Genomic DNA, 123,003 nt, shown 5'->3' with positions numbered 1-123,003 from the left:
ACATGGAGGTCCTGGGCCTCCTTCACCGCCGCTCCCTCACCATCAGACGATTGGAGGAGGACTTCAACAGTTTCCTCATTTCCCCTTCCCCCACCTCACCCTAGTTCCAAACTTCCAGCTCAGCACTGTCCCCATGACGTGTCCTACCTGCCTATCTTCTTTTCCACCTATCCACTCCACCCTCCTCCCTGACCTATCACCTTCATTCCCTCCCCCACTCACCTATTGTACTCTATGCTACTTTCTCCCCACCCTCCTCGAGCTTATCTCTCCACCCTTCAGGCTCTCTGCCTTTAATCCTGATGAAGGGCTTTTGCCCGAAACGTCGATTTTACTGCTCCTCGGATTCTGCCTGAACTGCTGTGCTCTTCCAGCACCACTAATCCAGCACTTGACTCAGACCAGTTACCTTAGATCAGACTGGCAATCAAACTGGCAACTTGCCCCTCTGCATGTTCTAGCCACTGGAAATGATGCAGGAATCATTGCAGTCCACACGAGATTTACAGCTGTCAACTCATGACTCTAAGCCAAGAGAATTAAAAAATCTATCACAAATCTGTCTCCAAAAGTCAGAAATGTGAGCTTCCTGTGACGATGATACACTGGCTATTTTACTGTATTTATAACTCTGTACACCCAGTGTTGTGTTGGCTGTGACTAATGTGGTTGGGCTGCCACGTAGCCTGAAGCAATTCTGCCCTCTGCTGTTCAGCACACAGAACGTCTGACAACAACGCTATCACCCAACAGGATGGAATGTGATATTAACTCCTAATTTCCCACATTGTCTCCCCATGCTCAGCAACCACACAACATTCCCGTAAGAGTGGTTGGACTGTGATCATGCCACAAAAATGGATTCTGCAATTTTAGCTCAGAGTAACAGTTCCCCAAATCCCAATAATTAAAACAACTGTGGATGCTGAAAAACCCACTTATGGTTCCCATCATCAGCTTTTCATTTTCCCTGGCATACTATTGTCCATCCCTTTGTCTGTTTGTTGCTGACTCTGGGCTCCTTGTTCACATATCTGCTCATTCCCCCACCCCATCTTCAGCCTATAAACCTACTTTTCCCAGCAAATATCTGTCTGAAGGAGGATCATTCAACTGGAAACAGTAACTCTTTCATTGGATGCTGCTAAAGCTGCTGAGTTTCTTCAGCAATTTCTGTCTTTGTCCCACCACGACCATTCTAAGATGAAGGCACAGAACTTGCACAGAACAGTCTGAGAGTACAACCATTCAACAATGTCAAGAAAGCACACCAATGCCTCTACTTGCTCAAAAGGTTAAAGAAATTCAGCCTGTTCACAATGACTCGTACCAATTTTTATAGATGGAGCACAGAATGGATCCTATCCAGATACATCAGAGCTTGGGGAAGGTAACTGCTCTGCCCAAGACAGCAAGAAATTAGAGAGTTCTGAACTACTCCGCCACTTGCTTCCATTGTCTCCATCTATACTTCCTGTTGCCTTGGGAAAGCAACCAACATAATCAAAACCCCTCTCACTCTCTTCCATCATACAGAACATACACAAGTTTGAAAACATACACCAACACATTAAGCACAGCTTCTTCCCTGCTGTTACCAGATTTATGAAGGGACCACTCATATTAGAATGGATCGTTCTCTGCACCTTCTCTGTAGCTGCAACACTACATTCTGAACTCTATTCTAATACCCGGATGAACTTACGCAAGGTTATGATTTGTCCAGCTAGCACACAAAAACACCACTTTTCACCGTATCTCACAACATGACAATAATAAGTCAAAGTCAGTCCATCGAAAGCTCATTTACCAGTTTGGGGACAGAATTGATAATTGACAAAATTGATCACTGATGTCCTCAACATTACCATTGCATTTAATGCATTAAGCTCACCATTGTCCATCAATCCCTCTCCTACGCTCCAGTTCATTGTTGTACCTACCTCTTATCCAACCAGCAGCATCATCATTGTTCTCTTCCCAATTTGTGAGCCTTACTTCATCAAGAACTTATCCCTGATGCTTTGGTCCCTCTTATTCTCAGCATCCCTTTTAGATCCAGCTTTTTATACTCCTATTCCTTACCTCCGCAATGCTCTTATTTAGCATTCCCTCTCTAAACCCAGTTACTTCCTTTCTTAAAGTTAATCTCATTTGGGATCACAACTTGCAAACTAATTTGCTGGCTTGTTAGATGCTTTCCATGTCATGTTAAGCATAGTGGAGCAATCACTATAGTGAAGGTAGTTCATCACTTTCCCATATCAACTAGGAATTCAACTTCAATAGACACAAGCACACCCAAAATTGGATCCCAATTCAACTGCAAATTTGCTTTCAAATCTCTCCATGGCCTCGCCTCACCTCACCATTTCTCTAATCTCCTTCAAAGTTGAAACTTTATTGCTGGAACAGCACAGCAGGTCAGGCAGCATCCAGGGAACAGGAGATTCGACGTTTCGGGCACAGGCCCTTCTTCGAATCTCCTGTTCCCTGGATGCTGCCTGACCTGCTGTGCTGTTCCAGCAATAAAGTTTCAACTTTGATCTCCAGCATCTGCAGACCTCACTTTCTCCTCGAAGATTTCAACCTACTGCGAATCCTCTTACAAGGATGCCTTCCTTGAAGCAGCTCTCTGCCTCTCTCTACAAAGATTTCAGTGAGTCCCTCTCTCACTGCACACCCCAGGTCATCTCCTCTGCACAGAAGCTCTTCAGCCACATTCTGAAGCAGACCCGTTACCACAGCCATATCTCCTTTCTCAGTCATTCCTGAAGAAGGGCCTGTGCCCGAAACGTCGAATCTCCTGTTCCCTGGATCCTGCCTGACCTGCTGTGCTGTTCCAGCAATAAAGTTTCAACTTTGATCTCCAGCATCTGCAGACCTCACTTTCTCCTCTAATCTCCTTCAGTCCAGCAACCCTCTTGAGGTCATTGCATCCCTTCAATTCTGACCTCTTCTATCTCATCACAATTAATCGTTCTGCCTTTAGTGACTGTGCATTCAGATATCAAGCTGAAAATGTGTTGCTGGAAAAGCGCAGCAGGTCAGGTAGCATCCAAGGAGCAGGAGAATCGACGCTTCGAGCATGAGCCCTTGTTTTAGAAGGGCTCATGCCCGAAGCGTCGATTCTCCTGCTCCTTGGATGCTGCCTGACCTGCTGCACTTTTCCAGCAACACATTTTCAGCTCTGATCTCCAGTCCTCACTTTCTCCATTCAGATATCTAGGCCATTAACTCGTGCTCCATAAACTTTCACCTCCTCTATGACTTCAATTCAAGGCTTGCTAAATAGTCTTGTCCCAACAGTGAGGGAGTAGAAATGGATCTATCAAGGTGGGGGTGGGGATAGGGATAACAACCCACAAGCTGAAAACCGCATTTGGGATCCCAATACCCACCTTGGAATTCCCTCCCTAAATCTCTCTACATCTTTGAGATGCACCTGAGGGATCTACCTATAATTGAATTCCATAATTATCACATGGCTCAGTGTCAAGTTTTAACTTGGTAATGTTGCTGTGAAGTGCCTTGGATTGTCCAAAGGCACCGAGTTTTGTGATGATATCGCCAACAATCCATAAATGAAGTTCTTCCATTCCACATACACTCCATGTTAAAACAAAATAGTAATCACTGAACAGCAAAGAGTTAAGGTGTAGGAAAATTTAATACGTACTATAAACAAAGTATTTACACCAAAATGCACTAACAGTGGCCTTTTCACAAATATAAATTAATATTTACTTTTTCTTAAAGTCATTTTAAAAAGTCCACATAAGTTTTACAGAAACTCTGTACCAACCCTTTTAGCAAAACAAAAAATTAGTGGGACTATTTTGGCAGCTAGTTTCTTTTATCTTCTTCCATCACTTTAACATCTCCTTCATTCTTACAGTCTTTAGAATTTGAGGCAGGAGATATATTAAAAGATTTTTAAAAAATTAAAACTGGGAAACATGTTCTTGCTCTAGCTTCATGTTGTATCTGATGCACGGAGAAAATATTGGAAGGGTGACAGCATGTGGAAGATCTCCAGGGTGGAAGGTTAGACACACGACAAAAGTCTGCCCTACAGAACGATGTGGAACTTCTGAGCAATAAAAATTATTATAAGTTATTGCACTTCTGTGGGCACGTGTGTATGTTGTACCAAAACGCTGTACGGTTTTCATCAATTCCACGGGAATAGCACCATGAGAAAGAAAACAAGGTTCAGCTGAGGTGTACCGTCAAGTTTTCCTCATCACTGATGGGTTGCCTCCAGAAGTAGCTCCTGGTAACCGTTCATCTAAACTAGTCAGTGTGTACCCACTGGTTCACTGCTACAAATCCCGTGATAGAAAAGATTAACAACAAATCGTATAGTAAGGGGATCTTTGCGCTGCCTTGACTAATGATGGTGGGACCCATACATTTCTTTGTGCACCAGATCGCTGAGGGCACATTCACCTCTGCCTGCTTGCTCATGGCTACTAGCTACAGTTTTGTTGCACGGTTACTGTAGCCATAGATCTCCATAGAACTTTAAATGTAAAAACTTCACGTCCTACCAGCTCCTCAATCTCTTCACGCTCAACTTGATTATAATTCTTGCTTTGAAAAATAAAGGGGAGAAATCAACACAATTCCAGGTAAATATAAACCAAGCCAACACGTAACACACTTCCCAACACTCATCCTTCAATCAAGAAAATCTACCAAGATTCAGAACCTTGGCCCTCTCAAAGCTTCTCCATTTTGAGCTAATATTGGCCTGAACAGCAGCAGCACAAGTAAGTGCTCAGAGAGATTGTTATTCCCATGTCTCTGGACTACCCACTTGGTGGAGAAGTATCGCCAGATGTTCTGTCATTTTGTTCTCCAAAAAGTGTTGAGTTCAAGGAACTAGTGACTGCCAACATCCCCCACCCTCAACCACTAGTTTCTCATTTTAAGCCTTCTGTTGTTGTGAAAAAGACTCCAGAGTGGCACATGGAAAATCTGGAGCTCAAGGTGAGATGGTTGGGAACGCAGACCCCATGCCCTGTCACACTCATGCTTCAGAGCAGAGAATGGTCCTCAAATAAAATATTTCTAGGGCCACATATCTTCAGAAGTAAACTGAAGTGGCCCTATGCACCATATTAAATGCTAACATGTGTGCTACGTGGCAGAATCGTAATTATATCAGTTACATGTCCTCACTGAAATGGTGAATGGACATGGTGTTAGATCATCTACCAATTTGTAGGTGACATAAACATATCGAGTTGGGCAGGCGGAGGTCTCGATGAGAGCATTGTTGTCTAAGCTAAACTGCTGAGAACAGAAAGACAAAACTTGGAGTTGAAGTGACAGGTGGTATAGGAGGCCCAGGAATGGATGAGGTTTCTTTGAGCACACCATCCAGAAGGGGTGAAAATTCTTTCAGCCTTGCTGCCTCCCAAAATAGGCATTTCACTTAATTTTGCAAAATGCCCAATAAATAATTAAACCAAGCAGGAGACAAGTCTTTCAATAGGCCTATGAAATCAATGTGTTTCTGATTCCATGTAGTAGACACAGAGAGGACTATACCACAAAAGAAGTGATTTTGTTTTAAATTTGTCCATAGGATGTGGATGATGCTGATGAGAATTGCCCAGCCCAAACCATATTTGAGAAGATGGTGGCTCAGTGGTTAGCACTGCTGCTTCACAGCGCCAGGGACCCTGGTTGAGTTTACACATTCTCCGAGTCTGCAGGGGCTTCCTCTGGATACTCCAGTTTCCTCCCCCAATCCAAAGATACGCAGCTTAGGTGGAGTGACCATGGTAAATTGCCCTTAGTGTCCAGGGAGCTGCAGGCTAAGTGGATTAGTTATGGGAAATGTAGGGTTACAGTGATAGGGGAGGGGTGAGAGTCTGGGAGGGGTGGGGGAATGCTGTTTGGAAGGTCGGTGCGGACTCAGAGGGCTGAATGGCCGGTTTCCGCACTGTAGGGATTCTGCGATCTTGACCAGCTGTTGCTCAGCTCCTGTCACATTGGCCGAATGGGCTGCCCCTTCCAGGGCAATTCACATGAATGGATCATATGAACCCTGGATGTGCTGACACACCAAGGAGGCTGATGCAGGGCTCCTACTCTGCTGAAAACCAGTTCTTTGCCGTTGAGAGCAAGCAGCAACTGTGACATGTCACAGTGTTCAACACACCAGTTAATTCTCAGGGCCAAGAACCCGCTTAAGGGCCAACTGGAACTTTGGCATACACTAGCCATTAGATCTGTCCAATTAAATTTTTAAAAATTAAATTCCATGGGAATTTTTAATTATAATTTAATTCAAGTCATACGTGTGGAGGCATTTTGTGTGTATAGCGTGATTTGGGGATTTTAACAGTATCCTCACATTTTATTTAATCTTTGATGATTGAGGTGTAACTTGTTCCTGCTATTTGGTTTCTTAAATGCTGCTGCAGTGGAAGAAAGACTAAGGAACATTGGCCACACTGAGCATTTCCACCTGCAGCTGAAACGTGCGTATGGAAGGATTATTCCTGAGTTCGTTCATTGAATCAATGCATGAGTTGACTTAATAAACACCTATTCAAAATCATTTTATTAGCTAAAATAATTTTTGAAAAAGCAAGGACCTGAGGAACGATCAAAAGGGATTTTATTCGTTAAATATGAAAACATTTGGTTGGATTTGTCTGTTAATTGGAAATGCCTCACTCAAGATAATGGGAGTGTGTGTTGGTTGCTAATTGGTTGGTTTGAGCAGGGTGGGCTGGGGGTGCGGGCGTGTGTAAGTTGTGCAAAGAGACAAGGTGCCACATTCTCCATGACTTGAAACACTGAAAAGGACATCACTCGGGATATCCTGCAGTCATAGCTGCATTCTACAACCACAACGGACGTGGAAACCAAAACACTGATGATTAGCCATCTTGACATCCAATGGCACAGTCAATCATGTGGAGACTTGTCCAATTACCAATTAAAAATTCAATCATATCACTGCTCAACGACTCCTCCTCCTTTCTCCACTTTTTTTTTTTAAAAAAAGATACAATTATACCCCCACCCCATCAAACACAGGTTGGAACAAAGTCATAAAAAAATAGGTTATTTTACTTGTGAGGATTGACCAGTCCACAATAATCAAGGCAGAAGGAATGACAGGGCAGGCAGGGTGAGGGGAAGCAAACAGAACAAAGTGCTTACATTGTGACCGAGTACAACACAAAGCTTCTAAATTATGGATTGTGAAGACTGGCCATTAGAATCAAGATACTGATATTTTCTTTAGTGATTCTTCAGTTTGTAAAGTTCTAATACTTCTGCTGTAAAATGACAACACTACATTCTAAAGACAGATTCCAGAAATCAAAACAAGGCATTTTTGTACTTAACACAAAGTGCTAATTCCCCCACCTGCTCTACTTTGCCCTTCCTTCCTTTCTAGCGAGACACTAAACTTGCGTCTACGGAAGTATTTCAAACCATCCCGTTTCCCATTTTTTTTGGTATTTCTTGGGCATGTTCCGGTAGTGCTGGAAGACAGGGTAACACATACAGCTACCCCTATCTCTGCCTCAACACTGGTACTGCTCTCTATAGATTAGCTAGCGAGTGGAAACGCAAGTTGGCTCCACTGCTGAATTTGGAACACTACTTAGAAAAAGTACTGACCTGCCCAACACTACTCAGCACAGAGAGAGTATTCATCACACACATTTAGGATAAAACATAGAAATATTTTGGCAGAGACCATGAACAGACAAAGCTGACAGGAGATATGACATCTTTTGTGAATTGCACTCTCTGCTGACATCCTCCTTGAACAGGTTGTTAACATCATTGCCTATAACGCAGCAGCCATCATTTCCCCAGAAGCCCAAACCTATTCCCTTCCTGACCAAAAACAGTTTCCTGACTGAGCACAAGTGCACAGATCTGATATCCGTGCCAATACCATCCTTTCTGGAAAGGACCAAATTGTGAGCGTTCTTGTCCAAGCAGCAGAAATCTCTCCTCATTCTCTGTAATTGTTTCACATTCTTTGTGTAATTGATATCACAGCAGTACGCTCAATTTGTTTGTGTGTGGTGAGACTAGGGAAAGTACGTTGTCGCTTTAAATTCATAAACTGGAGAACTGTGGAGCAGCTTCCCATTTCTCCCAGAACAGACTCTACGTTTTTCTCACATTCCAGTTATAGTCAGGAGTATTCTTGTGTTCCAGTGAGCGGTCTAGAGGGGACCTGTGCTCAAGAGGGGATTTTGAATCATGTGGCGATTTCTGAGAGAGGGGTGAACGGTGGTCTCCCGTGGGTGCCTTGTGCTCCATCGGTTTTTCAAGGTGAAAGGGTCTATAGTGTTCAGAAGGTCCTTGGCTGTGGTAGGCCCCAGGCTGTCTGTGATCAGGCAATCTCCGGAAATCTGGTTGGTGCCCTAAGTTATGGTGGTCCTGAGGTCGGAATTCATCTGATCTGCGTCGTTTCAGATCTTGGTGCCGCCTGAAAGGAAAATGGAAATGATCTAAATTAACATGTCAAAGAATTGTTCCAAGTATAGCCACAAAGTCAGATTCTCGACCGTCATTGGAGAGGGGAGGGGGATGCTGTGGCTGACTTGTAGCGGATGTGCAGACATCAAGGCTGAAATTGCAGTACTGGAAAATGGTTGGAGAGGGGAGGACAACACTGCATTACATCAGTGAAAGAGAAGGTATAGTATTTTAGCCACATTATTAGGGAGAAACATTCACTTACTGGAGGATAAAATTGACAGAAACCGTGAGGGGGGCAAGAGGGGAAAATGGATGATAGGCAGTTGGAGGTGGCACGGTGGCTCAGTGGCCTCACAGCGCCAGGGACCTTGGTTCGATTCCAGCCTCGGGCAACTGCCTGTGTGGAGTATGCACATTCTCCAAGCGTCTGCGTGGGTTTCCTCCAGGTGCTCCAGTTTCCTCCCAGAATCCAAAAGTGTGCAGGTCAGGTGATTTGGCCATGCTAAATTGCCCAGTGGAGAAAGTGAAGACTGCAGATGCTGGAGATCAGAGCTGAAAATGTGTTGTTGGAAAAGCGCAGCAGGTCAGGCAGCATCCAAGGAGCAGGAGAATTGACGTTTTGGGCATCAGCCTGAAGAAGGGCTCATGCCCAAAACGTCGATTCTCCTGCTCCTTGGATGCTGCCTGACCTGCTGCGCTTTTCCAGCAACACATTTTCAGCTCTAAATTGCCTAGTGTTCAGAGATGTGTGGCTTAGGTGCATTAGTAAGGGGTAAATATAGGATAATAGAGTAGGGGAACGGGTCTGGGTAGGTTACTCTTCCATGGGTCAGTGTGGACTTATTGGGCCGACGGGCCTATTTCCACACTGTAGGGATTCTTTGATTCTATGAGATAGCATCAATTGCTTCCAGTCCATTCTATGTAACATATGAATGAAAGGAAACATCAACAAAGTGAAAATACAAGAGCAAACCAGAATGGCAACATGGTAAAATATTATTCAAAAAAGGCGAAAGAAGCAATTCAAGCAATTAAAGGTCAGTTAATTTATTATCTATAGCAGTGAGTAGGAATATTAATTATACTGTGAATAGGGGAAAACACATAAGATGATCAGAGGATTAGATAGGGTAGACAGTGCAAGTCTTTTTCCTAGGATGATGACATCAGCTTGTATGAGGGGGCCTAACTACAAATCGAGGGGTGATAGATTTAAGACAGGTGCCAGAGGCAAGTGCTTTACTCAGAGTGGCAAGGGCGTGGAATGCCCTACCTGCCAATGTAGTTAACTCAGCCACATTAGGGAGATTTAAACAATCTTTGGATAAGCACACGGATGATGATGGGATAGTGTAGGGGGATGAGCTTAGATTAGTTCACAGGTTGGCACAACAATGAGGACCAAAGGGCCTGTTCTGCGCTGTATTGTTCTACGTTCTTGATATTTTCGAACAACAGAGGGATAGGCGGAAGTACAGATTCAAAGGATGTTAAATGGACTTTAAGAAAAGTGGAACAGATTGTAAGTTGATCCCAATGGGGCAATTAGAGATGGGCAATGAATGACGACCTAGCCAGCAAATCTCAAATAACATGAATGAATTATGTTGAGTATGTATCAAACATAGAGGCTAGTTACAATGCTTTATGGATGACTAGGTGGCACACTGCTGGAAGCATAATGATGTTTTAGAGATTCACAAATTCACTAGGCTGCTGGCTGGTAGGAGAAAATATTAAAGCAAAAAAAAAATTTGCTAAGCTGGTACGTTATGCTAAACAGTTGAAGAGACCTGCAATCGTCACAAACCACCACTGAGTATGCGAATGAAAGGCACCTGTCATAGTAATCCCGGTGACCTCGGTGGTCTCGCTCATTGCCATACTGGTTGTATGGTCTCTTGCGGTGAATGTTGTTTGGCCGATAATTGCCAGAGTTTCTGTGGGGATCTCCGCGCGGCCTTCGGTCCCCAAAATGATGGTCCTTGTATCTGTGTTGGTCATATGGATGATGCCGATCAGATCCCCACTGCTGGTTATTGTTGTAGTTGTACATCCGATCCCTCGGTCGGTCTCCCCGATCTACAAACAGCAGAACAAGCCAGAGAATGATCACCTCGGTGGGAACCGTTCGGCAGACCTGACTAACCCCGCGAGGCTCCCACTGAAGCTGAGGCGCCATTTTGGCAGAGCGCCAACACCCCCTTGCTTTTGCCAGACTTGGCTGCTTCCAGCATTCCCGCTAGTTTCTTTCCGGTTGTGTCAACCTCCAAGGTCTGTGCAGCACAACTAGTTCCAGAACTGGAAGGCAATGCAGCAATCAGTGTGCCGAGGTTAAATGCTGTGCACAAGATCTTGAAACGTCAGTGTCTGTGCACATCTTAAAGGGAGTACCAGCTGCTTGCTGCACATCCAGCAGCCTGGGGGCAGCGTGTTCACAAAGCTAGGGTTCAGTGTTCCATCCTTACCTTCTTGTGCTTTCCAGTCAGACACAAGGATTAGATATCAGGAGGGACAGTTAAACAGTTTCCACACAGCAGGTGAAAAAGACTCAAAACGTTTTGAGAAACATCGCTACTTCGGAGGAAGGTGTTTGGCTTCCACTTAGCAGTTACAACATGACTCAAAATAGGGTCGCATGGTGGCTCAGTGGTGAGCACTGCTGTCTCACAGCGCCAGGGATCTGGATGCGACTCCCACGTCAGGCCACTATCTGTGAGGCATTTGCACATTCTTCCAGTGTCTATGTGGGCTTCCTATGGATGATCCAGTTTCCTCCCACAGACCAAAGATGTGCAGGTTACATGGATTAGCCATGTGAAAGGAAACACAGGGTTATAGGGATCGGACAGTGGGATGGCCTGTGCGGACTTGATGGGCTGAACGGCCTGCTTCCACACTGTAGGGATTCTATGCAAGGAGATGCCTAGCACAGTGGGTCCAGGGCCCGACAGCAACAAACAAGCTGCTGAGATGTATCCAACACTGCACCACATCTTCCCAGTGGTGGCTAAGGGTGTGTGGATGGAGGAAGTGTGTCATTGTTACTTACCTGCATTGTTGAAAGGTCGCTTGTTGAGTTGGTTGTAGGGCTCCCGGTGATGACTATGCATTTGCTGATGATGGGGTGGCAGCAGGTGAGGAACAGGAGGACCATGTTGCACGTGCAACTGAGAATTCATGGAATCACGACTTGATCCCGAAGGCTCCAGTTTGAACTGACGTTTACTCTCAGAATTATTCTCTTTCTTCTTCTGTTCCTCCTAGATAAAGTGGCAGTTTGGAAATGGGCATAATTAAATCAGAGTCACAGAGGCTCAGTGAGGGAGAAACAATCTTGAGTATTGCTCAAGAGGAGACATGTTTCTTAATTTTTCCAATGTGCACCCATGAGAATCTCAGTCCCACAGTAATCTTCTACCAACAATTATAGCCCCTCAAGCCTTTCATTCAACAAGACCATGGCTGACTTGCTCCAGGACCTGCCTCCCCTGATGTATCAGCTCAGCTCAGCCCTCAACTCACTGATATTCAAAAACATACTAACCTCCTTTTAAGTATTCTCTACCCACAACTTGCTGGGTAGAGAATTCCAGACATTCATTACTCTCTGGGAAAAGATATTCCTCTGCAGCTCAGTTGTAAATGGATGCCCCTTTAGTTTGCTTCCACTAGTGAGAGAATCTCAAACTTGGGGACACAGTTATAGAAGAAGAAGATACTCATTCAGAATTGAGAGGCAGAGGAATTTCATTTCCCAGAAAGTAGTTATGTCTGGAATTCTCTACGCCAGACAGAAGCGGAGGCTAGATCACTGAAATGATTTAAAGAAGATGTGAACAGATCTGTGAAATGTCAAGGAGGGTTGAGGGCTATGGGGGAGCTGGCATGTAAGAGGAGATCAGGCATATCGAACAGAATGGTGGCAGTAGCCCTGAGGGGCTGAATGGTCTCTCCCTGCTCCAATTTCTTACGCTCATCTACATATCTTGATAAATGCACTTGCTGTTGGGGTCCACACACAAAACAACGATGTTCAGTTCTTAAAGTTCTACCAAGATCATGACTGACCTGATTTTAACCTCAACTCTACCTGCTTGCACATCCCTGATAATCTTTCATTCCCTCGGTCATCAAGAAACTATCGACCTTTGCCTTAAAAACGGTTAAAGGCTCTGCTTCCATTGTCATTTATGAAGGAAATTCTAAACTCTCACCCTCTGACAGAATTTATTTTTCCTCATCTCTGCTTTAAATGGTTCCGCACTTATTTTTAAACTGAATCCTGGTTCTAGGTTCTTGAAATCCACCCGATCAAGTCCCCTCAGGATCTAACATGTTCCATGTTTGCTCAATGCTAACCCAGTTAGTCTCTGGTGTCAGCAAGAAGAGGAGAAGAATTCCCATGATCCTAATCTAAGTATCAGAGATCCTAGATTTCCTAAAATGCATGGCCCCATCTCTGCTCATCTCCCCCGATGGGAGAGGGAGGGAGGAAGGACAATACTATACTCCTCAGTCTCATTCAGGATCACACTCAGGAAATGCACAGGACCCCTGTGAATGAGAGAGTGACCAGGTTATCATTACCTCTTCCTGGGACCGCCTCTTCTGTGCTAACTTGTACAGTTTGTGCAGCTTTCTGGCATCAAATTCAGTGAACTTGGAGACAAAAATCCAGAGATTTCTGTGAGGATGAGACAAGAAAATGCTTTCGTAAAACAGCTGTCCCACCTCCTGGGTTAAAATGGCCTTGCAATCTAAATTGAGATACTGAGGCTAATGGCTCAGAGTAGGAGCAAAGATTAGACTCAAGGTCACGTTTGTTTTGAAAATCAGCTAATTTTGCTCTTATCCTGAACAAACAAGTCAATCCTCCATTTTATATTTCCGAAGTAGTTGAAAGAGGAATAGCAGGGAATTGAAGATAATTTTTTTCACCAAATGGGACTGGAGCTCATTGGTTGATTAGAGCAGAAGCCCTCACTGCATTTCCAGAATATCTGAATATGGACTTTAAGTGCTACCAACTGAGAAAGTAGGCTCAGCCTGTATGGCTCTTTTTTAGCCAGCATAGATGTGACGGGCTGAGTGGCCTCCTTCTCTGCCTTCATTTTCCATGATTGGAAGAGTCCATCTGAATGACAGTACCTTTGATAATGTTGCACTCACTCAGTAGTGGTGTATTGAAGTCGTCAGCAGAGATTAGAGGATGTGTTGGACTTGAACTTGTGATAGCCATTTTGATGTTTCTAAATAACCTCTCTCTCCTACTTGTGCAGTAGATTACTTACAGTAGCTGCACTGACACAAGACTAGAAGTTCTACACTCAATATTACACTGATTCACAATCTGAAAACAATAACCCACCAACCCATTTGAATACAGAACTGAGGTCTAGTTGACAGTAGTATTCACATTTTTGTCTAAATCACAAAAAAAGCTGAGCAACATGGCCATGGAATGGATTTGGAATTTTAAAAAAAGCCATTACACTGTACCTTCTCCAGATCTTGACCTGCTCAGAGTCTGTGTATGCTTTAAGGCACTCACTAATTCGGTCACCAATCTTCAGCAGGCAGCTGCGGGTGTGTTGGAGCTGCTCCTTTTCAGATAGCCCATCTTCCGGCTTATCCAGCTGCTTGAGAGCTTTCTTAACCGGCCGCATTCGCTCCTTGCACTATCAGGGTAATGGACAAAGAATATCTCTTCATAGGTGCTCAATCAATCAGCCACATAATGTCAGAACCTAATCACATCAGTTTTAACTATTACCTATACCCCTGTTCTCTTCAAGGTTCTGACTTGAGTGGTTCCTCACTGAATATGTTCATCTACTCAGCCTGAGATGTAACTAAATGCAAGGTCGATCTTCTGGAGCTGAGCACTATCCTGTCCTCACCAAGCATTCAGAAATCTTCACTTCCTTGCACATCATTGCTTTGATGATTGGTTTATTTAAAGAATGCAGTATCGCAAATGTCTGCCTTCTACAAACTGATTCACTGCCCACCAGCCCCTCTTTCTACTAGTTTTGAAAAATCAATTAAGCTAAATAAACAAGGTGACAGCTTCTTAAATGGCCCAGTCACTCTTTATAATATTATGCTGAGACCGATTAAACAGGAGACAGTCGATTAAATACATACTAACAAGAGTAGCCTCCCTTTACAAGTGTTTTTTAAAATTTAATCTCTTTTTACGATCAACCTGTTCAGAGATGTTATTACAGACCTCTGGAGGTGGGACTGGAACCCAAGCCTCCTTGTTTAGGGGTAGGGAGCAACCACTGTGCCACACCAGGGTTCTCAGCAATATCCATCACCTGTGTATCTTAATGATATAACAAACATTAACAGCGGAAAGACATCAGGAGCAGGAATGCTGGATCATTTTCTTCCCTCATTTGTTCAGGGCATGAAAACTGACTAGCCAAGCATCTGATGGGATAGTGCAGGGGTCTTGTTCCCTGCAGCTACCCTGAGCTGACAGTGTAGACAAAGTGTGACCCAAAGGCTGATCTGGGCTTTGTCAGAACAAAGGACATGTCAACATCAAAAAAACTGAGAGAAAGTGAGGACTGCTGGAGTACCAGAGTTGAAAAATGTGGTGCTGGAAAAACACAGCAGGCCAGGCAGCTTCAGAGGAGCAGGAGAATTGACGTTTCGGGCATAAGCCCTTCTTCAGGAATCAAAAAAACTGAACCTGAACCTCAGGAATCGAATGCTGAGGAGCTATATTTTGTCATCTATGTTCTACTCCTTGAAACAAAAGAAGAGACTACTGATAAGTTGTAAAGACTAATCCGCACGTGACTGGGGAAAAGAGCAAGTTAACATACAATAGCAGAGAGAGGGAGGTGCAATCTTCAATCTCATTACTGTAAACAGGGGCAGTTACTGTAGATGTTATGAAATGTAATGTTTTATACTATTTGAACTGGATAATGAATATTATGGAATAGATGTAGTTGATTTTATGTGCGTGCGAGGGCAGCTGGGAATATAAAGAGGAGCAGATGTATGACAGTCTACCTTCTGGGATGAAAACCCCAATGAACAAATAATCAAACATAACGACAGTGCACGTCGATGACTACCTAGAAATATTCCATTCACCACCACAGCATTCCTCAATCATTAAATCAACAGAACACTCAAAAGACTCACTGGTTTCCATATTAATTTTGCATAACATTGTTTATTTTTGCATCCCTTCTTCATAGAGTAAGAACTTTAAAAACTTAGCCAAGAATCTCTCATATACATTTTCTCTCTGAATTCTGATAATAGGTACTCACAATGCTGAACGTTTCCTGGTCTAACTCATCCTCACCCTCCTCTCCAATCGGTACTGGGTCATTCCCTGCTGTAATGTGAACCGGACCTTTGGACACAGACTTCCGAATCTTGTCCCTAGCATCAGACTTCATCTGTTTGGAAGACAAAAAGAAAATAACCTAAACGAACACAAAGCAAAATCTTGTAGATGTTGGACCTCTGCAACAGAAACAGAAAATGTGTTCAGACAACATCAGTGCTAAAGGAAACTGAGTTGGCATTTTAATTCAGGCGGAAGATCACTGGCCTGAAGAAATAACACTGATTTAACTCTCCACAGATGCTGCAGGATCTTGTATCTATTTGTAGCATTTTATTTTGATTTGAATGAACTATACAGGAAAATAGGGACAGGCAGTGATCTCAGAATATGAATTTTAATCAGATGTTTCATGAGCTAAGAGTTTACCCTTCTCCAGAATGGGCTGAGATACTAATTCAGAAACCTTTATCCAAGCAGTCTGTGAGAGCTCGAACATCAATTTCTAAGAAAAGCAGATGTAGTCAATCCTCTTGAAGTTGCTCATACAAAAAAAAACACAACAGCTGAGATGATGGCTCTGTTGAGATGGTGTGATGGTGAAGCTTTCACAGCTTCAAGCTCAACTGTTTGATCTACTTCGCCATCTGCACCTCACGACGCCACCACACCACGAATAACAATAGCAACAGGGACCAATAATTCTTCTGACACTGGGGCAGTTAACTCAAACTCGGGTGTCAATGTAGTTTTGTTCACAAGGATCTTGCAGAATGCTTGAGGTCAGGGAACTCTGAAGTTACTAGCCTGAGTTTGCACTTTGCTGATGGGCACATTCCACAGCCCTAGCATCTGAGATATTTGCACAATGATGCCCATTTACATAGCAGTTTTAACGTCACCAAACATCCCAAGGGCTTCACAGCAGCCTTGCGAAACATTATGACACGGAGCCACCAAAAGGGATACTGGATCAGATGACCGAGGTTTTGGTCAAAGAAGTAAGTTTTAAGAGTGTCTTAGAGGAGGTATGCAAGGTAGAAAGAGGTTTAACAAGTGTATTTCAGAGTTTCAGTTACAGGCAAAAAGGAAAGACTGAGGCATGTTCTCTCTGTATCTGCATGGGTTTCCTGCCACAGCCCAAAGATATAAAATTAAATGCTAAATTATCCCACAGGGATTTGCAAGCTGGGTGGGTTAGCCATGGTAAAGACCCCATGAGGGGTATGGTTGGGGGAGGGAGCGTCGATAGGTTGAATGTCCTCTCTCTGCAACTGGGGGGATTTGTTACTAAGATTTGCAACAGTCTTCAGCCAGAAGTGCCGAGTGAATGATCCACCTTGGCCTCATTTTGAATTCCTGTACATCACAGGAGTCAGTCTTCAGGCAACTGGACTCCATTCACTTTAATATTAAGACACAGCCAAAGGCTTTGCACACTGCAAAGGCTATGGGCCCTGATCATATTCTGGCAATGATACTGAAGACTTATGCTCCAGAACTTACTGTGCGCCCCTTGTAGAGTTGGTCCTGTACTGCTGCAAAACTAGAATCTCAGCAGCAATGTGGGAAATGACCCAGCTATGTCCTGGATACAAAAATCAGGAACAGGCCAATTATTACCTCATCAGATTACTCTCCATCAGAAAATTCGATGAAGGTGTTTTCAACAGTGCTACCAAAGAGCACTTACTCAGTTACAAGAGTTCACGGATACTCATTTTGGGTTCTGCTAGGGTTAATCAGCTCTTAACTCATTCAAGCCTCAATCCAAGAATGGAAAAAGAGCACAAATCAAGATGGGAAGTGAGTCATTGCTCTTTGATATCAAGGCTACGTGTGATCAACATCAAAATTGGAATCCTCTGCTGGTTGGAGCCTTAATTAGGATAAAGTGGCTATGGTTATTGAGAGGTCAGCCTCTCAGCCCCAGGACATCACCACGGGTGTTCAAGGTAGATATTCCCTAAACCATCTGTTCAGAGATGCTGACATATCTCTGAAGCACCAGGACTTGAAACTAGGCCTCAGGAGGTAGGGACACTACCCTTCCACCAAGAGCCGCCATGGTCCTCACGGTAGTGTCCTCGGCCCAATAATCTTCAGCTGCTTTATTAAAAGAGTTTCTTGCCATTATAAGGTCAGGTGTGGGCATTCAGACCATTTACAACTCCTCAGATAGTGGATCAGTGTGTATCAATGTACAGCAAATTAGCATCATATAATTATCATCTGCAACAAGAAAGCATCTATCCATCTCCCCTTGAGGTTCAATGGCATTGCCATGCCCAAATCCCACACTAATAACATACTAGGAGTGTTCTCTCTGTCACCAACACAGCCACAGTAGTAGGTACCAACTGCAAGACGCATTGCAACAACTCACCAAATCTCCGCTGACAGCATCTTCCAAATCCATGATCTCTACCACCTGGAAGGACAAGAGCAGCTGATGCATGGGAACACCACCAGCAAGTTGCCCATTAAATCACACACCATCCTGACTTGGAACTATATTGCTGTCTTCAACTGTGACTGGGTCAAAATCCTGGAACTCCCTTGTTCACAGTACCATGTACCTAAACCACACGGACTAGTAGCGGTTCAAGAAGGCAGCCCAGCACCATTTCTCAGGGGAAGGATGAATGGAAACTAAGTGCTGGCCCAGCCAGCGATGCCCACATCCCACCACGTAATAAATTTTAAAAAAGGCAACCGAAGGCCTGGCCACCAGTGGTGGAACATTTAAAATCAGGCTCGGCTAAGAGGTTAGAATTAAAGCAGTAAGATACCTCAATGATTCATTTTAGACGTAACATTTGACTAAACTTTACAAGTACCTATCTGGCAGTAACTAAAAGTACTGTTTGCAGTTTTTGTCTCCTTTTCTGAGGAATGATGTCTGGCCATGGAAGGAATGCAATAAAGGTTTACCAGACTGATTCCTGGAATGGCAGGATTGATGTATGAAGAGATGCTGGATTCGTTCGGGCTACTACTCACTGGAGTTCAGAAGAATGAGGGGTGATCGTACAGGAACTAGAAAATTCTAAAAGGACTAAACAGGGTCAAAGCAAGAATGATGTTCCAGATGACTGAGGAACCCAGAACTGGGGTCACAGCTTGAGGAAGGGGGATAGGCCCACTTAGGGCTGTAATGAAAACATTCATCACCTACAGAATGGCGAGTCTGTGGTATTCTCTGCCACAGAAAGCAGTTGAGGCCAAAGCATTGGATGTTTTCAAGAAAAAGTTCGATACAGTTCTTAGGATTAGAGCAATGAAACGGTATGGGGAGAAAGCAGGAACAGGAAGTACCCTGTTGATACATTAGTCATGATCATCTTGAAGAGTGGAGCAGGCTCAAAGGGCCGAATGGCTTACTTCTGCTCCTATTTTCAATGTTTCTATGGAACTCACATCAGGATGTTTCGAGCTTGTGAAAGATACTACAAGGAAGTTTCTGCCTTTTGATTTGATAATGCAAGTTGACATCTCTCACTACCTTGTCCTTCTTAGTCTTGGTCTTCTTTTTCCCTTTCTGCCCGTCTTTCTCCTTCTTGAGATCACCTTTCTCCTTGTTCTCCTTGTTGTCTTTTTTCTTCAGCTTTTTCTTTACAGGAGCGCGGTCCAAGCCACCATCCTGCAAGAACATCAAAACACTTGAAATCAAACTTTTAAAAACACATTTAAGAGCACTACCCTGATGTGTGATAGCCAGCTTCATCATTGCTTATGTGCAGCATCATAAGGGCATGGAAGACAAGACATTTGGCCCATCAAATCCATACTGGTTCTCTATACAGTAATCCATTTAGTCCTATTCCCCCAGAGGTCTTACAGGCTTATTTCCCTCAAGTTACATTAATCATTTCATCTACTACCAGCCTTAAAGGCAATAGATCACAAGTTTCCTTTATTCAGCACTATTTAAACACTATTTGGAACGTGGTGGCAGAACAAATAGAGGAGCAAATTCAAAAATAATTTTTAAAAGAGGAATGTGTAAAGACTTTTACAGGAAGAAATTCACAGCCTAGGGAATAAAGCAGATCAACGCAACTAATTAGACTGTTCTTGGAAATAACCAGGGGCATGATGAGCAAACGCTGCCTTCGAGTTGTACAATTCCACAAGACTGGACTCTAAGTAACTACTGTGACCATTCGTATCTCAGCTACTTGACAGAAGATAACAATGAAGTGGACTGAAGGGAGACCGTGAAGGAAGTTCTTGATTTATCACTCCTGAAGCACGGGTTATTAAAAAAAAAAATCACTGGATCAATACCCTCGAGCTCCATAGCTAAGATCACTGCAGAAACATCTTCACCAATCAGACTCTGTCAACACAGCAGCATCTTCTTGAGGGTAATAAATGCGGATGTCATCAGCAGTGCCCAAATCCAGTGAGTAAAGACTTCTTAAAAAATTCTCTTTGCACTGGAAATACTGATGAGAATGATATGCATAGAGTTAGGGTGCTGATGGGCTTGGTTCACTGTTAGAACAGGAGAAGCTGAAGAGGCAGCAAGTCAAATGACACATGAGGTCATATTTTTAGTGTAGGGAAGACTCAAAGAGGGGATCAGCAGGCAAAAGACAATTATATTAGGTCAATGTAACATGCACTTTGAAAGGAATGGCTAAATAGCCTACACTCACTCGATCACCCCTGTGCATTTGCTTCACAAAACAGTGACGCAAAATTGTTCACCAGTCACGGAGAAACATGGCTTGATAAATCGCATTAACATTTTCCAGCTATCGCTTTCTCACCAGTTAATTTCAAGAAAAAGCACCTATTTAAGAACTGAATCCCCACAGCTTACCTTCAGCTCTCCATCCTCCTCGGATGGATTGTCAGAAAGCCGAGGAGATGTGATGTCATTGCCACTTTCATCCTTCAGCCTTGGTGCCTTGTTCTCTTTCTTTACTCTAGGTTTCCGCTTCTTTGGTTTCGTCTATGTGACAAAAAGCAATTTCTTAAAACATTCTGCAGCCAAAATAAGTGAGTTTCCACATCAAGAGTTCTCACTGTCTGTCTGATCAATATGCAGCATTAATTCCCAAATTACCACATCCTTTCCTGCCTTCAGAGCTAAGAAAAACCGAAAACCAAAGAACCTCTTTGAATCACTTCCCACCTGCATGTCAATTTTGTTTAATCGGTAGCTGAATCAAGTTTGGACCAAGAGATTGTAGGTTTAAGCTCCATTCCATAGTAGAGGCAAAAAAAAAATCAGGTTTACATTTCAATGCAGAGCTCAGTGGTGTTAAATTATTCAAAGTGTCAGGCTTTGGACAAGATGTGAAATCAGACAATGTGACTAAGCTCTGTTTTCTCCGGGATCATATATGTTTGAAACCATCAGGGCAGCACGGTGGCTCAGTGGTTAGCACTGCTGCCTCATAGCACCAGGGACCTGGGTTCGATTCCTGCCTTGGGCGACTGTCTGTGTGGAATTTGCACATTCTCCCCGTGTCTGCGTGGGTTTTCTCCGGGTGCTCCGGTTTCCTCCCACAGTCCAAAGATGTGCAGGTCAGGTGAATTGGCCATGCTAAATTGGCCATAGTGTTAGGTGCACTAATCAGGGGTAAATATAGGGTAAGGAAATAGGTCTGGGTGGGTTACTCTTTGGAGGGTCAATGTGGACTTGTTGGGCTGAAGAGCTTGTTTCCACACTGGAGGGAATCTAATCACAGCCCGTTCATCTCAAGATCTTTGAGATACCTGAAATCATGATGAAATGCCAAGTAAATGCAAATCTTATTTTTGTTTGCGATGGTGTGAAGTAAGGGTATTCTAACTGGTCTATGTTAGCGTGTGTACACCATACAAACCTCTACCCACATTACCAGCACATCCTTCCTGTCCTTTTTTTCTCAGGTACTCACCCAGCTACTCGAGAACAAGGATAAAGAGTAGCAGATTTAATACAGAGATGAGGAGAAATTAGTTTTCTCAATGAGTCATGAATTCACTACCCTAGAGTGTGGTGGATGCTGGGGCATTGAATAAACTTAGGGAGGAGATAGATAGATTTTTAATTTGTAATGGGTTGAAGAGTTATGGAGATTGGGCAGGAAAGTGGAGTTGAGGCAGAGATGAAATCAGCCATGATCATATTAAATAGTGGAGCCGGCTCGAAGGACTGAATTTCCGACTTTTTGTTGTCAATAAATCTTATCTGCACCATTTGGCCGAGTCTGTCTTTCCAGGGAACTTAAGCTTTCTAACCCAAGGGCTGCTTCACACCTATTTAACTAACCTCCTCTTCCTGTTTCAAAGCATCCTTCTTGATCATGTCTTTCTTCAGAAGCTTGATCAGGTAATCAGCTCGAGACTGGAGATGCTTGGCTTGTGGTTTGCGGTTGGGATCATCTGGAAGAATCTGAAAGAAGAGAAACACCCGACGTATGCAATCAGTTATCGTTCAAACTGCAGCAGAGAAATATACTATAAAAAAAAACATGCGCATGATTCCCTTAAGGAATAGCATGTACTCCATGCTCTGTAACTATGGCATTTTAACTGCAGCTTATATATTATTCAGCTCCTATGTCCATTACTCTTCAACTCCGGGTATAGCTCCCTGGCAAATCGACCAAGCTATCAGAAATAATAGTAAGTTTCATTAATTTTCAAGTGTTTCATGTCTTTCAGACATTCTTGAAAACTAAGACACTAGCAGACTTTTTAAAAAGGTTAAATGTATCATTATACCGGTCTCATCGGGAAGGGGTTGTGGGCTTTGCCCCATGACTCAGTTACAAACATGCCAAGTTCTATATGTAACTATGTGCCTGTGGGAAGACCAATTGTGAAATGGGAGGGCTGGACAATATGAAGCATTTGTGTACCTCCCAATGGTGAGAGTAAGCTCAGTAGCAGAGAGGTCAGTAAACAGCTCACATTCTATCGCTCTTGTTCATGCTTCGCGGTGATCAGGCAGGCACATTCATAACGGGGAGCCAAACACTTGCATATATTAATCAGCCAATTATCAACACTGAAGTACCCCCACGTTAGGTACAGCTCTGGTGAAATGTTGAGCAAATTTCCCCCAACCACAGATGGCCATTCACTTCCCCAATATGGCATGGTCCCATATGCTGACCATCTTGTTGCCCTTTTGGGCACCAGTTAGAGTTTTGAGTTGTTGGCTCACACCAAGTTTCCTCAGACATTTATCACACAGGAGCCTTGCAGCCAGCAAACAGGAGACTACACACACACACCTCCCTCAACATCAGTCTGGACAGTTATGAACCACGTCCCAGAGATAAAAGTCTAGCACTGAACCCATCGTATCATCGTCTTCCCAATAAAACTACCTTAAAAGAGTGAGGTGCCGTCTAGAAACAGATATTTAATTGGCTCATTTCCCAAATCCGCCTGGATGCAAAGCAAGTTGCAGATTTATCAAATGGAACACGGAATGGCCTACCTTATTGGTAAGCTGCAGATCGGGGTCCATTTTTATCTGCTCCCAGTTGCTATAACCGCACTCATAGATCCCTATCAGCAAGTTGGAATCCTCCTCCACACCCCAATCGGTGTCGAAATGCACTGCCTTCGCATGACAGGGTAAACGGTACCTACACAGCAGGGACAATATATAAATCACTGCAGTTTTCAGAGATAGCACACAGATTGACCTCAGTGAGCACACAATGTCCTGTTTAAAGGTATCAGAAGCAAGCAGAATGCTTCAGGCTGTGAGGGACTTCATCTCTGCAAGAACATTTACTCTACACAAGTGACAAATACTCAAAGTTAAAAATGCCCAGGAATAGAAATGTAAGGGCAACAGTTGACCATTCTCCTTCCTCATCCCATTTGAGAAGATGCGTCCTTTGTTTAGCTGTGGTTCCACAGGCACCAGCTCCCTTCTGGTACCTCAACCATCCCCAGAGAAGCCTCAACTATTAAAGAGTCTCACAGGCTGTTGTGACGACAAGTTAACATCACAGCTGATCCCAACACCTGAGCTCTCGTGTCCATGCATTTTCTTTTCACCCTGAAGTGGGAAAAGGGCTCAATACATAGCGGATAGCAATAAATATGCTGGATTATTCCCACTTTCTCTAACATAGGAATACAGAAAGCAATATCACTAACAATAAATATTGCCTTGAGGTCAGCAATGTCATCACAGACTAGATATCAAAACACAGCAGTCGCCAAATTATCACTGAGCTCATTAGGCTCCTTCAATCTGTTTAACACAACAGAAAACAGTGACAGATTTTCATTACAGTCATACAGTATGGAAACAGACCCTTCGGTCTGACTCAGCCATGCCCAACCAGGTTTCCCATTTATTGGTCCTACTTGAAACATCACCCTCAAAATGTGTGACACTTTTAAAACAAATAGAAAAGCAGTCACTTGGATTCTGCAAAGAAACTGGCCAGGATCAAAAACTAGCCAAGACCAAACCAGCCTCACTGATCATTATTTTAAGAAGATATGCAATTAAAGTCTGTATAAGCGCACCCAGTGCTTTCTGAAGAAGGGTTTGACACTATGGTTAGAATATCACCTCAGCAGCAGAAGAATGAGTTCATCACATTGCACAGTACTTCTATTTTCACTACCTCACACTTGATGAAAGTGCAAAGTTACAATGACAAAAATATAAATGCCTCAAGTATATTCCGAAGCACAAACTCCTGAACTCACTTTTTTCTTTCCTCAGGATCCACAGGAATGGCTTTATGCAAAGCCTCAAACTCATCTTCATGGATGAGAATCGATTTAACATTGACCTGGACACCAGAAACCTTGATAGTTGGTCCCCTCTTTTTCCCAGGGCCCTTTCCTGTAAGAGATTGGTCAGAATTATAATGTATAAGCAGCAGAGAAAAGCGCACAGCCGTGCAGCTCCCCTTCCAAATCAATTAACTAGGTCGCTGAACAATTTTGTTTTGGAGATCACATTTCTTCGTTTACCAGGAACGTATTTCTATTTTGCATTTTTTCTAATTTCCAGAACATCGATTGTAAATCAAGAGAGTTCAAGACAATGAGCAATGCTACAAACGGACCACCAGTTCCAAAGTACGCCTCAAAAACATCAATGCATTAAGCGCATCGCTCACCCAGAAAAGAAATATGGTCATCACAGCTGGACCTATGCTGAACATGAAGTTTGGACAGCTTGGAATCAGAATGTAACATGGTGAATGTGTGAAGCTTGGCTGATCACAGAGACAACCTGGCTTAAAAATGCAAGAAATCTGCTGAGTTAACAAGCTAAAGTGTCTTTCCAACAAGGAAGCTGCAATTTGTGGGCGGCACGGTGGCACAGTGGTTAGCACTGCTGCCTCGCAGCGCCAGAGACCCGGGTTCAATTCCCGTCTCAGGCGACTGACTGTGTGGAGTTTGCACGTTCTCCCCGTGTCTGCGTGGGTTTCCTCCGGGTGCTCCGGTTTCCTCCCACAGTCCAAAGATGTGCAGGTCAGGTGAATTGGCCATGCTAAATTGCCCGTAGTGTTAGGTAAGGGGTAAATGTAGGGGTATGGGTGGGTTACGCTTCGGCGGGTCGGTGTGGACTTGTTGGGCCAAAGGGCCTGTTTCCACACTGTAAAGTAATCTAAAGTAATCTAATCTAGACCCAGAACAGATCAGGCTAGAATAAGAGAATATACAAAACAGCAGCTAAGATTGACTGATTTATTGTTGTTGCATGTACCTAGATACAGTGAAAAGTGCTGTTTTGCATACCATACAAAGTGAATCAGGACAATAGAACAGAATGCAGAATACAGATCGTTCTGCTATAAACATGCGTTTCGTTAATCTGAAGTCTCTGTAACACGATTTATGAATTGTGAACTTTTAAAGTGTGTGTTGGCTGTAACGTGGTTGAATCGCCAATACTTTTAATGCGGGGTTGCACAAGAACACAACCATTACATTATAGAAGAACTACGGTATTACAGCTGCAAAGAAAGTGCAGTCAAGACAGATCAAGATGGAGTTATAACTAAGTTCAGCAATGCGTCTGCGCCAATGCTATAAAAATATTGATGATTTCCACTACAAGATCCAATGCTGCACATTGCCATAACTGTGCTTACTTGCATGCTCCTGGTGGGGTTTATAAGTAGATAGATGCATAGTTTGCTTCAAGTTTTTGTGTGGTGCTAAATATCAAGAATTGCCAAATTATGAATTTTATAATCATTGATGTGGTATTGTCCACTGGTCAAACTTATATTTACACAGCCCTTACAGCTAGTGGTCTCCTCCACTGAGGGGTGCATGGGACAATTCAGAAGGAACGCTGAGGGAGGTGGAACATCTTCAAATAATTCCACTCTGCCCTTACCCCATTCCTTGAACCTTTGTTGTGATCTGATTTTCAGAGGACTCCCAACAAGTTCTCCTCAGCGCTGCTGCAAATCAAAGAAACCAAATCTCTAGAGCAAAGAGCAGGCAACTGAAGTTCAGGGCCCAGTGCTTACCCTCCAGACCAGGATTTTCTTTTAGCTGTTCTTCAAATTCCTTGAGGGCCATAACACAGCCATTATGTATGAGCTCGCCCAGTCGCTGGAGATCTGCAATGGATTTGTCGACCAGCTCTGCATCACGAGCAATACCCTCGAGTCTTCAATACAATAGAAAATACTGAATTTCAATTTTTTTCATATTACAAAATTACATCAAAATACAATATATTAATACAACTTGAAATTTATTGCAGGCATTAGAAGTACAATGCTCACTCCAGCAATATCTTAAAAGACAGACAGAAGATCACAGAGCTGAGCACCCAGCTCCATGCCCCCAAACACTCAAAGTCACATGGGTTAGGCAAAGGTCTAGAAATTATGGTCAAAACAGGTTAGGATACTAAGAATCAAAGAATCCCTATGGTCACGAAGCAAGACATTCAGCCCATAGAGGCCACACTGACCCTCCAAACAGCACCCCGCCCAAATCTATCCCCTACCCCATCGTTGTGATCCTGCATTTGCTGCGGCTAATCTAACTAATCAACAAGTTGCTGGATACTTTGAGCAATTTAGCTTGGTCAATCCACCTAACCTGCACATCTTTGGACTTTGTTTTGGTGGGGGGCGGGGGGGGGTGGAGAAAGAGAGCTGCAGCACCTGGAAGAAATCCACACAGACACAGGCAGAATGTGCAAATTCCACACAGACAGTTGCCAGAGGCTGGAATTGAACCTGGGTCCTTGCTGCTGTGAGGCAGCAGTGCCAACCACTGAGCCACCACGCGGCATCTATTAGCTTCAGTGACCTGGCAGTAGTGAACAGACCATCAGAGCCAGGTTCCAAATTGCTAATCTCCAACCACTGCTAGACTGTAGACACTCGCTCCTCCCCCTCAGTCAAATGCTGTCAACACAATTAGATCTGGATTCTGGCTATTGGGATGGGGTGTTACAGGGTTGCTGTTCCTCATGGGATTCTCACCCACAGCAAGGAGCTAACATATTCAGGAGAGATAGGAGAGAAATGGAAAACTAATGCGGCAAACATTGCAGGCTTAAAGAAAAGCTTTGCAGTTTTGGGGCAGGTGGCCTGGTGGAGGGATGGAAAAAAAGTATGATACAAAACTTCACAGGAAAGAAGTTTACCTTTCAAGAGGAGCGCCAAACTTCTTATAACTTTTGATAAACCTGCAAGAGAACGATCACAAATATATAAGAATTAACTTCCCCATCAAACCTCTATTTTTCCTGTAGTTTAATAATATATTTATCTCCTTTTAGAAGGGCACACTAAAAAGGACAAACAAAACAAACTACTCTTCCGCTCTGCAATGTTCTATTAGGATTAAATACTAATTTAAACACTTTCCAAATCATCAGATCCATTAAAGTCAACAGAACAAAGTGAGGTTTAAGTTTGCTGGACTTCATAAACCTGACTGAGACACATGCAAGATGACCCCATCACTTACCTCCTGATTTCAGCATCTGTGAAACCATCAACCATGTCCCTCCGGACTGTCCGGGGACGGCCTCTCCGCTTGGGCCGCTTATCCTCATCTTCACTTTCCTCGGTTTCACTCTCTGACCCGGATGACCTCTGCCGCCTTCGCCGTGATCCGGCATCCGAATCGCTGCCATTCGCCTGAGCCTAAAACCACCAGCAACATTATGTTAGACGCCAGTTGGCATTTTCCCTTTCCAAGTCCATTCCGTTCCTTTTGAGTTTTCTGTTCCTTCAGTCCCTCACACAAAAACAAAAACACTTTCAGTTTTCTGATAACACAGCGAGTCAGCACGCTTCGATCAGGAGGAAGACTCGCTATTTTCACACAGCATGCACTCATGTAAAGTTGCAAAATGAATCCCAGATACTGATCAGAAATGGGAACACAGTCAAATTTACCCTTCCAGAACCAAGCAGAGCTGCAACCACATCAGCTCCAACACAGCTGGCCACCAGCAAGCTCAGCACAGGCTGTGGATTGAAAATCAAGTCCAAATGGTCTGTAGGAGAAAATTCACCAGTGTGGTGATCTGAAAATCCAGCTCCATTTTCAAACAATCAAAAGAGAGACAGCCAGATCAACAGGTCCTCTCACAATCAAGAGTTGGGCTTGTTTGAAGTCTAAACTTTACTTAATGCAAAGTTCAGCATTGAAACATATCACTATTTTGCGAAGGTGAAGAGCATTAGTTCAAGAGAAAATAATATTTCTTTCATTTCATGCTTTTGATTTGGCTTTGTTGGTATCACATTCTCGATCACAGAATTTTGGATAGTGCTAGTTAAATCAGACAAGATGCCTGAGATGATGTCTTTGGCGTCCAAAATCAAACATCAAATATTCACAGATAGGATGTTGAGTAAAAACTCTCTGGAGCCTGATCAACCAATGGGCCTTGCTCCCAAACATATAGTGTGTCTCTAATGTATCATTATAACATTTGTCATTTCTTACACCACTCATTCATTGCTCTCTTAGAGCAGGATTACCAAGGTTGTGTGCAACGTAACCCCATAAAAATCACTTTCAAGCAACATAGGCTGATCTGATCTGGGCTCTATGGCTGCAAGAACAATGCATAATCCCAGTGCATCCTGCACTACTTGCTGATATAGGTTTTAAGGCCATTTTACAGCAAAGAAGAAAAGGTTACCCGAGGTTCCACTTGTCTGCACAACACTCCAGTAGGTATTTACCACTTTCTTGTTAAAACAGAAAACTAACGTTTTAAAGAGCAAGTTATTCCACATACAAATGGTGCTAAATATTTCAGTGCAGCCAGAACGATTGACTGGTAGTTCAGTCTGTTGTTCCCAGTCCTGCAGACAAGTCCTTGTTATTAAATACACTGCTCCAATGAAACATCTCCTCAAAGGAATGAGGGAGACATGTGCTTGTTCACTCTACATAAACACACTGCAGAGTGAAAACCAATTCCCCTGCCATTCTTTTCCTTGGAGGCTGGGGATGTCCTTGGTCAGTCACAGACCCATCAGTCCAACTCATCCATGCTGACTAGGTATCTTTTAGGAAAGAACATTTTCCCATTAGTACAAGGCCGATAATTAGGAGGCAAAGATTTAAGCTAAGGGCCAGAAGTTGGAGAGGGAATTTTCTTTTTTCACAGCCGGAGGATGGTAGGTAAATGGAACTCACTGCCTGTAAGGGTTATGGAGGTGGAAGCTGTCAAAAACAGTTAATTATTTAGATTAACACTATAAACACCACAGCGTATCAAGAGCTGGCAAATGAGACTAGAGTGGATAGATTCGCAATGACCTGTATACTCCTGACAGGCCAAAGGGCCTCTTTCCGTGTAAACACGAGCAACGACTCTTCACCTTTTGGCAACCAATCTCCACTGCCACGTCCTATTCCAGAAACAGAGCTGCTGAAGCATAGTACAGATACACAATCCTTTACCCGAAATTCTTGGCACCCATGTCTTTTGGAATAAGTGACATTTTCACAGTGTAGTAAAAAAAATTACCTAACAGCAGACGCACATATGAATAGTACAAGCGCTGAGGCACAATTGACACCAGTCAGTGCTGGGTCACACCACCATGCCACATCTGAGTGACATCGTTTGAGTGGGTGTGGAGATGGGTCACCAGTTCGCACGCCAAAATGATGCTCCACACGCTACGAAAACAATTTCAGATTTCAGAGCTTTTCAGATTTCCGGTTAAAGGATTATGTACCTGTACAGGAGCCAAATGTTACTTAGTATTGCACTGATTTAAAGATAAACATTCTCAGCCTGTGCCACACCACCTTGATAGCAGCTAAAGTAAAACTCCAGTAAAAGCCTACAATTAAACTGAGTGCGAGGCTAAGAGTGCGCGCGCGGAAGAGGGACAGCACGAGAGCAAACAAAGAGAGAAAAAAAAAAGGAGAGAGGGGATGCAGCTCTCTTCCCTGCTTTCCCAGCTTGCCTCACTCTTGGAGCAGCATTGACTTGGTATCTTGACATTCCAGATGCAGATATTTTCCAATCAACCTGTTCAGCAAACATTATTGCACATCCATGGAACAGGTGGGATTTGTACCTGGGCATCCAGGCGTGCAAATAGGCAAACTACTACATCTCAGATACACAATGAGAAGGACCAAAGGAGGAAACAAAAACTCAACATAAGAGTGTGGACAGGATTCAGCCATTTTATCTTAGAGAATGAGTGGCACGGCACAGACAGCCACTTGCCCGTGACAGATTCTATACCTTTTTAGTTGAACTTCTACTCCTTGGAAGCATGTAAATTTCTTCCAGCTCTTTCTGCCGGGCCTCCTCTTCGATCTTCTTCCACTGCTCCTCCGGGATGATGTCATCCCATTCCTTAACCTGCTTGTCATCCACTTCAGGCTCATTCTCCTCCATTGTGCTAAAGTTTGCCACCTGGAGGGGGGATGAGGAACAGCAAGTCATACATCTCAACCTGCACAAGGCAACAATCCCCACCCCAATGGCAGTGCCATGTTTGAGAGGTCGAAGCATCAATGCAACAAGCTGATGACCAATCACCAAACTTACCTTGAACTGGGACAGCAGTTCATCTGTTGGACTCACAGACTGCTCATTCTCTCTTGTTTCAGCGAGACGTAGGATCTCTTCGATGTCCATTTCCTGAAAGCGGAGTTGGCAATTTTACTAGCTATCTCATTTAACTGAATGAAACTCAACAGAATTGATGAAAATAATTTCCCCCTTCACCCTGAAGTCACGTGCAGACGTTAAGATATTTGGTCATAGGTGATTTTGTCTGTGCACTCTGACAGTGAGTTTCAGGAGATGGAACATAATTAAACTCAGCCCTGTTTTTCCCTTGGGTAAAGTCACATGCAATTTCTTGAGTTAGTAGATAGCAATATGTAGCAGGGATTCTGACATGCTCTATCTCCCAAACCTAGCCCAGGGAGGCAAGGACCAAGTGTAGTACATTTACCACATCCTGAAATGATATCCCAAATTAGCACCACCTCAGGTCAAACCTGGAGTCTTCCTTGTTTGTACTGCTCCAGTATGTTGTAAACTAAAATGTGGAAGAAACTTCAATTAAACCTACATTCTTCTATGAGATTGCCCAGCAACACTGATGCAAGGCAGCTATGCAGCCAATGATAGCTGTACCTTTAAGGAGCTATTCACCTACTTTATCCCATTTTCCTGCCCATTCCCCCTGCCCTGCAAAATGTTAATAGTGGAAGATCAACTTCTTTCTGAAAGTTAGTTTTGAATCTGCTTCCACCACCTTTTCAGGTAGTGACATTCCAGATCATAACTTGAAAATTCTCATTTCTCCTCCAGTCTTTTCATATTGCTCTTAAATCTGCAACCTCTAGCTTCTAATTTGCCTCACAGCAAAAAAAAACATTATCGCCTCATTTACTCTACCAAAGTGGGCGGCATGTTTGGCCAGTGGTTAGCACGGCTGCCGCACAGTGCCAGGGTCCCGGGTTCAATTCCTGCCTCAGGCAACTGTCTGTGTGGAGTTTGCACATTCTCTGTGTCTGCGTGAGTTCCCTCCAGGTGCTCCAGTTTCCTCCTTCTGTCCAAAGATATGCAGGAGAGGTGAATTGGCCATGCTAAATTGCCCATTGTGTTAGGTGCATTAGTCAGGGTGGGTTGCTCTTTGGAGGGTCGGTGTGGACTTGTTGGGCCAAAGGGCCGGTTTCCACACTGTAGGGAATCTAATCTCTAATCTCAAAACGTCTCTGCAATTTTCAGCATCTCTACCCCGTATGCATAACTATTTACTTTTACATGTGAAAATGATCAATTTCAGTTGCATTGCAGCACTTTCCATAAATATAACAACATTAAAAATAAACTTTGAAGTTCTAGCTTTTCATTACTGGCAAAGTCTGCGAGTCAGTAGTACCTGTGGCTCAGACTCCTCTCCCTCTGGTTCTTTGAACAGTTCCTCAGCACCAAACTTTAAGATTGCAGTCAGTTCTTCCTTGTTGAATGGTGTTGAGCTGAAAAGACACATTAGCCATTTCAGTAATCTGTGTCATGTCCAATCTATGCAATATGCTCACGGTGAGAAGTCTGAAATGCCCACCTAAAGTACATGCGTTTTTCTAGATAGCATTGGCCTCATACCTGGGAATGGCCAAGAAGCTGAGCTTCTATCATGTTCATTTGAATGTTATGGACACAAGTAGTGTTCAAGCTTCTCATCCTGCTTTCACCAGCGCAAGTTGCAAATGTGCCAAGGGTTCTGTATTACAGTCCAGCGCATGCCTACATTTACTGGTCCATAAATTGGATTCCAATAATTCCATCTATTATAAGGTCACCCTCAAAGGGCCTAAGCCACTTGTTTATTCTGCAAGCATGATGCTGAAATAGGGAGCATCAAAGCCAACCTGTGGGATAATGGCTAATCTGATGTAAACAGGGGAAAAAGGCAACAAAATCAATGATCACAGAAATGATGCAGTGCAGAAGAGGCTGTTCAGCCCATCGTATCCTGTACTGCCTCTCTGTCAGGACTCAGTACCACTCTCTTGTCTTTTTCCCTTAAGCCTGAATATTGTTCCTGTCTAAATTATCAAACACCCTGCTGATTGCCTCAATTGAATCTGTAGTAGACATACAAACAGGAGACTGGAAGACCACAGCCAGCCAGGCAACATCAGGTAGTGGAGAAGTCAATGTTTCAGGTATAACCCATTTTCAGAACTGGAGGTGGGAGTAGGAGGAGCTGCAGATCTCCTCCACACTTTCAGACAGCTTAATCCAAAACCTAACCCACTGTGTGGGTGAAGATTTTCATACCACATTTGTTTCTTTTGCAAGTTTACATTTGTCCATGTCCTCCTGCTATTGATCTTATCAATCATGATCGTACTGAATGGCCCACATAATAGTTTGAATGGCTTATTCCTGCTTGTATGTTTCTACACTGCGCAAGACCTTGGATGTGCCTAAAGACATCACATTTGGTCCTGAACACTGCCTCTAATTACCCTGAACGTCAAGGTACCTCAAAGCTTTGAGCAAACGCAGAGCTATTTCATGCTGCCACTGTACAGTAGCAATACAAGGGGCTCACCACTAACGGGATGCTGCCATCAGCCAAACAACAGCATTCTGCCTATCACACAAATTAGTAATGGGGTGGATGAATCTCTGTGCCGACACAATGCTAGCTGTTTAAGCTCCACATCCCAAACACTGGCAGATCATATCCAGCAGCACATCTCCTTGGCTGTTTGCAACAAGAAAGATACTGACTGTACTCAACCAACTAGAGTTGCAATTGTACAACTGGATATTACTTGCTGAATAACCCAGTGTGCTGACGAATTATATTAACAAGCCACTGAAGTTGTCAGTCAGACTCAGATTGCGCAGCACTTCTACATACTAGATGTTATATACATTAACATGCAAGGTCCCATATACTGCAGACAGACTAAAAACCTTGTGCTCCTTTTAACTTAAAAAGATAACAGCCATTCGCTGGTTCATTTCTCAGAACAATGTCTCGACCAATCATGGTCACCTTGCCTGGCTTAAATTTAAACAAAGCTTATTAGTTAATAATCAATTACCATCTAACTGGCACATTGTTGGTAGCAACACTTCTACCAGAATTCACCTGGCAACCAATCAGTGCTCTACTCTTCCACAGTATAAAAGGGTTGTACTTTCATATTAGAATTTATTGTAAATTGCTCTGGTGAGTACAAGTCAAAAAAAAATTTTTTTAAGCAATACTCAGTTTACGTACAGCAAACTTTTTATTAATTGACACTGATGGGACTGGGAGCATGTCAGTTTATCAAATATTCCAGATAATCAATGAAAAAAAAAACACACTAAGTAACAGAAACCTAATTAGGGGGTTTACATGTCACATTTATATTTTATTTACAGCTTAAATTACTTAAGTAATAATGCAATTTTGCCTTAAATAAAACTTAGCAGCAGAGTGCCTTCTTACTTGCACCCTCAGCTGATTATTGAAGACGTTAAGGTTGACTGTGGTATTTGACTCAAAATTGAATCAACTTTTGATATTTTGTGTGGCCATTTGATTGAACACATATTTACATGGAGGTAAATAAATTAAAAAACACAATAATTGGACAGAATAATACAGTAAAATTCACAATATTTGAGATACATAATTTTTGGCAGGCTTATCGTGAGTGCCACTTTCTAAGATGCCAGTTAAAACAGTTTGTTGCATTGCCAAACAACTATTATATGAACATAAGATAGGACAGTTACCCATGTGCAGGAGACAACACTAATTCGGATCTCATTCATTCTGTAATAGAAACCAAAACAAAGCAATTCAGCAGTTCTGGCAGCATTTGTGGAGAGAGAAACAGTTAATATTTCAAGTCCAGTATATTCTTCTTCAGTCCGAAAATAAGTCATACTTGACTCAAAATATTAACTCTGCTTCTTTCTCCACAGATACTGCCTGACATGCAAGTTTCTCCAGTACACTGTTCTTTCCGCATGTTTATACATCCACAGCATTTTGCTCTTATGCCATTCTCTCGCTATTCTGATACCCATGCCTTCAATCTCCAGCTTGAGGGTCAGTGTACAACTGGTTGTTAGATGAGCCCTGAGCCCTTCCACAACACTAATTAGTGGAGGTCAATTGTCAAGTCATCACTGTGATCTCCACTGAGACAGGAAAACACAGCATGAACCAAGGAATCAACCTTGGACAATCCAGTCTTCTCTTGACCATGCTAACACAAACTGCTCGATTGCTGAGTACTCTCAAGATCTGGGAATCCACAGCCATGCATTAACCAGGATGAGCAGCAGAGTCCTGATAGTGGTGCACAGAAGAATGGAAGGACACCAATGTTGCTTACTGTGAGGGACGAGCAGAGTTATCCAACACTGTCCGCCCTGTGGTATCCATTCTCTGGATCACAAGGTGATCTAGCACCATTTTTTTCTTGGCACGTTCAATTATGTCCTCTTCCACAGTCCCTTTTGTAACCAGGCGATAAATATTAACCTGAAATATCAAAACAAAAGTGGAAACTAGTCAAAGTTACAGTCTCTAATGGATATGAGGAAAATAAAATTGGCACAAACCTCGCTCCTGATTATGATGCAATGTAGAAAAAGTGAGCAGGTGCACGTGCGTTTGAGTGTTCGCTGTCTCTTTATAAACAAATACAGGTTAGCACTAAAAGTTGAGCGCTAAATTATTCCTTTATCTTTTCACTTTTTGATAAGGCTCCTTTCCAGAAAGGCCTAACCTTTACTTCAACTAAGTTTGTAGATACATGGTCTCCAATGCTTTAGCCAAATGATTACTTTTTGTATGCAAGTCTAGACAGTAACAGTCAACAATAAAGGTGAGATAATGCTGGAAATACTCAGTAAATGTGGAAGCACCTGTGGAGACAGACAGTGTTAACATTTTAGAGGTCTGAAGACATGCCCTCAACCCAGAATGTTTCTCATTCCATGCCTAACCAATTGAACATTTCCAGCATCTTCTGAACACATTTTAGATTTCAATCACTGCAGTATTTTATTTTGATGAGAGTCAGTTGGCCAGACTGATCTACCCTATTCGGACACAACGACCGTGCCTACAAATACAAGCACAAACCTAATATGCAGATAATTGCCAAGTACTAATGGCCACAGTTAAGTGATTGGGACAGAGACCCTACCTGATCACTTTCCTACATTATCCAGGAAAAGGAAACTCAATGCAGGTACTCAAATGAAATAAAAAATCAACTATTTCAACACACCATGGAATGGCACTGGAATGGACATGGAATGGCACTGAATGGACACTCAACTGATCGGAAACACTCCAACAGCATACTGGTTAATATTTTTATAAACACGTTTTGATGAATTCGTTTGCAAGTTAATTTTTCTTTATGACTAAGACACAAAACTTAAGCTGAAGTACGAAATATTCCGATGTAATACAGACTGAAGGCTGCTGTTCCTCATCTGGATATTAATATCCCCACTCCAACTCCAAGAGATTGTTTGCATACTGAGTGGGTTTGAGGGCCTGTTCCTTGACCAACTTTTTCACATATCCAGAATATTCGAATAAACCCCAATCATACTCCTAACTCTTCCTTTTACAATAACTCACTGAATTGGAATCAGGAACAGGGAAGACAGAAAGATAGCAGCCTTAAATATTAAGACGTTAATACATTCCACTTAGATAAAACACTGTGTAAAGATGCTGAAAGGATCAATGTTCCTTCAGTAGGCTTGCTAGGTCCAGAATAGTTATTAAAAGCAGGTCAAAACATATAGCCGGCAGCAACAGGCTCAAGGACCCAAAGGCCTAATGAACACAGATGGGAATTTTAATCTGAAATGTTCATTTTTAAAAATAGCTGTGTTCATTGCAGCCAATGTAAATATATTAGATGCACTCACTGCCAATACAGCCTTGCAACATCACTGCCAGCATTTGAAAACTTTCCTTACGTCAACCCAGTATACCAGAGGATCACCCTTCCCATAACATTCAGCACTCTGGAAAGTCTAATAAAGGTGCTTAACTTAATATTTTCAAATTTCCCATTTTTAAAAGGTGTGCGCAATCCCACTGAGTCAGAGAAGCAGGAAGGTCCTCTCTCTCTCAGCCTCAAAAGCCACCTCAGTGTCCTGCACTCAGTGAAGAGGCAAGAGCAGTGGATGACAACAGGGGCATGTGCTGGCGGGGGTGGGGGGGGGGGGGGGGGCACATGACAACAAGGGCAGGGGCAGGTGGCCACAACAGCCATGGGGACTAGAGTCAAGAATGTGTTGCTGGAAAAGCACTGCAGTTCAGGCAGCATCCGAGGAGCAGGAAAATCGACATTGAGCCATGGGGACTGATAACAGGTTCAGGACAGAAGGCATGATAAATCAGGCATTCAGAAGGTGACAGCCATGTGGGGATATGACAACAGATGTACAGTGGATGGAGGGTGCGCGACAACAGGTATTTGGGGGGGCAGGGGGTTTGTGACAACAGCCGTTGGGTTGGGGGTGGGGGAGGAGTGTGAAATTACATGCAGGGGTTGACAACAGGCACTGGGGGAAGGATGATGATAGCTGTACAGGGTGAGAGGGGGAAGCAACACCAGGGAGGGGAGACATTATCAACAGCACCTACATCCTGTTGCAGTATATCACCAGGAGCTGTGGTGATTCCGAGTGTGATAAAGCAAGTCAACAGTAAAGCTTTTTCTTGTCCTTGATTACTTGAAATTGATGAAAAATAGTTAGGCTAAGAAGCTCATAAGCCAAACAATTCATGAAAAGTGGATCTGTCTGTCTTCAACATGCAGAACTAACATAGGCATCACCCCAATCATCCTTCCAACTGAGTGCAAACTGACCTGCTTCTTCTGGCCTATCCTATGAGCTCGAGCCTGCGCCTGCAAGTCGTTCTGAGGATTCCAGTCAGAGTCAAAGATGATCACAGTGTCCGCAGAGGCAAGGTTAATCCCAAGGCCCCCTGCTCTCGTAGAGAGGAGGAAACAGAAGTCCTGAGGATGGAGATGGAAAACAAATAAAGAACTAACACATGCAGAGAAATTTCTTTCGAGCTACGATCTGAAATACAAAGTCTAGAAGAGCGGAGGAAGTAGATTCAATAGCAATTTTCAACATAAAAGTGGAGAACTACTGACTCGATGGGGGTGGCACAGTGGCTAGCATGCTGCCTCGCAGCACCAGAGTTCAATTCCACCTTCGGGCGATTGTCTGTGTGGAGTTTGTATGTTCGCTCTCCATCTGCACAGGTATCCTTTCCAAGTCCAAAGATGTGTGGGTTAGGTCAAGTGGCTATACTAAAGTGCCCACAGTGTCCAGGTGGACTGGCTATGGGAAATTCAGGGTTACAAGGATAGGTAGGGGACAGGTCTGGGTGGGATGCTCTTTGTAGGGTCGGTGTGGACTCTGTGGCTGCATCCACACCCTTGCGATTATATGATTTTATGGTACAAGAGGTCCATCAGGCTGGTGAGTGGAATTAATTGAATAATTTCCAAAATGCTAGCGCAGGTGCAAAAGTAAATGGATTCTATTAGTGCTGCACCATTCCAGGATTCTATAAGGCATTGTCTATTTACTAGTGAAAACCAGGCTGACAGAGTAAGGCCTGTAGCGTTGAACATCCCTCCAGGTTAACAAGAGGAGTGAGGCCAAATTGAATAATGCTTGAATCAGCAGCTTGAGGTCAATAAACCTTGCAAATTGTAACTGGTCAAAACGGAGGGTGAAGAGATATTTGGGGAAGTATCCCTCAGATCAGAGATTGAAGAGGTGATAAAAGTTTGTGAGAAGATTTGTAGCTTGGGTGCTCGTTGTTGTGGTTCTGTTCACCGAGTTGGAAATTTGTGTTGCAGACGTTTCGTCCCCTGTCTAGGTGACATCCTCAGTGCTTGGGAGTCTCCTGAGAAGCGCTTCTGTGATGTTTCCTCCGGCATTTGTAGTGGTTTGAATCTGCTGCTTTCGGTTATCAGTTCCAGCTGTCCGTTGCAGTGGTTGGTATATTGGGTCCAGGTCGATGTGCTTATTGATTGAATCTCTGGATGAGTGCCATGCCTCTAGGAATTCCCTGGCTGTTCTCTGTTTGGCTTGTCCTATAATAGTAGTGTTGTCCCAGTCGAATTCATGTTGCTTGTCATCTGCGTGTGTGACTACTAAGGATAGCTGGTCGTGTCGTTTCGTGGCTAGTTGGTGTTCATGGATGCGGATCGTTAGCTGTCTTCCTGTTTGTCCTATGTAGAGTTTTGTGCAGTCCTTCATGGGATTTTGTACACTACATTGGTTTTGCTCATGCTGGGCATCGGGTCCTTCGTTCTGGTGAGTTGTTGTCTGAGAGTGGCTGTTGGTTTGTGAGCTGTTACGAGTCCTAAAGTGGTCGCAGTAGTCTGGCTGTCAGTTCGGAAATGCTCTTGATGTATGGTAGTGTGGCTAGTCCTTTGGGTTGCGGCATGTCCTCGTTCCGTTGTCTTTCCCTTAGGCATCTGTTGATGAAATTGCGCGGGTATCCGTTTTTGAACTACGAAAGCAACCACCCCAACACACACAAAAAAAGTTGCATCAAGACACTATTCAAAAGGACCACAACACACTGCAGTACACCAGAACTGCAGAAAGAGGAAGAAGAACACCTATACAATGTATTCACCAAAAACAGATACCCGCGCAATGAGGACATGCCACAACCCAAAGGACAAGCCACACTACCATACATCAAGAGCATTTCTGAACTGACAGCCAGACTACTGCGACCACTAGGACTCCTAACAGCTCACAAACCAACAGCCACTCTCAGACAACTCACCAGGATGGAGAACCCAATACCCAGCATGAGTAAAACCAATGTAGTGTACAAAATCCCATGCAAGGACTGCACAAAACACTACATAGGACAAACAGGAAGACAGCTAACGATCCGCATCCATGAACACCAACTCGCCACAAAACAACACAACCAGCTATCCTTAGTAGCCACACACGCAGATGACAAGCAACACGAATTCGACTGGGACAACACTACTATTATAGGACAAGCCAAACAGAAAACAGCCAGGGAATTCCTAGAGGCATGGCACTCATCCACAGATTCAATCAATAAGCACATCGACCTGGACCCAATGTACTGACCACTGCAGCGGACAGCTGGAACTGACAACCGGAAGCGGCAGATACAAATCACTATAAATGCCGGAGGAAAGATCACAGAAGCACTTCACATGAGGCTCCCAAGCACTGAGGATGTCACCTAGACAGGGGACGAAACGTCTGCAACTCAAATTCCCAGCTCGGCAAACAGAACCACAACATTGAAAAGGTGACCCTCTGGTCTGTACGGCTTCAGTAAGGGTGCAGTGAACAGGAAATTCACATGGAATATTTGATCATAAAAGCAACAAGGGGAAATTGGAGAGGAGTAACAGTCTGGACTACTACTCACGTTAATCCCACTGTTAATATTTGTTAATATCATTGCTAAAGTTAAGGGAAACAGGGTTGATTATTTTAATTGTTTCTGAGCACATATCAATAAGGAAGAGCTGCATTTTGGGGCAGTTGGTTCAGAAGACCAAGCTAAAAGTCCACACTAAAAATGTATACTTCTTTATTTCTAACTCACTGACCGGCTTAGAATCTTTAACACTTAAAACAGAGACAAAGGTGAGTTTAAATAAAAATAATCTGAACAAATCTAGAGTTATTTTAAGTGCATTTCAGAAAGATAAACAATTTAGCAAATCAAAGCAGGAGTACATGTGGCAAGACGCCAACTGTGCAGTGCAAGTGCCACGTATTGCAATGTGATGCTATGCCAGGCCAACTGATACTAAACCAACCTTCTGACTCAAATTTCTGAAATGAATTCTTTATTCAAAGCAAGAACTGCATGCACTCACTTCCCTGTCAACAATACCCTGACAGGACAAAGTACAGTACACTGACTGAAAAGCACTGCTGGTAACCTGTCCAGGCAATGCAGTGAAGTCTCTGCTGACAAATATTTATTAATCAAGGATAGATAATGTTAAAAGGAGAGGATAACTCTGAAGTGATAAAATATTAGGTATGGACAGAGTGACATTTATTGAAAAGTCCTAATATCTGGTCTTGTGCATGCACATTGTCACTGATAAAGTAGAAGGAAATTAAAATGGTTCAGCCAAGAATGAATGATTTGGGCAAGGATTCAGTCTCAAAAACCTGGGATGGAGCAAGCAAAATTTTAGTAAACAGCCTCAGAAAACAAGGGACTACTGAGCAAAATACAACACCACCAGAGTGAGCGAGAGTTCATTCATTTCCAGGACAACCAATCATTCACAATATAAATTTTTTTAGAAAGTGGTGGTGTAAGAGTTGTCAAGCTAGTACTGGGAAAGGTGTGAATCAACACTTTCTTACCTCTGATCCTTCTGCGTTAAAGTGATCCAAAGCCTGTTTCCTTAACTCGCCTTTTATAGATCCATCTAAACGCTGCAACATGATAAAACAAGACCATTTCAACTGTGTGCCGAAAGGTTATCCAGAAACTCTGAAGTGCGGATTGCTCATCTATTTTTATTCAGATACTTGGTCCAAAAATAATCCTGGCTTAAAGGACAGTGCTTAGTCGACAACTATGGAGGGGCTTGCGTCATTGAGCAATTTCACAAAGGCAAGTTGGCAAAACAGTCATAGACTGCAACCAAAATTGACCCTGCTATCCAGAGGTATGCCACCAGGTGCATTCTCATAAACCTGCAGTCATAAACATCTTTAAAGTAATAATGGAGAAAAGTGAACTGGGTGGGTTGGAGGGATGGGCTCATCTTTGAACGTTTGCCTTTGACAGCCATTTTTTTTAACTCAATGAGACTGGTTAGGCTTTTCTGGAAGTGTTTGGAGAGAGAAGCTAGCCTTAGCAGCTTCAACAAACCTCCCAGTGCACAGAGCCCCATAGTGTTATCTACAGCATCATTTAGAGACTGGACAGCCCCTTGTTAACTGGTGACGTTAGCTCAAGGAGAACAAAAAAAAAAGGTCAGCATTAGGAAATGGCACTTAATTAATGTTTTTTTTGAGCTGAATTAACAGACATCACTAGGGTCACTTGAAGGCACCATCAATTGATCTCCTGCTGCTTTTCCCCAGAGCAAGCAAGGATGAAAATCAAATTTATATCAGAGAACATTAATGATACTTTGTGCAGGCAGAGAGAGAGGAATCTGCAACTTAAAAGGTGTCACTGTAGATGTGAGAGTATCACAGAATGTTAATGCCCATGAAGGAATTCTGCAGCATACAGAACAAGTTTAGTGTTTACGTGTTTTACTTTTGAGCAGGGGTTCCTGGATTCTAACTTACCGTTGAATGCCCTGTATTATAATAGACACCACACTTCAAAAAAATCTTCAGTGCTCGAGAGACATCCAGAGGTTTAAATGCTGATTCCATCTTCCTATTTAATTCTATGCTGGAATTATAGGATAGTTGACATGGCAAATTGAAAAATAGCTCAAGTGTAATGAAGATCTTCTGATCTTGACATGCAAGAGAGAGATATGGAAGAGTCGAAGGAGTTCTGGATAACTACCTGGTATGCGTGGTTCTGACACGAAGAATGTCCAAGAAATGGTTCCACTTAGTGGCAACAAGCTCTTTCCACCCTTCATTTTGACAAGAGAAAGTAGAAAGGCAAGGGAACTGAACGTGGGGTAAAAAAACTCATTCAAAAATGAAACCATCCTGAATTGTGTGTCAGATTCTGAATTGCTCACTATCTGTCAGGCTAATCAACACCCTGGAATTCTTTCTCACACTCACCTGGAATGGATAGTGCTTTATGGTCAAGTATTCAGCGAGGATATCCAACATTCGGACCATCTGAGAGAAGATGAGCACTCTGTTTCCTCTCTCTCGAAGCCGGGTCATCAGCTTATCCAACAGAATCAGCTTGCCACTGCTCTTGATCAGGTTCTGCAATAAAAGGAAGCAGAAAACACATTGGCAGGTCTGAGAAAGCACAGGTGCTGAGAACAACCCAGCTACAATGCTATTCTATGAAAATATTATATTAAAACAGATACAGTTATGAATCGAATACATTCGAGGGTATGGAAAACATTTTCATCCCCAACTGTGCAGAAACAGTAGCAGGTTATTCATCCCTATGAGGAGGTCAGTTAGCTCAGTTGGCTGGATGGCCAATTTCTAACATAGAATGCTGCCAACACCATGGGTTCAATTCCCACACCAGTTGAAGTTACCATGAAGGGCTCTCCATCTCAACCTCTCCCCTGAAGGGTGGTGACCCTCAGGTTAAACCACAACTGGTGACCTCTATAAAAGCGCAGGGCTACGGTCCAGCTGGACTACGGTGGCTTTACTTTGCCCTATGAGCATGCTCTCTTCTTCAGTTGTACCTTTAATTCCACCTAACAATTCTGGGATGCTCTTTGAGGAATAAACATCAAGACTCTGGGAATAACTCTTAGCCAGCTTCCTCAAAACAATACTGTAAGATCATTTTCCTTCATCTGAAGAGACCAGGGAGCATTGATTTAATAGCTTAACTGAAAGATGTCATCTCTAATAGGTGTAGTCCCACTCCAGAGACTTCAATAAACTATTCAAGTGAATGCTTTCAAATGAACAATGGCAGGCATTTTACCATAGCCTACATAGAGAATTAGTTCAGATCTGTTATTTTGGTGGGAAGCATCAGCTCAGTAACAGTAATGAGGCAGAGAAAGCATGTGTTAGTTGAAAAGTATTTGGATCTATCAGAAAACAAAGAAGGATAAAGAATGACATTGGAGTAGTATACCATAGGCCCAGGTTTACAGTCTGGAGAAACAGGTTCAAATCCCACCACAGCAGCTAGGGGAGTGTAATTGTGTTAATAGCTCTGGAAATGAAAACTGATTTCAGGGATGGTAACTACGACAACTACCATGGATTATTGTAAACGCCCATCTGATTCACTAATGTCCTTTAGAGAAGAGGATTTGGCATCCTTACCTGGTCTGGCCTACATACAAATCCCGACCCAAAGCAAAGCAACTGATTCTTAAATGCTCTCTGAAACAGCCTAGGAAGTCCCTCAGCTCAATGGCAATTGAGGATTGGCAACAAATGGTCAACTTGATAGCCATGCCCACAACTCATGGAAGAATAAAAACAATGGAAAGCAAGCTAAATTAAAGATGGCATACATAGTGGGTGGCCATTCTTCCATTTAAATGACAACTGGAAGCAGTAAAGGTGACAACAAAGATAGTTCAAACTCATCATTGCCTCTGACTTCAGTTCAGGTTTCTGAGACACTCACATTTAGAAGGTGTGATGAGTGATTCAGTGCAGAGGGAACAACATTTATCATCACAGTTTCACCCACCTGCAACACTTCTTGGCTGGACAGGTTCTCATTCTCCTCACACTGCTTAACCAAATAACAGTGATTGCAGCATTTCTTCAGCTCCATCATGATGTTGAGGAAGCTCGATGAAGACCCCCTGGTTCCCTTGGTGAGCGCCTTGTAATTTCGGGTTAATATCCACCTGTGTCGAGAGAGATGAGGAGCGCTCAGAATTAGGAACCGACTGAACAGCAGCACAAGTTCCTCATTACCACACACCATAACCTCACCATAACCAACATTACCAGGAAAGAAAGGACTAACCGATGCACCAAGTCCACTCCATCCAGAGATCATGTATTATTCTGTCATGGGCTCTTCCTCGGCACCTGGATACCTTCCCCTAACTCGTCAGGGAAAAGAAAAAAATCAAGCAATTCTGTTACCCTCAATCCTACCTCGAACAGAAATAGATTCAACTCTCAACTTCTTGTAAAGTACATCCCTAACATTGTCTACCTGGGATGTTAGTGTTGTCTCAATGCTGTGAATCTTCGACTTCTCTCCTAATCATGTCCCTTCTTACTGCTGCAATGTTAGGTCCAGTATCTCCTCAGAATCCTGCACTGACACTGTCCTCTATCTCACTATATGCTCCACACTTGCAGCGTTATCTGAAAGCACAGCATCAGTTTCCATATGCATGTTGACTATATAAACTACCTCACTTCCACTTCTCTTCGGCCCTCATTATCTCCACACCATCAGATCGCTTGCTCAATATCTAGTAAAGGATGAACAGAAATTTCCTTCATATAATTACTGGGCAAACAGAAGCCACTACAGTTGTCTTAAACTTGTTTCTCATGGTTCCAACTCCATTGCCCTCTCTGACCATGCCCAAATGTGAACAAGACTGTTCACAACTTGGCTGCGACATCTAACGAGTGAGTTCCCGAACACATATCCGCATTACCACAAAGGCACCTTGCTTCTACCTGTGTGACACTACTCAATCTATCCCTGCTGAGGGCCATTAACCACTGAAACTCTCAATAAATCCATGTTGCTTCTAGACTTGACCATTCCAACTCATTAGTGCTGGCCTCCATAGGTCTATCCTTCACCTTGCTAACTCTAGTCTCTTGCAGCTCACTCATTTCCCCAGTACTCTCTGACCATCATTGGCACACCTAATTCTTTGACCAAGCTTTTGGTCATCTGGCGTAACCTCGCATGTGGCTTGGTGTTTAATTTTCTTGATAACGCCACCTCGGTGGTGGGCAAATGACTAGAATCAATATTGAGAGAGAGGATTAACTGTTACTTGGAGAGGAATGGCCAGTATGGTTTTATTAAGGTCAGTCTTACTGACTTAATTGAAGTTTCGGAGGAAGTAACGAAGAGGATTGATGAAAGTTGTGCAATGGATTTTGTCAACATAGATTTTATTTGGTAAGGTTCCACATGTCAAGACTGCGAATAAAATTTAAAGCCCTTGGGATACAGTGGAAGGCGGAATGTTGGACCCAAAATTGCATCCAGCTCGGTGATAGGAAATAAAGATGATGGTCAAGTAATGTTTTTGTGAATGAAATGGTCCTTCCAGTGATGTTTCACAAGAGCTCAGTTTTGGGTCCCTTGCTGTTTACGGTATACATTAATGATTTGGACTTAAAGGTGGGAAACACTGCGGGGAAAATTGCACACAATGTAAAAATTAGGTAGTTGATCGCAAAGGTGAAGGCTGTCAACTTCAGAAAGATATCAACAACTTGGTCAAGTGGGCAGAAGAGTGCAAACAGAATTTAAACTGGAGAAGTGTGAGGTTATGAATTTGGGGAAGGCAAACACCCAACAGAATCCACTATAAATCTGACATTACTGGGAGAGGTAGAGAAAGTAAAATATCTTTGGAGTACATGTCCACAGGTCCCTGAAGGTAGATAAAGTGGTAAAGACCACATGTAGGATACTTTTGTTCATTGGACAAGGTGATGAATACATGAGCAGTGGTACAGTGCTGGAATAATCTAAGACAGGATTAGGTCCTAGCTAATGTACAGTTTAATGTACAGTTCTGGTCCATCACAGAAAGGACATAACTGCTTGAAAGAAAGAGAGTATGGGAATTTACAAGTACATTGCTAGGGCCTGAAAATTTCAAGTATAAGGAAAGATTGAATAAGCCAGACTTGTTTTCCTTAGAACAGAGGAGGCTGACAGGTGACTTATCTGAAGCATACAAAGTAATGAGTTTGCATTGAGTGAATGGGGAATACTTAACACCCCTAGCACAGATGTCAATTACCAAGGAGCAAAGATTTAACATGACTGGCATTGAGTAGTTTTGGGGGAAGGGAGCGGGAGGAAGAACTTTTCCACCCAAAAGGTGATAGGTGGCTAGGATTCACTGCCCAGTTTGGTGACTGAGGTGGAAACCTTCAACCTAAAAGGAATGTGAATCTACACCTGAAGTGCTGTAACCTGCAAGGCCATGGACCACGTGCTGGAATGCAGGATTATTTTGGGGAGGACTCGTTCATTTAGCTGGCACAGGTATGAATTACTCAATCGGCCATTGCTGCAGTGTAACATTTCTACCATCTGTACTCAAGTACCTAGAGGCATTTTATTAAAAATGCTTTCTACTCTCCCAGTAAATAGACTCAAGCAAGCCACCCTCCGTTTACATTCAAGCACCCGTCATCCCAACCTCTCTGCCTTCTATGCCTCCCCACTCCCTCAGGGTCTGCAATTACTGTGGTCAGTCTTCACTAAGCACCTTCGAACAAAGGTGCTCATTTATTCTCATGCAGGGAGATACAATTGCACTTCAGCAAGTTTCTGTCAAAGACGGATTTATGAAGATCACAAAGTTGCTCCCCATACACTCAAGGTAGTGACCTACTTGAATCAGGTTCAACAATTTAGAGAGGATTAGAACTGCGATGAGTACAATTTAGATCTGTGCTAATCTCTGTCTCTGTGCTTGGAGTTAACTGCTGCAGAACACTGGTGAAGTACCTGAATCATCAGGTATGGGGACCCAACACAGCCACGGTATTACAAATACAAAGGTAACTGGCCTAAAAACTTGCTAAATCTAAAGCTACTTAAATTCCTGCTCCGCAATTGAGGCTGCAAAGATGTATATTGTTATAATGCAGCTGAGACTGAATTTAAGGAGAGAGCAGCCTATTCATATCCTGAATCCTGTGCTCCTTAATTAGTGATGGGAGAATCCTGATGGCCTCTTCTGTAATCCATTTTATTTTGGATAAATGATTAACATTGCGGTTAGAGAAAAAGGAAGTCAAAATGTGGTTCCTGTGATGCTGCACTACATGACACCAGAAAGTTGCGGAGTTAATCGTGACTAATTTAACTGGCCTCAGTGCTACAAATGACTAGTCAGAGAGAAGGAAAAAAAGCTATTCAATTCTAGGATACATATTTAAGATGAAGAAAGATCTGTCCAGTTTACGATACCCTACATGGGGGAAATTGCTGCAAATTACAAAAAATACATTAAGCAGGGAAGAGGAGAGGGATGAAGAAAAGGACAAAGTCAATTTACAAAACCAGCATCTGCATTGGGCACCCCCTTATTCTTGGTCTCCTACTGAGCTATTCCTGTGACACCAGTTGAGCCCTTACTTATAATACTGCTTCTGTGAGGCTGACATTTCCACCCTCAGAATCTGTTCAACTTTGGCAGGAAGCGATTTTTCAACATCTTTCTTTACTCTGCGCAGCAAGAAGGGCTCCAGGACCCTGTGGAGACTCTGGAATCCATTTTCCCTTCCTTTCCCGTGTTCCTCTTCAAAGTCCTCCCAGGAATCAAACCTAGAGTGAAAAAAAAACTTATATGTCAAGTGCATGTCTGAACGTTCAAGTAGCTGCAATATGATAGATATAGCACCTCTCGGTATTGCAATTGAGAGTCAGCCGCATGCTGTGATGGAAGTCCTGAGGCTTAATTAATCATAGAATCCAGAATGATGCCATTTGACCGGTCATGCCTGTATCAGCTTTGTGGCTGAGATATGAAATTAACCTCATTTCCCATGCTCTTTCTCCATAAGCCTGCACAATTGTCCCAGAGGACGCACAACAAAGAGCTCTGGGACGTTACTTCCATCAGAGGGATGTTCATGATATATAATTATTAGTCCATACGTTAAGCAGGTTATTTACTCACATCCAATTACAGCTGAATAACAGGTAAAATAACAGCCCAACCTTACTCTCCTAACTGCTATGAAGGTACATCAGCTCGGAAGTACACGTTGAGATGACAACTCAATTTAGTTATTAAAAAGTTTGCTACTGTTCTCCAGGAGAGCGCTTGCTGGAGGGAGTCTGGTTGCACAAGGTGACAAAGATAGTATATACCTGTGGAGCTGGTCTCAGTGTGACTGGGGTAAGCCATTGAGGGTAGGGGCATGTGGTTACCTACACCTTGTAAACCTTTATTAATTGCTGGGTTAGCTAAGAGGTGGCTTACTTTTCAGGCATGATGAAGTGCAGGAGTGACCAGAGCTCTTTCAATGAGTTCTGCAGCGGTGTCCCAGTTATCAGCAGTCGATGATTGGATCTGAAGTCGATTAGAGTCCGATACAAGAGGGAGTCATCATTCTTCAACCGATGAGCTTCGTCCACTCCCAGAAATGCCCAGTTTATACTCCCCAAAACATTCTGACAGGAAAGAAAAAGGCTTCAATAACAATTGAGGAGTGAGATTTCAGCACCAATGGAAGCTATGAAGCTCCAGCTGCCCATTACTCTACCATCTCCATGCCAGAGCTTCTGTTCTAACCTCAGAATTCTGGTCTTCTCCCACTGCCCACAATTTTGGATGTTTCACTTGTTTCACCATTTATCCAAGTTTTGCTGAAATATTATGACCTACTTGGCTTCACCAGCCATCTATGGTAAAGCATCCCAATTTTTGAGTTAAAATATGATTTCCATGATCCCATGGTGAATTAGTCCCTTCTTGCTGACCAAGCCAGTTGTTTCTGACAGGCTTCAAATTTCACATCACTGCCTGAGGGGTTATTACCTTATCCTTCAGCAAAATTTCATACGTCGTTATCAATACGTTAAACTTCAGTCTCTTTGTCTCAGGATGCAACCAGTCGTATTCTCGGATCTGTAATAGAAAGTTTTAATTTGCTATGTGTTGGAGATCAGTAATTATTAATGATACAATGATACCTATCAATAGGTCCAGAGTTCTGGCTTTCGTACAAATATGTGCTTCAAATGACACGACCCTTGGCCATTAGTAGGTTTCACAAACCCAGGTTTCACCTTCTTACAGAATAAGCCCAATATTAGCCCCTGGAACGACTGATTAAGACAGGGAGTAGCAGATAACTGAAAAATCCCAGGTCTCAGTCCTTTATCTGATCCCAATTAAGTTGTAATATAGAAAGCAATATTACAACAATTCCACATGCTTCTCTTACAGGGTGAGAGTTTAAGAGGTGAGGGCGAGAAACTGGTTCCCGCTCTCAAATCTTGATCATTATCCAATATGAGAGAAATTTGAGGGGGTGCAAAAAGCCATCATAGTCTTACCAGGCTATAGAGCTGATCTCTCATTGAGAGAGATGACTGGTGGTGGGTTAACCTGAGTCATCACACCTCAGGTGAGGACAGAGACCGAGAAGGAGAGTCCCTCATGGTAACCTTAGCCTTAGAGGAACTGAGCCCATACTATTGGCATCACTCTGCAGTGCAAACCAGCCGTCCAATTGAGCTTGTGAGGGGAACAGTAGGTGAGGATAAAATCAGAAATTGCTGGAAAAACTCAGCAGGTGTGGCAGCATCTGTAGAGAGAAAGCAGAGTTAACGCTACAGATCCAGTGACCCTTTTTCAGAACCCAGATAGTTTCTAATTTCCAACATCCGCAGTTCTTCAGTCTTTTTGTTCAGAATAAAATCATGTTTGACTGTGCTGTCTTCAATTTTGACGAGGCGCTTAGAAATGAAATGCCATTTAAGAAACTATCCCAGGTTTGTTTTTAATTCTTTCATGAGACATGGATGTCACTGGCTGGCCAGCACTTATTACATTCCTATTTTGAACGCTAAGCCTGCAGAAATACATCTCAGCCTGGTAATGAAGAAATATTGAGAGGGTGTGTATGGCAGTGTAATTATCCTGGAGATCTGACACAGACCATACAGACCTAGTGAAGGAAAACAAATCATGTTCACACTAAGAGCTTAGAGATGACAGGCATTAACCTGTTTCTCCCATGTTGATTAACCTCAAACACATTTTCATATTTAACATAATTTCAAATTTCATGAATCTCCGGGTGTTTGAAGCAAGGTCTTGTACTCACTGTATTCCGGCTCATGACATCACCGATGTAAACAACCACATTCATGTTGGGCTCCCAGATTTCAAATTCTCGCTGCCAGGAAGTAAGCGTGGACAGTGGGACAACCAAGAGGAAAGGACCATAGAGCTGATGCTGATTGAATAGGTTTGAGAGAAATGAGATAGTCTGGATTGTTTTACCCAAACCCATTTCATCAGCCAGGATCACACTGTTACACCTGTGGGGGTTATCAAGACAGAAATATAAACAGTGAACCTACCGAGCTCAAACAAACTGAAACACCAAAAGTAACTAACACCAACTGCACTAACATAACTTTGACATTGTAAACCATCCCAAGATGTTTCACAGGGGTAATACAAAGCAAAATACAACACCCAACCACATGAGGAGATACATGGGCACATGACTATGTGTCAGAGTCATTTAAAGCACAGTAAAATAGCCCTTCAGTTCAAAATCTTGTCCAAGGAGTTAATGCTTTTAAGAATATCTTAAAGGAAGGTCAAGGGGCAGAGAGGTTCTTGGAGAGACATGAGCCCAAGTGATGGAAGTGATTCAAATCAAAAGGCCAAACCTGGAGGAACACATATTTCAGAGAGTTTTGACCCTGGAGAATTTTATGGAGATAGAAAGATGGCAATGCCATAATGGGCTCCAAAAGCAAGAATGAGACATTTAAAACAGAGTTTCTTTGCTAGAAGCCAATATAGGTCAGCAAGCATAAGGATTACAGGTAAATGAGATTTGATGTGAAATAGGTAATGGGCACCAAAACTTTGGATGACCTCAGAATTATGGAGGGCAGAATATGAGGGGCAAGACAGTAGTGCAATGGAATAATCATGCCTGGAAGTTTGAAAAAAACCACAGCGGAGGATCTCAGCACGAACTGAACTTGAGAAAAGTCAGACTGTTGTATGAGTGGAGATACATGGTCTTAGTGACAGCATGAAGACACAGCTGAATGTTCACTCTGAGTCAAACAGAACTGTGTCACAACAGTGTTTCAGCCTCAGGCAAGTTGCTTTGTAGAGGGATGAAGTTGCTTGTAAGAGAATAGGCTTGTGGTGGGGGTTAAGACATTTGATTGGAACATTGTTGATGTTCCAATCTCTCACTGCATCTGGTGTTGTGAAAGAGAAAGCACATTTAACCAATTTATTGGGAATTCTTTGAGGAAATAACATGCTGCGGGTAAAGGGGAACTGCTGGAATCACCGTAATTAAAAACTTCTAGAAGGTATTGGTAAGGTGCCAAAAGCTGTAGTGGAAAATAAACAGGTGGAGAGGGTAGCACATTAACATGAACAGAAGATTAGCTAGTGGGAAACCGAGTAAGCATAAATGGATCGGTTTCTGGTTGGCAAGATGCAATAAGTGGTGAGTCCAGAGATCAAGAACTTAACATTTTATCATTTATGTTAAAGACTTAAATAAAGGGACCAAAGGTTTAGTTGCTAAATTTGCTAACACCACAAGTTGGAAAATAAGTTGTGAGAAGGACATGAGGAGTTGACAAAGAAATGCAGACAGGTTGTGAGCAAGCTAAGATTTGGAGAATGGGGCAAATTGTGGAAAAATGTGGAACTGTCAATTTTTGGCAGAAAAAATAAAAATGTGAACATATTATCCAAGTACTGAGAAATTTCAGAGATCTGAAACACTGATGAATCTGGGTGTCCTACGGCAGGAATCGCTTAGGGTTAGTATGCTGATACAAAAAGCAACTGAGAACGCAAGGGAAACTTGAATACAAAAGTGAGGAGTTATTTCTCAGTTACTGAGGGCATTCATGGAACCAAATCTGGAGTACAGTATACAATAGTGACCTCGTTATTTAAGCAAGTATGTGAATGCAGTGGAAGCTGTCCAAAGAAGGCTTACTAGACTAATATATCTCTCCTTGCTCCAGGCTCACTGCCTTTATTCCTGATGAAGGGCTTTTGCCCGAAACGTCGATTTTGAAGCTCCTTGGATGCTGCCTGAACTGCTGTGCTCTTCCAGCACCACTAATCCAGAATAATATATGGAATGGGCATATTGGCCTTTTGAGAGAATATTTGACAAACGAGGCTTGTATCTGCTGGAGATCAGAAACTTAAGAGGTGACTTGATTAAACTTGGGAATTCTCTCCTTGGTGGAAGCAGTCACTAGATGTTTGAAAGACATAGGTAGATGGATTCTTGATGATGGGGGTAAAGCAATACCAAGGATAGACAGGTAAAGGAAATGTAAGGTAATCAGATCAGCCCTGATTTTACTTAACAAGCTTAAGGGAGCAAATGGCCTACCCCTGCACCATTTGTTCATGTAAGCAATTTTCCCTCACTTCAATCTAATTCATGTGCAAATCAGTTTCACCATCTAACGTCATGTTTTTAAAATAAGGTTGGCTGCGAAAAATAGCAATGTATCTAGTTCCTGCCCCCACTGGGTTTGAACTCTACTGAGTCCTGCTCACAGGGGATGCAAGTGTGTGAAGGATTTGTTAGATTCAAAACACCATTTTTCATTTTCTGAAGCAGGTGACCTGTGGTGGGATCCACAGGCAACCAGTGATCTCCTGCAGCTCATCTAGGTGGGCATTTTCCACTTGTGAGCAGAGGCAATGAGTTTCAGTGAGCAATCTGACCACGGGAGATACCACAACTGATGCTGAGCCTGTCTATGATCAGCACTCATACATCTGTCAGCCAAGGTCACAGAACTGTGAGCCTGCATACCATACCATACCCTGCCCTGCCCTAACATACGAAGACCAGTTGTAAACCCTGAACTATCACCTAACAAAAATTCAATCAAATTCATTACAAGCTCTTCGATCACATCCAAATCCGTACTTGCACCAGGAGTGAACGAGCCAGTTCAGACCCTCAAGTTGGTAATCCCTCAATTCCAAGCCCTCACTGCCGATATAGGAAGGCTGCTTCTTCATGGTAACAAACCTAGGCCTCTGTTTCAAGACCTGAAAAGCAAGAATTGAATTTCCATTTATTTCTTAATACACAAACAAATCCCTTGTGATCAGACAGAAACAGTCAGCAAAAGGATCATTTGATAGAGTTGTACAGCAAACAAGACATGAACCCATGAGATATCTCACTCGCCTTGAGGCATATACCTTGTCAACAGAAAAATACATACAGCATCAATCACGCTTTTGTAACTAATTTTGGCAGGCACACAAAAACAGTGTCATAAAGAAAAGGAGAAGCAAATATTTGCATCTATTATTTCAGTGAGCCATTGGCACATCCAGCTCCTTAGGGAGTGGATGGAAAGCAGACTAAGATATGGGGACTGCAAAGAAATGATTTGAGACATGACACATGGTAAGCATGGCATCCTTAGGATAGGGAAACTTGGATCTGCGGTCCAAAAGTGGAGTTTTCTCACCTGGTACTTAGGTTTATTGTAAACTAAGAGATAGAAATTTGTCAGGATGATTAGTCAACACTTCTGCTTTATCAAACAACTGGTAGGTTTGGCAGAAGGGGAGTGGATGAAACTTGACCTTTCGCTGACATTCTTAATTATTTGCACAGGAGAGAAGCAAGCTCTGGGTAGATATTCAAAGCAAAGGGAAGATATTCTTTGAGGAGGTATTGAACAACTCAGATGAAGGAGAACCAGTGGGGACATGACTGATTTGGATTTCCAGAAGGTCTTTGACAAAGTACCTCACAGAAAATTGTTAAATAATAAAAGATACTGTGGTGTTAGGGGCTTGTCAGTGAAGGTCAGTTGTGGACTGTGGGTCTGTACTCGGTGGAGTTTTGAAAGATGAGGGAGCATCTCACTGAAACTTACAGAATATTAATAGGCCTGGACAGAATGGATGTTTAGAAGATGTTTCCACTAATAGGAGACTAGGATTGGAAGGAACAGCCTCAGACAGAAGGGATGTCCCTTTAGAACTGACATGAGGAAGAATTTCTTCAATTAGAGATAGTTAATCTGTGGGACTTGTTGCCGCAGAGGGCTGTAGAGGTCAAGTCATTGAGCGTATTTAAAACAGAGACAGATAGGTTCTTGATTGGTAAAGGGATCAAGGGGTACAGGAAGTAGGCAGGAGAATGGGGCTGAGAAATATATCAGCCATGACTGAATGGCAGAGCAGACGCAATGAGTCAAATAACCTAATTCTGTCCCTATTTCTTAATCTTATTTTAAAACCATGAGGAGCTTTAATAAGGAAAATGGAGAAATTTTGTGTTTCGTGACGAACTGTCAATTAGAGATTGTCAGATGTGGAAGATATGCTTAACAGAAATTGCTTCTTACATTTATTATTACATGAAGCACTTTGCTTCAGTCAGCTGATGAAACAGTAAACGTTAAATCCTTTGAAGGAAAAGTAAAATATTTGATTCCAGACAAAGAGAGCTATTCAAATAAAACAGGATATTGGGAATAGTTTTTGATTGCTCTAAAAGGGTTAGGCACAGATACAATGGGCAAAGGCCCCTCCTTTAAATGGCTGCTTCTTTGATGACAACCTACTGTGAGAACATAGAAAGTAATTTATTGGTGATAGAGCAATAATTCATAGAATGCCATGGTGCACCAGAAAGTGCTAGTGGCCAAGAGAATCTCAGTCTAGACTAGTAGATTTTAGCTGGTGTTTATTATCAATGTTTCTCAACTAAGCAGAAGTAAATACAGCCAATGCTCGATAGCTAATCAATAATCCCCACCACAAAAAGTGTCTGTGAATATTGAGGATAGGGCTCAGCAGACACAAAGTGAGCATAAATTAACTTTGTGCCTACTGAAGGGCAGAGTCTAGTGTGCATGCACTTAACTGAGGTACCTGTACAACAAGTCAGGAACTTCAGGAAACAAAGGAAGAAAGCTTTTCAAATGGTAACACAGCCAGGAACAGTGCAAGTCACACTTTAATTTTTGGAACTGAAGAACCTTCAAATCATTTAGACCCAAAGTGGATTCATCTTCATGCATACCCACCTCCATTTACCATCAACATGCAATTGCATTCTGCTATAGCAGCACAAGTCGTGGAAATAAACTGGTTGCATTTCGATTCATATTAAGCTTGACACAATAAACCACTGTGTAGAAATACTAGCTCAGAACAAGTGCAATTTTGCACAACAAATGGCAAATGGATCGCGTGCAAGTACATTATTATCAAATTGTAATAATAGAGACAGCACTGTCTGTAACACTCTCAGCCTTCAGACACAAAGGTTATGGGTTAACTGGGAACTTTAATGAATGTGCATTGGCACACTAATGGAGTACTGAGAGGGTGCTGCGCTATCAAAGGTGCCAGGCTTTGTTATTTCAACAAGAATGTGAAGCAGAGGCACCAGTTAAAAGGCCCCACGACACTTTTTGAAAACAGGCCAATGGAGATCTCCAGCTAATATGGAATAAAAGTAGATTGGACAATGCTGGAAAAACCTAGCAAGCCAGGCAACATCAGTAGAATGAGAAACAGAGTCAGCTTTGAAGGTCAGTGACCTTTAGTCAAACATGCACAGTATTCCCAGCAACTGCAATATTCTACTTTTGCATCTGAGATCCCCAGCTACACTGACTAACATTAAATAAGTATCTATTACTCCTTTGGAGACTTGCTACGTGCAAATTAGCTACTAAAAAGCACTTCTACAAGCAGAATAGGGTAATAAATTAATTCATTAATGGACTAGCATCCCAGAATTGAGCAAGATAATTTGTAATATCAAGTCTCTTTAATTTAACCTGCTTTACGTTTATTTCCACCTCCCCAGCAAACCCTTTCCTTGTGACCATTACAATCTATATCATGAAGTGGCAATGTTAAACAGTTCATCTGGGTCTTGTTTTCTTTCTTTCCAATGCTGAGCATCTAGTGTGTAAAGGAAGCATGGAAAGCAAGTAGTCCCTGGCTCATCTGTTTTATACTTAATGGGCTGACCTCAACTGAGGCAGGACAAGAGTTGCGACAAGTTGTTTTCACAATCATAAGAATCAAAAGGTGCTGTTCGAGAACAAGAGGAAGGCTGGAAAGGCAAGCTTTTTCATTCCATGTCAAAGAGACTGACACACCATCTCCGGGTTCATGTGAGAAACCATGCCATTTGGTTCGAGGACTGGTAAATGTCAGTGGCTCTGATACCCATATTTAAAAATTTATGTCTCGAGATGGTGTTGGAGCAGAAATTTAAAACATTGTTGTTAATATCGTGTCTTACATTCCATCAATTACAAATTTCACTTGCTTTTCCGCCTCGTTTTGAATGGTAAACATGTAACATGCAATTGAAAACCAACCAAATTTTTTTTTTTAGGTGTAATGTATTAAAAAAAATACATTTAACACAAACGTGGTACCTTCGCGTATGACAATCACCTTGCAGTCTTTCGAGGGAATGGTTTTGGAATTATGGCGGCTGTGGAAGGCATCGATGCACGCCTGGAACTTTCTGGAAATAAGAGCTCCATCCTCCCAGCTGCAGTCAACATATGGCAAACCCATCCACTTACACAGGTAGTCTGGCTGGCCAGAGGATGATGGTTTATGGCTGGAATGTGCTATAGGGACAAATATGAATCATTACCTCAGTGCTACCATACAGTTTACTGTAAACGTCTACCAAGTTTACAAAAAAGCAATATCTGGTTGTGGATGTAGCTGGTGAGGCCAGCATTTATTGCCCATCCTTAGGTGGATGGAAACAATTGAGAGCAATGTGAAGCTGTCGGCGGAGGAAAGCTAAAAGACAACTATATGAGTACGTATAGTAGTCACACACAGGTCAGGAAAGGAAAACAAGTTATTGTGCCCAAAGGGCAACAGCAAAGAGTTTGTGTCGTTTAATACTTTGAGTTAGTTTTGTGATCACTTAATTGGATAAGTTACAAACTAAATTCAAATTCTTTAACTGGCACAGTGGGATTTAAGCTCACGTCTGTAGTATCAGTACAGATCTAAGAACTAAAGTCCAGGAATGTAACTGCTATAATATGAAATGAGACAGAGAAACACCAGTGGGTTATAGTTTAAACCAAAGCAGTTTAAAAAAATACTTACATGGAAATTCAGAGTGACTTGAAGATGACTTACTGGTCTTCATAGCTGGAGAGAAATAAATCTTTGTTCAGCACAGGGTGACTCAACGTACTTACAAGTTTCATTCAACAGGCACTCAAACTAAGGCAGAAAACTTGAAGACAATTGTAATATCATGGGTCTATGTTATTTTTGGAACTGTTATATTTGGAACTGTTATATTAAAATATTTTTCAAACTCGTGCAGCATTCTTGGGTAAGAAATGATATGGAATGGCAAAATAACGATTTGTTCCTGTCATAAATTATTCCTACGTGGAGGAATATATTGACTGCAAGGAAGTTGGCTATTCAGAAAACAAACAATGATATAAAAGCTAAGAGGTTGCCTTGTTTGACAACAGTCATGACCCAACTGTTTTTGGATCTTGTGACCAAGAGCTTCAAGTTCTCCAAAACTCAGCTCTCTACCACTGGGCCACTCAGCCTGGTAATGTCCTCACCTCTGAGCCAGAGGACCTGGGTTCAAGTCCCACCTGTCCCAGAGGTCTGAATAGGTTGATTTGAAGTTACCTTAAACAGCCGCTCTACTTATCCAATGGGGGGGGGGGGGTGGAAACTACCAGAAAATACACTTCTAAAAATTAGCAGCCAAAGATTTACAATAAAAGGGTGGTTGCCTTAGCCCAGACCCTATATTACACTATCAGTAATTTTAGCAATTTAGGCCTCCCCAAAAACCCTTGAAAGATAGAAAGGATCCAGGGATAACGAACTTTAGTCAGTGTACATGAACCAGAACTGCTCTTTAATCAGAGCACGTTAGATGGACTGGCCATGCTAAGTTGACCCATAGTGTGCAGCGATGTGCAGGCTAGGTGAATTAGACATGATAAATATAGATTATAAGGTGACAGTGTGAACCTTTTCCCGCGTATGGAGTCGGGTATTACAAAGGGGCATAGCTTTAAATTAAGGGGGGGTAGATATAGGACTGAAGTTAGAGGTAGGTTCTTCACTCAGCGAGTCGTAAGTTCATGGAATGCCCTGCCAGTAGCAGTGGTGGACTCTCCCTCTTTATGGGCATTTAAGCGGGCATTGGATAGGTATATGGAGGATAGTGGGTTAGTATAGGTTAGGTGGGCTTGGATCGGCGCAACATCAAGGGCCAAAGGGCCTGTACTGCGCTGTATTCTTCTATGTTCTATAAGGTAAGGCAAGAATTACTTGGGATGGGATGCTCTTCAGAGGATCGGTGCAGACTCGATGGGCTGAATGGCCTCTTTCTGCACAGTAGCAATTCGAGAAAACCCATCGGAAACAAATTTAGTGCTAACTTTCAAAGGGAACCGGGTAGGCATTTAAAAGGGTTTTTAGAAAATGTACACGTCCATGGAGTGAGAACAGAAGGAATGGAAGTTACTGGATAGCTCTTGTAAAAAGCCAGCAAGGAAGTTGGCTATTCAGAAAACAAACAATGGACTAAATGGCCTTGCTGTATGACTGACAGTATGCAGTTAACAGTGAGGTTTAAAATAGCAAATTAATCTGTACTTCCTGCTTACAATCATCAGAGAATTGTTGCACATAACATTGTGCATAAAACTTAAAACAAATCAACTCATTTACAGATACATTGTTAAAAGGAAACTGGAAGTTGAAGCTTTCAATCTTGCACTCTTCGGAACTAGGAAACAGGCTTGAAAAACAGACACCATTTTATATAGCATAACAAGTGCACCCCTAGGCTATTTCTTGTGTCTGAGAGCTCATGAGTGGAAGTTCCAAAGCTTCAATTTGTAGTCTCATTTTAATCAAGTTCTGTGCTACCAAACATCCATTTACAAACAGCTGTACATATTTTCACAAATGTTTTGTAAATGGCACAAACTAGCAGTATACTGTTGGCTGCAATGCTAGTGTACATTGCTATTTTGCGTGGAATCTCATTTAAGTCTTGCCTGACAACTGGGAGCAAGAGGTTGAGCAAATACCACCACACATTGTGGCTTGGAAATGTGCAGTGTGGCACAGTCTAAACTGGCAGAAAATAGGGGTTTTGACCTAACTGGTTTGGCAACTGTAGCTGTGGATTCATTTTTGCTGAGAGAGGGAGGCAGCAGGAGAGGATGATACAAAAGAAATGATCCACTAAAATGTTTAAGAAGAATTCCCCAAGTCCAAGTGGAGCAGCCTCAAGAGAAAATTAATATTAAAACAGTTTAAACACAGTTATATCCCCATTGCTCTGTGTAATCAGCTTCACCAAAATATGAAAGGAGAAACTTAATGAAACAGTTTCAAGTTTGACTTTGGAAACAATAATGGAAACAAGTTATGTCAGAAACCAGTTTTCTGGAATTAAATATAACATACCTAACACCAATATACGAACAATTGGCAACTCTTACATCCTGAAGATTAACTTGGAGCTGGAATCCTTGCTTGCCCCCACTTTTCTCCTAAAGGTGATTAATTCCTGTTGGGCTCAGATCCTTAAGCATTTATTCCCTCCAGTACACAAACTAAATTCCTCACACTAGCTTGGAAGAACATCAGCAGGCAATGTGACTGCAGAATCATCCCGATTAAATTCAACCCCATCCTCTCCTTGATAAAAGTGAATGGATGGTGAAAGCAAGGGGCAAACATGACTGCTTCTTTAACCATTTACTGCCCAAGACACTGAAGCCAATGGACAGATTCCTACTACTACCCCAGCAAACATCCAAAAGACAGGAATGGATTCTGCACTGTTGCTCCACTTAATAAATCACCAAGAAACTTAACATCAGTCTCTATTCATTGGCTCCATCTTGTCAGCAAGAAAATTTATATTGCAGTTTGACAGATTAATAAACTGTGAAATCCAGGCCTGGATTGCATCTCCAGAGAATAGCTTGCTTGGTGAATTTAAATCATAAAACTCCAAACCTAGACTCCTTTTATGTAAAAGATTAAAAACCCAGATTATTTTAACACAACTTTGTTTTCAAATGTTTAATAAAAATTTGAGATGCCATGCACAAACTGTGCATTACTGTATTTTTTCTTTAAGCTTATTTCCTTGTAGATTATTGAAAGAAAAAAAAAATCAAATTGACGTGTCTAATCATTCTTTGATATTCCCAGCTCATTCCTTACCAATTACCCTCTCTACGATCTGGTATTGCTTATTGAGGTCGAAAGCCATTTCTTGCTGACAGTTGTAGTACTCTATATCTTCTGGAGATGCTTTGGTCAGCCTGAAATTGAGAACACAGAATAAATTGAGAGTCAAGCTCCAGGTGTAATCGGATCACTAGTGAAAGTCCACTGCTTTAATGCTAAACCTTTTTGCTGTAACCTTGTTTGTCTCTTATTTCATTCATTGGTCAGTGGAATCTGATCCAATCTTGAGAACAGACACTGTACACAGACATTGAGTTCATTTTTCAGTGCAAAACAGCTCCTGTAAGGGTAAATAATCAACACTTTATTTACCCTTAGACAAAGTGCCAGTCATGAAGGCTCTGTATTTAATCATTTTTTTTTAGGATTTCAGCTTTGAAACGTTGCAGAAAAATTTTAAGTTCTGTGGATATCTGGACTATTTCTTTCTTTTTAGAAGAAGTTACTTTGAACACTGGAACTTTTTTCTTTAAAAGATGGTAAACACATTTCCTGGGACCACATGATTTCAGCTAATTGGTTGATTCGTTTGGAGGAAACCAGCCTGGGTTTAATGACTGTCATAGAGCTCATGACAACCTAAAGGAAAAGAACTTTCTAGCTCAGCTGTTCTGTTTCTGAAATAAAAAAACACTGATTCAGTGCGCTCTTGAGAAGCGAGGCAGCTCATCTCAATAATTCCTGAATAATACCTGCAAAGTTCCCAGAGACTACTGCGTCTAGTGATATGTCCTCTCAGAGGGGAAATGCCAGATCAACACCATCTGAACATTCCACACTATCTCTTTCACCTTCAATAACTAAGTATTGGAATTTTGTTCCCCCAAAGTCAATTTCTATCCAAAATTCTTGTTCTCCTTTACTACTATACACATGCTTGAGAGTCAGGCTATTAAGGGAGGCAAATGGTTGTACGTTCATATTATGAACTGCATGAGGAATTAATCAATTTGACATCTTTGTTAAAATAATCAGTATCTTTGCCTTTATTAAAGAAACCCAATTGAAGGATCTTTTTAATCTAAACCTAATATGGATAAGTGCATAATTGGCTGTATTTAAACATTTAAATTGATGTTGTCACAAGTGGAGTAGGGAAGAGGGAGGGGGGGGGGTGGAGCAGGGAACGGGGGGGAGGGGGGAGCAGGGAACGGAGGGGGGGGGAGAAGAGGGGGAGCAGGGAACGGGGAGGGAGGGGGAGAGTGGGGGAGGGGGCGAAGGGGGGTGGGGGGAAAGCAGCCATCTGCAAAGCTCAGTCATAACATGTCGTATTCAAACCTTTTAATCGTATTAGTAGCAAAATAATGTGGATGCTAGAAATCTGAAACAAACTCAGAACATATGCTGGAGGAACTCAGCAATGTGGCTGCACGTGCAGACAGAGAAACAGAGTTAACGTTTTGATTCCGATATGACTTTTCTTCAAAACACTACAGATGCTGCCAAACCCACTGAGTAACTCCAGCAATTTCTATGTGTTCCTCTCAGCTGAAAGTCTATTAAGTGCCAAGAACATGTAAACAGATAAATGGTCATGAACTATACCATGAACGTTAGTTTCTCCTTTAATAATTAAACAACACCTACAGGCTGGATCTTAGCTGTTGGTCTTTAACCAAACAGAAACTGACTGCCAGTGAAGCATGCATTTACAAGATCTCAGCATTATTGCTGCATTCTGATGTCAGTGAAACAAGCCTGTGAAATTTCACACAATACCCACCTCGTTCTGAAAGGAAAGCTACGCAGTTACAGATAGTGTCCTTCCAAAACTTTGGCTGCATCTTTGGAATGCCTTTCATGGCACGATGGCTCAGCGGTTAGCACTGCTGCTTCGTAGCACAGTGGCCCAGGTTTGATTCCACCCTCAGGCAACTGTCTGCATGCGATTCGCACATTCTCCCTGTGTCTGTGAGAGTTTCCTCCCACAGTCCGAAGATGTGTAGGTTAGGTGGATTAGCCATGGGAAGTGCAAGGTTACACGGATAAAGTGGAGAGTTGGGTCTGTGTGGGATACTCTGTGGACTCAATGGATTGAATGGCCTGCTTCCACGCTGTAGGAATTCTATGATCTAGCACCTCATAGTTAAGCTAGACTCAGCCATGACACTTCTCATCTGATCAATGGTGACACAACTTAAACTGGGACCCAAAGAGCAAAACATGTTCAGGCAGTGCAGCAATTCAAAAACTACATTTGCCTCCAATCGCATGTTAAAGTTGTTTGACATGCTGGAGTTTGTGCATCCTCAGATGGAAGCTAACCTGCTCGAATGTGGTTCCACTGAAACCAGTTCTACAGCAGGTAGGGTTTAATGAGAGCCATATAATTACCATTGGTTTACTTCTTCCTCCTTTTTGATAAAGTTCTCTAATTTCTTCATTCCTTTCACTTTCTGCTGTCTCAATGACTCTTCACTCTCCCAGGTGTTGTGGATGTATGACCAGCCTTTCCACTTGATGAGGTATTGCACCTCCTTCTCATCCTTCTCTGGATCAAAGTCTGTCCCTGGGTTTCCGTCAGCCTCTACTGCGTAGACTGTGGTTGGGGCTCCGACGACTGCAAAGTGGGGGAGGAAAATGAATGTTGTAAAATGATTCAAAAATCACCATCTACCCCAAATTGCTCAATGACTAAATGGTCATGATGCAGACCCCTGCACTGGTGGTAGTAGTGGTGTGGAGTTACAGAATATAGGAGGGGCTAAGCAAGATAGAGCTGCACAAACTGAATTGCCTGCCTATCTTTGGCCTAAGTGATACTTAGCATTATAATACTAAGTATTATAAATACTGTATAATTGATCATACATAGTAAGTCAATGATTTGAACATAACTCTTTACTGTTATTGGTTTCTCATGCAAACTGCTAGTCTGTCTTTCTATAGCCTGTTATTTATTTCCATAATATGCAAATTTCCAGCAGAGATCTTGTCACTTTCTGAAGTAACAACATAAATCCTACTTTTATATTGTGGAGAACTTAGCAAATTTCAGTTTTAGTCCAAAGTTCCTATAATCACCAGTTCTGAAATCACCAAATGAGAAACCTATTTATTCAAGGATACTTGGGATTCAAAACTGGAGCTTGTCTATTCCAGTTGGCATAATGAACAGGTAAAGATGCACCATTCTCTACATTAAACGTAGATTCTGCATTCATCTCACCTCCTTTTTTCCAAATCCGGGAGTCAATCACTTTCTCAATGGTTTCACTGTCATCATTTTCCTCTCGTGCTGGTTCGCCTGTAACTTCGATGAGATCATCTGAATCAGTCTCAAAATCATCATCTTCTTTATAACTGAAAACACAATGATAGCCAGATTATAAAAAGCCAACATCCACAGCCCTTGGGACTGCAATTCAATCTTTCCTAAGCCCAGAAAACAGTTGCGGCACAGTTCCCACGATTATCGTCCCTCATCGCTCATTTCAGGAAGTGGGTAAGGGGTGAAACGCAGAGGGCAGTCAAGTGATCATTGTTATTCTCAAACTAGCGTGGTGAATGGAATGCTTAGGAACATGATGAACTGAACAAATCTAAAACAAGGGGGCAAACAACTGCCCAGGCACAAATCTCGAGAAGCAGCAAGATGAGATACGTCACTAAGGTGCATTCAAGGCAAAGCCCGAAGTGTCCCAAAAATGACAAAGACCTTTTGAGGTTCAGATCTGGCATCTACTCCCAGTAAAATGAATATAGTGCTGAAATCATTTAAACAAATTGCTCATTATGCATGAGCTTTATAAACTTAAAAAAATACTTCCCATTTATTTTCTTTCTAAATTTTCTCTCTCAAGGGATGATGGATGCTGTTCCACCAGGTGTGGTTGCCATTTAGTTAGCTGTGACCATCTGGACAATTTCCAGTTACTCATCTACTCTAGACATGGAATGAGCTCAGAGTGACCAATTCCAACCAAAAAATAAAACAACAGGCATGAAATGGCCAGGTAAGGTATGTCCAAAACATTAGATATGAATAAGGAGCTACATATGTATGAGAAAATTTACAAAAGCAATCTCCTGACAGCAATTTGTCAGAATTATGTCAGATAATATAATAGAGGAATGAATGTCACACACAAATGCAACTAATCTACAGAACCATATCAAGGCCACAGATATCATAAGTGTGTAAGCATGGTTCACGGAGACACTTAGAACATGATAAGGATTATGTCATGAGGGTTTTCTCGCCATTGACATTTCTCATTTTAAGCTCAGTGACCAACAGCATCTCCAGCAAACTTTTATTTACCTCATTGACACCTGACAATGGCTTAGTCAGTCAATAGTGAAATTTTCAAAGGTGATTGGAAAGACTTTTAGACTAAATCACAGAGTCCACTAACCTCACATTTTTAGTCACACATTTGCGGGTTTGGCGTTTGGGAGTATCGTCGTCGTCATCATCATCCGAAGAATCTCTTCTCCTTTTCTTTCCCCTCCGAGTCTTCTGCCTTTTACCTTGGGTCCTGGCTGGTGGTCTAAGAAATTTACAGTCATCAATAGGTAAGAGGTTCCTAAGTAATGAGTGCTACTGACAGTCTACTGGTAAATGCAATCCTTGGTCAATTTGCTCTTCTTTAGTTTGCAGATTAGTTCGAAATCTCACGGTGGCGTTTCCAATTCGTCAATTTGGGACCAATGCCTTTTTGATGTACATTAATAATATGGAGTGTGGTATTCAGGATATAACTCCAAAAGCTGCAGGTGACCAAGTTCACAAGTGCAGCAAACAGTAAGGAGGATAGTAGCACACCTCAGAAGTCTCAGAGAGACTGCTGAAATGGCCAAACAAATGGCATAAGAAATTTAATGCAAAAGACCATCTTTCTTTTAAAGTTGTTCCTGAGAAGTGGTCATCGCTGGCAAGGTTAACATCTCTAATTTTCCTTCAGAAGGTGATGGTATAACACCTTCTTCAACATAACATTTACAGTGGTCCTCAGGAAGAAGATCTACAACATGGACCCAGCAACAGCAGAGGAACAGCACTGTAAATCCACATCAAAATGGCACGTGCTTTCGACGAGAATTTACTGGTGAAAGTGTTTTTTAAGCATTAAGTATTAGGAGATACGTTGTCCAGCACACACTATAATAATAAAGATATTACATAATTAGAGAAAGCTGGGATGTACATTCCCAAGTCACTGAAAATGGCAGGACAGGTTGAAAAGATTGTTAAAAAGACATCAGAATCCTGAGTTTTATAAATACAGCAAATGTTTTATTAACTGGCATCTATGGGACCAAGAGTGTGTAGGCTGATCAAATATTCCAGATAATCAAGTAGTACACTTAACCGCAGTAAACCCTGAGCAGGCAAAGCTTCGAGATATCAACATCCCTTTACAAAGCCGACATAAAAACATCAAAATACCCCCGAAAACCAATGTTAAAAAAACACAGTATCTCACAGAAACATAAGGCAGGGGGTATACATGTCACTATTATACTTAATTTACAACATAAATACTCAAACATCGCAGCACTTGAGGTATATATTTTTTTCCAGTGCATCAACTGAGTTGATAAGGTGCCAGTAAAAAGCCAGTTTGCTGGAAAAGTGCAGGAGTGCAAAAGCAAAGAAATTGCACCAAATTTCCACTGAAAAAACACGATGGGCCATAGTTGCTTTGAGGGCACATTTCAGAAAGGACAACAGGTTTTCAGACAGAATGCGGAGGAGATTTATTACCATGGTGTCAAAAAAATGCTGGACTTCAGTTACATGGGTAAACTAGCAAAATTGGGGCTTATCTTCTTCAAACACAAACTTACGCGGCAATTTAATACTGCTATGCAAAATCTTGTGATTTTGACAAAGTAAGGAAAGAAATACTAGTCCAGTGACTGAGGGTTGGAGGAACAGAAGACTGAAGCTTTAAGGTGACTGGCCCAAAAATAAGGAACTGGATTGATAACTGCAAGAGAATTTGTGAGGCCATGCAGGAAGAACAGTGGATTTATCATGAAATGGAATGCTCTTCGAAAGGGCTGGCCCAGGCCAATTACAGTATGTATGTTTACTTTGTGGCTTAGAGGTTAGCACCACTACCTCACAGTGCCAGGGATTCGGATTCAATTCTACCCACGAGCAACTGTCTGTGTGGAGCTTGCACATTCCTCCCGTGTGTGTGTGTGTTTCCTCCAGGTGCTCTGGCTTCCTCCCAGAGCAAGAAGTTGCAGGTTTGGTGGATTAGCCATGCCACATTACCCTGTAGGTTTAGTGGATTAGTTACAGGAAATGCAGAGTTACAGGGAATAAAGTTGAGGTGGGGGAATGGGTCTGCATGGGATGTTCTTCGGTACAGACCTAATGGGCTGCTTCCACACTGTAGGGATTCTATAATTCTATGAGTTACAATTACAGATATTGACCTTGACAGTGATGCCCACTTTCCAAGAACAAATTGAGAACAAAGGCACTTCTCTGCATTCAATCTAATTTAACGTGTTTAGACATTTCACTGAGCAACTTAATTCTGAGCTGAATCAAGCTTTGTTTCTTAGTAAGGGGGTATAAGGAAACAAATGAGAGCATATCAGGGAAAGTACACAATACAATAAATCATAACCATTTGAAGAGCAAAGTAAACGTACAGACCGCTAAAGTTATGATGATTTCAGTTTGAAATATAAATCCAGGATCTGATGAGAAGAGGGTAATTAACTTTAATGTCTTTACAACGACTGGTTTTACATCTAACAGTGTACAAAAGGTTTCCAAGTCAACTGTCAGCAAAATACAATCTGGAATGTGATGAAGGCCTCCAATAATTATTTTCAAAGACAACAGAAATTGGTAAGAAATGGTTATATAAATAGTCCAATGATGTACAGTTATTGTAGCAGAATTCATAGCAACAAGCACAAAAGACACTGCAACAACATAAACAGAAATTGCTGGAAAATCTCAGCAGTTCTGGCAGCTTCTATGGAAAAAACTCAGAAAAATCTGTTCTGTGGAAGGGTCACTTGTTCAGAAACATTAATCATGATTTCTCTCCATAGATGCTGCCAGACCTGCTGAGCTTTTCCAACAATTCCTGATTTTATTTCTGATTTCCAGCATCTGCAGTTCTTTTGTTTTTTTTTTTACAGAAGACACTGCCCCCAGCTCACCTTCTGGTAACTGGTCGACGGGCTCTGACCTTTCTTTCAGGCTCACTTTCAGCGCTGCTAGCTGCTTCCTCCTCTTCCTCCTCCTCCTCCTCCCCCTCATCATCATCCTCCTCCTCCTCCTCCTCATTCTCAGATACTCTGCTTTTCCAGCTGACACACACACAGAATCAAGCATTTAGTTACATGTAAGAATAGACACAATGCAAAGAAGACACAGCATCAGTCAAAATGAAGAAACAGGAATGACTCTATTGTGCCAATTTAGCACCGAAGCAATGAGATAGAGTTCAGCAGGGAGAAGGGGGAACCTGCACACAGTTAATGTGGTGCATGTTTGCTTGGTTCAATATATGCACATTTACAACAATTTTTTTTGTTTCACTGCCAATATCACAACAGGAAAGACCTTTAACAAGAACAGGGACGACAAAGAAAATGCTGCAAATACTCAATACCAGAAAGAGAACATTTCAGTTTTATTTTTGCTCCTTCCAGATTTTGATGATTTTGTCATGTGCACTTCTGTAAAGTTTTATGTTTCAAATTATCACCAACCAGGAGAATCCCTTTAAAACTGCCCTCGTGAATGAGAAACCACAATCAGATTTTGCAAGGTACCGCATAAAATTGGAAAATATTACAACAGATTTGCGATTCCTAGGAGATCTGAATCAACAGTGACTTGCCTTTACCTGCTTTACATGCTACAATACTGACAGCAACACGCTGCACACTTTCAGATAAGTCAAAAAGATTCTTAATCTTGTGTGGACAGGGTGATGACAATCCCAGCTCCTGCTCAAATGCATATCCCTAATCCCAAATGTTTGTGCTGGGATCACATCACCTAACTTCTAGGACATTGTAAATACAAAGAAAAAGAGCCTTACGCTACATTTAATCTCAGTTAATCCCAACCTCAGGCCTAGGTGATGGGATAACATTTAGCGAATGTTCATCAAACCCATTCTGTGTTTGACCTGAAGGCAGCTGAACACCTGAAATTAAATGTGCCCCATTTGCCAGAATCAACACAAAACAGAGAACATAAGAGAGCATACTTGATCCCTGCAATCAATTAAATCACACACTCAACCCAAACTCATTAGCATGCAGGTATTTGAAAGACTCACTTGGCAGCTTTCCTTCTCCCTCGTCGCCTTGGAGTCTCATTCTCAGAGTTTTCACTGCTCTGTATGATAAGGAATGGTTATACATTAGTGTTACAGCCTGCTTCCCCTCCTATTCCTTTGTACAATCTCCCAACTCTTACCCTGAACATCACAGCTGAAGACTCAAACTCCACAGATACAGAGCAAACAGGTGAACGCTTTGCTCCAATGGACATTCTTGTAGGGGAGGCAGCAATTACAATACACTGGATACTTCCTGAAAGCTCACTACATTGTCATAATTGCCTATCTATGTAGCACACCTCTTGCAAGTTACTGGTTCTTGCTCAACTCTGTTCCCATTCTCTTTCACCTCTCAGCTGCACCTCTGAAACCAGATTCCAACGTCCCACCTTCCCACCAATTTCAGGTTTCTGCGTAGTCCAAGCTACTCTGTTGACACAACAGTCATGACAGCCACTGTGCAATTCCCTGATTAATGTCATTTTTCATTCTTCCACTGATGACTGGTCAGACACTGTACCAAAGGTGAAGACTGAGGAGATTAAACAGCGAAAAGCCAAACTATAAGTGAGGATAAACGCATGAACTTCTGCTGTTCACCTCCCACCGGGAGAGTCTCTTAGAAGGAACCTGGTTCCACAACAATCATGCCCCCTTTGACCAATCACAGCACAAAGATCGCATATGCTGCGACTTTAAAATTTGACAAAATTCTCTTAGATAAATCTGCAAAACTGCTATATTTTAACTGCAAACCTATCTTTCCTTCTAGCCTGTCCAAAATAAAATGTTTTACAACCAAACTCAGTTCTATGGCAGTCTGTTCCTTTCTCATTCAAAAGTTGATAAGATTTTCTTTTCAAAATAAAACTTTACCAACAAGCAAATCTCCCCACAACTGGAAACAAACTCTTCAGACACGGATTCAGGCAGATCAGGTGAACTTGATATGGGGCCAGCCCTCAGAAAATTACTTAAGAATTCAGCCAACTATTTCGTTGAAGGCAGACTGTAAAAGAAGCAGATCTGTGCAGAAGGGTAAACTACATAACAGAGACTGCACTTAAAAAAAGGTCCACTGGAAGCTCTCTGGCATGTCCTGAGGTCTACATAAATACTACAAAGAGGCAAGCATCGTGCAAATAGGATCCAGAGATCTTTGTATCAATAAGGCAATTCGACACTTACCAAAGTGTATTAAAGTTATTAGTGTCCCATAAATCTCACAGCAAGCAGCAGCTTCAGAGTAGAACTGTATTACTAAACATAGAATGTCTGTCCTTATCCATTAAAGGTTTACACTCCCTACCCATTTGTGTTTCACTGATGACTCTCAAACAACTGGTCACCCAAAGCATGACTTGTTCTCACCTACTGAAGGGAAGGAAAAGGAGGCTTGTGAACTTGGTGGTGCAAAGTTGATCTCCAGATGAGAAACCACAGTGAGACTATGTTGAACTGCCAGATTAAGGAACGATCAAGATAGGTTAAGAACCAAATTTGGTTCCTGTACATCTCAATGCGCTAATTAGAGCTCACTGTGACATTTAAAAGAGCAGCATTGCATGACACCAAATGTATCACACAGACCAGAGGTGTAACACTTCATCTCTGCCTGTGCTTAAGGTGGTGGATTGTAACCAGGATAGCAGAGAAAGTGAAGCAATGGGCTTCCACCCTCCCTTCTGCTAAGGAATGGTGGTGGTGGTGGATGTGGGGGGGGGGGGGGGGGTGGATGGGCAATGAAATTGTAGATTCTGGCAGTCAACCATATTGTCTAGTTCCACATAAAGAACTTGGTTACATGGCAGATAAATGAGAGAATGCAACACCTGTGAATCAGGTTCCAGCTACAGGAGAAAACTATATCAAGTGTTCTGGAGAGGACAGGAGTAGCGGGGAAATGAGTGCAGCTAAGGGAAGAAAGAAATCCAATTAGCTGCCTTGTGAAGAATGGATGTCAAATAAAGGGTGCGGGCACCGATTTAAGGACACATTACTGTGGTAGATGCTGGCTTAACATGAAACTTTTATGACTGCATTCTCCACTAATAATGTAACGCAATCTCTTTAACTGTTACAACAGATGCGAAAAATTCTAACCACTAATGCTGGTATCAAACCTTCATAGAAATGTTGTGAAATGTCTAAATGTTGCCATTATGAAGGTGGTCACTGAATGCTCAATTTTAAATACTCAATTTTCTCCATTACTCACCTCAGGTCCAGCGTTAAGTCGAGCCGGTTCCTGTCTGCTGCGGTTTGACCTCCTAACCCCATAAACATCTGGATATTCTTCCCACATCTGCAATATAAACAGACCACCATAAGGCCTGTACCCTCCCACCACTTTAATTATACTACAGTTTAATAGAAAAATTAAAAACATGTCTTAGTTAGAATATTAAGAAAATCACGGTTTAAAAATAGGATTTTTAAAACTGTTTGAGGATGTCCTATTTAGAACTATTTATATTTTCAAGTAAAACAGTTCTACCATGAAAACAAAAAAAGACAACAACTGTTGTGCAAACTGAAGTACTTCTGGGATCCAAATAACTTTAAGAAAATGGTCAAATATTTACACAACATATCAACACTAGTAAGTTATATGAAAATTGCCCTCATGCCAATAAGTTGTAATGCCATGGTCATGTCTCAGAGAATCATTACCACCTCTAGCACTACATTCAAGTTGTGATACCAGACAACGTGCCCTCTCTACACAGAACCCAAATTTGAATGATCAAAATCTGCAACTGTGTCGCATACAATCACAGGAAAGAACTACCACGATTTAGCCTGAAATGAGGAGGGAACAACCACTGCATATAAATTTCACAGATCGATTATTATTTCTCTGAAATCCGATTGGCGGTACTTTAACACAGCACTAATTGAGAAACAACAGCTTGAAATTTAACAAGAGTATCCCCTCAAAGTATTTTCTAGATTAGTTTCCTGCTCTAAAAATATGCCACCTTCATTGAGATCATTCAGGCACATTTCAATATTGAACTGTATTTAGCAAGCCCTTCCTTCTGACTGGAACAAACCTCAAACTAATCTGATCTCACGGTGTTAAAGGGCAGTGTAGGTCAATAGCAGAAGCTTCTCTTCACAATGCAAGTGACAAGAAATCTATACTGGGTCATACAGCCAAACGATTTGAAAATTCGCACATCTCACAGCTATCGAAGCCCCATCTAAACACCATGTGACTGCTCAGACCAACTTTCAGTGGCAGAGGTTCTTTTTACACGATCGAGATCCCAAAAAATCAAAATGCAAGCAATGCCAAAAATGAACAGAGTAGATGATGATCAGGGTTTGGGTCACACAAACTTTGTTTCAACATTAGCAAATGGAGAAAGCCATTTCCACTGCAGAATGAAGAGAATTAACCCACACTGATCCCATTAAATTTTCACTAAGTATATTTCATTAATTTTTATAATTATATAATCTTCACTAGTTTTTACTATAAGTGAAGTGCAACACGCACTTCGTAATTGCAGTCCAATGAAAAGCCATGACAACTTTGGAAAAGAGGTATTAAAGATGTGGATTTTCTTTCAGAGAAGTCTGAGATTGCTTAGGAAGTGAACCATTCTTCAGAAAGCTCACTGCCTCTTAACGTGATAATTATGAAATTGTTCAGTAGATGGTTATTTTTCTTAAGAACCTCGCCATGGCAACTGTATCAGGGATTCCTGGATGTGGAGCAGGGAGGAACTCAATCTTGCCCTCTCCCAAATTTCAGGTATATCCACTTTCCAGTTTAAATATCGCTCATCTTGAGAAATTGTTAATGTCATCAGTGGTCAGCATTCACAACACCAAAAGTAACAGCAATGCAAGTGGTCGCACTTTGAAAGTATCATGCCTGCACGTTCATATCCTGTCCACAAACTGGCACGTTCATATCCTGTCAGCTTCGAGCAGAAAAGAACATTTGGACAAAGCTCACAGATACTGGGAGTGCAGACGGCTGAGCGGTATTATTGTTGGACTATTAATCCAGAGACATAGGTAATGTTCTGGAGGCCCAGGTTCAAATCCCGCCATAGCAGATTCAGTTTTTTTAAAAAAATCTGGAATTAAGAATGTAATCATGGCCATGAATCCACTGTCGATTGGCAGAAAAACCCACCTGGTCACTAATGTGCTTTAGGGAAGGAAACTGATCTTCTTACCTGGTCTGGCCTAACATGTGTGTCCAGAACCACAGTAACGTGGTTGACTCAAAATAGACATTCCTGATGAAGGGCTTTTGCCCGAAACGTTGATTTCCCTGCTCCTGACCTGCTGTGCTTTTCCAATACCATTCTAATCTTGACGTGAAATAGGCAGTGAATACTGAGATTCTTCCATATCCCCAGAGCTCCTTATAATTAAAGTTTCTATAGTTTTATGTGCAGGCTGCCCAAAGCTTTCTGCAATGTATGACAGCACAATTTCTCAAACTGAAGTCAGTTTTTTTATTTCTGTGAAAAGAAAATGGGATTTTCAACAAATTTATCAGGACCTTATCATTATATCCTAATTTTATTAGGATATGTTCAACACAGAAAATTCCATGATTAAACACAAAGACACTCTATCCTTCCTTTCTGTAGAAGAGCTGACCATGCTATGAGCTCTTATACTGGAATTATAACGAAGGAGACAGCCTCCCATTTATTGTCTAAAAAGGTACCTTTTTAACATCCGCTATCCTCTCTTTCTTACTCAGTGGTTTGTCCTTGTTCTCTGTGGCAGCTTGTTGCAACTTGGACACAGCCAATTCACTTTCTGATTCAGACTGTGATTCCGAGGATTCCGAACTGCTATTATTGGTTTCGCTTCCCTGCTCACTTTCCGACTGGCTGCCTGATTCTGATCCTGAGGCAGAGTGGTTGGATTCTTCTGAAGCAGAGTTGCTGAGAAACAAAAAGAGAACATGAGCACAGCCTGGCCACTCCACACATACCGTGATTTACAAAATGTCTTGGTTTCTACCTTACACCAACTCCCCCAAGCCTGGCAAATACCCATTGGCAATAGAGAGTCAAACCCAAACTTAACTGAATCACCATAACTACTTAATGCATTTGCTATCCATTTCAAGGGAAGGTTAACAAGTTGGGCTCAGTAGATATCCTCAGATGATTCTAAGGCAGTCTTGAAGAATATACAGTTTTTGAGGCGGCAGACAACGTCCTATCGTGAGAGGATCACACATCAGGGGACACAAATTTGGAATAAGCAAAGCTACAGTTCCTGCAGCCAAAATTTAATAAGTAAATTACAGGATTGGTGATATAAATCATGATGTCAAGTTGAAAAATTCTGGAAAAAGAATAAGCTAAAGCATATGGTGCAAGGTGGGGTCTTCTATCAAAAAGATAGAAATGTTTAGTCAGTGAAATTATAGCGACTACAAAGATTGTTGGACATCCTGTTATTTCTACCTCAGACTCTTCTGCTTCTGAAATTACTGATCTAGCATTCCACAGGTGCTTTAGGTCCTCAGGAATCTTTGCCAAGTAACCATTCACCGTTAAGAAAGAAGGCACAGCCAAATCCAAACTGGCCTTCGACAGAAACTACGTAACCTTTTTAAATCAGGCCAAGAGTGACAATGAGTAAATTTTCATCCATAGTATGGATCAGGTGCCAACGGTGCCAGATATCATCACGTCAACATGTTAACTAGCACTTAAGTGCTTTACAGCTTCATTTCCTTTTTGACTGGGGTTATACGAAAATATGCATACTTCCACTCCCGATAATTTTCAAGATTTAATATCAGATTTTACCCAGATAACACGACCTTTGTTGCAACTTTATTATTCAAAATCCAGGCAAATCTCTGATGCGAATGGAGCATTTATCCTCTAATTTCAAGTATAATTTGTTTTACTGAGTTGAGAGGTTAACTTTCCAGGAAAAGGCAGGCTCTCTCACTGCCAAAAGATTTCTAAGAAAGGGAAAGGATTGTTTTCTCACAGGTGTCAAAGCCACATCCCATGAATGAATAATAAAAAGATTCTGGTGAAGAACTTAAGAGATGTACAGCATGGAAACAGACCCTTCGGTTCAACCCGTCAATGCCGACCAGATATCCCAACCCAATCTACTCCCACCTGCCAGCATCCGGCCCATATCCCTCCAAACCGTTCCTATTTATATACCCATCCAAATACCTCTTCAATGTTGCCATTGTACCAGCCTCCACCAAATCCTCTGGCAGCTCATTCCATACACGTGCCACCCTCTGCGTGGAAAACGTTGCCCCTTAGGTCTCTTTTATATCTTTCCCCTCTCACACTAAACCTATGCCCTCTAGTTCTGGACTCCTTCACCCCAGAGAAAAGACTTTGTCTATTTATCCTATCCATGCCCCTCATAATTTTGTAGACCGCTATAAGGTCCCCTCAGCCTCCGACGCTCCAGGGAAGACAGCCCCAAGCCTGTTCAGCCTCTCCCTATAGCTCAAATCCTCCAACCCTGGCAACATCCTTGTAAATCTTTTCGGAACCCTTTCAAGTTTCACATCTTTCCGATAAGAAGGAGACCAGAATTACACACAATATTCCAACAGTGGCCTGACCAACGTCCTGTACAGCTACAACATGACCTCCCAATGCCGGTACTCAATACTCTGACCAATAAAGGAAAGCATACCAAACGCCTTCTTCACTATCCTATCTACCTGCAACTCCACTTTTAAGGAGCTATGAACCTGCACTCCAAGGTCTCTTTGTTCAGTAATGAGACACACATGGAGAGCGCATGCAAGAGGCAGCTGAAAAGGACACAGGGAAAGAGATAAGGGTTAGGAGACAATGAAAAAAAAACCATGGAAATAATAGCCTGAAAGAATAAGGCCAATAGGAGGATAGATTGAGATATACACATGCACAGTTAAGTGGAGGACCTTTACTTTCGTTTTCCACCCAGGTAATGGAAAAGCAAGTAGAACCTGGTTTTAAAATGTATGAACCCTGGAAAGGCATTGTTTTTGTCAATAGCTTCCTGCTGCAGAAAAGAACAGGAAGCAAGTGAAACATTACCAGTTGGGGACAGTAGGAAAAATAGGGAAGCAAAGATTTAAACTTTTATGCGACGTGGACTTCACTGCAATCCCAGCATTTATTTCTCATCCCTAACTGCCCCTGAACTGAATAGTGTTCTAACCCATTTCAGAGGATAGCATAGGAGACAGAAGACAGAAAGGTCAATGTGAAAACAGATGCACAGATCACTTGTAATGGCGCAAAAAGGCTATCAAGCACCAGAAAATTACTAGCGTTCATGCCTAGTGGGATTGAACAGAAGAACAGACATGGCATGTGGAGTACTGTTACCAGATGGAGTAAAAATGTTGCAAATCAAGTTGCAGCTGTACAAGAGATTTTACTTCGACCATATTTGGAGATTGTGTGCAATTCTAGTCACCACGCTACAGGAAGAATGTGGCAGCTTTGAAGATGTCAAAAAAGGTTTACCAGCATGTTGCCTAGATTGGAGTGGATTCCCTATAAAGGAAAGGTGGGACAAAGTTGGATTATTTTCGCTACAGCATCAGAGGCTGAGGGGTGACCTGATAGAAATATATCATGAGAGGTACGACAGGGTCAGAGTCTTTCTCTCAGCCCACTGCCCACCAAGACCATAATGTCAAACACGAAGGGACACAGCTTTAAGGTGAGAGGACTAAAGTCTTAAGACATGTGAGGAAAGTTCTTTTAGACAGAGGATGGTAGGTGTCTGGAATTCACTGCCAGGGAAAGTAATAAAAGCTGATATGATAGCAATATTTCAGAGGTAGACATTAGGGGGATACTGACCATGTGCAGGTGGATGAGATCAGTTTGAAATGACATCATGGTCGGCACAGGCACAATAGGCCAAAAGGGCCAGTTCCTATGCTTACTGTTGCACATAGAGGAAGACAAATGGAGTAAAAACACCACGATGGACACATTAGCCTAAACATTTTGTTGGTGATATATCATCCACCCGTAAGCCACAAAGTATAGATTTATCTCTGCTGCTGAGGTGATATCCTTTGCATGTTTGAAACTAATTTTGATACTACGATGATATTATAGTCACCAACACAGTAATGGGATGTTAGCACATGCCATTTCACATCTCATCAGTGCCTCCTTGCCACCAACCTGACTGTGAAGTTGCACAATTATTTTTATCGCTTTATCACTGACTCTGATCAGTGGTTTTGGGTCATAATTCAGAGCTCAATCCACATAATCTTGGTTTATATTATCATGAAACTTTAAAGTAATGACGCATTTGTGGAAGGGAAATCATACCGCTTCTAAAACCAATAGTGCTTATATATTTTCATCTGTTGACCACTTAGGCAGGGCTAAAGACCCCATGGGCTACCTACTGACCCTAGTCATCCCACCACACAAAAAACACAGGTACTGGGAAAAATGACAATGGTTTTGATAATACACCAGTGGGGTGATGTGTAGTTCCAAGCGAATACGTTCGGTATGATGTCAGGCTCTGTGTTCAGTTGATTTCTCTTTAGTTTCATCCTGAAGTGTTGAAAATCCAATTTCACAGTTGCAATTTGTAATTATGACATGATCTTGCTGCACACGATTTATGAAAACATGCACCATCCATGGCAGACAGCATGGCTCGATAGGATCAGATGTGGTGTGGATGTGAACTTTGCCCTATTCACTCATACGCCCTCAGCCATACTTATGGATGTCAGCAATGTGCATTGTAGATGCACATGGTGGCTCAGTAGTTAGCATTGCTGCCTCACAGCACCGGAGATCTGGGTTTGATTCCACCCTCGGGCGACTGTCAGTGTGGAGCTCACACATTTTCAGTGTCAAAATGGGTTTCCTCCAGGTGCTCCGCTTTCCTCCCACAGTCCAAAGATATGCAGGTTAGGTGGAGTGGCCATGCTACATTGTCCATAGTATCCAAGCATGTGCAGACTATGTGGATTAGTCATAGGAAATGTAAGGTTACAGGTGTGTGTGTGTGTGAGTGTGAGTGTGAGTGTGAGTGTGAGTGTGAGTGTGAGTGTGAGAGTGTGAGTGTGAGTGTGAGTGTGAGTGTGAGTGTGAGTGTGAGTGTGAGAGTGTGAGTGTGAGTGTGAGTGTGAGTGTGAGAGAGAGAGAGAGAGAGAGAGTGTGAGTGAGAGAGAGTGTGAGTGAGTGAGTGTGTGAGTGAGTGAGTGAGAGAGATGCTCGGGAGGATTGGTGTAGATTCAATGGGCCAAATGGCCTGCTTTCCACACTGTAGGAATTCTATAGTGACTACATATATGCACACAGACAATAAGCCCTGAACAACAACAATGTTTCAAACAAACTTCACTCATATGACCCAATAGTTTAGATGGATTGGAGTGTTCCATGGCATCACAATAAGTAAATGCGGGCACTTCCTTCAGTATGGTGATCGACATTCCTTCTTTGATTGCTTCCACAAAATAAAGGTGAATCATTTCTGTATGTGGGATCCTATTGCTGACATAACAGTTGAAAAGAACTGACGAGGGAGGGAGGGAGGGAGGGAAAATGTTTGGGTCTCTCAAGTCCACTGGAGACTTCCAGTATTTCTGTTTTTATTTCAGTTTCAACATCTTTAGCACTATGCTTTCATGCCATCAAGGGAAACTAGTTTGGCCCCTCAAAGTGCCAGTACAGAGTGCTCAGTGCCCTGAAGATGCCATTACCTATGCTTCCAAACTATGTAAAATGTATTCAGCATAGATAAACCACTGCACGTGTAAGAATTTCTCTTGCAAGTTGCCAACTCCAACTGAAGCTGGGAGCAGAAGCAAGCTATTGCTTAAGATTAGAATTACGCATTGGAAGCAGAGACTGGTAGTTTTTATAAATGCACTCTTAACAAAAATGCTACATTATCTGGTGAAATTATGGACGTTGAGATCCATTTAACTGACTGACTTGGGTTTGAGTCACTTGTTTAGGGACGCGAGCTTCAGTGGGAAGACACACACACACACACACACTTGGGATGACAAATAAAGCATGATGCATTGTGAATAAAGCAAATCAGAAACATATGACATGCAACTTAATGAAAAGTGATCAGAAATTGCTTTTCCAAGTCACAGAGAATATTGTAGAAACAGGATCTAAATCCTCCTATTCAGATGCAGCAAGTCAATTTACTGATTAAGAACCCTCTCAAGGGAAAAGGTAATTGATGCTAATTGAACAACACTGATGTGGTGCCTGTCATGTTGAAGCACAAACTAGAGTGTAAGTATCTATGTCAAATACTTACATAATCATGTTGCACAAGACAAAGTTGTGATGCCAAATTAATTATCCAAGTGGTGGTGATGTATCAACATGTGGCCTTTACTTCTGACTTGGCAAAATGCACATCTTCTAAAAGAAAGACAACTTTCCTGTTTGGTCAATGAAATCATTGTTCACCCTTTGAGATGGGGATAAAACTGAGGAGGTTATACCCTCGTGTGATTAACTCCTTTTAAGATCAAGAAATAATTGGAAGCACTTAAAAAAGTATCCTACAAGGGCCCAATTTTGTATTACGTATGTATTTGCTCAAAAATCACTTGTTTTAAACAGTTTCACTAACTTGGGCCACTACTATTACCAGGATTTATCCATTTGCTCGTGACTTTCATTTCCATCATACTTGAGGATCAGAACCAAAATCAATTAAAAATATTAAAGCTAATATTTTAAAAAACAGAATTACAGGAGCAGGGACAGACCTGCAAGATTATACCAGATGGGCCCCATAATATGTGTACATATCAGACAAACTAAATTATAACTCCAGATCATATTTTATTCATTAATATAATATTAGTGAGATTACATTACAATTGTCACAAATATAAATTATTTGCTACAAATCAATGCAATTACAAGCTTTAAAAATAAAAATCAATAAATCTGAAGAACAGAGTCCAAATCTTGAGATTTTATCCCCTGCAAATAAAGTAGTCATAGAGGAGTGCAAAATAGATTTTTTTGAAATAACAATGCTAAATCACTAATGAAAATTAGGAACAATTAGTTAAAATACCCTGGGCCCTGCCACAGGATGGACAGTCAGCTTTTCTGTTTCCGCTTATTAGGCGTTTTTACTGTAAAGGGAGGTAGCAGCAGTTCGGTCTAATAAATTAAAAATTAATTAACAGCCACTTAAAATAGACATTTTTCTTTGTGCTTTTTAAGAATCAGACAGAGATTCCATTAACTTAGTGGAAAAGTACAAATCTGAACAGTTTTGACCCATAAGTTCAAAACCAAATGAGCTGAACAGATGCACCAGTATCGCTGAAATGGTTAAATATGAAGTCATGTACACAATGTAAATGATATTTTCACAAAGCAACATTTGCTGCAGAGGAGTTTTGGATCGTTACATACAAATCATATCAGAAATGTTCACAATCTAAAAGGAAATATTTAGAAACATTAAATTTCCTTTAAGAAATTCAACATAAATTTGAAATTATTCTCATTAAATTTAAGTAACATCCTGATTTTAGTCCTCACAGTGCAAGGCGCAACAGAAAATATAACAGCTCTCAGCCAACACTGGTGATGACAGTATGCACAGCACAGCACAACACAACATTGCATGGGGCAGCAAATACTTAACCCAGCTTTAAAAAAGGATCAAAGCTTTTAAGAAAAAGATTTTAAAATACTCTTGAAGTACTCAATCTGTCAAGATGCTTTCAGAAACACAGATTTTAATCACTATCCCAAGAAAAAGCCATCAAAATTGATTAAACTACAAGTTCTCAAAAAGAAATTGATATAAACATAATACGATGATTTATTGCCTGAATAAATCTGTTATATTAAGATCACTGAAAACGTTCAGAATCAGGTTTCATTTCTTCATAAATGTAATCCAATGATAAGCCGGATGCTGTGGTTCTGGTAGTTTCTTTCCTTCACTACAAGATGGCAGCACTGGAACTCAAACTGCTACAGTTCCAGAAAGTTCCATAGAGCTTGGTATTTTGCCAACTCCAATCGCCATTTTATAGCATTCTACTTCCACCATTTCAGAACAACTTCAGTACCCAATCAAAAGAGTGAATATTTCCAGTTTCAAACTATGCATAGGATGTTGAAAAAACTCAATAATTCCAACTCCCAGTCCTTCGGCCCAACAATGCATCGATGAATCCTAATGTCCAGCCCTTTTTCTCATGTTGTTTTGTAAATTATGCTGTTTACTTCGTTAACACAGCAAGAGCTTAACTTTATCAGACCGAGCACTCATTTTGGGGAAGGACAAGTGCACTTGGTGATGCTTTTTCTTACAAAGATTAACACTAAGATTAATTCCCAGTGTTCTTTCCTCTCAGCAAGGCGTTGGTTAGCTCAGTTGGCTAGACAGCTGGTAGATGATACAGTGCAATTTGAACAGCTCAGGTTCAATTCTCGCATTAGCTGAGGGCATAAAAGGTCGTACCTTCTCAACCTTGCACCATGCCGGAGGTCTGGTGATCCTTAGGTTAAACTCACCATTAGTCATCTCTCTCTAATGAGAACGCAGCTCGATGGTCCTCTGGAGCTACTGTGATTTCATTCTTTTGTTCCATTCTCAGGTTGTGAGACAACTCATCTTGTAATTCTGGATAACAGTCCATTAGCTAAGAGGACAAAGATCTTTGATCCTGCACCAACAACACAATGGTAGAATTGGATAAGTCTGGGCCAGTGGCAAGATGCTTGATATATTTTCAGTAATTAGTGGCATAAAGCAAAGATACATCGTTGCTCTTGAATTCTGCAATCTGTCACCAGTGACACGGCTGCAAGTATAAATATTTTTCTTCTCAGAAAAACTATTCAATGGCTCCAAGCTGTGTGGCTCCAACGTCTCTCAGTCAGTTGATAGTGTCTAGCTGCCCAAAACATCCAAGACAATGGCAAGTAGACTCTTGAGTGCCAAAATAGTTGGTCTCCGAATCAATATTTACACATCTGAGGTTAGGTTAGCGCCGGTGTCATGCACCCGTTATGAAGCACCATTCCTAACAATTGGTGGCATGACTTGAAAAAAAAAATCAAACCCTACTAAGCAACTGGCCTTGCCAGCCTGTGGCCCATCCTTGATCTGCTATAGGCTGCTTCCACCAAAAAACTTATGAGCTCCATTATGAGAATTCAATAATAACATGGCAGTGGGTTCAACAACATGGAGGCCACTCTACAGTAATTTCAGATTAAATGGGAAGTCACATTCCCAAATGGATGATCACACAATTCCCAAGTAGATTTTCTTATGGGAAGCTGTGCTGCAGCAAACATCAAGCTCGTCACTAAAAGTGATAAAAGGAAACCCTAAAAGACAAGTTACTGCACTGCAGACCACCTCTTTTGGATAAAACTGCAGCTGAATGAACCATGTGGAGGCAAACACTGAAATTTGGTTCAGCCTATTTCCATTATTATTCACACAAAACATACATTATCCAGCATGCCCTGGAGACCTCTGAAGCATCAATTATGACAACAAAAAGTGCCACTGTTGTGATGCCCAAGTCCATCACACATCTGATTCTTCAGTGAGTACATTCTTGACAGAAGACAACAAAGTTATTTATAATTTGGACATATTCAAACAATGTGAAATCCATCACCATTCTTCCCTTTCCATTCCCAATTTGCTTCAGATTTGCCCAAAGTAGCGGCTCTTCCTCAGCAGTGAAAGGTGAGCCAACTCTATGCTGGAATCACAGTAACACAAAAATACACCGCCAAAGTATCAAGATTTAAACCAAAGCAACGCATCAGGCATTGCCAATACAAAAGTGAGCTGCACATATCAGAGATTCCAGGTACAAACTACCACGTTCTGTCGATGGTACAGGCATCACAATTCAGAGGGACATAAAGACTACAAAACAGAAATCCAAAGGTTCCCATTTCTCACCACTGTTCAGCAAACTCTGCGAGACGTGGATTCGGTTGTGAGGCCAATGTGTGAATATCATAATGTGAGTCTAACTTGTGGATTAAGTCTGGTTACTGGGTAAATCAGTGCCTCCTGAAGCATGGAGGAGAAAATATTCAAATTCTATTCATTATGGAGGATCAAGTTCAAATAAGTTTGAGAAAAACGCAACACAGCATAAAACACCAAATATCTACACATGTAGCACTACATTCAACCAATAGGTGACCCGAAGCAGCTTGTAAACAACTCTGTCATACGTAAAGAGTAACTTATGCAAACTAGAAGCAGCAACATAAAGGTCATCCAAACATAGAATAGTACACGCAAGAATTTTGATGTAAAAATACAATGAATGATTCCTCCTCCAAGTCTCTACTAAGTCAGGCAGAATACAGGATTGATGCCTAAATAAATCCAGAAAAAGGTGTTTTCAGGATTTCCAACTCAAAAGTTGCCTACGTTGTGGCTGGGGCCAAAGGGCTATAAACAATGTCCTAACTCAAATAGGGGGGAGCAAAATTCCTAATGAGAATTATGCTGCAAATGGAATTTGAGTCAACAATGAAGGAATTGCTTTCAAATTCTATGTTACCACAAATTGGTATGAGACTTCTTGGCAGTAAAGACTGATTTTTTTCCCCTCATTTTATAGAGGCAGAACTGATATCGATTGCATTAGATAATGAAGTGCAACAAAATCTGGTCACTTAAAATTAAGTCAAAAATCTACAGATATTCAAAAAGACAGTCTTAGAGAACTCATCCTACCAACTTCATCAAACAAAAGTTAGACGGCAGTGATTATAACAGTCTATTATGGAGTCCAAGGTGGAGGGATAAAAAGATTAAAATTCTAAGAGGACACAAAATTATCAGCTGAAGGGTGATGTAACCTACCAAGGCAGGGTATGAGACTCAGGTGACAACCAAGGCAGCTCAATACATTGCTGAGGACCAAAGCAAATATGATGTTTGGGTGTGAAAGCTGGCCATCATGATTTACAAAAGGTTTGCATTTCAAACTTTCTAAGCTCAAATTTTACAGAGACATGATCATTGCTTTAGATCTATAAGAAAACCTCATTAGTGCAACCTTGCAAATAGTCACCACATTATAGGAAGGATCTGATTGCATTAGAAGGGATGTACAGGAGATTCACCTGGGTCTTGCCTGAGCTGAAGCATTTATTTATGAAGACAGACTACCTTGGCTGGGGTTACTTAGAGCAGAGAAAGCACAAGAGAGATGAGGGGTGAGATATCTATCAGAGATGTACAAAATTATAGGGGCCATAAATAGGGTAGATAGAAAGAAACATGCTCTCTCATTAGAGAGATCAATAATCGGGGTAACAAATTAAGATAAAGGGCAGCAGGTTTAGAGGGCAAGCAAGGAAAGACCTTTTGCACCCAGACAGTGCTGAGTATTTGAAATGCTTCCTCAATGGGTGGTCAAAGCAGAAACCATCGCAACATGCAAAACGTTAGTGATCACGTGAAGTGCCATCGCATACAAGGCTGCAGGCCAACTACTAGAAAACAGACTAAAGATACTTGATGGCTGGCCTGACCATGATGGACTGAAAGGCCTCTTTCTGTACTGTTTATAAAAAAAATTATTGCAAGGCTGCATTCAAGTAATTAGTGTGTCCTTATGGACCTCTCTTCAGACCCCTCTTAAACGACACATGATGATTGACGTAATCCGCAGAAATCTTTCCATCTAACTCAGGTTTCCCAATTTGCATACACAAACATTTAAAAACATTTTACGCTTCACTAAAAATCGACTGCACAATTGTTCAAAAAAGGTAAACAAAGGCAGGCTGGTTAATCGCATGAAAGGCTCCCTTTAGTTACTGTACATGCTTTCCTGATTGGTGCTTGATGCAAATCCTCTATTACTTAAGTCTTCATTATAAATCAAGACTATAAATAACCCACAAGGTTTCCTGTATTGGCTTCCATATTAAATCGCATGTTGTTTTGTAATAATTTGCTGTATTTGTACTGTGACTCACACCAATTTAGTTGTTAAAGAAAACGGTTCATTTAATTAATAAAAATGTGAAAACAACTCTTCAAAACAAATAAAAACGTTCTATATATTTTTGCATCTGGATAGAAAAGAGAATAAAATAGTATAAAGGAAAACAGACATCCAAGATAATCCCAGAATTTGGACAGAAATACACTGTGAAACATTAATCGTGGTAAATGAAGTTCAAAGTCAGATTATGCATGGCAAGTAGTATTGACATGCCCTGTCCATGCGCTATTCCCTGTTCCCCTCCCATAAGTGCTTACATTTACCTATCCAATGTTCTTGGCCTTAGTGAATCAATGATATAATTCACAATGAAAATACATTGATAACTTATAAATTCACTTTTCCACTTACACAATCTCACACAACCTAAGTTTTGAACACCAAACACATTCTGAAAACATTTAAGTATAAGGCTGATTTTCAATGACAGGTCATACAATTACTTAAATACAGAGACATTAGCAATAGCAGATGGGCTTAACCAATAGCACCGACACTGGAATAACTACTCTGGTTGGAAAAAGAGTCATGTAAAAACAGGAGATTTAGGCCCAAATCTAACCTAAAAACTGATGCAATACAAGTTTCCTGTTTGCTGATGGGAACTACCGCAGAATTCGCCGCTTGTTCCAATAGAAACACAATAATGTGTTTCACCCGCACTCACTCCAGACAACTAGCAGCGGCCAATTACGGTAATGCAACTAAACAAATTAAATGAGTTTGCATAGACTAAATTCAAACCTGTTAGAAGTGGGAGAACAGAACAAATTATCTATTAGCAGCACTTATGGAAAGACAGGATGGATGGTGTGGAACCTGGAAAAATGTCAGTGGGGCAGGGAGAGTTGTTCTTTTAAACCCAGAAGAGATTCACCAGTGGTGAGAACAAAGGAAATGTCCAATGTCAACATCAACCTGAAAATAAATAGCAAGTTACCCATTTCGAGAGCAAAGAGGAGCTGAAAAGAAATGAGTCTGTGAAAAGAACACTTATTGTTCTGTTAACATCTAGTAACATCATGAACAAAGCTACAAATTATCTGCTTATGTCTTGAATAGATAGTAGTTAGCAATGTCAATTTTTTTGTGCGGTTTGACTCCACAACTATGGCAATAATTAAAATATAGGATGGTCACTCACCCATTGAGTGCATTATCCATTTCTGAAAATTACAAAATAAGGTGGTCAGGAGTGTACTGACTGAGGTAACCAAATGTCAACTAATTGCTCAGGTCACTTTTGAATCTCTCTCCTTGGGTGGATTCCATAAAAAGTATCCTCTCAAAAGGGCAGGAAGGCGATGCTTTGTTACTCATTAGTTCTGATCCACGATGTTCACTCAAAATCTTTGCTTTTTGCTTTGTCTTTCAGATGGCTGGTTAGCATCTTGCAGCTATCACTTTTTTAAAAAAAAGTCTAGTGGGGCCAGTTAGTTCAGTTGGCTGGATAGCTAGTTTGTGATTCAGAGTGACACCAATCCTTGGTTCAATCTCACAACCAGCTGAGATTAGCATAAAGGACTCTCCTTCTCAATGCCCCACCTCACCAGAGGTATGGTAGCCATCAGGTTAAGTCACCACCACTTGCCTTTCTCTCAGAGTGTGCAGTTTTCTGGTCTAGTAAGACAATGGTGACTTTATACTTTTCTAGAGGACAAAATTTCTGTTGTGACTAAACCAAGTTGCAGACTAATACCGTCACTGCAACATGATGGATCGAGCAACACAAGAACATTTTATTAAAACTCATAACAAATCTGAGCAAAGAATCTCAGTGTACAATTCCAGTCCCTCTCAGACCTTAGGAGATTAATCTTCACGACTGTTTTTCATGGAGTATGACAGAGAGGTGACATACTTCAGTGAGGGGCAGGCCATGTGCTTATGCTGGTGAAGCTCCAAATCAAGAGTTCTCTACTTCATTCCCATTTCACCCATTTCTCCAACTTGGCACAATACATCTTTACTCACTTATTTAATCCTGCAACATGTTGCTCCACTTCAGTAACTCCTTGTGCTTGCTACATTCCAATAAGTCTACAATATGGCAGCCAATTTACCCTCAGCAAATAACTGGGTAAAACGTTCTACGATATTATTAGAGGGATAAATACTGACCAGGATACTTGGGATAAAATAGTGCCTTTGGACATTTTACTCAGCTACCTGAGGGAAAAATAACGAATATTTGGAAACGTGTGGTTGAGCGGTGAATGAGGAGATACATGCTTTTGAAAAACAAGATAGTATTTTAGTTGAAGCTCAAATTCTGATCCAGGATTTTCAATCAAAATCTTTACCTGTTTTTGACTTTCAGATAGCTAAGGAATATCTTGTGGCCATCATTTTCTCTGTCTGAGAAACATATTTTAGACTCCTTAATAACTTAGGGGTGTACTTGATGGAAGAGACTATGTGAATGTACCATACATGAACTACAATTTAATCTATATGACCACATGAATAATGCCAATTAAGGTATAATGACAAGTCCCATGAAGCAAAGAGGGAGAAAATTAGCTTGAAGCATATTCAATGATATTTCAAGTGGCACTGAAAAATGTTGCATTGTTAGAACAGTCGCCTTTCAGCTGAAGTGTTCAACCAAAACATCCCTTGTTCTGGTGAAGGCACAAATCTCCATAACAGTATCTGAAGTGTTGAGGGATTATCGATTGACCAAAGGAGGGAGAAATACCATCAACTAATTCAAATCATATTCGATTTATTTATTCACTGTCACTTGCATTTATTACAAATACAGTGAAAAGTGTTGTTTATTGTCCCCACTTTCCAACACCGTCTTAACACAGATTAAACCAAAACAGAATATAGCCCAAAAAATAATTTAATAAACTTTTGCCATTTGTGGGATCTGCTCTACCAACTACATTTCAGAAATATTTAATTAGCTAAAAGGTGTTTGGGATATCCTGTGATTGCGAAAAAATTTGTTACAAGGTGGCCTGTACATATCAAAGCAATTGTATGAAAAATGTTTAAAGAATACAAGCTGCGGTTCAGTGGTAGTACTTTTGCAGTGAGCCACAAAGTTGCCCATTCAAATCTCACTCTAGGACATCAGGACAAGATCAACCCCAACATTCCAGTGCAACATGAATGAATTTGGAATGAAATGCCAATTGAGATCTTTTTATTCCAAGTGGTGATAAAAGATCATAAAGCATTATCTTATTCCCCAGTATCATGATCAATGTTTATCCATCAACATCACAAAAACAGGTTATCATGTTTCTGGCTGTGGACAAATTGGATATCTTGTTTCACCACTATAACCATGACTAACCTCCTAAAGTTCTTTCCTGGTTGAGTGCGCTTTGGGACATTCTATAGTCAAGAAAGGTTCTATGGGAAAAGCAATTCTTTCAAAATCTAAAGATCAAAACGTTATGTAACTAATAAGGTAACCGTATGCAGCCACGGGGTAAATTATTACTAAAGGCAGAACAATTTTTCCAAGGCAAGAGAAAACTGGATTGCCCCAAAGGTAGCAAAAGCTTTTATTGGATAGTTTGTTTCCCCTATTTATTAGCTCTTCAGTAGTACAGATCTTGAGCATTCCTGCAAGAAAAAAACCCAATAAATTTTGTCAAAGCTTTTTGTCTTGCAGTCATCTAGATAATTCACTAGAATACTAACATTTTTACTAAATGAAAGTGGAGTACTGACTGGTTGTCAAGTGGACTCTGGTTGGTAAAGCATTGTCATGAAAATAAACCAGTTAATGACAACTGACTGTTAACTGTTAGGCTTTGCTTTCATTGATTGATTTTGAAATCTATTTGACTCAGATTTTCAGGACAAACTAGCTAATATTAGTCACCTGTTTTGTTAGTGGAGACAGGCACATTGCATGCAGCTGCTTTCAGTCTTTAAAGAATGTGGTCCTGTTGATTCCAAAATGAAAGGCTTCAATAAAAAGCACTTATTATTTGCTTCACATCTGCTAGAAGGGGGTGGGGTGAATTGTTTACCGTTGTATTTTCTGTCACTTAAAGACAGTAACTTATGTTTGAACTTACACTAGCTGTACCTAAATAAAGGACACCAAAAGTTTCATATTTGGAGGTGAAGGTGATCTTGCGGGCTGCTGATTCAAATTTTACTTTCATCCTTCCAGCACAGTAGAAGCATGAACATGTTCTTTGCCACATCCCTCTTCCATAGTCAAAAGGATGCTAAGTCCAAAACTACAAGCAGTTCATCAACAAATGAAAGTAAAACTTGGGCTGCAGGTAGTCTGCTTTAAAAGCAAAATTACTTCTGCTCCACAAGTATATTTAAAAAGGTTGAATTTCGAGACTTTGTTTAAAAGACTAGTAAATGATTATCTTCACTAGAGTAAAACGGGACAATAGCAGGTAATTAGAACAGCCAGCCAAGGCTTTCAATTGTGCAGAAATGAAAAATGCAATTGAGAAAATATTAATCAAGTAATTTTAAATAGGTCAGCATTGTCAAATGTAATGCCACATGAGGTACCATCAATCCCCACTTTTAGAGTCATAGAAATGTACAGCATGGAAACAGACCCTTCGGTCCAACCAGTTCATGCCAACCAGATATCCCAACCCAATCTAGTCCCACCTGTCAGCACCCAGCCCATATCCCTCCAAACCCTTCCTATTCATGTAACCATCCAAATGCCTCTTAAATGTTGCAATTGTACCAGCCTCCACCACATCCTCTGGCAGCTCATTCCATACATGTGCCACCCTCTGTTTGAAAACATTGCCCCTTAGGTCTCTTTTATATCTTTCCCCTCTCACACTAAACCTATGCCCTCTAGTTCTGGACTCCCCAACCCCAGGGAAAAGACTCTGTCTATTTATCCTATCTATGCCCCTCAATTTTGTAAACCTCTCTAAGGTCACCCCTCAGTCTCCGACGCTCCAGCGAAAACAGCCCCAGCCTGCTCAGCCTCTCCCTGTAGCTCAGATCCTCCAACCCTGGCAACATCCTTGTAAATCTTTTCTGAACCCTTTCAAGTTTCACAACATCTTTCCGATAGGAAGGAGACCAGAACTGCATGCAATATTCCAACAGTGGCCTGACCAATGTCCTGTACAGCCGCAACATGACCTCCCAACTTCTGCACTCAATACTCTGACCAATAAAGGAAAGCATACCAAACGCCTTCTTCACTATCCTATCTACCTGCGACTCCACTTTCAAGGAGCTATGAACCTGCATTCCAAGGTCTCTCTGTTCAGCAACACTCCCGGACCTTTCCATTAAGTGTATAAGTCCTGCTAAGATTTGCTTTCCCAAAATTCCTGGGGTCATCTCGTTTTTCCACAGCGGCCTCCCCACCCAAGTTTTTTTTAAAAACATACCTGATTTTCAGTTCCAGGTTGAGAGAAAATACAGACCAGGTTTCTGTACTTGAAGGTTTACTATTTATTACATGCAAATAGACTCTAGCTACAGATAAACAATGGGTGTTACAGGCAGAGGGACAATTAGGAAAGCAGTTCAGTCGTCTCTTCACAGGATCTGCTCAGATGGTTCCTGTGCTGGTAAGAATGCTACTTATTGGTCCCTCTTCTCTGGAAGCTTTCACTGGCTTGAGGCAGGAGAGGAGGCATAGGGTTCACACTTCATGAATCACAAATTACAGATTACAGCATCTGTTAAAAGGAAAGATGAATTGGTTTTCTTCAGGCTTACTGCAGAGAACAGAGAGGTTCTGACCTGATGAAGATCGTAAGGTTTTTACACTATTTTGTTCAGAGCCCTAAGCTGTTCTGTTACACACAAACCCATTACATAATTTTGAGGAGGGCTTTGTCAGCAGTAACTGGGTCACTAGTCCACAAACCATTTACTTGATGCGAGCTGAACTTCCATATGCTTTTGGCTACAATTCATCTTCAAAAGAAAACTCTTACTACTGCTTCAACAAGCAGATTTCTAAGCAGTGCAGGCAATGCAAGTCAAGTTACTTGCTGTTAAAACGGTTTAATAAAGGCTTAAGTATTACTGTCCTTTTCTTCCCCATTTCATTCCACAATTAAAGAGTATAATTAAGTCTCCACACAAGGATATGTTGAAAGGATTCATTCCTGCAGACTAAAAAGAATGTGTTTGTTTAAGTAACCAGAGTACAAAACCACTTAATTTGTGATTTTGCAAATTGCTCTAAACCTTTTACCAACACAATATATATATAGTTTATTCAGCCAAAGCCAATTTAACTAAGGGCACCAGTCAACCCAACGTCTAATTGACCAAACTGTTCTTGCAATCGTTGAATGATCCAACCTTGATGTGCTGATTAAACTCATACCAGCTTAGTAACCCTGCTACCATATACATAACAATGAGCTCTAAACTAATAATCAACAGAACATGCATTAAATTCTGAAACTGCCACCACAGAATTTAAATTCACTTTAAAGAAAACTTAGGAACAAAACACAGTTATCTGTAAAAATTCAGCTCATTCGTTAGTGTCCTGTAGATAAAGAAACTTGCCATTCTTTCTTGGTCTCACCAGCGACTCCTATATTATACCAATATAATCATCCTGAGTTACCACTTAACAATAACAACAAGCCTCTCAGTTGTACTGAGCACCAGCCAATGCTTTACTGAGATCTATCTTCATCTCCTCTGCACAAATAAGGACAGTAAATAAAACGCAAGCATCGCTTGAGACTAAGTAGAGAGATGAGGTAACATATATGTATTGTTCCTTTGTCAACAATTTCCCAGTTACTTTCCAAAACATTGTGGCAGAGGTTATAATGGCATCGCCATGATTCGGGCCATTACTGGACCCCAACAAGCCACTTAACTTTACCAATTTTGGTAATGCAAATTAGACGACAAACAACATTCCATTAATTTTGATGCAATTTTAGTTGTAGGTGGTTGACTGGAGAAGCTAAGTGTCTGCCATCATGATTGGAGATGACAAAAAGGGAAAGGTGGAGAGGCTTAGAGGTTGTCCTTTGGGCTCAGGCAGCTGCAAACACAGATACCCATGGTGTAATGACAATATCAAAAAATTCACAACATGCCAGAATTTGAGAGCCCTGTCCTCAAGCAAGGGCTGAAAGTTGTTAGAGGGGCAGAAGAATTTGAATTTGGAATAGGGGTCAGTAATTTTCAAGCAGACGTGATGTCGCAACTAGGACCAGACTTGGTATAAGCTTGTCACAGAAATAGGATGTGAGCACTGATAGCCAATTGCTAATTGACAATGTCGTGGCAGGTGGCTTTCCTAACATCTCACAGTTCATGTTAAATAGGTACATTCAGCGTCGGTGGAGAGGGAGTTCCAGAAATGTGACTTAAAGCTGCAAGTCAGGATACAATATGCTTTGGGGTCAACCTGCAGTTGTCGGTGCTCTCATGCAACTGCTACCCTTGCCCTTCACAAAGCAGAGGTCACAAATTTAGGTGATGGTGTCGAAAGAGGCTGGCAAGTAGCTGTATCTTCTAGCGTACATTGCTGCTAGTTTGCCAGTGACAAAGGGAGTGAGAATGTCAGCTTATGGATAGGGTGCCAATCAAGCAGGTTTTGAGATCCTTGATTGTGTGAAGCATCAAATTCAGTTGGAGCCACTTTCCTCTAATCAAATGGAGAGAAATCCATCAGCCTCTATTATTGTGCTTTTAGAGACAATCTGAGGAGTCAAGCTGCAAGTTACCTGACAGAATTCATATCTTCTCTCTAGCTCTCGAAGCCCTAGTATGCATATAGAGTATGTGACTGATCCGGACGGAGGTGTACTCACCGATGGTAATGGCATTAATCATCAATCCTCTTGATGCAGTTAGTTCTCTATTTGAAGAGATTATCTTTTCCTGGTACTTGTGTACCAAGACAGTTAACACATACCAATCCAAGCTTAGATTTTGTTCCAGTACTTGCTGTATATGGAAATGGAATACTTCATTATCTACGGGTTCATGAATGATACTGAACACTCTCAGTGAACAATCTCCCTTCCCCCACTCGTGAAAGAAACAGCTGAAGATGGTTAAGCCTGGGACATCAAGAAAATCCAGCAGTCACATTTTAGAGCATTTCTTCAGTGTTACAGCACAAATGCTGCCAGGGTCCATAACATTTGGTGCATCCAAAGAGTTCTTGACATCACACAAGAGTGAACTGAATTAGCTGAAGACTGGTAAGAAAGATGCTGAGGACCACTAAACAAGATTGAAATGGATCATCCACTCAGCACTTCTGGCTGAAGATGCTCATAAACACTTTAGTCTGATCTTATGCACCAAGGTACTCGGCTCTTATCACTGAGCATGAGGATATTTATATAGAATCCCGACAGTGTGAAAGCAGGCCATTCAGCCCATCAAGTCCACACCGACCCCATCCACTCCCTTACTCCATCCCTGTAATCCTGCATTTCTCACAGCTAACCCACCAAGCCAAAACATCTTTGAACACTATATGCCAATTTAGCATGGCCAATCCACCTAACTTGCACATCTTTGGACTATGGGAGAAAACCAGAGCACCCAGAGGAAACCCACACAGACAGAGAGAATGTGCAAACTCCACACACAAATCGCCCAAAGCTAGAATCGAGGTAGCAGTGCTCCAGAAGTAATTGTGGAGCCTTGTCCTTTAGTTAATTATTTAGCCATTCAGAACTGGATGTAGTACTGGAAATGGCAACAGTGCAGTGACAAGCTATGTTCTTGCACTGTCCAAGGAAAAAAAAACTGAAAAGATATTAGATTCAATAATGCACTTTGAGAGATGTAACTGTTTTGGATAATCAACATACAAAGCCACAAATAGTTCTAAAATCAAACTACTCAAAGATTCCATATATTAATTCATTATTTCCAATCGTTTGGATCTCAGTAACATATACATATATATTTAAGTAACTTCCTGCAATTAAAGGATACTTCTACTGCAAACGACTGAACATGGTTTTCATTGTAAACTTAGAACACTGATGCTATAATTAATAACAGATTAGCTACTGCAATTTTCAACTTTTTCATATGTTCACTTTTGGGATCCAGAAATATTGTTTCGCCATCATTAAGTAGTTTGAAAGATCTGGTGCCCTCAAGACCTCAGTTGGTAAAGATACCACACACAGTGAAACTGAGCCAAAAAAAAAAATTAGAGGCTCGATTCCCAATCTGTGCCATATGATAATAGGGAGCTGGCCAACTCAGCTATGAAACATTATTCAAAGGACCCATTCTTCTATATCTTTGTTTTCAACAGATTGTTTATGAAGTACATTAAACTCATTAGCTCATCTCACCCAGGGTGGCATTAAGGGTGATACAATTTGCTCAGCATCACTGGATGATTAGGCCTCTTCCCCAGTCACAATTTAACAACTCCTAGAAAGCGTTTGTATAGAAATAGTAAATAAGTCAGCACAGCAGTTTCCTGTACTGTTGAATACTCTAAGTTGAGTCGCATTGAATCAGCCAGCAGGTGGCTGAAGTTACTGGAACCAGGTCTTAAAAAAGAAAATAACACCTTGAAAAGGAGAGATTCACAATATAGGCAAAAGCAAACTTTGGAATACTGGTAAATGCAACTAATCATTTTTTTAAAAAGTATTTATGCGAACAGATTTATAAACTGCCTTCAAATAATTATTAATTTACTGGATTGTAAACTGGATCTTGCTTGCAATGAGTGGGTTAAAGCATACTATACTCAAACAATAGTCACAGGAGGAGATCTGTGACCTCAAACAGCTGTTGATTACCCTAAAGAGCTGTTACAACAAAGACTACATCTGGATGAATTTGTACTAATCCTGGATCGCTCACTTCAGTCAATAACAAAGGGCAGTGATTTCAATATAGGAACTGAACAGTGAATAGCCAAGGGCCATAACTGAAGGATGGGTTTATTTCAAGGCAATTTTTGTTTACCAGGAAGGTGATAAAATAAGCACAAGCGCTTTTGAAAAAAAAATCCCAATAAAATAAACAGCAAAACAAGATCATCAATTCGGGCACATTTTGAGGATATGCAAATCTCCAAGAATGGACTAAATTTAAACTTAGATTTAAAAAAGCTTATAAAAATACTTAAATGCACGTCATACAGGAAAATAGCTGATTAATCCTAGCCACTTTTGTTTGCTGTGATGTGTAAGCCTAGCAAGAATTCTCACAGCTAAATACAGCGGCTTGCCTGACAAGGGAGGCTTTCACAGGCAGCAGTGACGTCAGTTTTGGGCAGAGCTGTCGAGTGCGCTGCTGCAGGCAGCTCTGTTACTACGCAGAGAACCAATCACATTCCAGAGCACAACCTCTGAACTCAGCTACATCATCACCAGCTTCCTGTACTTCCTAACTACACTATGCAATGCAGTATGTCTGTCTAGTTATGCAGCGTAAAGCAGAGCCATTTTGTCTCTCTGAAGTTGACTGCAGCTGACTAAAAGCTTAAAAAAACAGCTAACCTTCCTCTCTAAAGAAGATACAAATGCCTTCACTTTTCACAAAATAGTCTGACATATGCATACAGACTTTCAGTTAGCACCACAACTTAATTTACTCATAGAAAACTAGCAATAATCCTTCAAAGAAATGTTGAAAACAAGCTTTGTACAAGTCATTTCTACCTTCATAAAATGGCTGCCAAATAGCCGACTAGATTCCAATACAAGAAACACAACTGCATAACTTCTTTGGAGCAAATGCAGGATCTACCACCAACCACACAAGTGAAGTACACTTCCTTGCTGACAAAGTAACTCACTGTGAAACACAATTATATTTGAGTCAGTTTCTCTGAAATAACACTATTCTGAACAACAAAAATGTAACATTCTATTCTCCCTTGAGATTTTTAGATGATACCAGGTGCAACACAAAAAGCTTAACTTGCTTTTGCAAACAGAATCTGAGAGCAAAGTTAGAATGTGTTTTCTAAGAATCATTTTAATCACAACAATATTAGAGCAATCATCCTGAAAAACATTTATTTTCTTTTCCAAATTCTCAATCTGCCCCTCAGCGAATATTTTATGGACAAAGGTGCTCATTGCTAGCCAGGGCATTGTCAGTGCACTGGTCCTTATATCCAAAGCATTCATTTCAAACTTAACATTTAACTACTTCATTCAAAACTCCAGTATTAACATTCAGTAAATCCATATAAATAGCTGCATATTCAGAATGTGTCATCCATGCAACAGCATACAACTCAAAAAGCATGTACACTACTGATTGTGAGAATTTAAAACATGGGACTATGAAATCTCAGCATTTAATTTAAACTAGTAATCCAGTAATACAAGTTCAACTCAGTTTTACCAACACATGCTCCACTTTGGAAGAATGCATTGAAATGGCTTCTAAAACCAAGCAGCTTACTTTATGAACACCATGTTCAGCAAAAACATTTTATCTTGAAAAGAAAATCTTCATGACTTTAGTTGCAAAGCATTCCGCAAAACCAGGTTCAAACCCAAGTTTCTTGAGCAATACTACAGCCATGCTTCCCACTGTACCTACTCAAGGAATCACAACTGAAACCCCCTATTCCAATATAGTGAAACATTACTATAATGCTAAAGTTAGGTCAATGGCTCTAGGCTTTTGGTAGGCTATCCTCTCAATTGTGGAACCCAAATAGCACATACAAGCAGTGCACCTGCAAGACAGGTGGCTGTTTTTTTTGTACTTTTAAGCCCCTTTTTTTCCTACTGAAAATTAAACCATGTTCACAAGTGAACAAAATCTCCGGTGTGCAGAATGAAAGCCCCAGGGAGTGAAGAAGCTGGAAGCTGCTAATTCTTTTCAAATGGCATATGAATATTCAAAGGTTAGTACAGATATTTAGTTTCCAGAGTTTTATTGTTGAGCAAAATAAAAATTACCCTATTGCTTTATATTGTGTAGTGATGAGATCTTTGCATATTTGAACTTTCCTTTTTACTAAAGAAACTTTAAAGGTCATAAAATCTAAGGATAAACAACATTGAAACTTACCAGCAATTTCTAAAAATGCACGCACAAATTAAGTCTTACAAATTGGTCTCTCTCAACTGTAATGACCAAGCTGATTTTCAACCATAAGTGATGCAACATAGTATAACATTCCACAATTGATTGCACATTTCTACACTTACCAAATACAGCAGTATTAGCATCATTTTCATGAAACAGGTAACAAAAATATAGGTTTTTGAATATTGCCAGAACACGACAGAACTTGCTACAACAAATCATTCACCCTAATCAAATAGATGGTGAATCTCAATTTGTCCTGACACAATGTACTAGTGTTGTGTTGTCAATCATTTTCTCAGACTTTGTAATAATGACACCAGAACCCAAGGTATGGTAGGTAACTTTATTTACAAAAGATCATTTTTTAAACAAACCTTGTAAGAAAGAACTCACATCGGTCGCTGTTTGAGTGGCAGAAGTAGATAAAACTGCAACACTTGGAGTTTGAAGGGTCAGGTCTGTGACACCAGAGACTGTTACTGAAATGAACAGGTGGTCTTGTCCATAATGGACCAACATTTGGAGCAACTTTAATATTTCCTTCTTTGTGAAGCAGAAGTATAAAGACAAATTAACTGCCAGTAGAAATTAATATAGTCAGGTAATATTTCAAGGCACACCAAATGGAATTTGAAGCCTTCCACAGGTGACATGCCAAATTCCATATTATTAGTATATTTTTACCACAGATTGGTAAATCGTAGCAAAGGAATTGTTTTCCATCAAAAAAGCCGTTCCCAACACCCAAAAACTAAAATGGACTGAGGCAGATTGTCCATACTTCATTAGACATACATCCATAAGAAGCCCACAGCACAACATAGTTAGGTTTCTATGGTGCATTTATGAACAAGCCAATAAGTTGCCTTAGTTTAGCACTGAATTGTTCTCGTCCAGTGAAACCAGCCCTAGAACATACCAAAGATCAATCCTACCATAACTGAGGTTGAAGCTTAAGGTCAGGTGACCAGTCAATGGAAAGGTCCACCTGTGTACCTAGAGCAAACCCCAACAAAAGCTAGAGACTAGTTTCACTGAAATCATCTTCAAGGGAAAAAATGAACATTGCTAGTACTATATACATGTTCTTGAAATAAATTATTAAACAGTTGACCAAGTCCATCCTTACGTAAATTATTGCAATCCCACTTAAAATACTTGCAGTGGAATATGTTGATGTCAGAGAAAAGAAAATAGTCAATGATCATATTTTAAAAACAGCAAGCAATAAATATTTCCACTGTGGAACATCTTTTGAAGATGTCACCATATTACAATGCTTCAATCTTAAATCATAGGTCTAAGCAAATGAAATTCAAATACTGTCAATTTAACTAAGTTAACTGCCAGCAAATTCATATTTTTAAAGGACAATTTTCATAACACCCACAAATTTACAAGTAAACAGAAAATCCTAAATCCAGGTTAACACCTTTCAATTAAAAGGACCATCTATGGCCAGGTTGTCTGGTAGGCAACAACATCCATTGACCTGTTAAAAGTTCAACAATTATTAAAAGTTATGGAATCTTCCAAGGTAAAGTTTCTACTGTTTAATGCTATCAAGAAATATCTGTAATTTTTGCACCATGACCATGTTATCCAATGCAATGAAATTAACCTAGATACCCACATGCAGAATCTGAAGAGAATGGAATATTGCAAAGTAATTAAAACAGTTATAATAAAGTTTAAAAGGTGTATTTAAGATAATAAACATCCTCAAGAAATACAAAAGCATTTCAGAGATACAGGACATAGAAGCATACAAGTAGTAACCCAGGGATATGGTACATACAATATTATTCCAATACAGAAGGTAGGGACATAAGCAGAGTAAACTTTTTGCCAAATTGTGATAAAAATTTACAAAATACCCTAAGACATACACTGAAATGGCATGGTGGTGATTAAAATATAGACCAAGGAGCAACTTTCCAACAGGCACTTCTTAATTTATCTATAAATATGAATTTTTTTTCATTCATACAACTTTTTGTAGTGTATTTACTACAATTTACTTCTATGGGTTTACTATGGACACCAAATCCTCAAATTCTCAAACCAGTCTGCATTGTGAGTAAAATGGTGCATTGCAGCAACAGCAATGACAAGGTCATCTTACTACAGCAACAAGAACGGAAAGAATATATTCGGTATAATATAAAATAAACAATAAAAGTGATCTCGGTAGGTTTACATCGTGTTTCCATTGCTGAATATAGGCCCAAATGGCATATCATAAGTTGGAGAAACTGAGAGAAAAAAACAGGGTGGGGCTTTTTAGGAATCTCAAGGTCATCGATTAAAGATTGGGTAAAAACTGTAAAAAATTGTTTTAGATGCCGAGAATAAATGATTCTAAAGTAACAATGTGGATCAAAGCCCCCCTCAAAAAATGGGACAGAAAGTCGAGAGCTCGTACCTGGAAGCATTGCTGCGGTCTGATCCGTCGTCTTCGGGGTTTTTATCCTCGTTAGACATCATTTTGGGATCAAGGAAGGTTCGGGGCTCGGTTTTGTTCTTGGGTGCACGTGGATGTGGGGTTCCTAAGTGCAAATTTTCCCTGTCAAAGTTGGTGGAAGGCAGACAGTCCACCAGAGTCAGCTGCTGGCTGGTCGAGTTGCAAAGCCCTGACGCAGCATCGACATTGTTCAAACACTCAATACCATTGTCGGCCTCCGACAAGGTCTACAGAAATACAATTTTTTAAAAAAAGAAAAAAGGGGAACAATTAAATATTTTTTTAAAAAACCCCAATAGACTTGCAACACAGCTTTGTTTCCATCCTCTTAAAAAACGGCTCAGAACACCAGCATAATTTTAATTACGTCATCTCAGACAATCCTAATTTTAAAATAAATACATTGCCTATTTAAAAAGATTTATTTCATAAAAATAAAGGTCAATAAAGACTGTAAACATACCTGTTCCATATATCTCGAGGTTCGAGTTCCAGTCACTGCTCCGTCGACTAAACTTCGCTAAACCGAAAGCTGCTTTCGCTGCTCTTAAAAACCCTAACAATTAGTCTTAAAAACTGCGATTTTTCATCCTGTTCCTTTTGATCGGTGGTTCTCGCGTTTTGGGGAGATGGAGAAAAACAAAACACACAAAAAAAGTCGTTCAAAAATGGAGGTGCGCCATGTCTGCAAAGCTCAAAAACAACGACATCTGGGATCGGTCCGCTTGCCGGAAAAAAAGATTTTTTTTCTCTCTCTCTACAAACACACACACACAGAGCAAATTAAAAAAAAAAGAGGGGAAAAGCGGCCGGGGTTTCTCCGCAGCCCCGCTTGGAAGGGCACCTCTGCTGGGAGTTTGCACTGAATCGAGGCGCAGTCTGGCTGGAGCAACGCGGTGAAGTTGGGGAAAAGTTGCATTAGGTGTACTGGAAGTGCAGTGAATCTCACCCAGCCACCGCCGCCATAGAGCTTCTTCTCAGCTCTGAGGCTCCCTTCCCTCTCTTTGATTGACAGCAACGACGCTGCGAAATAATTGCAACATTTTCCCCGGACTCAGGTGATGGACCAAGTGAAAAGACCCACCCCTGGCACACAACAACAAAAAAAAACACAAGGGCGTAAAAGGTAATGGAGCAGGGTTGCCCCTACCTTGAGCTCCAAGAGGAGCTCTCCCCAACCTAACACACACAGTCTACTTCCCCTGCCCACTTGCAACTTTGGCCTCCCTCCCTAAGCAAATCTATTCTTTGTCACGTCTCCTTTTTTCCCCTCCCCTCGTCCTTTCAACAATTCAAATGCCTCCATGGATGGAAAAATACTTCCTTCTCTGGCCGGAACTGGATTTACAAGGATATTATCTTCATTATATTTGGGGGGGGAGGGGATAAGAGATGGAATTAAAACGTGGGGGGGGGGGGGGGGGAGGGAAGTCCACTTTTAGTAATGGTCAATCACATGAATCTCCTCCTTCTGGATTTTTAGCTATTTCTTCAACTATTCATAAATGATGATTAAATATCCTACATGTCACTACCAAAGAATATTCTAGAAATAATTCACACTAGGTCTTAGTTGGCGTCCATTTTCTTTTTCTTTGTGCTATATATTCCAAAAGATCATCATTCGTTCCTTGCATCTCCAACCCAAAAAACCAAACTGCACATCTTTCAGTGTTTTCTTGAAATTTCATAAGCCCAATGATTTGAACATAGATGCTCCAACACGAAGGGGACAAAGTCAGATTACTTGTAATCTCTTGGATTTACAAATGGAAAAGATCCAAAAGATTATACCCAAACTGATCAGACATTGTGTGCCAACTGAAATAAATCAACAATCTACATGGCCACAGATTGAAATGCCAACAGAAATAATGCATCTGCAGCAGTTGCATCCTCAATGACATTGACATCATTCCATTAGGTGCAATTGACAAAGCAGCTGATCCAGTTTCCTTCATGCCAACTGAAGATGTGCCCTTAAAGAAGCTGCACAACTAGTTACTGGCAAGGTAACTCATTTTATATGAGTAAATCCATTGGGCGACCCATGCAGACTAAGTTTAAAAAAGCAAATAGGCAAGAACAGAACATTCAATTAATGTCATTCACTCACTACTGTGGATTCCTCAAAATAGATATCCACTGTTGCAAATTTCCATTTGCATCACTTATCACAAATGTCACATGGCTCTTCTATCTTAATAAATTTAAGTTCAGGGGCTGTAAAAATTAATCAGCTCATCCTTGGTCTTTCCAACATCTGAAGTACAACTAGTGAAGAGATTAGAAATGTTCTTCATCCATCATTTGTAACTATGAAACTGGATCGAAACAGCTTGTAATAATACATGCCGAAAGACTGATTATCCATTTATTAGTTGCATAGGATTACTATTGCATGGCATCATTTCCTGATCTTCACAGGCATGGTACTTTCATAACAATGGACCATTCATCCCAGTTTGAACATTGCAAACAAGTGGAAGTTCCATCTTCTGGACAGTTCTTCACACAGAGGTAAAGGGTCACCAGATGCTCATTATCTTTCAAGTGTCCTATTTTATCAATTATTATCTTGCTGTCTTCTTCCAGGTTATGAAGAGTGGTAGTTGGTGAACAATTGTCCAAGATTCAACTGTTTGAGAACAGTAACATGTTCTAGCTGTGACAAGTATTTTCCTCTAGATGATCAGGTAGCTTAATAATAAAGCTACAACTGGCAACAAGTTATTTCCATGTGAGAACAAAAGCCATTTCTGAATGCTTTAACAAAACTATTTACATAAGGAAATCCAGAAGGCAAGACTTAGCAGACACAATGTTTTCATTTTCTTCCCATGTACAGATTCTAAACATGTACATTGTATCATTTACAATTACTTTGCTTAGGAGGTAACAACAAGCCTCAAGACATTTTCTTCAACACCAGATTCATTTAGAACCCCAGTTGGTAAACATTGCATCAAATTGAACTAGCAAGATAATTAATTTCCCTCTGGATAGAGTAAAAAAGATATGTGTACTGAACATAGTCACTTTTTGTTTTGTAAAACATACAATCTTCAACCAATTCATTTAACTTCCCTGCATCTCAATTACCATGGACAACTTTCAACTTATTGCCAAACTTAAAGACTGAATAATACTCCAACAAGCTAGGTTATCAATTTCTGCATCAATTATACATTTTTCCACTATAGTAAGACCACTTTGAGAAAAGGAATGGAATTGGCTGGAAGACACTTTGGTACATCCTAGGTTGTGAAAGGTAGTCACACAAAGGGACTGAATTGGGTTGGGATATTTGGTCGGCATGGACAATCTCTATGATTCTCTTTTAAGGCATTAATAGACAAAAGTTTTGACCTCACTCTTTTGTCTCTGATAATATAATGCTTATATACTTTTTGAAGAATTTCAAAACAAATTTGACTAATCCTGCTCTGCAATATATCAGTGGTCAACCAGCCAGTATTATTTGATATCATTGTAAAAACTGTTCACGGTTAATATTTTTCATTGTTACATGAAAGAACTTGAGCAGCAAGCCAGCACCTCTGCATAATTACTTCATATTTTCACAATTAACATTGCAAACTATGAACTCATTTGCTGAATACTTGTTCAAAATCAATAATCCTCAAAATTTCAAATATGCTACAATCATGATGAATGACAGTATATTTTACCCAAACAAATCTGATCTAAGGTGGTCCAAACATTATACAGCTTTTCTCAGTTGTATACATTAAATCAGTTAGTTACACTTTTGTCACATTGTTACAATATACAAATCTCAATAAAAAGCCATTTATTCACTGATACACTATTTGTGGCTTGATATAGATGTTAAACTGTCAAAAAATCCTAAAAGATACTGAAGAAAAAAAAGGGGATATTGAGATGTTTGCATGAATTCAAGGTCAATATCAGATAGTTTTTCCCCACTGAAGATGACAATGTCTCACCCAAAATACAGACAGTGTGCCTCTCCAACACTACTTCTATTTGGGAGAGAGTAGTTGCCACACTGCATATTATGGAGCAATGAAACCTTGGGTTACAACACTGCCAAAGTTCACAAGTATTCCACTAAACAAGACAATTCACAGGATAATCAAATCCCTTCTATTCGGATTAGTACACACCAGAAATCCCAGAAATGCAAAGTAAGGAGCACAGCCAAAGATACTTCACTGTTCTAAATGCAAGTTTTTTTTTTACTAGCATTGATCTCAGCACTTTTTTGGATTTGTCAGAAGTCATAGAGAAGGTTACTTCCGAGGACAACGGGATCTTGATCAGACGGGCCAAATGGGCTGAGGAGTGGCAGTTGGAGTTTAGTTTAGGTAAATATGAGGTGCTGCATTTGGAAAGGCAAATCAGGACAGGACTTATACACTTAATGGTAGAGTCCTAGAGTTTTGTTGAACAAAAACATTGAAGTGCAGGTTCATAGTTCCTTGAAAGTGGAATCGCAGTAAGACAATAATGAAGACAGCATTTGGTATGCTTGCCTTTATTGGTCAGTGCATAGAGAATAGGAGTTGAGAGTCACACTGCAACTGTACAGGACATTGGTCAGGCCAAGTTTGCAATGCTGCATGCAATCACGGTCTCCCTATACGAAGGATGTTGTGAAACTTGAAAGAGTTCAGAAAAGATTTACAAGGATGCTGCCAGGGTTGGAAGGTTTGAGGTATAGGGAGAGGCTGAATAGGCTGGCGCTATTTCTCAGAAGCATTGGAGACTGAGCGGTAACCTTATAGGAGTTTTATAAAATCATGAGGGACATGGATAGTGTAAATAGCCATGGGTGGGGGAGTCCAAAGCTAGAAGGCATAGGTATAAAATGAGAGGGGAAAGATTTAAAAGGGTACTAAGGGGCAACTTTTTCATGCAGAGGTGGTCTGTGTACGGAATGAGCTGCCAGACAAGGTGGTGGAGGCTGGTACAATTACAAAATTTAAAAGGCACCTGAATGGATAGGAACAGGAAGGGTTTAAGAGAGGGATATGGACTAAATGCTGACAAATGGGACAAGATTTAGGATATTTGGTTGGCATAGACGAGTTGAACCAAAGGGTCTGTTTCTGTGCTGGACATCGCTATGATTCTGTCTACTGAAGAGAGGGGAAAAATGTTAATTAGTCAAAGATTGAAATTTGAAAAGTACAGACATATCCAGGTCAAATTCAAACAAAGCGCAAATCAAAATTATAATTCTGGAAGTCTGGAACAATTATGCTTGTTATAGTAAGTTAATCCAACACAATTCGATGGCAGCATTTAATGACTTACTTAACTCCAAACTGTAGTATTCTCAAATAGCTCTCAGACAAATTTCATTTCCTGAGAAGGTACCCTTCTACAGTGGTGAGACAATCAACATTTTGGGGTGGGGGTGGGGCTTTTAGATAGTCTAAAATGGGAACCGACAACAAAAAAAGATGTCGGGAAAATTAAAAACAACTAAAAAGTAGTAAAATAGTATTTTGCTACAATTAACTCAATTTTAATAATACTAGGTCAAAGATGACTCTTCCTGACATGATAAAACTTTCACCACCAATCACAATGATTATCCTTGATAGGTTGAGGTGCACATTTATAAAATTATTCCATACAAATCTCATGTACCCATTGTGAAGAGTAATTTATTGCAACAAGAACAGAGCACACAACCAATTATCTTGAAATAAAATAAATTTATTTTCAAAATAAAGAATTATATACAAATAGAGGTCAAATAATTATACCAAAACAAGTATCTTACAGGCTGAATTACTCCTAATTATTTTAATATAATGAAGTTTATTTTAAAAATATAAATCATAATTTAAAGTATTGCTTTGCAGTGGAATATAGTTAAACGAGTCAGTTTAAAATCAATTTGATAAAAAGGTATTTTTCTCAATAGGCAGTAGTACAACAATTATTTTCACAGCTTGCAATGCTTTTGTAAACATCAGCATCAATTCTCTTGATTCACTTGAGGGATTATTTCTTGTTCTACAGTTGCATAGTTGATGCACTTAAATAACGATACTATTGGATCAGTCTATCATTTGCCAACTGGCAAAGCTTTCGATAATCCACTTCCTTTATGTCCAAACAAGTCAAAGACAAAGCGGGTGTCATCTTGGTCATATATTGGTGGTCTCCACATGAGAATGTCCTCAGTTGAAAGGTTTCTTTTTTAGGAAAGAGAAAATCTTGGTGTTGGTATGATATTGGCATTGCAGAAGAACAACACTTACTTAAACTTTACCTGCAATGTCTAGCTCATCCTGCACTCCATGATAAGTTCTATATTTCTTTGAAAGTATAAGACAAAAAGGTATTTTCTGTTGTGATTGAACCTAAGTTTTTTTTTGTGTCTGCAATCAGCCTATCCAAAAAGGGTGATATGTAGGTTAAGTATTTAGTTTTGTAATATTTTTGAACACCTTACCTTGTGGAGTAAAATTAACACATTGCATCTCCATTTTGGATTTGCATTAACTTCCGGTTACCACAGTGTTACCATATTTTATGGTACTCAAAATTATATCAGAGCAACACAAATGAGTGCATTCATCATTTCCATTCAAGATAACCACATTTCAGAAAACAGTGAAATAAATCATGTAACATCTTAAGTTGCAATATTCTAAATACAAAGAAACCACAATTATTCAAACTTAAATATTTCGGAAGCAAACATATCTACTATATTTCTGTAATGGAAAACAGCATTCAAACTAAACCAAATCAAATTTGAACTCATCTTTAACCTATACCATTGGATCTCTCTACCAGGTCTACATCATACAATAGCATAAACGTATACTGCAACATTTTTGCAAAACATTAACATTTTTGACCTCAGTTGCTCAAAAATTCACCAAACAAGCCAGGACTTTTCAAATATCAATTCTCGATTATCTGTAAATTTGTTGAATTCAGTATTGCTCTATAACAATGTCACAATTTAGACATAATTAACTTTTTATTGAATACTATGATGCAAAATTTACCACAGGTCCTATATACTCTTGCAAAACCTTTGCTACATGACAGCACCAATCCATATAATGTTACGTTTCGCACAGTATTATTACTTGCAAAACAGGTGAACCTGATTACAGCTGTCGTTTCACTAATGTAGTATTTTGTGGTGCTGTTTCTTTAGATGAAGGGAAAGAAATCATAACAGAAGATTTTCCCTTCATGTGAATTCTTTTCCACCACAAATTAAAGCACATACATGTGGAAAATAACCTCCGAGGACTGTGACAATGTTGCTCTGTAAACATGGATAAATAGATGTAGGAATAATCCATAAGCAAAGACATTTAGCAACCCAACACCATCAGGATCTCAGGAATTGAAAAATCACAGACATCAATCCAATCTCCATTTGGATGCTCCAATGTATCACCTTCCAAATCAGTGGCTCTGTACACTGTAAATGATCCTCAAAATATGGATGGAACATGAAATGTATTTGCGGTTTCACAGCACTTGCCCTTGTTCAATGATTTTGATTCTTTAATCTATTTATATTCTTTTAACAATCAATAATTCAGTAGAGAATCTTGCTCTGTAACTACTTCAAATCTTGACTACAATGGAAAAACCATCTTCTACATAATGCAGAAAATGACCAGCATTTTCATCATATCAAACTAAAAACTCAACAACACTAAATTAAAACGCTCAGTCTGAATGTCAAGTCAACTGCACTTTTGACAAATTCCTACGGAACCAACAATTTTCAATTAAAAAGTGATCAGAAATCATTGGAAAGCTGCTTCCCTATTGGAGAGGGCGAAAATGTACTTAAACCACAGCTGCTGACTACATTCCCATCTATTCAAAACAATCAAAGATAACTACTTATTGTAAAGACTACCCCGAAACAGTACTTAATTCTGTCTCACTAACTGATGTTATTTGAATCACAACTTTATAGCGATTTCAACATGATTCAAAGACAAGCACTTATTCAGAGTAAGTCAATCAGACTAAAAAAAGCTACATTTGACATGTGATCAATACTGAGCAAAACGTCTGATTAGACCCATTTCCTCATCTTAATTCCACCAATTTATATTTTAAAGAAGAACCTCTTTCGCCTTCAACCTTTACAGAATTCATAACTAATGCATCTTTGAATAGTAGTTGCTGGCCGCCAACTACTAATTTACTCTTGTTTGTTTCTTACGGTTTCTTCAGTTACTGTTGGCATTTTAAAATTATGATCTTTTAAACTAATTGTCTGTTTCCTGGTGCCTCTTTTAATATGCTCTTACTTAAATCATGGGTTATTTTCACTAGCTTCAACAAGAGGACAGCAAAAAGAACAGCAAATCTGACTAGGTGGTTGCTCTTTCAGATGGGTCTTTGCTCTCTGGCATCTCACTCATCCTTCCCATAACAAGGTCCTCAACTAAAAACGATTACTTTATTTTCCTGTATAATTTCCCTTTCTTTAAAAAAAAAAGCTCTAAAACATACTTGTCTGAAGTTCCTCTTTTAAGGAAAAAGACAGACAAGGAAACTTAAAGCAATGATTAACTTACGTTGTAAAACTAATACGGAGATGTTCTGGCCACTCAAGCAAAGCCATTAAAGCCAAAAAGCTTCCAAGAAACAAGGATAGGAAAAGGACAGGAAACTATATTAGGGGAAAGATTTGAAATAATAGGGCAAATTGCATTGGAGAAGAGAAGATTATGAGGCTTAAGTTGAGGTTTTTAAGATTTTTGTTTTGGTATAATGAATTCAAATAATCTTTTTGGAAAGTGGTAATAAATGAATATTAATTTATAATCAAAACAGTAAGGATGCACTGTTTAATATTACAGAACATGAAATGCTTTATCACAGGCAGTAGTAAAGGCAAAGACCAATGCTTATTTTTAAAAATATTGAATAATTAGCAAAGGTAAAAAGTTATGAATAAACAGCTGGAGAGTGAAAAGAGTTTTAGATTTTTTATTCCCCTCTAACTCTTCCATCAATTAATAACTTCATAAAAAGGGGATAAAAGTGGATTATCGCCAAGTTAAAAGGATCATTGACAATGGGCAACTGCCCCTCAACAGTGGATATGTTAGTTGCATCATAGGAGTTCTAAAGTTTAACAAAAGAAAACTTAAATACCAGATAAGCTTCACTTTCAAGTAATAAAGAGTCAAAGTAAATAACTTAAGCTGTGATTCTAAAAACTTAATAAATTACTAATAACTAAAGGATTCTAATTAAAATAAAAACAGGTTTAACCGAGCCATTTTAAAAGTGCACACCAACAAGGCAATGCTTTTGGATTATAATGCTGCATTGTTACACCAATGGAACTGAATGTACCACTGCTCGAGAAATTTCCACTCATTAAATCAGACTGTCTCAGATTTTTCAGAGGTGGTATGCTTCTAAAATCAGACTAATAATCAATATCTCATTCAAACGGACTTTCGTTTTTTGAACAAATATGGCAATGCAAAATTGAAAAATACTACAATATTACCAAGTTCCTTTTACCAATGCTTTAGAGAAGCAATTAAGAGCATATATCTCGAGTGATTGGAGGATGGAATGTATTTAAAGAGTAAGTAGTAAAGAATGAAAACAGGGTTCAAGAACTTTTTTGTAAAATTAACCAGGCATAAACGAAAGCTGCAAGCATGAGGTAGGTAGAATGAACAAAAGAAAGACGGAGTATTTTTAAAATAGGGGAAAGAGTACAATTTCTTTTTGCTAAAAAGGTGAGACCCAGATCTAAATTATTTGATTGTGTTTGAGTGCCATCCATAGGGATCACATTCAATCTCTATGAACTACCACTGCAGAGATTAAGGGAATATTGGCATCAGAACACTCAGTAGCAAGGTTTTTGTGTTACAAAGGAGCAGAACTCACCCAATTTGAGAGCATTTTTTTAATAAGGTGCTACAGGGGCAAGGTTCAGTATAGAGTCAAGGTACATCCAAGAAAACGTTTCATTGGGAATGCAAACATAAAATAAACGGAGACCTTTCTGAAGTTGATAATGTGTTGGCATGACTGTCAGCCACAAAACTTTGGAAGTGGTCACTATTTTGCTGGTAAAACATGGAGAACATAAATCACTCCACTTCATCCCACGAATGGCTGCACCAGTTTGGTGAGAGAAATCATTTATTCACACCAGCCCATTCTAAAACAGCACAACATTATGAAGCGTGCTAACTCAAAACCAACATATCCAACCAATGCCATATAATGCATACACACCTTTTTTAAACAGTTCCTCTCCCTTCTTACTGTCCAACTCATTATGACATAACCGAAGTTGATCAAGGCTAATGGCATCAAGTACACAGGCTGTGCCAACTGACTATGCCCAACAAGCATTTGAGATGACCTCTTCAAAGAGGTCCATCCATTGGATCCAATCTACATGTTTAGCTTTGTTCTCAATCTACATAAACAAGTTATAATGCTCGAATGGAAAGTGCTTCATACTCTCTCTTTTATGTCAGCAAGGAATGTTCTATTATACTTGCCGCAGATACAAACACTGCATTAAGACTATGTTAACAAATTGGATTTGCAATGTTTTGGACTCCCAAAACATTTAATATAGAATGTTGAACGCCAGGAACTAAAAATTTGCAATATCACATGTATGTGGTAAACTGACATCAAAGGGGATGAAACAACTCAGTGTAACCACAATATAGATATAACTAATTTTGAAGCAGCACCAACATATGAAAAGCCAATGCAAAACAGATGTCCACACCTCATTATAGTAAGATTTTACTTATATGGATACTGCCTGGGCATGAGGTCATATACATCCTGTTCTTATTACAATTATGCTGAACAGCTTGAAGGAAGTTGAAGTTGTAAATTCTATCCTCTCCCTGCTGTGCTGGTTTTTGGTTATAGAAAAGACACCAATAAGCGCAAAAGAAAAGCAAGAGGAAAAAACCCTAGTTCTTGAATACTAATCAGAAGCTATTACAGAGAAATAACCATACGGATGTCTTAACTGATCATTATGGCAGACCCAAGTTGCAAAATGACAAAGATTGTATCAAGTTTCACTCAGCTCCTCCCCAGCAATGAAAGTTAACACCCAGAATGGCACAATTGAAGTAGGGTAACACCTTCTGGCTTTGACTGTCAGTCTATCGTGCTGATCTGCTCATTAGCAGTAGCCATGCCACCAATCACACTGTAGGTAATAAAGTATGGCAACACTGCCTCTCTATGTCAATACTCTGGGGGCTCTTTTGAAAAATGCACCCATACATAATTTGTGGATAGAATTTAGTGAACTGCCTGCCATCATTCATTATAAGAATGGCTACATGCAAAGGGCTCTCAAATGTCTTCAGATAGAAAACAAAGTCAATTGCTTCAGGACGAGAAGGAAGAAAGAATCTACAATGGGTAAGTCTATTCTCATTTCATTCACTTTTCAAAAAAAGCTGGTATTCAGAAGAGGGATGGTTTATAATCTGGTCATGCAGAAGACCACCAGAACAGAGTGCGTTCATTTAAGCAGATAAAAATCCTTCTGAAGTATTTTATTCTCCTTCCATAAAATCAGACAACACACACATGAATCTGCATGAATATAACTAACAGAAATGCTGTGCATGCGCTGCATATAAATGTTCAAGTAGAGATTTACTACAATGATTAAGACGCAAAGGGAAGAGTGAAGGAGAATGAACAGATAGTTGGACTTTTTGTTTTCCATTTCAGTCCCTGGAATCTCCACTTGAACCCTGTTCTCCCAATCTACAACTGATTTGACACATTGAACTGACAGGAAGAGTACAGGAGAGATTACAAGTGCAGTGACAAGTCAAGAGGCTGGGTAGAGAGGTGGAAAATGCACTTCAGATTTGTTTAATCTGAACTATGTTTTAGAAAGGGAGAAGGTGTAAATATATATATTTAATTGGCAGATTATCAACAGAGAAGAAAGCAGAGAAAACCAGATACAAGTTCTGAAAATAATGGAACAGCAGGTAGAAGTACTGCATCTTTAGAAAATAAAATTTGGGGTTTTGAGATACAATTGAAAGGAAATAATATTACATTACAGATAAAGCATTTAATAATTCTATCATGTAAAATATATTGTACCCATGGAATACATAAATTTACTAGAATGACATGAGGGTGAGCACAATATTAATTAAATTTAGAGAGTCAACTAACTGAACAAAGATCACTATGTGGAAGATCAAACAGAAATTGATTGAACTTATTTCTCTTGTCACAATATTATACTTAATAGTTCAGCAACAAGGGGCTAAAATCCAAAATAAGTCCTATAAGGGAAAAAAAAGTGGAGATTTTGAGAAAAGTTTTATTTCTCCAGACCAAGAACCAACAGAAAGTGATTAAAATCAATATATCAACTTGGCTCAGTTGCAGCACACTTGTTTCTGAGATTGTAAGATCAAGATCCTTTCCAAGATTTGAATGTATAATCTTAAGTTGGATCTTGAGTGCAGGCTTAAGGGAGTGCAGCATTTATCCTATGCATGGCTCATTAAAGCAATGCTCAAACAGACATCAGCATTCCTGTAATGCTATCTGAAAAAGAACAGGGAGATCCCCTAACATCTGAGCCAGGTTTACGACCTCAAAACAACACTTAGATGATTAGTTATTTAAATATTTGTTATAGCTGGTCATGCACAAAATAGATATTGCATGTGCTTACAAAGTGACTGAAATTCATGAGTTATTCTATGAACATTAAGTACCTAGATATGATAAAAGAAAAGATCAGTTTGAGACATCGTTGAAATCAATGTCATTTAAAAGAAAAATTAGAAAATACAAGAATGTTGCATTGAAATGTGAGGAAATTAGCAAAAATAAATTAAGAGTAGATCAATCCTGCAGAGATTCTAGCACGAGCATAAAGAGAGAACGGAAGGAGGACTTTCAAGCCAAACTTTCTATAAGTCGATCAAAAGAAACCTGCTCCGGACCGTCTGACTTGCTAAGATGGTGCACAAGATTAGTAATGGAATACCATTTTCTCAGTTTTCCCAGATATACAAATACCTAGTCACCTAATTGGGTGATATTCTCCTACAACATATCCAAAATCTAAATCTGAACAGCACAACCTATACAATATTACATCAAATACTAACATGTCAACTGGTAATTCTATTGCATTGTTATCTCTTGGGTCAGTGGACATGGATTTATTCCTAAAAATATGATTTCCATTCATACAACTTAGTCAGCAGGAATAAATTTGCTTTCTTATCATGGCAACAAAAGCTGCTTCCTGAACCAAAGTGTTAACCTTGACTCATAGGTAGCATAATCCACCTAATTTAATATAATCTACAAAACCAATTTCAATTCATCAAGATCCTTTAGTACAGTAACACATCCCTAAGCTAATCACATGCCATGATCTCACAAAACTTGACAGCAAGTTCCAAAGGAGACTGGATGATAAGCTCAAAGAGGTAGATTTTAAAAAGCAAGCTCAACAAGTGGGGTGCAGATATGAAGAGATTTAAGGGAGGGATTTCAGCACTTCAGACACTGACCACTGGGGAAAGAAGATGGCGTAATGGTTATGTAGGAGACCAGTAATGAGACCCAGGCTAATGGTCTGCGGGCATGATGGGCTCAAACCTACCATGGCAGCTGGAAGTTGAAACAGTGATCATGAAATGATCAATTTTTCTAATCCTCCATCTGATTCACTAATGTCTCTTTAGAGAAGGAAAACTGCCTCAAGTAATTAAATCTTAAATAAAAAGCTAGCCTAATGGCCACCAAGTTGTAGTAAAAACATGTCTTGTTTCCCAATTCCCTTTAGGGTTTCTTGGTCTAACCTACGTGCGATTCCGGACCCACTGCATTGCTATTGACTCCAAACTGCCCCTCTGAAATGCTTTAGGAAGCCCCTTAGTTCAAGGGACAGGAGACAAGCGTTGGCCTCGCCAGCAATACTCACATCTTATGAAGGAATAAAAGCAAGGCACATTCAAGAATAGTGGAGAGAAAAAGTAGATGAGGTCAGAGTTGGAAGAAGACACAATTTCAGAATGTTATAGGATTGGGAACTGATATATGCAAAGAAAAAGCTATGAAGAGATTTGTTCACAGAACATGAGCACAGGCTGGGTCAGCATTTACAGTATTGTCCATCCCTAATTACCCAAAGGGCATTTAAGAATCAACCACAATGCTGTGGGACTGGAATCACATGGGAATGCCAATTTACTTTCCTAAAGGCAATGGGTGAATGAGATTTTTTTTTAAACAATGATACAGTTGCCATTAGGCTAGCTTTTTACAAAAATTGAAAAAAATCTGAAATTTGAATCCATGTCCCCAAAACATTAGCCTGTAGTTCTGGAATACTCATTGCGTGATATCACAACACTGCCATCTCCCCCAAAATAAACATAGTTGTTCCCCTAAAGCATGATGCAATATAATAAGCCAAATTGATTTTACATGCCACAGAAGGGTAGATTTTTTAAAAACTTCAAAATGACATCTTTCTTTTTCAAGTAAAAAAAAACACAGCTAACGCTGCTCTTAAATAGCCGAGCTTCATGCTTAATTTAAATATTAGCTGGCCATTTCAATAAAGATAGCATCAATAGCCAAGCTGTGTCCACAAACAAGTATGTTGTAACAGGGCTCAGAGGGCATCAATAAAGGAATGTACAGTCATACATTCATACAGCACGGGAACAGATCCGCCCGCCCCCAACCGGATATCCCAATCTGACCATGTTCCATTTGCAAGTATTTGGGCTATATCCCTCCAAACATTTCCTATTCATATATCCATCCGGATCCCTTTTAAATTTTCTAATTGTACTCACCTCCACCACTTCCAATGACAGCTCATTCCATACATGCACCTACCTAGTGCAGGGAAAATGTTGTCCCTTAGGTCCCTTTTAAAATCTTTCCCCTCTCACCTGAAACCCATGCCCACCACCCCCCAACCCACAAAGAAAAAGACCTTGGCTATTGATCCTATCCACGCGCCCCCATGATTTTATAAACCTCCAAGGTTACCCCTCAGCCTCCCACACTCCAGGGAAAATGTCCAGACGGCACAACCTCTCCAGTCCCAACAATATCCTTGTAAAGCTTTTCTCCATCCTCTCAAGTTTAACAACATCCTTCCTATAGAATGCAACATGATATCCCAACACCTATACTCAAATGTTCTGACCAATGAAGGCAATGCACCAAATGCGTTCCTCACCACCCTGTCTACCTGTGACTCGACTTAAGGAACTATGCACCTGCATCCCTTTGTTCGGCAACACACCTCACAACCCTACCAATTAACTGTTCAAGTCCTGCCCTTGTTTGCCGTACCAAAATGCAACATCTCAAAATTTTCTAAATTAATCTCCAACTGCCACTCCTTGGCCCACCTGATCAAGGTCCCATTGTACTCAGAGATAATCTCCTTCACTGTCCACTACACCACCTATATTGGTATCACCTGCAAACTTACTAACCATGCCTCCTATATTCACATCCAAAATCATTTATATTAAATGACAGAAAGCAATTGATCAGGCAGCACTAATCCATGATACACCGCTGGTCAAAGGCAGTCAGTCCAAAAAGCAACCTACCACCAATTTCTCTCCCCTATCAAGTCAATTTTGTATCCAATTGGCTCATTCACCCAGGTCCTTGTGATCTCACCTTACTAACTCGTCTATCATGAGGAACCTAATCGAAGGCGTTGCTGAAGAAGTCCGTATAAACATCAAATACAAATCTTATTTTTCTCTACTCCCTTGCCACAGTCAAATGAATTTGACAGCAACATATCAGGTTTTAAAAAAAAACTTCTTGTGGATTGAACACAGAAGTTGAGACATCCCCTAGCTGGTACAGCCACAGACTCTTCTGAAGCTGAAAGATAACACCTGCCCAGCAAATGAACTTCTACAGCTCACTTATATCCATGAACGAAAAAGGAAAGCAACAGTAAATCTGAAGTAGTGCACTGCATAATCAAGATTGAAATGCTCAACATATTACCAATTCTAGGATGAAGAGGTCCAAGCTTTGCAATGTAACTTTTGTTATATAATTCATTGACAAATTGCAACAGACTGATAACTCTGGGCTTTACATCCATTTACAAAAAACTAAATGAAATCATTTACATGGAGTTCTGGATGGGTTTGTGAAATAAAACACAGGGCATGCTGTGCAATAATTCACATGGACCCTCGTTAAATGTCCCAAGCATGTTTTATCAGGAGTCAGTGTGAATCTGAGTTGGTCAGCAAGCTGTATTAACACCTCAAAATGATCAGGCAAGTCATATTCAACTGATGATTCTGCTCATTTAAGGCAGTTATAGCCCATTGTATCAACTGACGTGAATTTAAAGGAAAGCTCTAAATTTCTCATTTTTGAACAAGGGGAATACTTGGTGCATTTTTGCAACTTGATCGCACAATACATTTTAACATAAGATATCTTTGCATTGTTAGCTAACAGCTTCACAGGAAGACTCCTTCGGCAGAGTCAGAAGAAAATAAACTAACATTTTTAACTTCAGTTTTACAAAATTATTAGAAGGGTTAGACTCAGCCAAATAGGACAAGTAAACTGAAAACAATTAAAATGCAAAATCAGCAATGCTGGATGTAGGTTTGCTTGCTGAGCTGGTAGGTTCATTTTCAGACATTTCATCACCATACTAGGTAACATGGTGACAAAATGTCTGAAAATGAACCTTCCAGCTCTGTGAGTAACCTACATCCAGAACCTCAACCTGAGCTACAAATCTTCTCAAAACTCATCAGCAATACTGCAAGTATTTGAGATACATAATGAGTTTCTTTTATCAAACCAACAGATGTTTCACCAAGTATTTTTATCTCCTCAATTTTGTATCCAACAAACATATAGATGAATTAGATCAGGGAAACTTACCATTCTGTCCTATTTTGGATTTGCTTCTCGATTCAAATCTGAAAGCAAGCTGAATGGGCCTGCAGACAATGGCGCTAGTACATACAACTCCAAAGTACTGCATTAGGATATCTTCAGTATTCTCTTCATGCTACAATTTAGAGAAAAAAGTAACAAATAAACCTTCATGAACTAGAACATATCATAGCTGATGACAAGCAATTCTTTACTTTCCAAAAATATTTTTATATTAGTTCATGCCTTTCATGGACAAATGACTTTAATGCTGATAAAGCGACAGCTAAAATTGAAATTTTAATAATTATTGACTAATCACACTTCAAGCCACTGATTCACAAAAAACCTCTTGAACACATCACTTATTACCAAAAAGAGCAAGAGACTTATTTGTTGTTGGAAAATTAAAAAAAAAGGAGTTTTGAAACTCATTGTACAGGATGAGCACCAAGGCCAAGACTAAATTGTTACTAACAGTAAGATGTTACTAACAAAACCGATAAAGCAAATTCAATGGATGTAGCATTCTGATTTTTGGAAAGTTTTTGATAAGGAACACGAGAGATTCATTAGCAAAATTAAAGACAAGGAACAGGAAAAATGGACTTGATTCCAGGATGGTAGGAGGAGTGCCTTTTGAAGACAGTTTGGGCCAAGTGGGTCTGTATTTCCTAGAATTTCAAAGAGAAATAGATGATCTAATTGAAATCTAGAAAACACAAACAGATAGGCAGACCTATCCCTTGGTCCAGGAGTCCAGAACCAGGGAACAAAATTTAAACATGTAGGGAGTGCCATTTAGGACTGAGAGGAGTAGAAATTTTTACAATATTTGAGAATCTTTGGAATTCCGTATCCCAGTGAGCAGTGGATGCTACTCAATCTTTCAGAATGCTTAGGGATTAATAGATTTCTGATTATCAATGGCATAAAAGATTATGGGAATAATGTAAATAAAAGACATTCAATTGATCAGCCATGATCGGATTAAACGGTGAAAGAGGCTTGTTGAGCTGACTGGCTTGCTCGATTCACATTTTACTAAAAGAAAAAGGCAAAGCCATAATGTGGAAATAGCAAGTTTAAAAGTATCGACATAACTAATATTGATAGAGGATGGATGGGATAAGAGGAAGAAAGAAGGAAGTCTGTCACAGAGGATTCGTGAAAATTGGAGAAAAGAGTTGATCAGACAACATTTTCTTTTATCAAGTTTTGAAGTAGCAAAGAGTTGTTAGAGAAGACAACTCAGATACTGGAAATCTTAAAAAAAATAATAGTATTTCTACACCTTTTAAAATCTTCAGAACAAAGTGCTTTAAAACCAAACCAATTAGCTTTTGAATTGCAGTCTCTTTTGGTAAGTCAACAAATTTAAGGGTCACTGAAAAGCTACACCAGGCATAAAAGCAGAAAGATACTTTCTTTGAAGCAGTTTTAGTGAAGGAAAGAAAATGATACGTTTCATTTGAAATACCAGGAGAAAGGCCACACGTGTTTATGAAGTGGAATAAGGACAAAAGATAGAATCGAAGGCAGGAAAGGTGAACAAACGATCAGGGCTGTAAGAAATAAAGAAAATCTTCCTCACTGGAGAAAATAACGAGGAAAATGTCATAGCTGTACTCAAGTTCATGAAGATGATTAATACACAATCACTTAACCTGAGCATTGGGTGATCGGTGCAGATTGCTACCCTTGAGGTTTTATGCTGTTATTGTAAAGTGGAACCATTAGTGAAGAAAAAAAAAAGATGGAGAGGTTGGATGCCAAGAGGAACAAGTCAGCAATGTGAAGAATAACTAAAAAGATGGACAGAAATAAAACTATGGGTTGATTAAAACAAAAAAAATCACAAAGTTGAACCATCGATCACAGAAGACCAATATTTGACAGAAAATCAACTATTCATGATTGCAGCTTTGGCAAGAGAGCATGCAATTTTAACCCAAATAAAATCAAGTAATAGTGAAACACAGCAAGAACTTAATCCTGAAAGAAATAATGGTACTCTATATTAATACTTTTTCTTCTCAGATGCTGCCAGACTGGCTGAATTTCTCCGACTGTTTTGATTTAAAATCTGTCATCTGCAGTATTTTGCACTTTAAATTTCAATTTTGCATTTGAGTTATAAATGGTTTAAAATTATATATTTCTTTAATCTGTAACATAGATCTGTAACATACTGTGCTCTAGTTTAAAGTTCTCAAAAATTATAAAGTTGATGAAATGACTACGCTGAAGTCTACATTCAGATTAGGCCAAGAAATACAAAAATTAATTATATTCTAAGAACTAATAATAGCATCCATTAAAATTTTAAACTTAAAATAATGGGACATTTTGAAGAACAAGATGACAAGTTTTCTAGGCACTATTTATTCCCAAAATAAATACTTGATGGTTTCTGGTAAGAAAATTGTACAAGGTGGACATGATTACTCCACAGCAATGCATGTATCAGCCAAGGTCAATTCTTCACCTTTTGGCAAATAAATGCACATTATTTTAAAATATATGTGCCAGCTTTAACGATAAAAAACCTTCTCAACTAAAACTCTAGCCACCACACTGATGCCCGGAACAAGAAATGAATATTTTTGAGGCGAATAAAAGGCCTATTAACGGCACATTATTAGAAACTGTCTACTTTGCAATAAATTGGAACAACATTAGGTGAAACACCAGGACTGTGAAAAATCCATTTTAACCAGAACACATACTGGAATACTGAAAGAGGTATTCTTTTAGAGAAGTATTTCAAAATGTAACCAGAAACTGGAAAGAAATGCTACATTTTTTGTAACAAAAGGACTGTAGACAAGTGAACAGTTCTTACTGCCTTAGATATTTTCAGAAAGCTAGAGATGCTCTGTATTTAGGTGGTGACGAATGCATTAAGCTTGCTGAGGATTTTACAACTGTTCTGGTTTTCCTTGCATTGAGAAATGGACTAAAAGTGGCAACACTAATTACGAGGCCTGCTATGGAATAGAGTTTTGGAAGTAAAACAGGAAATTCCTTTATCTTGATAGGTATCTCTCCCATAAAATACTAACATTAGCAAATCATCCATCTTATTTTGGGCCACGCTGCCGAATTATCCAAAACAGCATCAGCATTTGTTTCATGGTATGTTACATCATGGAATCCATTTGAGAAAGGGTGTTTTAGCAATAAAAGTGTTTACTGTAATGAAGTATAATTTTTGAAAATATACAATGAAAAAGGACATAAATTCTGAATTTGAAGAAACCAAACATTGCTCTAAAACTAAACTTGGAAAGCTTGTCCCACATTAAGGATTCAGTATTAGAAGGGGGGGGAAAAAAGGCTTTCACTCACCAGTTCATATCCAGTGCGACCCTGGCACTGAAAATACACCTCCCCCTGTGGGCCAATATGATGTTGCAGTCTTTCCCAATCTATGGGACCAAGGGCCAGCAGGTCTGCAACCTGTTTATCTTTACAATACACTCGTGCAACTGCAGTTCCATCCTCGACTGTAGCGCTGCAATAAAAGTTTCCAGTATAAGATGGTTACGAAAATTCAAGTCACAGCCTGCTTTGTTACCAAAATGCCCTTTACCAGATTCAAATCTTTATACCCAGAAAGATAATTTATTTGAGAAGGAAAGCAGGAGGCAGAGCAGGAAATACTTAACAGTTTATTTTAGAAGAAACACCCTGCATCAAAATTCAAGAGGCATGTTAAGAGTTTTGCACATCGACATATTCCAATTTCAATTTCTTTTGATTTTGTTCATTTATGATCTGCAACGGGATTTCCAAAAATCACATTTTAATTGGTTGCTTCAGAAATTTAAAGTCATACACTTTCAAGGTTGCAGCACTGGAAAGCAAACTGTCAAACCAACGACACCAGCTAAAAAAGGCGGGGGGGGGGGGTGGAGGTGATATTGCAAAGGTGGCGAGTAAAGAATTATGTGGGGGAGTTATTAATGTGGTTTGAAACTCAGTTCACAGTGGAAAAGTTCAACAAGAATTGTGGACTTTCAGGTGAAGCTTCAGCAAGATTTTAATTGAGGCAAAACTGGGGAATCAAGCATAGAGTTTTTAACAGGGAACTGCTAGGATGGCCTAAATCTTACCAACTGGTTTATAAAAAGAACTAACTCATCAACGACTGTGGGTCATACAGTAAACCAAACATCTTAGTCACAAATTGAAATTAGTTAGTGGAGCAGTATTTTTCAGCATACACAAACCTGAACGTAAATACATTTACACACAGCCACACAAACTGAAGTCTTGAGTTAAATGAGATTTGGCTGTATGGATATAGAACAATGACTGATTTCAGGAAATGCCACAGCAACACTGGGACAGGGATCAGTGAATCTGCTCCTTGGATGCTGCCTGACCTGCTGTGCTTTTCCAGCACCATTCTAATCTAGACTCTGGTTTCCAGCATCTGCAGTCCTTGTTTTTACCTCAGTGAAATTACAGGATATCAGTATTTGAGTAAAGAATAGCCAAAAGAGAAAAGACTGTAGCTGCTGATTTCAAAATGCGTAGTTCCAAAACAAAAAGATATCATGCATATGGTCTGTTACACAGACCTTAATCTTGATAACTGATCATTGCACACTCAGTTGTGGGCGCTGCATAAATTCAGTTGATAGAGACATTGATATACAATTGTTTGGATAGTCCAAAATCAGAGAAAGGGAAAGGAGGTTGGAGCTGAGCAACAGTTGGAGGACAAAGTCAGCAATAGGTTTTGAAGGTAGTTGGGTGACCACACCAATTTTTTCTAAGTTCACTTGCAGTGCTTCAACATTGTTGATTGAGCCAACATTTATTGGCCTTCATTAGTTCCCTCGAGCCTCCTTCTTGAAACACTCAAGTTTGCATGCTGCAGACTTCATATTGATTTGTACAATGAGTGGCTCGCTATACCATTTCAGAGGGCAGTTGAGAGGCAAACACACTGTTTTGCCTCTGGAACTACATGGAGGCCAGACCAGGCAAGAATGAGACAAATAAGAGACATTACCAGATGGGTACTTTTGGTCATAATTCAACAGCTCTACTGAATTCAAATTCCACTATCTGCCAAGGCAGGATTTGAACCCAGGTCTCTAAAATGTTAGCTGAGTTTCTGGATTAATAATCTAGCAATAATACCAGTAAGCTGCCGCCTCCCATCATAGCAACTGGAGTAATATCTGATTAGTTAAAAATCATAGATCACTGGGATAAGTATAATTCAAAACATTTTGAATTACTCCTCTGCCTTTGATTATTTTTCAATGTGAAAAGTGTACTAGGACTTACAGAAAATAAGAACAGATAACTGTGTCCCAGACAGAACACATTCAGCTTTGCTTATTTGCTTTGTCAATTCTTTGAAATAAAGTGCTGAATGATTCCTGAAATGACCAATTTCCAACCCTTGATGCTTACCTTGCATTAGCACGAAATATAGCAACTGCAGACTGACATGGCCCAGAACTTCTTGTGCACTTGCCCTGAGCACAGAAATCACAAGTTACTAGAGTTATTTTTTGGAAGTGTTATGTACAAGACTTCTGGTACAGGTTGTTCTGGTATAACACGCGTTTCAATGTGAATTGGCTAGAACTCTATTGACGAATTGTGGACGCTGTTTGGGGGGTATAACAATTTTCTACAGTGAGGTTGCAGAGGAAAGCAACTGTCGCATTATACCAGAAAACACCCTGTAAATAAAATCCCAGTGATACTTTCACTTTATCTAGATATCTCCAAACAGATAGCTCAGGCATTTTGTAACTGACATCTATGTAGAATCACATAGAAGCCCAGCATAATCTAGTTACAGAATATTATTTTTAAAAAGTTTATAGGATCTGCCTAGTACAAGACAAGTTAACATTTTGGCTGGAAATCCTTTATAAATGAGTTAATTTATATCTTTTGACTTAAAAAGATACAGACAGTCCTATTTTCTCCTCAATAGCATATTCTGACCCAAGTAGCAATGTGGATGCATATATGTCTAACTGACATTCCTACCATTTCTCATTTTTAAATCAAAACATACCTGCTTAACAATGCTGCAACAAAGACTGCACACCCACTGCAGTTTCAGCCAGTGAATATTAACCACATGACAGCAAACAATTCCCTGCAGATGATTGCCTTGCACAGAGATTAAATTTCCAAGATACAGCAGGGGCAAGTCTGCACTGGCTGACCTGAAAAACAAAGGCCAAACAGTCACTTCTGAAACTATGAAATTTATGAACAATGAAAATGGATTGCAGCAGTTCAAGAAGGTAGCTCACCACCTCCTACTCAAAGGCCACTTTGAGATGGGTAGTAAGTGCTAGTCCAGCAATAATGCCCACATCCCATGAATGAAAATAAAATCTAAGGAGATTGGCAAATTGCCATTGTCAAATAAAAAGAGCAGATGTTGAATATCTTAAACTGAACATGCCAAAATACAAAATGCAAAAAAGGGAAATGTCATGTGTAACTCCCAAGAACTGAGGATAAAACAAAACACATCCACATTGTCAAAATCTGTATTTGTGTATTTATAGTTGGTGTGTGACAATGCTATCACATCAAGAGGTGTATTTTG

The 123,003-nt window shown here is 40.5% G+C and overlaps 2 protein-coding genes across 4 annotated transcripts in view; both read right to left on the bottom strand.

Moving 5' to 3' along the window:
• Positions 1 to 3,651: 3,651 nt before the first annotated feature.
• Positions 3,652 to 100,625, bottom strand: chd2 (chromodomain helicase DNA binding protein 2). 3 transcript variants are annotated; one of them, XM_043677228.2, is made up of 39 exons: positions 99,907 to 100,618; positions 99,405 to 99,670; positions 73,652 to 73,874; positions 71,171 to 71,257; positions 68,950 to 69,008; positions 67,817 to 67,966; positions 65,038 to 65,172; positions 63,849 to 63,982; positions 63,014 to 63,239; positions 60,653 to 60,753; positions 57,530 to 57,574; positions 56,849 to 57,030; positions 53,328 to 53,452; positions 50,484 to 50,700; positions 49,190 to 49,279; positions 48,632 to 48,822; positions 47,782 to 47,970; positions 44,161 to 44,323; positions 42,588 to 42,740; positions 41,187 to 41,258; positions 37,637 to 37,786; positions 35,126 to 35,274; positions 32,155 to 32,251; positions 30,807 to 30,899; positions 30,498 to 30,671; positions 27,737 to 27,915; positions 27,411 to 27,452; positions 26,275 to 26,417; positions 24,488 to 24,626; positions 23,250 to 23,400; positions 22,071 to 22,193; positions 20,631 to 20,762; positions 19,305 to 19,442; positions 15,780 to 15,911; positions 13,981 to 14,159; positions 13,069 to 13,165; positions 11,531 to 11,741; positions 10,317 to 10,560; positions 3,652 to 8,482 (listed from the first exon to the last, which is right to left on the bottom strand). In XM_043677228.2, the coding sequence occupies exons 1-39, from the start codon at positions 99,913 to 99,915 to the stop codon at positions 8,158 to 8,160; spliced, it is 5,715 nt and encodes a 1,904-aa protein (XP_043533163.2). In that variant the 5' UTR covers positions 99,916 to 100,618; the 3' UTR covers positions 3,652 to 8,157. The 3 variants fall into 3 exon arrangements, 2 of the variants coding, with proteins under 2 accessions (XP_043533163.2, XP_043533164.2); XM_043677229.2 differs by lacking the exon at positions 71,171 to 71,257 and having other exon boundaries at positions 99,907 to 100,617; XR_015753832.1 differs by lacking the exons at positions 3,652 to 8,482; positions 13,069 to 13,165 and having other exon boundaries at positions 10,424 to 10,560; positions 99,907 to 100,625.
• A 4,509-nt stretch (positions 100,626 to 105,134) lies between these two features.
• The window catches only part of ctc1 (CTS telomere maintenance complex component 1), a 75,455-nt gene continuing 57,586 nt past the window's right edge, over positions 105,135 to 123,003 (bottom strand). Inside the window, exons 20-24 of the mRNA XM_087981479.1 lie at positions 122,458 to 122,611; positions 121,839 to 121,903; positions 119,754 to 119,919; positions 116,409 to 116,538; positions 105,135 to 105,640 (exon numbers count right to left, since the gene is read on the bottom strand). Coding sequence (XP_087837605.1) covers positions 105,495 to 105,640; positions 116,409 to 116,538; positions 119,754 to 119,919; positions 121,839 to 121,903; positions 122,458 to 122,611 — 661 coding nt within the window. The 3' untranslated portion in view covers positions 105,135 to 105,494. The remainder of the gene's footprint in view (positions 105,641 to 116,408; positions 116,539 to 119,753; positions 119,920 to 121,838; positions 121,904 to 122,457; positions 122,612 to 123,003) is intronic.

Source organism: Chiloscyllium plagiosum, unplaced genomic scaffold (genome assembly GCF_037043375.1).
Source record: "Chiloscyllium plagiosum isolate Xiang-an unplaced genomic scaffold, Cpla_swu_hap1 HiC_scaffold_39, whole genome shotgun sequence".
NCBI classification, from domain to species: Eukaryota; Metazoa; Chordata; class Chondrichthyes; order Orectolobiformes; family Hemiscylliidae; genus Chiloscyllium; species Chiloscyllium plagiosum.
Note: the sequence above shows the minus strand (reverse complement) of the source record. Positions and strands in the feature narration are given on the sequence as shown.

Bases quoted from the DNA above. Each gene is read 5' to 3' on its own strand.
- chd2 (XM_043677228.2), bottom strand. The intron at 71,258-73,651 runs GTACCTTTTTAG...TTTATATTGCAG, and splicing joins GGATAGCGGATGTTAAAAAG to ATGTGGGAAGAATATCCAGA. The intron at 50,701-53,327 runs GTACGGATTTGG...TAACCCCCACAG, and splicing joins CTCGTTCACTCCTGGTGCAA to GTGTAACAGTGTGATCCTGG.